The 121,896-nt window shown below is 44.8% G+C and overlaps 3 protein-coding genes across 20 annotated transcripts; 1 reads left to right on the forward strand and 2 right to left on the reverse strand.

Moving 5' to 3' along the window:
* Positions 1-55,720: 55,720 nt before the first annotated feature.
* Positions 55,721-93,347, reverse strand: LOC109872537 (ephrin-B3-like). Its single transcript, XM_031807656.1, has 5 exons — positions 92,356-93,347; positions 72,827-73,122; positions 58,676-58,768; positions 58,416-58,472; positions 55,721-58,336 (listed from the first exon to the last, which is right to left on the reverse strand). The coding sequence occupies exons 1-5, from the start codon at positions 92,502-92,504 to the stop codon at positions 57,924-57,926; spliced, it is 1,008 nt and encodes a 335-aa protein (XP_031663516.1). The 5' UTR covers positions 92,505-93,347; the 3' UTR covers positions 55,721-57,923.
* A 776-nt stretch (positions 93,348-94,123) lies between these two features.
* Positions 94,124-114,476, reverse strand: LOC109872435 (GRB10-interacting GYF protein 1). 18 transcript variants are annotated; one of them, XM_031807674.1, is made up of 26 exons: positions 114,197-114,476; positions 112,217-112,303; positions 111,886-112,072; positions 111,600-111,664; positions 109,750-109,879; positions 109,265-109,360; positions 108,942-109,053; positions 106,840-106,954; positions 106,491-106,693; positions 106,211-106,395; positions 106,005-106,107; positions 105,753-105,908; positions 105,443-105,591; positions 105,072-105,306; positions 103,126-103,325; positions 102,737-102,834; positions 102,561-102,661; positions 101,990-102,063; positions 101,543-101,884; positions 101,049-101,224; positions 100,751-100,908; positions 100,416-100,588; positions 98,581-98,622; positions 98,331-98,439; positions 95,349-98,096; positions 94,136-94,937 (listed from the first exon to the last, which is right to left on the reverse strand). In XM_031807674.1, exons 4-25 carry the CDS (start codon positions 111,632-111,634, stop codon positions 98,029-98,031), a joined length of 3,060 nt encoding a protein of 1,019 aa, XP_031663534.1. In that variant the 5' UTR covers positions 111,635-111,664; positions 111,886-112,072; positions 112,217-112,303; positions 114,197-114,476; the 3' UTR covers positions 94,136-94,937; positions 95,349-98,028. The 18 variants fall into 18 exon arrangements, with proteins under 18 accessions (XP_031663518.1, XP_031663519.1, XP_031663534.1 ...); XM_031807657.1 differs by adding an exon at positions 110,002-110,049 and having other exon boundaries at positions 102,561-102,834; positions 103,159-103,325; positions 105,753-105,941; positions 106,005-106,110; positions 108,936-109,053; XM_031807669.1 differs by adding an exon at positions 110,002-110,049 and having other exon boundaries at positions 103,159-103,325; positions 105,753-105,941; positions 106,005-106,110; positions 108,936-109,053; positions 111,886-112,303.
* Positions 114,477-115,321: 845 nt separating this feature from the next.
* LOC109872693 (endonuclease domain-containing 1 protein) lies at positions 115,322-118,137 on the forward strand. Its single transcript, XM_031808339.1, has 2 exons — positions 115,322-115,643; positions 117,062-118,137. Exons 1-2 carry the CDS (start codon positions 115,344-115,346, stop codon positions 117,656-117,658), a joined length of 897 nt encoding a protein of 298 aa, XP_031664199.1. The 5' UTR covers positions 115,322-115,343; the 3' UTR covers positions 117,659-118,137.
* The last annotated feature ends 3,759 nt before the right edge of the window (positions 118,138-121,896 follow it).

Here is a 121,896-nt window from a genome sequence, read left to right on the forward strand (position 1 = left end):
AGAGGCTGCATCCCATTTGTGAGTGGCCAGGATTGCATCAGATATATTAATATGGGAGGCCACAGCCTCTAACTCGGCCTTCAGGGGAGATAATCCAACAAATCCCCATTATTGAAACCTCAGCAAATATAAACCCTCTTAGACTGGAAATGAAAAGACAGGAATCAATTGGAGGAAGTCAGAAAAGCAGATGGGCACAAACAGAGACGCAGAAAATACACCCCGAGGCAGGCAGAAAAAGAAATTGGCAGATATGAGGGAAAGACAAATACCGGGAGAAATATTAAAATGAAAGCATGGTGAGAGAGTGGTGGTGAGCCAGTGTGACAATGGATTATGTCCAGTGCCAGGCTTATTTGGAGCTGACATTTGGTATTGATTTCCCTGTCTGGCCCAGGCCTACCTACAATGGCGTACAGGGGAAACTGCAGTGGATTGGAAACAGTCAGGGGCCAGGGCTTTAGCGTGCTCTCCACATCCAAACCAGGGCCGCTATAGCCTTTTGGGGGCCCTAAGCGAGATTTGGTTGGGGCCATCTAACCTCGCAGGTAAAACATTTTAGTGGCTCCCCCTCTTGACGGCGGAGAGACAAATGTACCCTTTAAAAGTTAATTTCCTGCAATTCCACAAATTTTGCCATGGGGTGGAGAGAAATCGTTTCAGTTTTAAATTCCTGCAATTCTACACATTTTGCCACGACTTATGCCATGTTAATGATATCCGAGTGAGAGTGACTAACAAAATCAAATGGGGGCCACCTGGGAATCAGGGCCCCTTGGCACGGGTCCTGCATGAAGGTATTCGGCCATGATTACTATAATTTTAGATAGCTGGCTAGAATAATTTAACAATAAAATAAATTGTTAGCTAACATGGCTAACTGAGTGGCTGACATAACAAGATTTAAAAAAGCTGATGCACAACTCAATTTCGAACTTGCAAAAAAAAGAGCGTTGGGGGCCCTTAAGCAACTGCTTATGTCGGTATCCCTGGAGCCGGCCCTGATCCAAACGCTTAACTCTGTGCATCATACCCACTGCACAGGACACTCTGATACACACTATTTTAGCTCCACACACAGATGTTCAATTCCCACAGCTGTACACCCCTCTCAGAAACAAACACACAAAGATATTATTTGTCCAGGTGTGTAACCCCTTTTATTGAAAAGGAGCGATGTTTAGTATGCAAGACATCGGCCAGGTGATTTGCATACGGTGTATTTTGTGAGAAAGAGAGGCCCACTCAATGAATAGCTGTCTAGTTGTCCATCCCTCTTTTTTTTGTAAAAGTGTCAAATGCCCTTGTGAGTTATTATGAATCAGAGAGACTTGCGGTTCCCCACATTTAATGATCCAATGTGACTCAATCCAAGTGTAATTAATGGAATTTGGATTTGGGTTCAGCTCTATTTCGGGTTGGTATCACGCCCAGTCCAGGGTAGATTATCTTGCACTGTCGCTCATCCAACTCTGGGATTACTACTTTACAGAATGCCTGGCCTTTTTTTTTGCTCTCTCTCTCTCTCTCTCTCTCTCTCTCTCTCTCTCTCTCTCTCTCTCTCTCTCTCTCTCTCTCTCTCTCTCTCTCTCTCTCTCTCTCTCTCTCTCTCTCTCTCTCTCTCTCTCTCTCTCTCTCTCTCTCTCTATTAACTAGGAGAATGAGAGATGGATGAAGGAGAATGATGGATAAGGGTTGTGCAGAAAAAGAGAAATGGGAATAGGGATTGAGAGATACAGAGCGATAGAGAGAGAGAGTTGGGTCTAGAGAAAACAACGTGTCTGGTAGCTTTATCTGCCAATTAGTGAGATAACACACCCCTTGAAACAGCAACTTCTAACTTGGGGGAGCTCTCAACGGTCGTTGTTGTCTCAATCCCTTATCTTAGAGTTACTGCTTCAATGAACAACAGGATCTATTATTTAAGCACCAAATAGTGCTCCAAAGTACAGCACAATGCTAGTACTGTGAATCACAGGGAAACTTTAGGTCTGATGTTTTAGGGCAAAGGGTATTCATTCACGTTATTCTTGACAAAATGGCTTCATAGAATGAGATAATGCTGATATCATACAGTGCATCCAGAAAGTATTCAGACCCTGTGACTTTTTCCACATTTTGTTACGTTACAGCCTTATTCTAAAATGGATTAAATACAAATAATAATCTCAATCTACCCACAGTACCCCATAATGACTAACAAAAATAGGTTTTTAGACATTTTTGCAAATTTATAAAAAAAACAACAACAGAAATACCTGATTTACATAAGTATTCAGATCCTTTGCTATGAGACTTAAAATTGAGCTCAGTTGCATTAGAACCATCAAGACTCTTCCTAGAGCTGGCCGCCCGGTCAAATTGAGCAATCTGGTGAGAAGTGCCTTGGTCAGGGAGGTAACCAAGAACCCGATGGTCACTCTGACAGAGCTCCAGAGTTCCTCTGTGGAGATGGGAGAACCTGTCACGGCCGTCGAATGATGTAGACCAATGCGCAGCGTGGTCAGCGTACATATTCCTTTTATTTAGGATGATGCCGACAAAAACAATAAACAATACAAAACGACTGGGAAGCTTAAGGGCTATGTGCAACAAACAAAGTTAACTTCCCACAAAGAAAGGAGGGAAAAGGGCTACCTAAGTATGGTTCCCAATCAGAGACAACGATAGACAGCTGTCCCTGATTGAGGACCATGCCCGGCCAAAACATAGAAATACAAAATCATAGAAAAACAAAACATAGAATGCCCACCCCACATCACACCCTGCCCTAACCAAATAGAGAAATAAAACATCGCTCTAAGGTCAGGGCGTGACAGAACCTTCCAGAAGGCCAACCATCTCTGCCACACCACCAAGCAGGCCTTAAAAGGCACATGACAGCCTGCTTGGAGTTTGCCAAAAAAGCACCTAAAGGTTTCAGACCATGAGAAACAAGATTCTCTGGTCTGATGAAACCAAGATTGAACGTTTTTCCAGAATGCCAAGCATCACGTCGGGAGGAGACATGGCACCATGCCTACGGTGAAGCATAGTGGTGGTTGTATCATGCTGTGTGGATGTTTTTCAATGGCAGGGACTGGGAGGCTAGTGAGGATCGAGGGAAAGATGAACAGAGCAAAGTACAGAGAGATCCTTGATGAAAACCTGATCCAGAGTGCTCAAGACCTCAGACTGGGGTAAAGGTTCACCTTGCAACAGGACAACCACCCTAAGCACACAGCCAAGACAATGCAGGAGTGGCTTCGGGACAAGTCTCTGAATGTCCTTGAAGGGCCCAGCCAGAGCCCAGGCTTGAATCTGATCGAACATCTCTGGAAAGACCTGAAAATAGCTGTGTAGCGACGCACCCCATCCAACCTGACAGAGCTTGAGAGGATCTGGAGAGAAGAATGGGAGAAACTCCCCAAATACAGGTGTACCAAGCTTGTAGCGTCATACCCAAGAAGACTTGAGGCTGTAATCACTGCCAAATGTGCTTCAACAAAGTCCTAAGTAAAAGGTCTGAATTCTTATGTAAAATGTGATATTTCAGTTTTTATTTTGAGAAATGTGTAAAAAAAAATCTAAAAACCTGTTTTTGCTTTGTCATTATGGGGTATTGTGATGTCATTATGGGGTATTGTGATGTCATTATGGGGTATTGTGATGTCATTATGGGGTATTGTGATGTCATTATGGGGTATTGTGATGTCATTATGGGGTATTGTGTGTAGATTGATGAGGGAAGGAAACAATTGAATACATTTTAGAAAAAGGCTGTAACGTAACATAATGTGGAAAACGTCAAGGGGTCTGAATACTTTCTGAATGCACTGTATCTTCATGTTATAGTAATAGACAGTTGATTATAGTGGAAATAAGCCAGACTATGACAGAGGAGAGGTCACATTCCAAAACCACAACATCCTCACAAACCTTTCATTTTAAAAAGAAAATCCTTGAGAAAAACTTGAAAATGTTTACAATTTTACAATATGTGCAATATGTATAGGCTACTGCAGTGTTATGGACCAAGGAATGTCTACACAGTCTACTTTTAGATGCTACAGGGGTAATCATGAAAACCCTGTATAACTGCAGAAACCAAATGAAACAATAACACCCGACTTCAAACTATTAATCGATCACACACACAAACACATTCACACGCAGCGCACGCACACAGAAAAAAAACTGTGACCTGTTCTGTCATTGTTGGAAGAGGGACAGTTGCCGTGTCGTTGACTGGTTTTGGCCCATGAATAAACAGTAGAGGACAAAGCCTTGATGGTTGGGTGAGTGTCGTTTGGTTGCGTGTTTGAGGACGGATGCTCGGAGACAGATGGACGGGCACAGCGGCAGGACACTGCACTCCTGTTCAGGTCCCGCTAATGGTGTGGACACATGACATTGCCTCTGTCATCTCATCCAACTGTCAGATTGAATCAAAGATGCAACTAAACAATGCATCTTTCGGAAGAGTATTCATCCTGCTAGTCTGTCAACTCCTCAGGGCTCTGACAGAGGCTTCACGGTGACTGAACACCCTTTGAGAGCTGAATGACTGTAGGGTGGATCTACGTTTAACCCTTCAGTACAACACGAAGTTACAAAGGCTCAATTATGCAGAGAACAAGAGATCCAGTAAACGGATTAGTTGAGAGAATCTATGAAGCTGTCACACTGTCTGTTTTGTGTGACATACGAAGAGAGATGAACACAATTAGTTGGCTGGCACTTCACGAACAGCACGATGATTCATTTCTTGGAATGAGATTGAAAACATCTGGACACCATAATGTGATCTCTAAGAACTCTGACGTGAGAGGACTGTCAACAGGCCTATTCAGAGGAACACCTGCGCTTTCCATGACAGACTGACCAGGTGAATCCAGGTGAAAGCTATGATCCCTTATTGATGTTATTGATCTGTTGAATCCACTTCAGTCAGTGTAAATGAAGGGGAGGAGACGGGTTAAAGAAGTATTTTTATGCCTTGAGACAATTGAGACATGGCTTGTGTATGAGGGTGAATGGGAAAGAAAAGGGTTTAAGGTGCACCGGTTTGAGTGTGTCAAGCCCTGCAAAGCCGCTGGGTTTTTCACACTCAACAGTTTCCCGTGTGTATCAAGAATGTTCCACCACCCAAAGGACATCCAGCCAACGGCAGGCCAGTGGTCGGAAAACGGGTCATTGATGAAAGAGGACAAAGGAGGCTGACACGAATTGTGCAGAGCAACAGACAGGGCTACAGTTAGTCAACTGACAGTCCAGTACAACATTGGTGCCCAAAAGAAAGAACTCGTCGTACCTTGGCACAAATAGGGATGATGACCCTAAAGAGTTCCACTTCTTTCAGCAAAAAAACTATAAACTGTGATTGCAGTGGGGTAAGGAACGAAAGAGCATGGAGAAAACCACAAGTACGTGCATCCATTATGCTGCGTGTCGACACTGCAAGCTGGTGGTGGTGTGTGGTGTGTTTTCATGCACACATTGGGCCCCTTGATAAAAGTGGAGCAATGTTTGAATGCCACAGGATATCTGGACATTATTGCCAATCAGGTGCATTCCTTCATGGCAGCAGTGTATCCATCTGCAAAACATTTTTTGGGCCAGCATCCCTGTACAAAACATCTACAAGGTGTCAAAAGTGTTCCATAGGAATGCTGGCCCATGTTGACTCCAATGTTTCCCACAGTTGTGTTAAGTTGGTTGGATGTCCTTTGGGTGGTGGGCCATTCTTGATACACACAGGGAAACTGTTGAGCGTGAAAAACCCAGCAGCGTTGCAGTTCTTGACACACCCAAAGCAGTGTGCCTGGTACCTACTATCATACCCCGTTTAAAGGCACTTAAATATTTTGTCTTGCCCATTCACCCTCTGAATGGCACATATACACAATCCATGTCTCATGATAAGCTGTAGACCACACTATTTACCAAGAGAGTTTTCATCTATATTCTTCGTATCCGTCTATTTACCACCAGAAGCCGATGCTGGCACTAAGACCTCACTCAATGAGCTGTATACGGCCGTAAGCAAATAGGAAAACACTCATCCAGAGGCGGTGCTCCTAGTGGCCAGGGACTTTAAATCCGTTATACCTCATTTCTACCAGCATGTTAAATGTGCAACCAGAGGAAAAATAACTAAACTCTAGACCACCTTTACTCCACACACAGAGATGCGTACATTCATTCAGCTTTCATTCACCCTTCACTTGGCAAATCTGACCATAGTTCTATCCACCTGATTCCTGCTTACAAGCAAAAACTAAATCAGGAAGCACCTCAGTCAATAAAAAAGTGGTCAGATGGAGCAGATGCTAAGCTACAGGACTGTTTTGCTAACATAGACGAGCTAAATTACTTCTATGCTCGCTTCGAGGCAAGTAACACTGAAACATGCATGAGAGCATCAGCTGTTCCGGACTGAATGTGTGATCACGTTCTCTGTAGCCGATGTAAGTAAGACCTTTAAACAGGTCAACATTCACAAGGACGCAGGGCCAGACAGATTACCAGGACATGTACTCGGAGCATGCGCTGACCAACTGGCAAGTGTCTTCACTGACATTTTCAACCTGTCCCTGACTGAGTCTGTAATTACCAACATGTTTCAAGTAGACCACCATAGTCCCTGTGCCCAAGAACACTAAGGTAACCTGCCTAAAGCTCAGAGTTCAACACCATAATTCCCTCAAAGCTCATCACTAAGCTAAGGACCCTGGTACTAAACACCTCCCTCTGCAACTGGATCCTGGACTTCCTGATGGGCCGCCCCCAGGTGGTAAGGGTAGGTAACAACACAGCCGCCATGCAGATCCTCAACACGGGAGCCCCTCAGGGGTGCGTGCTCAGTCCCCTTCTGTACTCCCTGTTCACTCATGACTGCATAGCCAGGCACGACTCCAACATCATCATTAAGTTTGCCGATGACACAACAGTGTCCTACAGTAGGCCTGATCACTGACAAGGATGATACAGCCTATAGGGAGGAGGTCAGAGACTTACCCGTGTGGTGCCAGGACAACAACCTCTCCCTCAACATCATTAAGACAAAGGAGATGATTGTGGACTACAAGAAAAGGAGAACCGACACCATTCTCATTGACGGGGCTGTAGTGGAGCGGGTTGAGAGCTTCAAGTTCCTTGGTGTCCACATCACCAACAAACTATCATGGTCCAAACAGACCAAGACAGTCATGAAGAGGGCACGACAAAGCCTATTCCCCCTCAGGAGACTAAAAAGATTTGGCATGGGTCCTCAGATCCTAAAAAAGATATACAGCTGCACCATCGAGAGCATCCTGACCGGTTTCATCACTGCCTGGTATGTCAACTGCTCGGCCTCCGAACTCAAGGCACTACCCTCTGTAGTGCGTACGGCCCAGTATATCACTGTGGTCAAGCTTCCTGCCACCCAGGACCTCTATACCAGGCTATGTCAGAGGACGGCCCTAAAAATTGTCAAAGATACCAGAGCACCAAGTCTAGGTCCAAAAGTCTTCTTAACAGCTTCTACCCCCAAGCCATAAGAAGACTATTTGCATTGCCCCCCCCCTTTTACGCTGCTGCTCTCTGTTTATTATCTATCCATAGTCACTTTAACTCTACCTACATGTACATATTGCATTAATTACCTTGACTAACCGGTGCCCCAGCACATTGACTCCGTACCGGTACCACCTGTATAGCCTGGCTATTGTTATTTTACAGCTGCTCTTTAATTACTTTTATTATTATTTTATTTTTTAATTTACTGTACACTTATTTTTCTTAAAACCGCATTGTTGGTTAGGGGCTTGTCAGTAAGCATTTCACTGTAAGGTCTACTACACCTGTTGTATTCGGCGCATGTGACAAATAACATTTCATTTGATTGATTTGATTTGAATTGCCTCAAGACTTAAAAATCCTTCTTTAAACCTCCCCTTCAACTACACTGATTGAAGTGGATTTAACAGGTGACCTCTAAGGGATCATGGCTTTCACTTGGATTCACCTGGCCAGTCTATACTATGGAAAGAGCATGTTCATAATGTTTTTTTTTACACTCAGTGCATATATATTGGCTGAAATTCCAACCACAATAATGGCTGAAATGGAGTAAATGGAATGGTATCAGACACATCAAACACCTGGTTTCCATGTGGTTGATACCACTCCATTGACTCCATTATTTGTATTTTTTTACCTTTATTTAACTAGGCAAGTCAGTTAAGAACAAATTCTTATTTTCAATGACAGCCTAGGAACAGTGGGTTAACTGCTTGTTCAGGGGCAGAACGACAGGTTTATACCTTGTCAGCGCGGGGATTTGAACTTGCAACCTTCCAGTTACTAGTCCAACGCTCTAACCACTAGGCTACCCCGCCGCCATATTATTATGAGCCGTCCTCCCTGGGCAGGCCTCCACTGGGCCCTAGCACGTGGTTTGGGTCTGCTTCTAAAACCTGATCCTTCTGAGTGAGTGGCAAAATCCCAACCGCTCTGAGAACACAAAGAGGAGGAATCAGAGAGAGGGTGAGTGAAGGATGGATAGAGGAAGGATGCCACACAGTCAGTCTATAGTTCTGCATCTACAGTAATTGCTTTTTTCAGGTCATCAACTGGGTGAGCTACGTGATAACTTCACAGTAGATCTGTAATTAGTTAACTGCCTGGGAGGAGTGGAATAGAGTGAATAAAGGGTGGGAGGTCATGGATAGGGCACTGAGGAGGAACACAACCTCCACCACATACACGCATGCACGTACTGTATGCACACGCGCACACACACCTACAGTGCATTCGTTAAGTATTCAACCCCTTCACTTTTTCCACATTTAGTTAAATCAAATCACATTTTATTGGTCACATACACATGGTTAGCAGATGTTATTGTGAGTGTAGCGAAATGCTTGTGCTTCTAGTTCCGACAGTGCAGTAATATCTAACATGTAATATAACAATTCCACAACAACTACCTAACACAGACACATCTAAAATATACATATAAATATATGGATGAGCGATGACAGAGCGACATAGATGGTATAAAATACAGCATATACAGATGAGATGAGTAATGTAAGATATGTAAACATTATTAAAGTGGCATTATTAAAGTGACTAGTGATCCATTTATTAAAGTGGTCAATGATTTCAAGTCTGTAAGTAGGCAGCAGTCTCTCTGTGTTAGTGATGGCTGTTTAACAGTCTGATGGCCTCGAGATAGAAGCTGTTTTTCAGTCTCTCTATCCCAGCTTTGATGCACCTGTACTGACTTCGCCTTCTGGATGGTAGCGGGGTGAACAGGCAGTGGCTCGGGTGGTTGGTTTTCCTTGATGATCTTTTTGGCCTTCCTGTGATAATCGGGTGCTGTAGGTGTCCTGGAGGGCAGGTAGTTTGCCTCCAGTGATGCATTGTGTAGACCGTACCACCCTCTGGAGAGCCTTTCGGTTGTGGACGGTGTAGTTGCCGTGCCAGGCGTTGATACAGACTGACAGGATGCTCTCAATTGTGCATCAGTCTCCTGAGGTTGAAGAGGTGCTGTTGCGCCGAGGAACTTAAAGCTTTCCACCTTCTCCACTGCTGTCCTGTCGATGTGGATAGGGAGGTGCTCCCTCTGACGTTTCCTGAAGTCCACGATCATCTCCTTTGTTTTGTTGACGTTGAGTGAGAGGTTGTTTTCCCGACACCACACTCCGAGTGCCCTCACCTTCTCCCTGCGCTGAACACACACCCTTGTGGGGCCCCAGTGTTGAGGATCAGCGAAGTATGAGGATCAGCGATGTGGAGATGTTGTATCCTACATTCACCACCTGGGGGTGGCCAGTCCAGGACCCAAATGCACAGGGTGGGGTTCAGACCCAGGGCCTCAAGTTTAATGATGAGCTTGGAGGGTACTATGGTGTTGAATTCTGAGCTATAGTCAATGAACAGCATTCTTGCATAGGTATTCCTCTTGTCCAGATGGGATAGGGCAGTGTGCAGTGTGATAGCGATGGCATCGTCTATAGACCTATTGGGGCAGTAAGCAAATTGAAGTGGGTGACTGGTAAGGTGGAGTTGATATGATCCTTGACTGGCTACGTGGCATTCATTTAGTTCAGTTACCTTTGCCTTCTTGGGTACAGGAACAATGGTGGCCATCTTGAAGTGTGTAGGGACAGCAGACTGAGATAGGGAGAGGTGGAATATGTTCGTAAACACACCAGCTAGCTGGTCTGCGCATGGTCGGAGGATGCCGCTAGGGATGGCGTCTAGGCTGGCAGCCTTGCGAGGGTTAACACGTTTAAATGTCTTACTCGCGTTGGCCACGGAGAAGGAGATCCCACTGTCCTTAGTAGCGGGCCGCGTCGGTGGCACTATATTATCCTCAAAGTCTATAAAGAAGGGGTTTAGTTTGTCTGGAAGCAAGACGTCAGTGTCCGTGACGTAGCTGGCTTTCCTTTTGTAGTTCGTGATTGTCTGTAGACTCTGCCACATATGTCTCGTGTCTGAGCCGTTGAATTGCGACTCCACTTTGTCTCTATACTGACATTTCTTTTGTTTGATTTCCTTGCGGAGGATATAACTACACTGTTTGTATTCGGCCATATTCCCAGTCACCTTTCCATTGTTAAATGCGGTGGTTCGCACTTTCAGTTTTTCGCAAATGCTGACATCTATCCACGGTTTCTGGTTAGGGTAGGTTTTAACAGTCACAGTAGGTACAACATCTCCTATGCACTTCCATATAAACTCACTCACCCGAATCACACTATTCTCTGAGGCTACCCGGAATATGTCCCTATCCACATGATCAAAACAATCTTGAAGCGTGGATTTTGATTGGTCAGCCAGCATTGAATAGTCCTTAGCTCGGGTACATCCTGTTTGAGTTTCTGCCTATAGGAAGGGAGGAGCAAAATGGAGTCGTGGTCAGATTTGCTGAAAGGAGGGCAGTGGAAGGCCTTGTAGACATTGCGGTAGTTAGAGTAGCAGCTACAGTCAATATGCTGATAGAATTTGGGTAGCCTTGTTCTCAAAATTGCTTTGTTAAAATCTACAGCTACAATAAATGCAGCCTCAGGATATATGGTTTCCAGGTTGCATAAAGTCCAGTGAAGTTCCCTGAGGGCAGTTGTAGTATCGGCTTGAGGGGGGATATACACGGCTGTGACAATAACCAAGGAGAATTCCCTTTGGCGATAATACGGTCGGCATTGGATTGTGAGGAATTCTAGGTCAGATGAACAAAAGGACTATGGTGTTACAATTGCATCATGAGTCATTAATCATGAAACATACACCCGCCCTTCTTCTTCCCGGAGAGATGTTTATTCCTGTCAGCGCGATGCACAAAGAATCCAGGTGGCTGTACTGACTCCGACAGCATACCCATACCCCCGAGAGCCATGTTTCTGTGAAACACAGTATGCTACAATCCCTGATGTCTCTCTGGAAAGCAGCCCTTGTCCTAATTTCATCTATCTTGTTATCTAGAGACTGGACATTAGCGAGAAATATACTCGGAAGCGGTGGGTGGTGTGCGTGCCTCTGAAGTTTGACCAGAAGACTGCTCTGTCTACCTCTTGCCCTGGATGGTTCGGACAAAGGATCCGCTTCGGGAAAGTCATTTTCCTGGTTGTAGTGCTGGTAAATTGACGTCGTTCTGATATCCAATAGCTCTTCCCAGCTGTATCTAGTAACATTTAAGATTTTTTGTGCTAACAATGTAAGAAATAATACATTAAAAAACAAAACACTGCAAAGTTTCCTAAGGACTAGAAGCGAGGCAGCCCTCTCTGTTGGCGCCGTGTTACTAGAAAAGTGGAACCTACAACAGCCTTATTCTAAAATGGATTAAATACATTTTATTCCTCATCAATCTACATAAAATACCACAGAATTTGATCTTAACTGACTTGCCTAGTTAAATAAATTTTAAATATACAGTTGAAGTCGGAAGTTTACATACACCTTAGCCAAATACAAATACAGTTTTTCACAATTCCTGACATTTAATCCTAGTAAAAATGCCCTGTCTTAGGTCAGTTAGGATCACCACTTTATTTTAAAGAATGTGAAATGTCAGAATAATAGAAGAGATAATGATTTAATTAAGCTTGTATTTCTTTCATCACATTCCCAGTGATTCAGAAGTTTGGTAGCATTGCCTTTAAATTGTTCAACTTGGGTTAAACATTTCAGGTAGCCTTCCACAAGCTTCCCACAATAAGTTGGGTGAATTTTGGCCCATTCCTCCTGACAGAACTGGTGTAACTGAGTCAGGTTTGTAGGCCTCCTTGCTCACACAGGCTTTTCAGTTCTGGCCACCGGTTTTCTATAGGATTGAGGTCAGGGCTTTGTGATGGCCACTCCAATACCTTGACTTTGTTGTCCTTAAGCCATTTTGCTACATCTTTGTAAGAATGCTTGGGGTCATTGTCCATTTGGAAGACCCATTTGCAACCAAGTTTTAACTTCCTGACTGATGTCTTGAGATGTTGCTTCAATATATCCACTTAATCCTCATGATGCCATCTATTTTGTGAAGTGCACCAGTCCCCCCTGCAGCAAAACACCCCCACAACATGATGCTGCCACCCTCGTGCTTCACGGTTGGGATGATGTTCTTCGGCTTGCAAGCCTCCTCCTTTTTCCTGAAAACATAACGATGGTCATTATGGCCAAACAGTTCTATTTTTGTTTCATCAGACCAGAGGACATTTCTCCAAAAAGTACGATCTTTGTCCCCATGTGCAGTTGCAAACCGTAGTCTAGCTTTTAATATGGCAGCTTTGGAGCAGTGGCTTCTTCCTTGCTGAGCTGCCTTTCAGGTTATGTCAATATAGGACTCGTTTTACTGTGAATATAAATATTTTTGTACCTGTTTCCTCCAGCATCTTCACAAGGCCCTTTGCTGTTGTTCTCGGATTGATTTGTACTTTTCGCACCAAAGTACGTTCATACTGCGTTCACAGAACGCGTCTCCAACCTGAGCGGTATGACGGCTGCGTGGTCCCATGGTGTTTATACTTGCGTACAATTGTTTATACAGATGAACGTGGTACCTTCCGGCCTTTGGAAATTGCTCCCAAGGATGAACCAGACTAGACCAGTCTACAATTGTTTTTCTGAAGTCTTAGCTGATTTCTTTTGATTATGCCATGATGTCAAGCAAAAAGCCACTGAGTTTGAAGGTAGGCCTTGAAATACAATTGGAAATACATCCACAGGTACATCTCCAATTGACTCAAATTATGTCAATTAGCATCTCAGGATATTCGAACGCCATGACATAATTTTCTGGAATTTTCCAAGCTGTTTAAAGTCACAGTCAACTTAGTGTATGTAAACTTCTGACCCCCCTGGAATTGTGATACAGTGAATTATAAGTGAAATAATCTGTCTGTAAACAATTGTTGGAAAAATGACTTGTGTCATGCACGAAGTAGATGTCCTAACTGACTTGCCAAAACTATAGTTTGCTAAGTGGTTGAAAAACTAGTTTTAATGATTCCAATCTAAGTGTATGTAAACTTCCGACTTCAACTGTATATATATATATACATACATATATATATATTTTTTTTCTATATATATATTTTTTAATTTTATTAACGGCAGAGCAAAAACAGGTTTTTGACAATATTTGCAAATTTATAAAACATAACTTATTTACATAAGTATTCAGACCCCTTGCTAAGAGTCTCGAAATTGAGCTCAGGTGCATCCTGTTTCCATTGACCATCCTTCAGATGTTTCTACAACTTGATTGGAGTCCACCTGTGGTAAATTCAATTGATTGGACATGATTTGGAAAGGCACACACCTGTCTATATCTGGTCCCACAGTTGACAGTGCATGTCAGAGCAAAAATCAAGCCATGAGATTGAAGGAATTGTCCATAGAGCTCCGAGACAGGATTGTGTCGAGGAAAGGGTATCAAAAAATGAATGTCCCCAAGAACATAGTGGCCTCGTTCATTCTTAAATGGAAGATGTTTAGAGCCACCTAGGCTCTTCCTAGAGCTGGCGTCCCGGCCAAACTGAGCAATCAGGGGAGAAGGGCTTTGGTCAGGGAGGTGACCAAGATGGTCACTCTTACCATCTCTGCAGCACTCAGGCCTTTATGGAAGAGTGGCCAGACAGAAGCCACTCCTCAGTAAAAGGCACATGACAGCCTGCACGGAGTTTGCCAAAAGGCACTTAAAGGACTCTCAGATCAAGACTCTCTGATGAAGCCAAGATTGAAATCTTTGGCCTGAATGCCAAGTGTCACGTCTGGAGGAAACCAGGCTCCACTCATCAACTGGCCAATACCACCCCTACAGTGAAGTATAGTGGTGGAAGCATCATGCTGTGGGGATTTCTTTCAGCGGCAGGAAATGGGAGACTAGTCTGAATCGATGGAAAGATTGATGAAAACCTGCTCCAGAGCGCTCAGGACCTCATCAGACTGGGGCGAAGGTTCACCTTCCAACAGGACAACGACCCTAAGCATACAGCCCGAGAAAACGCAGGAGTGGCTTCGGGACAAGTATCTGAATGTCCTTCAGTGGCCCAGCCAGAGCCTGGACTTGAACCAGATTGAACATTTCTGGAGAGATGGGAGAATGGGAGAAACTCCCCAAATACAGGTGTACCAACCTCGTAGCGTCATACACAAGAATACTCGAGGCTGTAAACGCTGCCAAAGGTGCTTCAACAAAGTACTGAGCAAAGGGCCTGAATAGTTATGTAAATGTGATATGTGTTATTCATTTTTATATTATTACCTTAAATGTCTAAAAACCTGTTTTTGCTTTGTCATTATGGGGTAATGTGTGTAGAGTGATGAGCGGGAAAAACTATGTAAACCCTTTTAGAATAAGGCTGTAACGAAACAAAATGTGGAAAAATCAAAGGGGTCTGAATACTTTCCAAATGCACAATTACATCCTGTACAACTTAGGGCTCAATGTCTGTTTTGACACATCAAAAAGGCTTTAAGTCACTGCTGATGCTCTGATTAGGATCAAGTGACAGATCTGCTTATTACGTTTCTGCAGTACAGTTCTCAGAGAAGAGACTTAATGGCTATGACAGTTGAACTCTTACTGTTTTCTCAATTGACAGTGGATTTAAAAGTGGATATGAACAAAAAATATTCACATGAACTACACTCATTTACATAATGCTTATCCTTTTTGGTTTGCTGCAGTGTTGTGGCACTAACTTTGCCCGTTCAGAGGGCTGTAGGTCAAAATCAGCCACCAAAGAGAAGGGATAAAAGGTAGGAATTCAGTTGGTGAAGAGTGAAAATTGCACCATTCCTGTCAGTAGAAAACCTTGAAGAGTAGAAATATGTAAATACAATGTTCAAATCTAAAAAGGCAAAAAAGCTAGAATTTAAAAAAAGAAATATGCTCAACCAGGTGGTTGATGTCAGTAAAAAGAATGATGTGTGTGTGTGTATATATATATATATATATATATAAAATCTTATTTATTTTGGTGAAACATTTGATTGAATTGTTGACAACACACAATTATGCAACACATTTCTTAAACCACATGTCATGCCCCATAGGGCCAATTAATTCATATTCTGACTATAAAATAATGCCCTTAATAGTAATAAAAAAATGGCACTTTGTCATATATTATCTTAAAAGGTAGTCTGAACATGTGGGAAATATGGTGGGAAAACCTGGAACATTTGAAATGTAAGAAAACCATTGTTGGGGACATTGCACTATAGACCAACTGAAAATGCATTATTTTCAATGTATCTGAATATTAGTTACAATCAAAGTTACAATCATTTGGTTAAATTTGACATCTGTCCTCATTTAACAATGCTAACCTACCTATAAAAGCCATTCAAGCGGTTTCAAAGTCATTTATGTAATATTCTTGAGATGAGTAAAAATGCTGTTCAAATAGCCATTCTAATATGGCATTGCTGGTATGACCCTCTTTTGACAACTCAACCGCCTGATAGAGCTCTGTAATTTCCTAAATAAACATACATTTGTAAATGCTATTGGGAGTTCTTATTTGAGTTGTTAGAACTAGGAATTTAAGGTTAAATAATTGTTCTACACTGTTAAATAATTGTTCTACATAAGAGACAGTTAAAGGGTTAAAACACTTTTGACCTGCATTCATCCTCTACTCCTCTCTCTCTGGCTCTAATGGTTCTCTCAGACATTCTCTCTGTTTGTTAGTTGTATATGAACTTGGTACACTATTTAACACTGGGTATGTAGGTCTTGTAACAATCAGCTTGGATCTCAAACTAAGTTGCAATATTAAAGTTCAAGGCATTACAACATTATATCAAGTGAGCAGAAGAAACGCATAGTTACCAATTAGATTTAAATCAAAAATCAAAATCTTTCTTTCAAATAGTTCCAAAATAAAGTTGACAAAGTCCAAAACCCAATTAGAATCCGAACGCAAAAGTCACAATGTCCAATTTTAAAAAAGTCAATCCCAAAGCAAAAAATGCACAAATATATGTATCCAATATATATATATATATATATATCCAATAACGAGTGTGAAAAAATACATTCACAGGATAAATCTCACCGGACTATAGAAGAAAGTGGAAATCCGACCTTGTAGAGATTTCCTCAGAATGGCCTAATGTTCATGGAATCCTTTAAAACCAACACAAATAATATTCCTTTGTTGGGTGAGAAATAATACACATTTGCAAGGTATATTAATTTAACGGTTTGTTCTAGGCTGCAAAAGGCTTTTGAACAGCAATAAAACCTTAGCCAGGTATACACCACCATGTTTCCCAGAACGCTTCCTTTCTTAAAGGGACATGCACTCTTTAAAGGTTTGAGCCACCAAAAATAGCAATGGCGACATCTTAGATTTATTTGCCAGTGCAAATAACACCGATACATAATAGAACAGCATGGAAATGAAAAGACACATAAAAGTTTAACTGTGCCAAGTTTTTAACTTTACACCAGACATATATATGTATGTGCCTAACATCGCACACTTGTGGAAGCGTCACAGTCTCACTCTAGGAATAATATGCTTCTGTAATCAACCTGGCCATCCCCCTCCACAATATTCCCCCCGCCTGACCGCCTACTAACCCTTGTTTTACACGCATAGAACAGGATCATGTGAGCGGTGTCTTTGTGTGTAGAACGAGGGTTGGTAGTTGGTGCAGTGGGTAGTAGACCATGCCTGTGTAAGGGTCTGCAGGCATGTATTGTATTTCCCTGGAGTTGTTCATGTTGACACGGTGAGAGTGGTCTTAGAAGCGTAGCTGTTGTGGGGGTCCCCAGCAATCACCCAAAATTAATTCCACTTTATAAATTTTCCTGTATGTCTGTAGAGGGGAGAGTAAGCCAGTCACTATGATGCACTGTAGAAATCTCTCTTCAAGAAAAACATGGGGGATCAGTGGCCTGAAAAATACTGACAACTTGATCCGATGGATCTAGTTCTAGTGATTAGTTCAAATCAAATCAAAGTTTATTTGTCACGTGCGCCGAATACAACAGGTGTAGACCTTACAGTGAAATGCTTACTTACAGGCTCTAACCAACAGTGCAAAAAAGGTATTAGGTGAACAATAGGTAGTTCTTGTGTTTTGATGTGTTACGCAATGATGGATATCGTGTTAGATATTCATGTTTTGAGCCATGTCAGCCTATATACGGTAACACAGCAATACGATACCATAACTATTGTGTCTTTAAGTCCTTAGCCTTTGAGGTGTGGTTATGGAAACAGCTGTTTATCAGTTTAAGAGTAAACTAATCAGCAGACAGCCTTAGGAAGATGATTTCTCGTAACCAGTGCAAGTGGCTTATGCTGGCTTGGCTGGAGTAATTGGATAGCCAGAGAGAAGATGGTGCTCAACTTTCTAATTACGGAAAAACAAGCTGAAGTTTTTTAATTGGGGAGAAATTAAAATGAGAAAACCTGAAGAGGCTGAGGTGTCTGAAGAGGCTTAGAGACAGAGAGGAGGTGCAGTCTGAGAGTCATTGGACTCAGGAATCACGACAGATGTCTCTTAACCCGTGTTCTGCCACACTGTGTGACCTTTTACTGACCTGCATACGGCACCTCCTTCCTCATCAGATGGAATGAAGCCCACACAGCCAAGGTTTAGAGACTTCCTCTGACAGACTCCTAATCTAGAGAAGGAGAAGAGAGGAGAGGAGGAGTGGGATGGGAGAAGAGAGAAAATTAGGGGAGAGTAGAGAAGAGGAGAGGAGAGGGTCGAAGTGGGTCAAAGAGTAGCAGACGGAGGAGAGGGTCAAAGTGTAGCAGACGGATAGTGCAGGGAGCAGGCGACCACCTCTAAAATATGGTCAATACTTGACCTTGTGACCCCAGCCCATTAGTGTTTCTGTAATATGCGGACATCTCTAGAGGGGAAGTGGTGAGTGTGTTTCTGATGCTGATCCAAACAGTTATAAATGCTTTTTGGTTTCATTTGGGCTTTGTGTGAACTCACATAAACTCATTTTGAAGTTACATTCCAAATCCACAAACAAAAATGGGACAAAAAGCTCTCTGCTTACCCACAAACCCCTCTCCCTTTTGTGTATGATGTATAAAACAAATGGAGCGTAACCTGACTACAGGCCATACTAGGGATACTCTGAGTAAGTATTACAAATGAAAAGTAAACAAGAAGCCGTATGAACCTGCTCCCCTCAGAGATCTCCAGTGTAACAGGACAGTAGGTCATTACAGTTATAATGACCTTTAAAGTGTTATAAGGCTCTTCGTGTAACCATGGCACTAGGTGTGGTTAGCAACGGTCATTATTCCTCCTTGCAAAACAGCTCGAGCTCAGTGAGGTTGGATGGAGAGCATTTGTGAACAGCAGTTTTCAGTTCTTTCCACAGATTCTCGATTGGATTCAGGTCTGGACTTGGACTTGGCCATTCTAACACCTGGATATGTTTATTTTTGAACCATTCCATTCCATTTGCTTTATGTTTTGGATCATTATCTTGTTGGAAGACAAATCTCCGTCCCAGTCTCAGGTCTTTTGCAGACTCCATCGCTTTCAGTTTAGCGAGAATGCTGCCATCTATGGTTTCTGGTTGGGGTAGGTTTTAATAGTCACAGTGGGTACAGCATCTCCTATACACTCAGTAACTGTCTCGGTGTTCACGCCAATATTATTCTCCGAAGCTACCTGGAACATATCCCAGTCCGCTTGATCAAAACAATCTTGAAGCGTGGATTCCGATTGGTCAGTCCAGCTTTGAATAGTCCTTAGCACGGGTACTTCCTGTTTGAGTTTCTGCCTATAGGAAGGGAGGAGCAAAAGGGAGTCGTGGTCAGATTTGCCCAAAAGGAGGGCAGGGGAGGGCCTTGTATGCATCTCGGAAGTTGGAATAGCAATGGTTGAGTGTTTTTCCAGCGTGAGTGCTACAGTCGATATGCTGATAGAATTTAAGAAGCCTCTTACTCAAATTTGCTTTGTTAATTTGATAAATGCAGCCTCAGGATATATGGTTTCCAGTGAAGTTCCTTGAGGACTGTTGTAGTATTGGCTTGAGGAGGGAGATATACGGCTGTGGCAATAACTGAAGAGAATTCTATTGGGAGATATTACAGTCGGCATTTGATTGTGAGGTTTTCTAGTTTCTAGTTAAAGAATTTGTGGGTTGAGTCAGAGATTTGATAATTGTTTGTGTACAGTGTGTACAGTATTGTTGAAAGTATGCAACCTTGCGTGGCTTCCTATATTCACCATTCTAGATGTAGAGATGGTAGAGTTAAACTTCACTTGTTGAGTACAGTTCACAAGGAAATTATTAATCCACTTGATCAGTAGAGAGTTGACACCCAAATTCACCATCTTATCGATCAGTAGGTGGGGTTGGATGGTGTTGAACTGAATACAATTTTCACTAGGTTCATAGGTATTGTTCAGCATGACCAGTAACACATCATCAATACCCCTTGGAGGCATGGTGGGCACATTGGTATGGATCTAGCTGGGATGAGAGACCAGAGAGAATTTGTTTTTGAATCATTTTTTCGAAGCATTTCATAGGTACAAGTATCAGGGCTACAGGGTGTAAAATCGTTATTTGGTACTTGGACAATCAGTGACTTTTTCCATACATCTGGAATCATCTCACTGTCCAGCGACAGCTGGAACAGCTTCTGGAACGGTAATCCGAGTTGGTCTGCGTGTGCCTGAAGTGCCTTGCTGCTGACGACGTATGGACCATATGATTTTCATGGGTTGACACGTTGAAAGTATTGCTTGCCATGACCAATTATAAGGCACAAACACCATAACTACTCTCCAGGGAAGTGGGTATCACTACCTTGTAAAATTGATCAAATCGGCATATATTAAAACCATGTGTCAGGATATCTAAACTCTGGATACCGTTGAGAGAGGCGCAAGAAGTAACCATCATAGAAGACGTAAACTAATAGACGTGTTAATACCATGTTTACTTTTTTGTGTAGAGTCTTTTTTTATTTGTTTCTAAACCAGATAAGCAGAATGATGTTTTAAATGGTTTCGGAAGAACAGGGAAAGAAAATACTTAATAGGGCTGACTGACCTATGACCTCTGTTCTGACTTCCTGGTGAGGCCTGATCAGATTTAAATGGGCTATGTAATGTCATGCTGAAACAGGAAAGGGTATTCCCTCAAACTGTTGCCACAAAGTTGGAAGCACAGAATCGTCAAGAATGTTATTGTATGCTGTAGCATTAAGATTTCCCTTCACTGGAACTAAGGGAGCTAGCCCGAACCATGAAAAAGAGCTCCACAAAACTTTACAGTTGGCACTTATGTATTGGGGCAGGTAGTGTTCTTCTTAGCATCCGACAAACCCAGATTTATTCATCGGACTACCAGAAGGTGAAGCGTGATTCATCACTCCAGAGAACGCTTTTTCCGCTGCTCCAGAGTCCAATGGCGGCAAGCTTTACACCACTCCAGCCGATGTTTGGCATTGCGTATGGTGATCTTAGGCTTATGTGCGGCTGCTCGGCTATGGAAACCCATTTCATGAAGCTCTGGTCCAACAGTTATTGTGCTGACGTTGCTTCCAAAGGCAGTTTAGAACTCGTTAATGAGTGTTGCAACTGAGGACAAACCATTTTTCAGCACTACAGCACTCAATAGTCCTGTTCTGTGAACTTGTGTTTCCTAACGTTTTGCAGCTGAGCTGTTGTTGCTCCTAGACGTTTCCACTTTACAATAACATCACTTACAGTTGACCGGGGCAGCTCTAGCAGGGACGAAATTTGACAGACTGACTGTGACTGTGCCACGTTGAAAGTCACTGAGCTCTTCAGTAATGTCACGTCTGCTCCCGCTCCACCCTTCCCCTGGCGCTTCAGGGCGCCAGATTACCCTGCATCACACGCTCCTGCCATCATCACTCACACCTGCCCTCCCTCGTCAATCGCTGCAGCGTTATTGGACTCACCTGGACTCACTTATCACCTGTAATTTCCTCCCCTATATTTGTCAGTTCCCTGCTCTGTTCCCCGCTGCTGCATTGTATTGTTTTTGTCTTTTAAATTGGTTTCTGACGCTGTTCCTGTCTAGTCTCTGTCCGTTATAATTAAATGTTTTACTCCCCGTACCTGCTTCGCCTCCCCAGCGTCATTCCGCGTGACAAGTAAAGCCATTTTATTGTCAATGTTTGTCTATGGAGATTGCATGGCTGTGTGCTTGCTTTTTATACACCTGTTAGCAACGGGTGTGGCTGAAAGAGCCGAGTCCACTAATTTGAAGGGGTGTCCACATACACTATACAGGTAAAGAGAAAAGTATCAAACACATGGTTTCCACGTGTTTCATGTCAATCCATTCACTCGTTTCAGCAAATATTTTTGGACCCGTCCTCCCCTCAGCAGCCTCCACTGCAGTCTGAATATCTAATATCAGCCTAATGTACCAATCTGATACCTGTCACACCTGTTGCTTTTTCGCAGTGCAACCCTTCCCCAGGCTAAAGGGAACTGTTTCATGGTTCAGGACGTAAAGCAAAGGAAATCTCGAGGCTGAGGATATTTCCGAAAAACAGAAACCTTGAGGCGGCACCCATCAGAGAGATACTCACTGTTCCTTCTGTGGGATTTCATCAAGGCTGCTCTGTCCTGCAGCAGAAACACAGTCTGCTATAGGACTGTTGAACTCATATCTAACTCTCTTTATGGTGGTTCTTTGATGACCATTGTGGCTGATTGAGATTCACAGAGCCCCTTCCTGCTTTCAAACAAACCATCAGATCTGGTTTAGCAGTTGATAAATATCTAAATGATTGATTGTCCAGGGCTTATAGGAGTCCCTTGTGGAAGACCAGGATACTCTGTGTCTGTGAGCAGGAATTACCCATCCTTCTCATCCACCACATCCCTCTTTCCATTTTCCATTTCAAACTACATTTTTCAAACACGTCTGCCGAGACCTTTGTATTTCAAAATCCCTTTTTTTCAAACGCTTCGGCTGCGTTTCATCCCTGCAGCTCTATCCTGAGGTGACGGAGAGATGGGCTGGTGAGGGGTGAGGAGGGCTGAGGAGGGGTGAGGAAGGGGGAGCTGCTAGGACCACAGCAGACACACATAGAGCCTCGGACCCAGTGGACCCCTGTGTGGACCTGCATGCTTAAACATTCCCTCTCTTAGCATGGGACCAGACCCAACATCAGAGCTGCACTCACCCAGGTCCCATATCCCTCTACTCAGCTGTGATTCATCCCTAAACGTGTGTGTGTGTGTGAGAGAGAGAGAGAGAGAGAGACGGGTTAGGCTGGGCCGGGTGATGATTAATTCAGAGGCAGGCAGGAGAGACAGTGAACCCTACACCCTGATACCATCACTCTTTGAACAGGAAACACACATACAAACACTCAGCTACCATGCGCCTCCTTCCCCGTGCATAACGCATCATCTCCCATGTAACCTTATGTCTCTCATAGCTTTATACTTCTCTGGCTCTATACCCCTGGCACTCCGAACAAACATAATACTACAATATCCTCTTGCAGCCATGAACCCTACGATGTGCGCCTCATGGCCTGTGTGTGCATGTGTGTGTGTGTGTGTGTGTGTGTTAGTGGTTTCACCTGAGAGAGATTGTGTCTGTGTGAGAGTGAGACAGTTTGTGTGTGTGTGCGTTTCTGAAGCATCCGATGAAAAAGACTAAAACATTATTTTTATTTTTTTAAATGTCATGCCTAGGGACACGTCTTGTTTTTTATCCAAATGACAGAGTGACTGGCCTGTCTAAATGATTAATGCACACTGGGAAGAGAGTCAATGGGAAAGACAGATACACAGAGACACAGAGAGGGAAAGGGATAATGATTTTAATACTATAAAAAGCAAATAGACATCTGAGCTCATATGGTACTGGAGGTAATATCTAAGTGAGGTGATATGCGTGTTTGCTTAGACATTCAAGACCAGCCTGGAACATTTGTTCCGTGTCTATTGTGTTATTTTAATCTACTTCTGCTAATAATCCATAATTCATACTCATGTGACACCTTGGAAATCACAGGCTACTTCTAATGAATTATGCATACCTGAACTGGAGGTTGGAGAGGAAAAGCCTGTCCTCGTGTTACACATACCGATGTCAGGTTAGGTGCACACACACGCGCACTCCTCACATGGAACAAACATCCTGAAACAACACTGTAACATTCTCTTAGTGATGAGCTGCAATCTCAACAATGTTTTCTTCTCCTTCGAGTCACTCGGACCACACTCCTGACTCCCGAGTAAACACATTTGACCTCAGCATTCACAGTCATGTTTGATGTAATGGATCCAGTCAGCCAGACCAGATCTGTGTCTGCGGAGATTGACTCCAGAACATCCAGAACATCCACTCCAGCACATCCACTCTAGAACATCCACTCCAGCACATCCACTCCAGCACATCCACTCTAGAACATCCACTCCAGCACATCCACTCCAGCACATCCACTCCAGCACATCCACTCCAGCACATCCACTCTAGAACATCCACTCTAGAACATCCACTCCAGCACATCCACTCTAGAACATCCACTCCAGCGCATCCACTCCAGCGCACCCACTCCAGCGCATCCACTCCAGCGCACCCACTCCAGCGCATCCACTCCAGCGCATCCACTCTAGAACATTCACTCCAGCACATCCACTCCAGCACATCCACTCTAGAACATCCACTCTACAACATCCACTCCAGCACATCCACTCTAGAACATCCACTACAGCACATCCACTCCAGTACATCCACTCTAGAACATCCACTCTAGAACATCCACTCTAGAACATCCACCCCAGCACATCCACTCTAGAACATCCACTCTAGAACATCCACTCTAGAACATCCACTCTAGAACATCCACTCTAGAACATCCACTCAAGAACATTCACTCCAGCACATCCACTCTAGAACATCCACTCCAGCACATCCACTCTAGAACATCCACTCTAGAACATCCACTCCAGCACATCCACTCTAGAACATCCACTCCAGCGCATCCACTCCAGCGCACCCACTCCAGCGCATCCACTCCAGCGCATCCACTCTAGAACATTCACTCCAGCACATCCACTCCAGCACATCCACTCTAGAACATCCACTCTACAACATCCACTCCAGCACATCCACTCTAGAACATCCACTACAGCACATCCACTCCAGTACATCCACTCTAGAACATCCACTCTAGAACATCCACTCTAGAACATCCACTCCAGCACATCCACTCCAGCACATCCACTCCAGCACATCCACTCCAGCGCATCCACTCTAGAGCATTCACTCCAGCACATCCACTCCAGCACATCCACTACAGCACATCCACTCCAGCGCATCCACTCTAGAGCATTCACTCCGGCACATCCACTCCAGCACATCCACTACAGCACATCCACTCCAGCACATCCACTCTAGAACATCCACTCTAGCACATCCACTCCAGCACATCCACTCCAGCACATCCACTCTAGAACATCCACTCTAGAACATCCACTCTAGAACATCCACTCCAGCACATCCACTCCAGCACATCCACTCCAGCGCATCCACTCCAGCGCATCCACTCTAGAGCATTTACTCCAGCACATCCACTTCAGCACATCCACTCCAGCACATCCACTCTAGAACATTCACTCCAGCACATCCACTTCAGTACATCCACTCTAGAACATTCACTCCAGCACATCCACTCTAGAACATCCACTCCAGCTCATCCACTCCAGCACATCCACTCTAGAACATCCACTCCAGCACATCCACTCCAGCACATCCACTCTAGAGCATCCACTTCAGCGCATCCACTCCAGCGCATCCACTCCAGCGCATCCACTCCAGCGCATCCACTCTAGAGCATTCACTCCAGCACATCCACTTCAGCACATCCACTCTAGAACATCCACTCTAGAACATCCACTCCAGCACATCCAGTGTAGAACATCCACTCCAGCACACCCACTCTAGAACATCCACTCTAAGAACATCCACTCTAGAACATTCACTCCAGCACATCCACTCCAGCACATCCACTCCAGCACATCCACTCTAGAACATCCACTCCAGCGCATCCACTCCAGCGCATCAACTCTAGAACATTCACTCCAGCACATCCACTCCAGCACATCCACTCCAGCACATCCACTTCAGCACATCCACTCTAGAACATCCACTCTAGAACATCCACTCTAGAACATCCACTCTAGAACATCCACTCCAGCACATCCAGTGTAGAACATCCACTCCAGCACACCCACTCTAGAACATCCACTCTAAGAACATCCACTCTAGAACATTCACTCCAGCACATCCACTCCAGCACATCCACTCCAGCACATCCACTCTAGAACATCCACTCCAGCGCATCCACTCCAGCGCATCAACTCTAGAACATTCACTCCAGCACATCCACTCCAGCACATCCACTCCAGCACATCCACTTCAGCACATCCACTCTAGAACATCCACTCTAGAACATCCACTCTAGAACATCCACTCTAGAACATCCACTCCAGCACATCCACTCCAGCACATCCACTCTAGAACATCCACTCCAGCACATCCACTCCAGCACATCCACTCTAGAGCATCCACTTCAGCGCATCCACTCCAGCGCATCCACTCCAGCGCATCCACTCTAGAGCATTCACTCCAGCACATCCACTTCAGCACATCCGCTCTAGAACATCCACTCTAGAACATCCACTCCAGCACATCCAGTGTAGAACATCCACTCCAGCACACCCACTCTAGAACATCCACTCTAAGAACATCCACTCTAGAACATTCACTCCAGCACATCCACTCCAGCACATCCACTCTAGAACATCCACTCTAAGAACATCCACTCCAGCGCATCCACTCCAGCGCATCCACTCCAGCGCATCCACTCCAGCGCATCCACTCTAGAACATTCACTCCAGCACATCCACTCCAGCACATCCACTCCAGCACATCCACTCTAGAACATCCACTCTAGAACATCCACTCTAGAACATCCACTCTAGAACATCCACTCTAGAACATCCACTCCAGCACATCCACTCCAGCACATCCACTCTAGAACATCCACTCCAGCACATCCACTCCAGCACATCCACTCTAGAGCATCCACTTCAGCGCATCCACTCCAGCGCATCCACTCCAGCGCATCCACTCTAGAGCATTCACTCCAGCACATCCACTTCAGCACATCCACTCTAGAACATCCACTCTAGAACATCCACTCCAGCACATCCAGTGTAGAACATCCACTCCAGCACACCCACTCTAGAACATCCACTCCAGCACATCCACTCTAGAACATCCACTCCAGCGCATCCACTCCAGCGCATCCACTCTAGAACATTCACTCCAGCACATCCACTCCAGCACATCCACTCTAGAACATCCACTCTAGAACATCCACTCTAGAACATCCACTCTAGAACATCCACTCTAGAACATCCACTCCAGCACATCCACTCCAGCACATCCACTCTAGCACATCCACTCTAGAACATCCACTCTAGAACAGCCACTCTAGAACAGCCACTCTAGAACATCCACTCTAGAACATCCACTCTAGAACATCCACTCTAGAACATCCACTCTAGAACATCCACTCTAGAACATCCACTCCAGCACATCCACTCCAGCACATCCACTCTAGAACATCCACTCCAGCACATCCACTCCAGCACATGCAGCACACAGCACAAATCTGACATTCTCAGCTGTCACTTTGCTTTTGCTTTAGCTAAGATAGAGCCTGCTGAATATTATTGTTTCTAACATTCCTTCCTCTGCTTTTCATGATCATCACAGTTACCCTTTGCAGGATTGTAGAGCAGCACCAATTCCTGACTGTTAGTTGCATATTGATATTTAACAAGGCATGGCCTTTGGTGTTGTGGGAGGCTTTCAAGCACTGACACACTACATTTGACAAGTAAAGTTGACCTTTCTGTAGGAATCTGTAAATGGTTGAAAGAAAATCCCCCGAAGACTCCTAACAGGCTGATTAGCCACCATAAAGCAGGGGGTGTTTTAATTGGCCCCATTAGTACCGGGGGCCGACCTCCAATTGGTCAGATTAATCCAGAGGCTAAATCAGAGCTCTTCATGTAGCAGAGGAGTCTATAATTGGTTGTAATAAACCGGGGGCGGGCATTGTGACGTCTGGTTGGGTCTGGTGCCTTCTTCTACTTCCTTTGCCAGTATGATCGTCAGACCCCATCCACTCATACCGTTGGTCACACTCGTTCTACTGATCACCCTACGAATCCGTCATGTTATACCACCCAATAATGTGCGCAAGCACGCACACACACACGCGCACACACATAGTTTTAGTGTGCATGCTGGTTCCACTAATGGGCTTCACAGCAATGTAATTCCATAAAAACAAATGCTATATTATGTGGAGGAGCATGTCTCTACAAATGTGTTCTCAGTGAAGCGAGATGCCAGAAGAGATATTAATAATCACTGACTTTCTAAAAGCTCTAGTCGTTCTCCATGCCCCTCTTCCTCTGTCTTTTAACCCCCCCACATAAAACAGCCTACTGCTGCTCACCCACAGCCTCCACCCATCCCCTCTAAACACAAACAGAGCCTTTGAAATACATCAGACAACCAACTCTTCCTCCAGAACAATATGGCCGCAGGCCCTCCGTAATGATGCCAAATGAACTGTGGGCACGGTTGTAGGATGTGCACTCTGATTTGCATGTGAATCTCCTTCTGTCTGTCTGTGTTAGTTGTTTACGAGGCTTTAAATAAAGCTACATCCATTATGGAGCACTGAGCAGGTGAACGTTGCTTTGTCGATGCCAAGGAAATAGTTGCTATTGAATTAACTGACTGTGTGACAGAGCGAGAAGGAGAGTGAGAAAGATGATTACACGGTATGAGTAAGTATGTTTACATACAGTATGTGTTCAGTATGTATTTTTCTCAGGATGTAGTGGAGTGGATGTGAGTGCCTCTATGATAAAGAGGAGGGAGCCTGACCCGCCAAACCGCGCTTCTTTACACCCGCCCGCTTAACCTGGAAGCCAGCCAGATACACCGCAGGCCCCAACACGCCACAATGAGTCTCTAGAGCTCGATGAGCCAAGTAAAGCCCCCTCAGTCAAACCCTCCCCTAACCCAGATGACGCTTGGCCAATTGTGCACGGCCCTATGGGACTCCTGGTCACGGCCGGTTGTGACACAGCCTGGGATCAAACCCGGGTCTGTAGTGATGCCTCAAGTGCTGCGATGGATGCAGTGCCTTAGAGCACTGCGCCACTCAAGAGGCCGGGAGGACGATATTTCATTCATATTCCTTTCACCCAGTTCAATGTAACATTGATAGGTTTGGGCTACTACATGATCATTTTCTCTATACCCATCATGAGGTTGCTACAACCTAGCTTATGAAGTTTACAACATAGGCACACAGGTCGAGATAAAAATGTGAGTAATCAAGGTGACAGACGGTGACACATTCAATACCGCATTGCACACTCTTGCCTGCATCTAGCTGATCTAGGGTATAATCATTACTCCAACAGTTGCAAACGAGAGTTTCTCTTGGACAAATTCAGCTATGTGAATCCCAATTTCGTTCCGTCTTCATCTGTTTAAGAAATGTTTTTCAACAGAATCTGCAAAATGAATACAGCCCTGATCACCTGTAAACACAGTTCACTTTCATAGCAGCCACAAACAAACAGTATGATCACTTTGCTCGTTGTATAATTCCTTCTGGCATCTACACACTCTCCTTCTCTCACCTTTTCCCTTTTCCCTTTACCAGTGCACAACTGTCTGTGACCAGGAGAAAACACTTTTCCAACACAAATGTTCATACCATAACCGCTAACTGCTACACACAGCCTACATCATTGTCAGTACATTAGGTAACTTGATCATCAACATAGCTATTAGTGTTAGAAAACCTGTTCCAATCATGCAGTACAGTGTAAAAGCAAGCAGTTTAGCAGTTACACCAGGGGCAATAAAAGAATTAATCCAAAAGTTTACCTTGACTCAGAAGAGTTCCAGTTTTGGATAACTATGGCCAGCTAGCTAACATAGCATCCCTCTCTGTTTGAGCCAGGTGTTTGAGTAGGCTGTGTAGGCTAAACTAGCTAGCTGCATTCGCTAGCTAAGTACTGAAAGTGAAAGAAAATACAACTAAACCTCTCTCTCCTCCATTTTTTAAGAAATTAATTTGTTCAAAACTGTTCACTATTGTCTTTCTCTCTCTTTGAGTCAACTACTCACCACATTGTACGCACTGCAGTGCTAGCTAGCTGAAGCTTATGCTTTCAGTACTAGATTAATTATCTGATCCTTTGATTGGGTGGACAACATGTCAGTTCATGCTGCAAGAGCTCTGATAGGTTGGGGGACGTCCTCCGGAAGTTGTCATAATTACTGTGTAAGCCTATGGAAGGGGGTGAGAACCATGAGCCTCCTAGGTTTGTATTGAAGTCTATGTATCCAAAGGAGGATGGAAACTAGCTGTCCCATGGTGCTACACCAGAGAGTGCTGTTGACCATCAGTGTATTTTCATCTATAACTTGGTGACATGTGAATATATTTCGTATAGTTTCATATAAAAATGATAACTTTTTAAATGTTTTACTATTACATTTTTTTTCTGAAAAATTCACCCCTTCCTCCTCTGAAGAGACTCCACTGTTACTCACTGGACAAGCAGACCGAGGGCATGGCGACTCTGTGTGTGTGTGTGTGTGTGTGTGTGTGTGTGTGTGTGTGTGTGTGTGTGTGTGTGTGTGTGTGTGTGTGTGGTGGATAGGTGGTCTCACCAACAGCACACATACATAAACATTGTTGTCAGAGGAGCCTGGTTTGATGTTGATGATCATGTGTTTTCTTGTCTGCTGAATAAGACAGATATTGTTGTTGTGGGAGACCAGAGGGAGGGGCTGGTACTGGAGTTGGGCTGCTCATTCCATTGTTACATGGAGCAGCCTTATCTGACAAGCTCCTTAAGTAGCAGCCCCTCATATCACACTTGGACAGCCTGGAATACAGATGCAGGTTGGTGGCGTTGATATTTGGCCGTCTCTGCCACGTACATAGACTTACATAAACATTCAGATTGCAGGCCTGTCTAAGAGAAGAGCAAAACAAGTGTATGGGTACTGCTCTGTTTCAACTGTTATGGGCAGCCTAGCTGTGTGGAGGAGAAGGTACTGCTCTGTTTCAGCCGTTATGGGCAGCATAGCTGTGTGGTGGAGAAGGTACTGCTCTGTTTCAGCCGTTATGGGCAACCTAGCTGTTTGGAGGAGAAGGTACTGCTCTGTTTCAGCTGTTATGGGAAGCCTAGCTGTGTGGAGGAGAAGGTACTGCTCTGTTTCAGCCATCATGGGCAACCTAGCTGTGTGGAGGAGAAGGTAAGGCTCTGTTCCAGCTGTTATGGGCAGCCTAGCTGTGTGGAGGAGAAGGTACTGCTCTGTTTCAGCTGTTATGGGAAGCCTAGCTGTGTGGAGGAGAAGGTACTGCTCTGTTTCAGCTGTTATGGGAAGCCTAGCTGTGTGGAGGAGAAGGTACTGCTCTGTTTCAGCTGTTATGGGCAACCTAGCTGTGTGGAGTAGAAGGTACTGCTCTGTTTCAGCTGTTATGGGAAGCCTAGCTGTGTGGAGGAGAAGGTACTGCTCTGTTTCAGCTGTTATGGGCAACCTAGCTGTGTGGAGGACAAGGTACTGCTCTGTTTCAGCCGTTATGGGCAGCCTGGCTGTGTGGAGGAGAAGGTACTGCTCTGTTTCAGCTGTTATGGGAAGCCTACCTGTGTGGAGGAGAAGGTACTGCTCTGTTTCAGCTGTTATGGGCAACCTAGCTGTGTGGAGGAGAAGGTACTGCTCTGTTTCAGCCGTTATGGGCAGCCTGGCTGTGTGGAGGAGAAGGTACTGCTCTGTTTCAGCCGTTATGGGCAGCCTAGCTGTGTGGATGACAAGGTACTGCTCTGTTTCAGCCGTTATGGGAAGCCTAGCTGTGTGGAGGAGGGGCTGCTGCTCTGTTTCAGAAATTATGGGCTGCATAGCTGTGTGGATGACAAGGCACTGCTCTGTTTCAGCCGTTATGGGCAGCCTAGCTGTGTGGAGGGGAAAGTCCTTTAAACCTTTAAAAAATTTGAATCATTTATGATGTAATGTGATTCGTGGATTCAAATAAAGTATTTCAAATGTGTGTGTGGGCAGGTGGGCACACATTGTCCGGCTGCAAGCGAATGTGCATACATAGGTGTGTGTATTTATGTGTGTGTGTGTGTGTTACTGGGTTATTGAGTTGGCATCAGGCACTGTGTAATGTGTCTGTCACCACCAGTAGAACTAGAGGACAAGTATTGCCATCCACCTCCCTCGCTTGCTCTCTCCTCCTTCTCTCACCTGTCTATTGTTGTGTGGAGAAGCACTGCAAAGAAATTAACACTTTCACTTCATGCAATGTATTCACTCTTTTTTTTATATCCGTCTCTGCTTTAAGTTCATTCCTGCTCTCTCACTCAGCACTGTGAGACATCTGAGGCATTTTCTCTGCCCAACGGTAAATACTCTAGTGTGAGATAAGGAGAGCAAAGAAGTGAAGCAGAGAGAAAATGTCATTTCTTTCTTTTCCAATATTGTCTCTCTCATTCTCTCTCTTTGTTTCTCTTTCCTGACTTGTTTAACTATCTGTGTAACGGCTAAACAACTCTGGCTGTAGTAGAAACTTATTGAAGGATTTTAGGTCACCGTTTTCTCACTGCTTCCCCTGACCAGCAGCCACTGTGCTAAATCCTCTGGGGCTGTGGTACATTATACTGTAAGGCCAAGGCACCAACATTCCATGGAAGTAGGTACAATGATATAGAGACCATGAATGATCAATACATACAGAAAATGATCGTAGGGTTAAGCAAAGCAGGTTGAGCAGAGCAGTGGGAATACGGTTGTTCCAAGGGGCTGAGGGAGACAGACAGAGAAACAGATAAAGAGAGACAGACACAGGAACAGACAGATCTACCAAGACAGGCAAATAGACAGACACATGTACTATTATAGACAAAAACACATTCAGACATTAAGACACAGGGCAGAACTCAACGTGTGTCTGTTCCTGTCTCTCTGCCTTGGGCTGCTTCGGAGGTCAATGGACTTCATGCTAATCATCCCGTTGGTTGGACTTCATGCCAATCATCCCCATGGTCACTATCCTATCCTGTGCATATATACATGTTGATGGTTTATCTCACCAAACATACATTTAAAAAACTCTTGAGTAATTGAAAGGCAGATAAAGTCCCAAGCCATAAGATTGCTAAATAGCTAACAAAATGGCTACATGGACTATCTGCATTGACTCTTTTACTTTTGCACTGACCCTATGCACACTGACAGGACTCTACATCCTCACTCACACTGACAGTCCAACACACACTCACACTGACAGGACTCTATACACCCTCACTCACACTCCAACACACACTCACACACTTAATTTGCTTACAATCACATAACACACATACATATTCATACTGACTCTAAACACACACTCCTCATATACATGTATACACTAATATACACTGCTGCTACTCTGTTTATCATATATCCTGATGACTAATCACTTTACCCATATACATACTGTGCATTTGGAAAGCATTCAGACCCCTTGACTTCATCCACATTTTGTTACGTTACAGCCTTATTCTAAAATTGATTAAGTCGTTTTTTTCCCCTCATCAATCTACACACAATACCCAATATTTCTTTTTTTAACTAACTGAAATTAGTATTCACTTTAGTATTCAGACCCTTTACTCAGTACTTTGTTGAAGCACCTTTGGCAGAGATTACAGCCTCAAGTCTTCTTGGGTATGACGCTACAAGCTTGGCACACTTGTATTTGGGGAATTTCTCCCATTCTTCTCTGCAGATCCTCTCAAGCTCTGTCAGGTTGGATGGAGAGTGTCGCTGCACAGCTATTTTCAGGTCTCTCCAGAGATGTTCGATCGGGTTCAAGTCTGGGCTCTGGTTGGGCCACTCAAGGACATTCAGAGACTTGTCCCACTCCTGCGTTGTCTTGGCTGTACTTGTGGTAAATTAAATTGATTGGACACACAATTTTGTTTTTTTGCAAATGTATAAAAAAATAACAAGCAGAAATACCTTATTTACATAAGTATTCAGACCCTTTACTATGAGACTCGAAATTTACCACAGGTACATCTCAAGGATGATCAATGGAAACGGGATGCACCTGAGCTAAATTTCGAGACTCATAGCAAAAAGGTCTGAATACTTATTTATAAGGTATAAGGTTTAAGGTATTTCTGCTTGTTATTTTTTTATACATTTGCAAAAAACAAAATTGTGTGTAGATTGATGAAAACATTTATTTCATCAATTTTACAATGTAACATAACATTTTGAAAAAGTCAAGGGGTCTGAATACTTTCCGAATACACTGTATCTACCCCTACTACGCCAGTATCCCTGCACATTGTAAATATGGTATTGGCACTGCCACTAGAAATGACCCTGTATACCTACTTTCTCGTGCTCTTCTCATCTCTATTTCTGGTATGTTTTTGCTCTACTTTACTTTGTTTTATAGTACTATGGGTATTTACTGTTGGGAAAGAGCTTGTAAGAAAGCCATTTCACTGTACTTGTGCACGTCATTAAGACTTGAAACTAGACAAACTATCAGAACATAGAGTGAGAATGGAAAGGGAGAGAGAGCTGCTGAAGATGCAGCTTTTTGTTGTTGTTGTGCACATTTAACCAAAGTGTTTTCTAATTGTGAGTGCCTTTCGACCCCTCGGTCTCACACTCTTCATCACCCCCTACCAATTTTATTTTCAGACGGATAGACAGGTAACTATCTCACATCTGTAATTATGAAGTGCTTTGAAAGGCTGGTCATGACTTAAATCAACACCATCATCCCAGACACCTTGGACCCACTCCAATTCGCATACTTCCCCAACAGATCCACAGGTGACGCCATCCCAGTTGCACTTCACACTGCCCTCTCCCACCTGGACAAGAGAAGAAATAACTGTGTAAGAATGCTGTTCATAGACTACAGCTCAGCCTTTCAACACCATAGTCCCCTCCAAGCTCATCAACAAGCTGGGTACTCTGGGACTGAACAGCTCCCTCTGTAACTGGATCCTGGACCACCTGATGGCCCAGCCCCAGGGGGTGAGGGTAGCGGACAACACCTCTGCCACGCTGACCCTCAACGCAGGGGACCCTCAGGGGGTGTGTGCTTAGTCTCCTCTTGTAAAATCTGTTCCCCCATGACTGAGTGGTCTCGCATGACTCCAATACCATCATCAAGTTAACTGACTACACGACAGTGGTAGGCCTGATCACTGGCAACGAGGCTTGGCAGTGTGGTGCCATGAAAACAAGCTCTCCCTCAACATCAATAAGACCAAGGGACTGATCGTGGACTACAGGAGAAAGAGGGGAGAACATGCCCCATCCACGGGGCTGTAGTGGAGTGAGCCGAGAGCTTCAAGTTCCTTGGAGTCCACATCACTAAGGACTTAACGTGGTTCACAAACACCCGCACAATCATGAAGAGGGCATGACAACGACTCTTCCACCTCAGGCGGCTGAAAAGATTTGTCAACGTCCCTCGGATCCTCAGCTGCACCATCGAGAGCATCTTGACCGGTTGCATCACCTCTTGATATAGCAAACACCACCTTCAACCACAAAGCAATGTAGATAGTGGTGCAGACAGCCCAGTACATCCCTGGGGCCGAGCTCCTTGCCATCCAGGACCTCTATATCAGGCGGTGAATTGCCAAAGACTCCAGCCACCCAACCCATAGACTGTTCACTCTGCCACCGTCCAACAAACGGTACTGTAGCATGGACTCTTGGATCAAAAGGCTCAGAGACATCTTCTACCCCCAAGCCATAAGACTGCTAAATAACCAAGAGACTGCTAAATAGTTCATTCATGTTTACTCGGACTATCTGCACTGACCGTATCTTGCGCTGACTCTATGCACACTAACAAGACTATATACACAGAGTGTACAAAACATTAAGAACATTTGCTCTTGACATAATATAGACTGACCAGGTGAATACAGGTGAAAGCTATGATCCCTTGTTGATGTGACTTGTTAAATCCACTTCAATCAGTGTAGATGAAGGGGAGGAGACGGGTTAAAGAATAGTTGTTAAGCCTTGAGACAATTGAGACATGGATTGTATATGGGTGGCATTCAGAGGGTGAATGGGCAAGACAATATTGAAATATTTAAGTGCCTTTGAACGGGGTAGTAGGTGCCAGGCACACCGGTTTGAGTGTGTCAAGAACTGCAACGCTGCTGGGTTTTTCACGCTGAACAGTTTCCCGTGTATCAAGAACCACCCAAAGAACATGCAGACAACTTAACACAACTTTTGGAAGCATTGAAGTCAACATGAGCCAGTATTCATGTGGAACGCTTTCAACACCTTGTAGAGGCCATTCCCCAACGAATTGAGGTTGTTCTGAGGGCAACTCAATATTACAAATGTGTTCTTAATGTTTTATACACTCAGTGTATACACACTATATAAACACTCACACTGCATTGACACTCTCACACATTCACATATACTACATACGCACACACACACACACATAACACACACAAGCATACTGACAACACATACACACACACACATGCATACTGACACAACACCAACACACACATACACACACACACACTTTTACACTCATCATACGCTGCTGCTAATCTGTTCCTTATTTTATTCTTATTATTATCTATCCTGATGTCACTTTACCCTGATTTTATGTACAGTCGTGGCCAAAAGGTTTGAGAATGACACAAATATAAATTTTCACAAGGTCTGCTGCCTCAGTTTGTATGATGGCAATTTGCATATACTCCAGTATGTTATGAAGAGTGATCAGATGAATTGCAATTAATTGCAAAGTTCCTCTTTGCCATGCAAATGTACTGAATCCCCCAAAAATATTTCCAGTGCATTTCTTCCCTGCCACAAAAGTACAAGCTGACATCATGTCAGTGATTCTCTTGTTAACACAGGTGTGAATGCTGACGAGGACAAGGCTGGAGATCACTCTGTCATGCTGATTGAGTTTGAATAACAGACTGGAAGCTTCAAAAGGAGGGTGGTGCTTGGAATCAATGTTCTTCCTCTGTCAACCATGGTAACCTGCAAGGAAATACGAGCAGTCATCATCATCATCAAAAAGGGCTTCACATATATTGCTGCCAGTAAGATTGCACCTAAATCAACTATTTATCGGATCATCAAAAACTTCAAGGAGAGTGGTTCAATTGTTGTGAAGAAGGCTTCAGGGCACCCAAGAAAGTCCAGCAAGCGCCAGGACTGTCTCCTAAAGTTGATTCAGCTGCGGGATTGGGGCACCACCAGTACAGAGCTTGCTCAGGAATGGCAGCAGGCAGGTGTGAGCGCATCTGCACGCACAGTGAGGCGAAGACTTTTGGAGGATGGCCTGGTGTCAAGAAGGGCAGCAAAGAAGCCACTTCTCTCCAGGAAAAACATCAGGGACAGACTGATATTCTGCAAAAGGTACAGGGAATGGACTGCTGAGGACTGGAGTAAAGTCATTTTCTCTGATGAATCCCATTTCTGATTCTTTGGGGCATCCGGAAAAAAGCTTGTCCGGAAAAGACAAGGTGAGTGCTACCATCAGTCCTGTGTCATGCCAACACTAAAGCATCCTGAGACCATTCATGTGTGGGGTTGCTTCTCAGCCAAGGGAGTGGGATCACTCACAATTTGCCTAAGAACACAGCCATGAATAAAGAATGGTACCAATACATCCTCCGAGAGCAACTTCTCCCAACCATCCAGGAACAGTTTGGTGGTGAACAATGCCTTTTACAGCATGATGGAGCACCTTGCCTTGCTGATAACTAAGTGGGGAACAAAACATCAATATTTTGGGTCCACGGCCAGGAAACTCCCCAGACCTTAATCCCATTGAGAACTTGTGGTCAATCCTCAAGAGGCGGGTGGACAAACAAAAACCCACAAATTCTGACAAACTCCAAGGTTTGATTATGCAAGAATTGGCTGCCATCAGACAATATGTGGCCCAGAAGTTAATTGACAGCATGCCAGGGCGGATTGCAGAGGTCTTGAAAAAGAAGGGTCAACACTGCAAACATTGACTCTTTGCATCAACTAGATGTAACTGTCAATAAAAGCCTTTGACACTTATGAAATGCTTGTAATTATACTTCAGTATTCCATAGTAACATCTGAAGACACTAAAGCCGCAAACTTTGTGGAAATTAATATTTGTGTCATTCTCAAAACTTTTGGCTATGACTGTACATACCTACCTTAAATACCTCAGACCCCTCCACATTGATCTGGTACTGGTACTCCCTGTATATCAAATCCAATAAAATGTTATGGGTCACATACACATGTTTAGCAGATGTTATTGCGGGTGTAGCAAAATGCTTGTGTGTAGCTCCATTCACGTGTATTTTATTCCTCTTGTTGCTCTATTTTTCATTTTATTACACATTTTTAACTCTGCATCATTGGAAAGGGCCGTAAGCAAGCATTTCTTGGTTAAGTTGACACCCGTTGTACTCGGTGCATGTGACTGATTTGACAGACACGGCTGGTTTCCATGGTTACGGCGTTTTTTTTTTTACTATACCGTTCCCGGGTGAGGTGACCGGTTGTCATAGAATCCAGGTGGCTGCGCACTATAAATCTTGCCGTTGCTTTCTCCGCCTGTCTCTCTCTCTGTCTCATATGGGGCTGCTGAGGGGAGGACGGCTCATAGTAATGGCTGGAACGGAGCGAATGGAATGGCAGCAAACCCATGGAAACCAGGCGTTTGTGTTTGATACCATTCCACCTATTCCGCTCTAGCCATTACCACAAGCCCTTCCTCCCAAATGTAGGTGCCACTAACCTCCTGTGCTCTGTCCGTCATTCACTACTTACCTCCGTCACTGTGCCTGCCCATCTCTCTCTGTTTTCGTTACTTATGCCAGAAGAAGCCTATGTTTAAAGCTCTGGGTAAAGCTGGATGCTCGTACACACAATTGTCTGTCAATGATTTAGACTAGTATCATCTTATATGGCAATAGTTGTGTGAATCCAGGGTTACATTGCGTGGGCTTTTGTAGGGCAACAAGTGACAGTAGCAGTACCAAGAACAGACAGCAGGGGGATGTAAAGAACTGCAAAGAAGGGCCATCACAACAAAACCACACACATGCACACACACACACACACACACACACCAAATGCACACACACGGTCACAGACGCACAAATCCACTCCCTAAACACAACACACAGTAGTCACATGCATGCTCACACATACCCACTCGAAGGCACTCAGAGGCACACACAAACAGACACAGGCGCATTAACGCAGGCTCTGGGTGGCTGCTCTGAGTACGAGCGCAAATATGGAGGGATGGCCGCCCTTCAGTTGACACAGTTTAGTGGTGCGTTGAGCTCAGTTGCGTAAATTTGGCAAATTCTGCTGATGTGCCGTGGGGAGAGAGTGAGCACCACATTCCAGCTGACTGAACTGGGTTAGGACAGAATGTAGGACAAACTCCCAAACCATTTCTGTCACACACACACACACACACTCACAAACACACAAGCACGCACAAGAAGCGCAGACACAATCCCAAACCACTGTTGTGGTACAGAGGCAGGCAAATCAAACGTGAAACAGATGCATAACTACACGGACAGATATGTCATTTGTATACATATTTTCCCACAAAGAAAACACATACTAAGATCTGTTTTTGTTTAAGAGTCATATAGGGAGGAAAGAACAGACATCTTTTAATAGAACCAGTGACTCAGAGAAAGATGCACAGAGAGACAGGGCTCTGTCATTGAAAGTGACACATCAACACACAGCCAGACACTCAGAGCCAATCACACACATATGCGAAAACACTTACATGCGCACACACACACACACACACAGAAATATTCACGCACAGCTTGAGCATGTGTTGGGGGGAACAAAATCTGTGCAAATTGAATATACATGACATACAACTTTGAAGAGATTAGAGGAAAGGAGGAACACGTGTCAATCTGATGAGTGTAATTGCTGCTCAGTCTGAAGCTGCGGCTCACACAGCAGAGACAGAGCAGATGAGGGCTAATGAGATCACAGGTCAGCCTTAATAAATCAGTTGTATTAAAAGCAGAGTAAATAGATGAGCAGAGATTGCCTCATTTACTACCTCTTAGGCTGGAGGAGGGGGGGGAGAAAGAGAGAGAGAGAGAGAGAGAGAGAGAAGGCTGCAGACAGGAGAGAGGAAGAGCGAAAGAGAGAAAGGGAGGGATAGGGAGGAGTGAGATGGAGTGAGACATCCAGGCTGATATGAGAGAACCTGTCGAGTATTGGGCCAGGCGTTGTGAGGCTCTGTGTGTCTGTGCTGTGGGGAGCTGCTGACCTTTGAGAGCAGATTTGATTGGAGGCTGGATGTGCTTGGCATAGAGTGGGTCAAACAGACACACCAGGGACAGACATGCCAAAGGGGCACATCAGAGACAGACATACAGACGGGACACCACCGACCTGTATAGGTGTGTGTGTGTGTGGGGGGGGGGGGGGGGGGGGGGGGGGGGGTTCATATCCTGCAGTCCTGGTTTACACACAGCTCTGTCAGGGTGACATTACTTTTTAGCTGTGTGAGACACACTGCTCTTCATCAATGTAATAATGCAGTCATTACCAACATATTCTCTGGGATCTGGTGCATTGCCACCATGGTCCATAGGAGGGGTGCTGGGGTTGAACAGAGGGTACCAGAGGGGCTGGGAGCGGAGAGAGGTCTGGGGCCCCACAACATAGCTTGTCACTGGTCACAGCATTCTATTTACATCCACCATGTGGTACACACACAGAAACACACACACACACTTGATACAGCTCAGTGCCCCTTTGGTCAGATTCCACTGTGTTTTTGCTCTTCAGTTGACAGGTTTTGCTGTGTGGAGAAAAAACAACCCGCCCCCCCACTCTCCCCCATCTGTCTCCATCCTCCCTCACACACACCCATTCCAACGACAGGGTCTAAGGCCACGGCTATCAAAACAGGGCGGATGGGATTGGAAGTCTATTCATATCGCAAAACATTGGCCTTTTGTCTTGAAGGATGGAGAGGGAGAGAGTTATGGAGGGAGAGAGAGCGAAAAGAGATGGTGAGTTAATTACAAGGCTATGCTACATGATATGTTTATAAAAGGTTTAGCCTATGACAGTGTAATCTGGTTGAACTGAGTTGGTTTAAATAATACTGATCACACAAGGGGTTAGATATGTTATATTGAATCATAGAACTCATGTGGTATTTAAAAGAGGATGAGACTAGACTATTATGGTATTTAATTTAGAACATTCCATTTTTGTTCTTCTTTGATGTCATGAATCCAAGCTGTTACTGAGTGTGGGCCTAAACCAGGGGTGTCAAACTCATTCCACGGAGGCCCTAGTGTCTGTCAATTAAGCCCTAGACAACCAGGTGAGGGGAGTTCCTTGCTAATTAGTGACCCTAATTAATCAATCAAGTACAAGGGAGGAGCGTAAACCCCCAGACACTTGGCGCTCCGTGGAATGAGTTTGACTCCTGGCCTAAATGAAAGACCCCGTCTGTCATAGAGGATGTTAATCTCAATGTGTGTATTTAATTAAGCGAACACGTGAGTGTGTGCGCATGCACGTCTGTGTGTCATGTCTCTTAGGGGGGCTGTTGATCTGTGTGTGACCTATGTGTCTCTGGGGGCATGTTGACCTAGAAACCAGAGTAGGAATAACCTCGACAAGATCACAAATCTCCTTCTATCATTCTCCTTCTGTTTGTGTGAGTCAGTAGTGCACTGACCGTCCTTTGACTGTGTGTCTGTGGATAGAAAGGAAGGGGGGGGGGGGTGCATATGTGGGTTGCTGTGGAACCTACCGCCTGTCAGTGTTTTGCATACGACACTGACCTCTGACATTCACTCGACCAATCCACGGCAACCTTTAGTAATACAGGTCACGGCACCAATTTAACGTAGGTGGCTTCCTCCATCAGGGCATGACCCCCACTGCTTCCATGCACGTCAACGGGTCCCGAGTCCCACCACCAATGCATGCAATTCACCAAACAAGCTGAAGACCAGGGCCCTTTACCAAGTATCTAATCACCATGTGTTCTATACTTGTACGTACAGGGATGACTTGCAGGTATCATCCGCCAACAGCTACATGCATTGTTTTATATCCATGTGTATCCTCTCATATTGTCCTCTTAGCAGGAGTGTATGTAATGTGTGTCAGTGGACTACCCAGGCAGAGCAGCAGATGGAGGGAGGATATGGTCAACCAACCTAAATCTGTGTAATTACCTCGACAATTCCCTTCAGTATTTCCGTTCGTCCTAAACCTCACTGACCTATCCTGTGTCTGCTAAACCTCACTGACCTATCCTGTGTCTGCTAAACCTCACTGACCTTTCCTGTGTCTGCTAAACCTCACTGACCTATCCTGTGTCTGGCACCGGTACTAACCGTGCCCCTCCTCCCACTCCAGCGTACTGACATCACCTCCCCCACAGTCACTATCTATGCCAGCCAGACAAACTCCTCCACATGGTCATGTCATTAGCTGGTCATTAGAGCCTGGCAGTTTAGACCAGCTCTCCTTCTCACATTGTAACAGAGATAACAATGACGTGGCTGCATCAATCTTACTTTCTCTACATACTTGAAAACGTTCTCTGTGATAAGAGAACCAAATCTAATGAGAACCAAAATAGAATAATTAACTCCTGCTGAGTAAACAAACATCTGTTCTTATCAGCAGCTTCCTGACTGAAGATGCATGACATGTTCGGTGTTAGGAGTTATGTCTCAGACTGGTGTGCTGTTGTTGAGATGCTGTGTTCTCTGGTTAATTCTGCCAGATGCCCATCCGCAAGCCTCTGTGTTGCTGCTTGTGGAAGACAGACAGCAGGGACTGGGAGTTTGATTTATTTGATATAACTAGGCAAGTCAGTTAAGGGTTAAACTCTTATTTACAATGACTGCCTACCCATTGCCAATTGTGCACCGCCCTACGGGACTCCCAATCACGGCCGGTTGTGATACAGCCTGGAATCGAACCAGGGTCTGTAGGGTCTGTAGTGACACCTCTAGCACTGAGATGCAGTGCTTAGACCATTGTGCCACTCGGGAGTGGTGCAGCTACATTGTTTCAAGACATCCTAGTTTTGGTTAGCACTGGCTGTTACCCATCAACATGCTCACTTGATTTGCTGCCAGCTTTGTCATTTTGATTTGAACTTGGGGGTCCTCATGCCAGGGATTTCCTCTGAGGTTCCCCTCCATTCTGTAGAATAATACACTCTCCAAGGTAGTAGCCCTTGATTGATTTTGACAATATAAAAACAATGCAACCGCAAGTGTGGATACAAGCATTTGGAAATGTGTCAACAAAAAGTGTCAAAAGCATTTCCGTTCCTGTCCAAATTCAAACGTGTGACATTTACTATAGCGTTTAAGACATGACTAGTAACACCTGCTGACTAGGTTAGATAAGAATGGCACAACTACCAGACTATGCCAGTTACTGTTGAACATAACACACAGGTTCACGATGGCAGCAGTTTTACATGCACCAAACCAATTGGGCCATTTGGTTTTTTTTCACGTTATTTGTAACTTATTTTGTATATAAGATACAGTGGCAGAAACATTATGGCAAAAAAGAGCTTCTGGATATCAGGACAGCGATCACTCACCTCGGATTAGACAAATAGTTTTTCTTCAACAAGCAGGACGCACAGGATATTCTCCGAACACCCGACAAGGCCAACATCCCAGTTATTGGCAAGAGGAAGAGACGCAGGTACAGAGGACACAGAGCGGCGTGCCTCGTAAGGATCTGCAGAAGGCGAGTGGGAAAGCTGCCGTTACTGTCAATATTACTCGCCAACGTGCAATCATTGGACAATAAATTAGACGAGGTACAATCACGAATATCCTACCAACGGGACATCAAAAACTGTAACAGCTTATGTTTCATGGAATCGTGGCTGAATGATGACATGGATATTCAGCTAGCCGGATAAACGCTGCACCGACTAGATAGAACAGCACACACAGGTAAGACGAGGGGGAGGCCTGTGCATATTTGTAAACAACAGCTGGTGCACGAAATGTAAGGAAGTCTAAGTTTTGGTGAAGAAGAGTGTCTAATGATAAACTGCAGACCACACTATTTGCCAAGAGAGTTTTCATCTTCTACATTTGGTGGCTGTTTATTTACCACCACAGACGGATGCTGGCACTAAGACCGGACTCAGCTGTATAAGGAAATAAGCAAACAGGAAACCGCTCACCCAGAGGCGGCGCTCCTAGTGGCCGGAGACTTTAATGCATGGAAACAAATCAGTTCTACCTCATTTCTATCAACATGTTGAATGTGCAACCAGAGGGAAATAAATTCTAGATCACCTGTATATGGTAAATCTGACCACAATTCTATCCTCCTGATTCCCGCTTACAAGCAAAAATGAAAGCTGGAAGCACCAGTGACTAAAAAAGTGGTCAGATGAAGCAGATGCTAAACTACAGGACTGTTTTGCTATCACAGACTGGAACATGTTCCGGGATTCTTCCGATGGCAATGAGGAGTACACCACATCAGTCACTGGCTTTATCAATAAGTGCATCGAGGACGTCGTCCCCACAGTGACCGTACATACATACCCCAACCAGAAGCTATGGATTAAAGTCAACATGCTCACTGAGCTAAAGGGTAGAGCTGCCACTTTTAAGAAATCCTGCTATGTCCTCCGACGAACCATCAAACAGGCAAAGCATCAATACAGGGCTAAGATTGAATCGTACTACACCGGCTCCGATGCTCGTCTTATGTGGCAGGGCTTGCAAACTGTTACAGACTACAAAGGGAAGCACAGCCGCGAGCTACCCAGTGACACGAGCCTACCAGATGAGCTAAATCACATATGCTCACTTCGAGGCAAGCAACACTGAGGCATGCATGAGAGCATCAGCTGTTCTGGACGCATGTGTGATCACGCTCTCCATAGCCGACATGAGTAAGACCTTTAAACAGGTCAACATTCACAAGGCCGTGGGGCCAGACGGATTACCAGGACGTGTGCTCAAAGCATGTGCTGACCAACTGGCCGGTGTCTTCACCGACATTTAAGAACACTAAGATAACCTGCCTAAATGACTACAGACCCATAGCACTCACGTCCATAGCCATGAAGTGCTTTGAAAGGCTGTTCATAGCTCACATCAACACCATTATGCCAGATACCCTAGACCCACTCCAATTTGCATACCACCCAAACAGATCTACAGATGATGCAATCTCTATTGCACTCCACACTGCCCTTTCCCACCTGGACAATAGGAACACCTACGTGAGAATGCTATTCATTGACTACAGTTCAGCATTCAACACCATAGTACCCTCAGAGCTCATCACTCATCTAAGGATACTGGAACTAAACACCTCCCTCTGCAACTGGATCCTGGACCTCCTGACGGGCCGCCCCCAGGTGGTGAGGGTAGGTAGCAACACATCTGCCACACTGATCCTCAACATTGGAGCCCCTCAGGTGTGCATGCTCAGTCCCCTCCTGTACTCACTGTTCACCCACGACTGCGTGGCCAGGCACGACTCCAACACCATCATTAAGTTTGCAGATGACAACAGTGGTAGGCCTGATCACCGACGAGACAGCCTATAGGGAGGTCAGAGACCTGGCCGGGTGGTGCAGAATAACAACCTATTCCTCAACGTAACCAAGACAAAGGAGATGATTGTGGACTACAGTAAAAGGACTGAGCACGCCCCCATTCTCATCGATAGGCTGTAGTGGAGCAGGTTCAGAGCTTCAAGTTCCTTGGTGTCCACATCACCAACAAACTAGAATGGTCCAAATACAGCAAGACAGTCGTGAAGAGGGCATGAAGAAGCCTATTCCCCCTCAGGAAACTAAAACGATGTGGTATTGGTCCTCAGATCCTCAAAAGGTTCTACAGCTGCAACATCGAGAGCATCCTGCCTGGTTGCATCATTGCCTGGTACGTCAACTCCTCGGCCTCTGACCGCAAGGCACTAGAGGGTAGTGCGTATGGCCAAGTACATCACTGGGGCTAAACTGCCTGCCATCCAGGACCTCTACACCAGGCCGTGTCAGAGGAAGGCCATAAAAATTGTCAATGAACCCAGCCATAGACTGTTCTCTCCACTACCACATTGCAAGCTGTACCAGAGTGCCAAGTCTAGGACCAAAAGGCTTCTCAACAGTTTTTACCCCCAAGCCATAAGACTCTTGAACAGGTGAGCAAATGGCCCCCCAACCCCTCCTTTCATGCTGCTGCTTCTCTGTTTATCATATGCAGTCACTTTAAACTAGACATTCAAGTACATACTACCTCAACTAACCGGTGCCCCCCGCACAATCTGCATTGTTTCCTGCCACCCCCTCTTTTACGCGACACTCTGTTTAGCATATATGCAGTCACTTTAGCCATACCTACATACCATCTCAATCAGCCTCACTAACTGGTGCTTGTATATAGCCTCGCTGTTATTCGTCAGTCTTTTTTTTACTGTTGTTATTTCTATGCTAATTGTTCACCTAATACCTTTTTTTTTTACTTAAAAATTGCACTGTTGGTTAGAGCCAGTAGGCATTTCACTGTAAGGTCTACACTTGTATTCTGCGCACGTGACAAATAAACTTTGCGTCGCTCAGAACAGTTGACTCTAATCAACAAACAGTCAACACCTTAACCAAAAAAATATATATTTTACCTTTATTTAATCAGGCAAGTCAGTTAAGAACACATTCTTATTTTCATTGACAGCCTAGGAACAGTGGGTTAACTGCCTGTTCAGGGGCAGAACGACAGATTTGTACCTTGTCAGCTCGGGGGTTTGAACTTGCAACCTTCCGGTTACTAGTCCAACGCTCTAACCACTAGGCTACCCTGCCGAAATAACTTTACAATTGTAATATCTACAGTGCCTTGCGAAAGTATTCGGCCCCCTTGAACTTTGCGACCTTTTGCCACATTTCAGGCTTCAAACATAAAGATATAAAACTGTATTTTTTTGTGAAGAATTAACAAGTGGGACACAATCATGAAGTGGAACGACATTTATTGGATATTTCAAACTTTTTTAACAAATCAAAAACTGAAAAATTGGGCGTGCAAAATTATTCAGCCCCCTTAAGTTAATACTTTGTAGCGCCACCTTTTGCTGCGATTACAGCTGTAAGTCGCTTGGGGTATGTCTCTATCAGTTTTGCACATCGAGAGACCGAATTTTTTTCCCATTCCTCCTTGCAAAACAGCTCGAGCTCAGTGAAACATTAAGAGTATACCAAAATGACTTCAATATGTTGCATCCACTAGACAGCTTTCCGAAATACAATGTTTCATGGATTCAGCTGAAGTTCTCAAGATGACCAAAACAAATACTGTACTTCTGATGGAAGTAAAGACAGTCACCCATTTGAATACATTGGCTATTTTAGAAACACAATGTACTTTTCTTAAAGAATCCTCTTATTGGAGGGTGATGCCAACAAAAATGCCTGGATATCAAACCAGCAAAGCTTCCCCAAACAAAAGGACAAGGACAATGCAGTGGCTTTACCTGAAGATCTGGAATATTATCACATGAATAAACTGATGGCTAAACGCAACACATTCAGAGCAATCGACCACACTCCAAACATTTCTTCAAAGCAGTCAAAATGGTTACACACAGAAATAAACCAAAAGCAAGGATGACATACAACCTATTCACACGCAGGACCTTTGTAAGTTTCCTGCATGTCCCCCCACGATAAGGATGCCCAGGGAAACACCAACCAAAACTTGAGTTCGTAGCCTGTCAATTTTCTTCAGTTACAAGATTCTAACTGTTTGAAGTTTAGGTGATGTCCATCTACTGTAGGACCCCAGCTAAAGAGCAGGCAGAGATGCAGTTCAGTTTAAGAGTCAGGTAATGGAGAAGATACATGGCAGGGATTGACTGATACGACTCATCTTGAAATGAGACTTCGTTGGCTTTGTATGGTTTGTCTAAAAGTAGAGAGGTGCAAACAATAAGTGACATGCATAATACAATAAATCTACATCAACAGATTTTCAATAAGCATATAACTGGGTAAACTTAGGCATAAACAGCAGTTAACAATGAATGGCCAGAAAGGTGCAGGCAAAGCTATAGTACGCTAATTTATCCACTGCTATATAGTGATTGCCTACCATGCTAACAAAAGTAGCAAGCATAGCCATACAGCAGGCCTACTTAGCGTAACAAAGGCAATGCACAAGTGCAACATTAACATGTGCCCATTTACAGTACAAGCACCAAAGGGAACAGTGCAATACACTCAAAATGTTTAGACATTAGCATGTCACAGCCATTAGCAGCTGATATCAACTATAGAAAACAATGGTTTGGGAGTCCTCATCTTTTAGAAGATAAGACTTGTAGTCATTAAGGACTCATGCTGTGTGTTTGACGTGCACAACTCCTCAGCTCTGTCGGTTTGAAGACCCGGATTGAAAGGAGACACCTTCAAAACCTGTCCATCTAAAAACATTTCCATAGAGTTATATAGAGGGCACAACTGCCGCAAGTGCCCTCCCACGTATCTATGTCACTAAGCATGGAATTCTGTACAAAGACTAATGTCCAACTGGCAATTCCTTTCATGCATTACCAGAAACCAATAATACGTACCAATATAGTGGCTTGCTCAACTCAGACATCTATAAATACTTCAAGTTACATATCACAAAGGCTCATTTCAAATACCTAACATGTATTGGTTGTCTGATTGATGACTCATACTGGTGAAGTCAAAAGGAACTGCCAGTTGGTTTTCAATCTTAGCACAAAATTCAATGTGGATGCGGGGGGAGGGCATTCTTGGCAGGTTTGTTACATTTCCCAGCAAGAAAACCAAAAATGTTGCTTAAACAGAGCAACAAAGAGCCACTGGCAACCAACACTAAACAGGTGGGGTTTTAGGAGGGGTTCTAAAAAGACTCATGGGGGGTGTTAACTGAAAGTTGACTAGCAACAAAAACTAGAACCAAAAAGACATCCACCATGAGCACCCAATAAATTTGCCCAAAACAAAGCAAACAAATGAAAAACACACACCAAACTTAGACAGGAACCAAATGGAAAAAGGTGGAGCAAAACAAAAACAAGGAAGAAAAGCTAAAGGCTTGTTTGTCTTGAAATGAAGTTAAGCCTCACCAACTAAAGGTGTTAACCCTCCACATCTCTAAAGACAACTGGAGCACAGGGCCAGTCACTCTTAATTAGCACCTGGGCCAGCACAGGTGAAACACCATCGCACTAACGAGATGGCAACCAGCACAGGTGTAACACATACTGACCAACGAGGTGACACCAATCGGTGGGTCCTCCGGGCTAACGAGCCATACATGCTAAAGTCCAACCTCAAAACATAAATGGAAAAACCAAAACATGTAACACCTTCCCCCTAAGACAACAAACAAATCCTAGATTTTTTGCTCACCACCAACAGAAAACAACTTCCATTGCACAACATAACCAACTTAAAGGCATTGTGTTCTCCAATGGCTGTCAACAATTAAATATAAGACAAAACGCACTTTACTTAAAAAAATATATATAGTTGCCTAAAATGAGAAAAAAAGAAGAGACCAGCACACTGTTCTTGATAGTATAACTGCTCTTTAATAAGAATTACGTATTGGCCTCAATGCCTTCATCAGCTCTGACGATGCACCTGCATAAAAGATAGCTCAGATGTGCGAGTGCCTTTTGAATTTTTATCGTTACCCAACATTCAGTTTTGAGAAACAGGGGTAAAATAATGTATTTTTTCTAAAACTCTCCTCCTCCTGGAACTAGCGCAACCAAAACAATACTAATCTCCAACATGGCAAAACATGCAGTCAAAACAAATTAAGCAACGGCAACAACTTGCTAAATGCAAAAAAAAACGTATTGACTGCCCACCCTCGTAAGACAATCAGCAACCAAATTGTCCTTACCACGGACATGTCTGATTTCAAGGGGAAACTCCTGCAATATCCATAGTAACTTTCCTCTCGTGATTTTCCTGAGTCCCCGAGTGGGGATTGAGGCATTGAGGAGTACACCACCTCAGTGATTGGCTTCATCAATAAGTTAATCGATGACGTCGTCCCCACAGTGATCGTACGTACAAATCCCAACTAGAAGCCATGGATTACAGGCAACATCCGCAACGAGATAAATACTAGAGCTGCCGCTTTCAAGGAGCGGGACACTAATCCGGATGCTTATAAGAAATCCTGCTATGCCCTAAGACAAACCATCAAACAAGCAAAGCGTAAATACAGGATTACGGTTGAATCCTACTACACCAGCTCTGACACTCCATGTATGTGGCAGGGCTTGAAACTATTACGGTCTACAAAGGGAAACCCAGACGCGAGCTGCCCAGTGACATGAGCCTACCAGACGAGGCAAGCAACACTGAATCATGCACGAGAGCACCAGCTGTTCTGGATGACTGTGTGATAACGCTCAAGTAACCGATGTGAAATGGCTAGCTAGTTAGCGGTGGTGCGTGCTAATAGCGTTTCAATCGGTGACATCACTCGCTTTGAGACCTTGAAGTAGTGGTTCCCCTTGCTCTGCAAGGGGCGCGGCATTTGTGGAGTGATGGGTAACGATGCTTCGAGGGTGACTGTTGATGTGTGCAGAGGGTCCCTGGTTCGAGCCCAGGTTGGGGCGAGGAGAGGGCGGAAGCTATACTGTTACACCCAGTGGCAGGCCTGATCACCGACAACGATGAGACAGCCTATAGGGAGGAGGTCAGAGAACTGGCAGTGTGGTGCCAGGACAACAACCCCTCCCTCAATGTGATCAAGACAAAGGAGCTGTTCGTGGACTACAGGAAAAGGTGGGCTGAACAGGCCCAACATCAAAGGGGCTGTAGTGGAGCGGGTTGAGAGTTTCAAGTTCTTTAGTGTCCACATCACCAATAAACTATCATGGTCCAAACACACCAAGACAATCATGAAGCACAACAAAACCTTTTCCCCCTCAGGAGACTAAAAAGATTTGGCATGGGTCCCCAGATCCGCAAAAAGTTATACAGCTGCACCATCGAGAGCATCCTGACCGGTTGCATCACTGCCTGGTATGGTAACTGCTTGGCATCAGTCATAGACTGTTTTCTCTGCTACCGCACGGAATTTGTATTCGTGGTCCTGGGAACTGGACCTTTTTTAGGACACCATTATTTTTGTCTTACTGAGATTTACTGTCAGGGCCCAGGTCTGTCAGAATATATGCAGAAGATCTAGGTGCTGCTGTAGGCCCTCACTGGTTGGGGACAGCACCAGATCATCAGCAAAAGGTTGACATTTGACTTCAGAATATAGTAGAGTGAGGCCGGGTGTTGCAGACTGTTCTAGTGCCCTAGCCAATTCGTTGATATCAATGTTGAAGAGTGTGGGGCTACGCTGCATCGATGTCTCACCCCATGGCCCTGTGGAAAGAAATGTGTGTTTTTTAAATCAACAAAGCATGAGAATACTTTGCCTTTGTTTTTTTTGTTTTTTGTCAATCAGGGTGTCCGGGGTGAATATGTGACCTGTCACACGGTAATTTGTTAAAAAGCCAATTTGACATTTGCTCAGTACATTGTTTTCGTTGAGGAAATGTACGAGTCTGCTGTTAATGATAATGCAGAGGGGTTTCCCAAGGTTGCTGTTGACGCATATCCCACAGTAGTTATTGGGTTATTGGGTCTCCACTTTTGTGGATTGAGGTGATCAGTCCTTGGTTACAAATATTGGGGAATATGCCAGAGCTGAGGATGATGTTAAAGAGTTTAAGTATAACCAATTGGAATTTGTGGTCTGTATATTTTATCATTTCATTTAGGCCTTTTTTGGGTTGGAGGGTTTGTATTTTGTCTTCATTGTAATTGGAGAATCCAGTTGGTTCCAGTTGGTTCTGGTAGTCTTTAATAGTTCAAAATCAAATACAATTGATTTATATAGCCCTTAGTACATCTGCTGATATCTCAAAGTGCTGTACAGAAACCCAGCCTAAAACCCCAAACAGCAAGCAATGCAGGGGTAGAAGCACGGTGGCTAGGAAAAACTCCCTAGAAAGGCCAAAACCTAGGAAGAAACCTGGAGAGGAACCAGGCTATGAGGGGTGGCCAGTCCTCTTCTGGCTGTGCCGGGTGGAGATTATAACAGAACATGGCCAAGATGTTCAAATGTTCATAAATGACCAGCATGTCAAATAATAATAATCACATTAGTTGTGGAGGGTGCAGCAAGTCAGCACCTCAGGAGTAAATGTCAGTTTTCATATCCGATCATTAAGAGTATCTCTACCACTCCTGCTGTCTCAAGAGATTTGAAAACAGCAGGTCTGGGACAGGTAGCACGTCCGGTGAACAGGTCAGGACTCCATAGCCGCAGGCAGAACAGTTGAAACTGGAGCAGCAGCACAGCCAGGTGGACTGGGGACAGCAAGGAGTCATCAGGCCAGGTAGTCCTGAGGCATGGTCCTGAGGCATGGTCTTAGGGCTCAGGTCCTCCGAGAGAGAGAAAGAGAGAATTAGAGAGAACATACTTAAATTCACACAAGACACCGAATAAGACAGAAGAAGTACTCCAGATATACTCCAGATATAACAAACTGACCCTAGCCCCCCGACACATAAACTACTGCAGCATAAATACTGGAGGCTGAGACAGGAGGGGTCAGGAGACACTGTGGCCCCAACCGATGATATCCCCGGACAGGGCCAAACAGGAAGGATATAACCCCATCCACTTGCCAAAGCACAGCCCCCACACCACTAGAGGGATATCTTCAACCACCAACTTACCATCCTGAGACAAGGCCGAGTATAGCCCACAAAGATCTCCGCCACGGCACAACCCAAGGGGGGCGCCAACCCAGACAGGAAGATCACATCAGTGACTCAACCCACTCAAGTGACGCATCCCTCCTAGGGACGGCATGAAAGAGCACCAGTAAGCCAGTGACTCAGCCCCTGTAATAGGGTTAGAAGCAGAGAATCCCAGTGGAAAGAGGGGAACCGGCCAGGCAGAGACAGCAAGGGCGGTTCGTTGCTCCAGAGCCTTTCCGTTCACCTTCACACTCCTGGGCCAGACTACACTCAATCATATGACCCACTGAAGAGATGAGTCTTCAGTAAAGACTTAAAGGTTGAGACTGAGTCTGCGTCTCTCACATGGGTAGACAGACCATTCCATAAAAATTGAGCTTTATCGGAGAAAGCCCTGCCTCCAGCTGTTTGCTTAGAAATTCTAGGGACAATTAGGAGGCCTGCATCTTGTGACCGTAGCGTACGTGTAGGTATGTACGGCAGGACCAAATCAGAGAGATAGGTAGGAGCAAGCCCATGTAATGCTTTGTAGGTTAGCAGTAAAACCTTGAAATCAGCCCTTGCCTTAACAGGAAGCCACGGTAGGGAGGCTAGCACTGGAGTAATATGTCATGCAATAAAATGCAAATGAATTACTTTAAAATCATACAATGTGATTTTCTGGATTTTTGTTTTAGATTCCGTCTCTCACAGTTGAAGTGTACCTATGATAAAAATTACAGACCTCTACATGCTTTGTAAGTAGGGAAACCTACAAAATGTTGGGGGACTTTATGTTGGGGGAATTTATGTCACTCCTGAGCAATAATTCAAGCAGCTCGGCTTTGTTTGATGGCTTGTGACCATCAATCTTCCTCTTGATCACATTCCAGAAGTTTTCAATGGGGTTCAGGTCTGGAAATTGGGCTGGCCATGGCAGTCTTGATCTGGTGGTCCTCCGTCCACACCTTGATTGACCTGGCTGTGTGGCATGGAGCATTGTCCTGCTGGAAAAAACTATCCTCAGAGTTGGGGAACATTGTCAGAGCAGAAGGAAGCAAGTTTTCTTCCAGGACAACCTTGTACGTGGCTTGATTCATGCATCCTTCACAAAGACAAATCTGCCTGATTCCAGCCTCGCTGAAGCACCGTGGGGGGTGTCATCACAGATCCTCCACCAAATTTCACAGTAGGTGTGAGACACTGTGGCTTGTAGGCCTCTCCAGGTCTCACAACCACTGTGGCATTTGGTGGAGGATCGGTGATGATCTGGGGGTGCTTCAGCAAGGCTATATAAAATCTAGTTAATCCATTTTGAATTCAGGCTGTAACACAACAAAACGTGGAATAGGTCAAGGGGTAGGAATACTTTCTTAAGGCACTGAATCCTCTCCATGTCCAGAATCTATAAACTCCACCTGATCTTTAACTGGAGTCCCACAGTAGATGATAATGTATAATAATCATCTCTACCTCCACCTGCTCTTTAACTGGAGTCCCACAGTAGATGATAATATATAATAATCATCTCTACCTCCACCTGCTCTTTAACTGGAGTCCCACAGTAGATGATAATGTATAATAATCATCTCTACCTCCACCTGATCTTTAGCTGGAGTCCCACAGTAGATGATAATGTATAATAATAATCTCTACCTCCACCTGCTCTTTAACTGAAGTCCCACAGTAGATGATAATGTATATTAATCATCTCTACCGCCACCTGCTCTTTAACTGGAGTCCCACAGTAGATGATAATGTATAATAATCATCTCTACCGCCACCTGCTCTTTAACTGAAGTCCCACAGTAGATGATAATGTATATTAATCATCTCTACCGCCACCTGCTCTTTAACTGGAGTCCCACAGTAGATGATAATGTATAATAATCATCTAAATCTCAATCAGTTACAATATTGTAACTGAATAAAATATTGTGACAGTCTAGGAACCAACGTTTTGGTCAGTGTTTCCCTGGGCAAGGGAGGACATGCAGGAAATGTATAAAAGCAATCCTTGGTTGTGTGGTGTGTGTGTGTGTCTGCGCGCGCATGAGTATTTTTTTTAAATTCTGTGAGCAACCATTTTGTGACCAGACTGACTTGAAGAAATGTTTGTGGGTGTGGTCGATTTTGTTCTGAATGGTATGCGTTGAGTTTGACTATCAATGAGATTATTAATGTGTAAAAAAGATGTTCGCCACTGCAATAATGTCCTTTGGGTTCAGTTTGTTTGGAGAGGCTTTGCTGGTTCGAGGTCCAGGCACTTTATTGGCATCACCCTACAATAAGGGCACTTTAGGTAAAGTCATTTGTATTTCTAAAATATCTATTTACGTAAATGCAGAGGTTACTGTTTTTTCCTCCCATCAATAGTACAGTATTGCTTGTCATTTTGTGAACATGGTCAGCTGAATCTCTGCGAAAACACTGTATTTCAGAAAGCTATCTAGTGAAAGTAACAATTTAAGTTATTTTGGTGTACTCTCGTGTGTGTTATTTATCTGTCAAACAAGCAAACCTAGTCTTCTAGGCTTTAATAAACATAGCATGTTCTTTGTATTGGCCTCTGTACTATTTCCCTTCAATGGGCCTAGAACCTTTTCTAACGTTTGTTACAATTGTGATAGAAATGCTATATTTTTGCTCGGGTGTTGTCTGGTCAGTTGCATTGTTCAAAACTCACCCAACTCAATGGGTGGCCTGTCACGAACCTGTCATATGTTCTGGTTGAGGTGTTCCCCTCACTGAACAGTAACTGGCGTTGTCTCCGTCCCCTCACTGAACAGTAACTGGTGGTGCCATTTTAGCTAACCCTATCCGGCAGGTGTTTTTACAGTCATGTCTGCAAAAATACTACAGTATACTAGTCATGTCCACCAAATACTATAGTGAATACTACCGTGAAGTCCGCAAAAACACTAGTCATGTCCGCAAAAACACTACAGTCAATTCCATAGTACGTAAATATAGTAATACTAGTGAATACCATAGTACGTTAAAGAGAGTAATACAGTAGTTTAGACCATATCATTTTTTTCATGTGGGTACAAGGAGAGACGAAGAGAAGGATGCATACACGTACACAAAGGACAAGGGAAAAATAAGGCATTGGACAATTCAAATTCCCTTATTGCCTAGCAGCATCCAACCAACTGAGACTTCGGATCAAACAAGCGGTTAGAACTGTGTGCGCGTGTTATTCTGAAACAGATGCAGTGTGAGAGGAGGGAACAGGAGCCTCAGAAGAACACACCTGTGTCAACATGAACATTCAAAGAAACACACTTGAGGCACAATGATTTTATAACATACTTAGGTTTTTATGTAATCCCCCCCCCAAAACTGGAATGTACGTCTGGAAAGAGGTGATTGGGAAGGAACAGGAGAGCAGAGACCCTGGGGAGGCAACCGAAACCATCTTATAGTGTCCTGCAAAGTCTCAACATTCAGTCTCATCGATCTCAAAAAGGTCTCCTTAACCAACTGCCTACCACATCAAACCATTGTCTCATCCCTTGTCTCACCAACACCTGATCCATCTCTCCTCAGTTCTGAAAAGCAGGGCCCCCTCCTCTGGATGGGGTTATTGGCACAAAATGACTGAGTGGAAAATAGTAGTTGAGAAAGACAAATGAAACACTATGGCAAATGGTACACAGAATACGGTAGAATGGGACACAGAACTACACTGGCCTTAAGTCCAGCTGGTCCCTGGTAGAGAACTAAAAGCAGAGTGTCTTGAAAGGTACACAAGGACAGGACATGTTTATTCTAGCACCCAGAAAATCACTTTCTTATCAGAGGCATCTGCCGCCGTGTCTCAGGTAGTGTGCTGTTGCTTTGTTGTCCAATCAGAGTCCAATGTTGTCGAAGAGTTGTGATGTAAGTATGAGGTCCAAAATGTCCCAGAGTGATGAAATGTCCCAGAGAGGTGTCAGACCCAGAGAGGTGTCAGACCCAGAGAGGTGTCAGACCCAGCCAGAGCTGGACTGATCTGGGATGTTTCCGATCACTCCGTCACTTCCTCCAACACTCTGACTTACAGACCTCAACATCCTAGAAGTCATCACACTACATAAAAACGACCATAGGAATCCATTAGTTTGTATGAAAACATGAAACAATACATCTATTTCTGTGTATGAGGTGTGGTCCTGAGACTCGAGGACTGAGTTTTTAAAGCCAGCGTAAGACATTTCCTCCATAGCACATTGTGTTGAAACGGACTCGTAGACAAAGGATGTTCTAAGTCACATTGGCATGGACTCCACCATGGTGCTATATATGTTGACTATCGTCTGTGGCATTTCAACGATGACCCCTGACCTTTTCGCTTTCTTTACTTGCTGCATTCCTCTCCTCAGCCAGCCAACCGTTGGTCATCAGCTACCAATGCATTGTGGGGAATGAAAAGAGACTGCAGCTGCCACAAAACCAAACAGATCATTTGTCTCGAAAAAAGACACTTTCACCAGACACAGAGGAGCAACATAAACACTACAGTGGGGTTAAAGGTTTCTGTAGCAGTGTGTGGATGTGTGTGTGTGTAGCTGTGTGTACAGTATGGGAGAATCACAGTGTTTGTGGGTTCGTCTGTTCAAACACGTTGCCAATAGTGCTTCCTCTTCTTGAGTACACCTCTTTGTGCTGTTCTCCTCCTTCCTCTGTGAAACTTTATATACAGAAAAGTGAACTATTTCAATGCTAAGGCATTGTAGAGTGAGTGAGAGGATGGGATAAAGGAAGAGTAGATCCTTCATTTCGAAGATGAACACAAAACACAATCCTAAATACCAGTACCTAGATCTCATCTAGACTCCAAAACAGAGAACATACATCACTGAGAAGAAAACAGAAATCTGAACTGAAATATCTACAAACGAGTTAGGAAATCATTCTATTATGTCATCTGTAAAGGATGACCGTGGGTAGAAATCTTGCTTTGATATTTGCTCGTGTGGTTTTGGTTTTAAGACGGACATACCCCGAAAACAGAAGTTATCACGCACCACACACGAGCAGATGTACTGCTTGTGCGTACGTGCGCACGCACACAAAAACACGTTCACTCACGCAAATATACACACACACACACACACACAGACTAACCATTTGAAAAGTGTTGACATTTCATATCTAGTGTCAGCTTTCACTTTGAGTGAGAGGCGACACTGAGCCGCTGCCACTGTGAGTCCATCAGTTTAACGGCCCTCATGTCCAGGCCTCATGGACCCAATCACAGGGTTCAAAAGCAGGGAAGAGGTTCTACCCCCACCAATACACAACCCCCCCCATCCATCCACAATGGCAGACCACTGTACAGTACAGTCCATAGGGCAGGAGGGTGAGGGCAGCCATCCCGACAGTCAGTCATAGAGAGGGAGGTGGGAGGATAAGGGTGTGGAGGGAGCTAGAGGGACAGTTGGATTTCTACGTTGAAAACAGCAGTCTATTTGTGGATACTGCGTCTATGCCAGCTGGGCCGTCTAGATGTCTCCCTCATACTTTGTAGTAGATGTTGGCTGGGCTCTGGGGGGGCATCTCCTGGACGATATAGACGGGGTGGCCGTAGTCCCCGCTCACCTTCTCGTAGTGCGGGCAGTAAGCCTGGTCTGAAGTCCGCAGCGGGATGATGATGTCACTGGGCTCCGAGCCGTTGTTTCCTCCGGCGGAGGAGCCGGCCCCGTTGTTGCTGCCCCTCTTGGGGGTCAGGGTGGCCAGGGTCAGGGTGGGGTGATGGGTCTCAGAGTGCTTGTTCTGTCGCCAGCGGTAACACACCACACAGACGACAGACGTCACGATGAGGAGGAATGCTCCGCCCCCTGCCGCTCCAGTGATCACCGCCACGTTAGAGGAAGGTAAAGGGTTGTTCCCCTCGCCCTCTCCACCAGCCTTGGGCGTGGTACCGTTCCCTGTTAGGGAAGAGGGGTTAGGATCAATGACTAATACTGTAGATACTGTATCATTAAACCAATGAGGAGAGTACTGTACCTTTGGGGTGGAAGCGGTTTGAGTCTGGTTTGGGTTTGGGTGGGAGGCCATATGCATCTATGGGACATCACACAGTTTCTTTAGGGTTGTGAACAACATTACATAGCACAGTTTCATGAATATTGTTACAAAATCTGTACAAGAATATGCCAGACCCCATGCAGATGAATTTATATGAGGATGATTACTATTGAAAGACTAATTACAGCAAATCAAAGAGAATATATATATTTAACAGTAAGGATGGTGATGATACTCACTCTGTCCCACTTTGAGAATCACCTTCATCCCTCGTGTCACACACACTCCTCCTCTCGTGCTGTCCAGCCCCTGCCTCGTCCCATCAGAGGTAGCTAAGAGAGGAAGAGGAGGAGTGGAAGACTACCGTTAGAGAGATACCTAACACTATCCCACACACATGTCAAACTATGCAGTTGAAGTAGTAAATATTGTCAGGTTGGATTACCTCAGCAGGAAACTACATGGAGTCAAAAGCCCTCAAATTATTCCCATCTTTTTTTCACACATGGTAATACATACATTCATACATATATTCTGAAACCACACTTACACACTCTGTAACGTGACACACTTCAACACGTAACATCAGGCAAGCTCACACACACACACACACACACACACACACACACACACACACACACACACACACACACACACACACACACACACACACACACACACACACACACACTCACACACTCACACACAAAACCATGGCACAGCTGGGCCTTCTGGTCAGGGGGACAAGGTCTAAGCAGGAAGCCACAGCCATGTTCTATGAGACACACTGTGAACCCAAAGACACAGCCATGTTCTATCAGACACACTGTGAACCCAAAGCCACAGCCATGTTCTATCAGACACACTGTGAACCCAAAGACACAGCCATGTTCTATCAGACACACTGTGAACCCAAAGACACAGCCATGTTCTATCAGACACACTGTGAACCCAAAGACACAGCCATGTTCTGTCAGACACACTGTGAACCCAAAGACACAGCCATGTTCTGTCAGACACACTGTGAACCCAAAGACACAGCCATGTTCTATCAGACACACTGTGAACCCAAAGACACAGCCATGTTCTATCAGACACACTGTGAACCCAAAGACACAGCCATGTTCTATCAGACACACTGTGAACCCAAAGACACAGCCATGTTCTATCAGACACACTGTGAACCCAAAGACACAGCCATGTTCTATCAGACACACTGTGAACCCAAAGACACAGCCATGTTCTGTCAGACACACTGTGAACCCAAATATATTACGAGCCATTTTAAACAATGCTACCTAATATAATGTTTACATACCCTACATTATTCGTCTCATATGTATACGTATATACTGTACTCTATATCATCTACTGCATCCTTATGTAATACATGTATCACTAGCCACTTTAACTATGCCACTTTGTTTACATACTCATCTCATATGTATATACTGCACTCAATACCATCTACTGTATCTTGCCTATGCCGCTCTGTACCATCACTCATTCATATATCTTTATGTACATATTCTTTATCCCCTTACACTTGTGTCTATAAGGTAGTCGTTTTAGAATTGTTAGCTAGATTACTTGTTGGTTATTACTGCATTGTCGGAACTAGAAGCACAAGCATTTCGCTACACTCGCATTAACATCTGCTAACCATGTGTATGTGACAAATAAAATTTGATTTGATTTGATTTGAACCCACAGCCATGTTCTATCAGACACACTGTGAACCCAAAGCCACAGCCATACCATGCACACAATACCCCAGACACACTGACCACCACATCCCAGCCACATCCCCTGACCTTTTAAACCCAAACCCAGTCATATTAATCCAAACCAAGACCAGTGGCCATTTAAACCCTCATCAGCCATAATCACACCACATGACACCCCCCTACAGCCTCTACCTCCTATTTACCACTTGAGGCTTTAGATTACAACAGTAGGTAAAGTATAGCTGTAAGGAAAGATATATCTCTCTCTCCCCTCTCTCCCTCCCTCCTTCTCTTCCAATTAGGTGTAAAAAACATAAATGAAAGAGTGATAGAACAGAAGAGCAATAAATCATGGAATGATAGAGAACAGAAAGCATGTTAGGTTAATTAAATGAGAACCAGAAAGAAGAGAGACGCAAGGAGGAGTGAGTAATGGAGATGATGACCAAGGAGGAGTGAGTTATGGAGATGATGACCAAGGAGGAGTGAGTTATGGAGATGATGACCAAGGAGGAGTGAGTCATGGAGATGATGACCAAGGAGGAGTGGGTAATGGAGATGATGACCAAGGAGGAGTGAGTAATGGAGATGATGACCAAGGAGGAGTGAGTAATGGAGATGATGACCAAGGAGGAGTGGGTAATGGAGATGATGACCAAGGAGGAGTGAGTAATGGAGATGATGACCAAGGAGGAGTGAGTCATGGAGATGATGACCAAGGAGGAGTGAGTCATGGAGATGATGACCAAGGAGGAGTGAGTAATGGAGATGATGACCAAGGAGGAGTGAGTCATGGAGATGATGACCAAGGAGGAGTGAGTTATGGAGATGATGACCAAGGAGGAATGAGTAATGGAGATGATGACCAAGGAGGAATGAGTAATGGAGATGATGACCAAGGAGGAGTGAGTTATGGAGATGATGACCAAGGAGGAGTGAGTCATGGAGATGATGACCAAGGAGGAGTGAGTAATGGAGATGATGACCAAGGAGGAGTGAGTAATGGAGATGATGACCAAGGAGGAGTGAGTCATGGAGATGATGACCAAGGAGGAGTGAGTTATGGAGATGATGACCAAGGAGGAGTGAGTTATGGAGATGATGACCAAGTTTGGGGCGAGACATAGAAGAGCAGAGAGAAAGAGCAAAGGAGAAAAAGAGGAGCTCGTAATGGAGATGATGATCTGTGGTGAAGGAGAGAAAGAGAGAGAGAGGACGTGATGTACAGCCACGGACAGAAACAGGCGGAAGTTGCTCAGAAAAACCCCCAACACAAGACAAAAGGGAAAGTTGTTAATACATTTAAATAAAACACGACTTACCCATTAACACACAAGCACACCCACTCTGTAACAGAGGAGGATTTATACACAGACAAGCGACAGGAGGAGGGGGGGGGGGGTATTTTCGCCTCTGGCATATCCTAAATTGACCCAGCGAGTAACCCACTTAGCCCAACCCCACCCCCCCTCCTCCCCTTGCCAAACCTCCCCCTCTCTTCTAAGTGAGAGAGCAGCTAAGGGATTGACCTGTGTTGACCAAGGAGTGTAACTCCAAAAGATGGGTTTACCCTGCCTTTAACCGGGCTAAATCGTGACCCGTTTAACCCATCCCATGTGAAATTAAAGAAATCTCTGTGCCTTGCATAAACCCTTTTCCCCACACAACAACCCACCTGGACAAAAGGAATGCATATGTTAGCATGCTGTTCATTGACCACAGCTCGGCCTTCAATACCATAGTGCCCTACACCAGGTGTCGCAGGAAAGCCAAGTAGATCATCAGGGACCCCAGCCACCCAAGCCACGACCTGTTCTCCCCGCTTCAACCACTCAGACGAGGGCAGTACACTTACCTTACCTGATGCTCCCCTTATGGACATTCTTATTACACACTCTGAATCTGAAAACATCATTTTAATTCAGTTCAGCAGATTCAGGCTTTAGTTGTGCCCACGTCAGCTGTCACTCTGCCCAATTGGCCAGTCTCCATCAGCAGTAGAAGCACATACAGACACATTGGGAAGCTACATTAGGGCCAAGTTGGTAAACAGGGCAGGCAGTCTCTCTCTCGCCCACTCTGTCCACCAGGGTGTTAAAACAGGGACACTATCCTACGGGAGGTCACTGAACTCAAATATCTTGCTGCATTTTTTTGCTGGCATGCGCCTTGCAACATGCAGTCAACTTAACGCCATAGCAGTCAGCGTGCAGTCAACGTAATGACTTAGCAGTCAACGTGCATTCAATGTAATGCCATAGCAGTCAGCGTGCAGTCAACATAATGACATAGCAGTCAGCGTGCAGTCAACGTAATGACATAGCAGTCAACGTGCATTCAACGTAACGCCATAGCAGTCAGCGTGCAGTCAACGTAATGACATAGCAGTCAACGTGCATTCAACGTAACGCCATAGCAGTCAGCGTGCAGTCAACGTAATGACATAGCAGTCAACGTGCATTCAACGTAACGCCATAGCAGTCAGCGTGCAGTCAACGTAATGACATAGCAGTCAACGTGCATTCAAAGTAACGCCATAGCAGTCAGCGTGCAGTCAACATAACGCCATAGCAGTCAACGTAATGACATAGCAGTCAGCGTGCGTTCAAAGTAACGCCATAGCAGTCAACGTAATGACATAGCAGTCAATGTGCAGTCAACGTAATGACATAGCAGTCAATGTGCAGTCAACGTAATGACATAGCAGTCAACATGCGTTCAATGTACCGCCATAGCAGTAAACGTGCAGTCAACGTAATGCCATAAGTCAACGTGCAGTCAACGTAATGACATAACAGTCAACGTGCAGTCAACATAACGCCATAGCAGTCAACGGGCAGTCAACGTAATGACATAGCAGTCAACGTGCAGTCAACATAACGCCATAACAGTCAATGTGCAGTCAGCGTAATGACATAGCAGTCAACGTGCAGTCAACATAACGCCATAGCAGTCAACGTGCAGTCAATGTAGCGCCATAGCAGTCAACGTGTAGTCAATGTAGCGCCATAGTAGTCAACGTGCAGTCAATGTAGCACCATAGCAGTCAACGTGCAGCCAACGTAATGCCATAGCAGTCAACGTGCAGTCAACGTTCCCTTACAGGGAAGTGGATAGGTTTGGCTAGACATGGTTGGAAATCTAGACTGCAATCTGTATGTTGTAAAGTACAGTAGCCTAATATCAGCCCATTGTTAACAAGCCTGTTATCTGGTGTTCTAAATGAGGTGTGGTCTGTGTGTAGGCTATGTTCTAAACATGACTCAGCCAAGCTCCATGCAGTACAGTTATCTGATGTTCTAAATGAGGTGTGGTCTGTGTGTAGGCTATGTTCTAAACATGACTCAGCCAAGCTCCATGCAGTACAGTTATCTGATGTTCTAAATGAGGTGTGGTCTGTGTGTAGGCTATGTTCTAAACATGACTCAGCCAAGCTCCATGCAGTACAGTTATCTGGTGTTCTAAATGAGGTGTGGTCTGTGTGTAGGCTATGTTCTAAACATGACTCAGCCAAGCTCCATGCAGTACAGTTATCTGATGTTCTAAATGAGGTGTGGTCTGTGTGTAGGCTATGTTCTAAACATGACTCAGCCAAGCTCCATGCAGTACAGTTATCTGGTGTTCTAAATGAGGTGTGGTCTGTGTGTAGGCTATGTTCTAAACATGACTCAGCCAAGCTGCATGCAGTACAGTGCAGTGCAGTGCAGTGCTGCTCTATCCCTGGTTGGTATAGTGGGGTTGGACTCTGATGTCTGACTCAGATAAGGTTATGTTGTGGCTGAGGGGCACATAAAAAGTGACAGGCTTTAACATCCATTAAAACAAACTCTGCTCAGCTCACAGAGATGAAGCTTTACACTTGGCTGGCTGTTACAGTAGGTGGAAGGATGCTAAAATGTATGAATTTAGGATTGACAATAAACCATTTGCGATGATGTATTGATCGTAACATACTTTTTACTGTGTGCAAGACATTGGCTCCTATTCCATCTTAACATAGTAAACAGATATACTGTATGGTCTAAAACACGTGTTGTATTGTGCTGCATGAGCGCACGTTTACATTCACATGCACTCACCCAAACCATGTGTTCTGCAAGAAATTCCCCCTGCGTATTGATTTAAACCTGCTTCCAACAAGGCACAAATATACTTATCTTAGGAATCTGGTGACTGGGTTTGATTGAATAGGGTTCCTTGTATTGATAAAGGGCCCTTCTGCATTTGCTACATCCATTTTTTTATATATATATTTTTTTAACTTATGACTGAAATGTACTCATTGATTCTTGAAGAATATAACTTCTAAATGCCTCATGAGCTTAGTTCAACCATGCCATCAGAACCCAATGTTTGTAAACAAGGTAAATGTAAAACACTATAAAGCCTCCAAACATGGTTACATTTTTTAAAATGATATTATTGATATTATTAGTCCTTGCATCCATAGCTCTGTCTATGATTTTAAGAGTGGTTACAATTCTCCAGTCCCATCGCTCAGCTTTTTACCGAAACAGGGGCAGAGAACACTCTTATCGTTTGAACTGCTGATTGCCGCTTTAAAAACTCAGATTCTTCCCTCTCTATTCTCCCTTACATCTCTGTCCATGCAAGCTTCAAATAATTGGTTTATAGGCTAACACACCCTCTTTCAAATTGAATTTGTGTTTTTTTTTTGTAGGTTGTAACTTGGGCCGAAACAATTTTCCCCAATCTGTGTGGGCAGCAGTGTCTCCGGAGCCAAATAGCAGTAGCCCTGCCTCAGTGCACTAATCTGTAATTCGTGGAGTCACTGAGGACACCGCCTGATTGGACACAAATTGAAACAGATGACGCTTCACCTCTCTTTGATTGGATGAGGCCGTTCACTGAATACTAACTGTGGTTATTAGGCAATAGAAGGCTTGGCAGTTGAAGCAGGTACTCAGATTTAGGGTCAGGGTTCACCTTAGCTAAATAGACAGATTCACACCTGTGACTCGGCATCACCTGTCCTTCCTTGTCTTCTCTCTTTCGCTGTTCCGCTCTGGCTATCAACGCTTTCTGTCTCTGCAGGCCATCTGTGTCTCCGTCTACACCTTCATCAGAGAAACCTCTCCCTCATCATCATTGTACCTCAGGTACATCATGTACATCATTACATTGCAGAGCAAAGCCCAAAACACAGCGAGCTGATTTCCAATAGAGTAAAAGAAAGACGGACCAAAATAGGGTTGGAAAAGGTGAATCGATGGCAGAAATAAGACAGAGGTGAGAGAGAGCAGGGGAGATGGAAGAAGAGAAGGAGGGAGGAAGGGAGAGAGGCTGAGAGCACAAACAGGGGGAGTGGGAGGGAGAGAGAGAAGGGAAGGGAGAGAGGCTGAGAGCACAAACAGGGGGAGTGGGAGGGAGAGAGAGAAGGGAAGGGAGAGAGGCTGAGAGCACAAACAGGGGGAGTGGGAGGGAGAGAGAGAAGGGAAGGGAGAGAGGCTGAGAGCACAAACAGGGGGAGTGGGAGGGAGAGAGAGAAGGGAAGGGAGAGAGGCTGAGAGCACAAACAGGGGGAGTGGGAGGGAGAGAGAGAAGGGGAGGGAAGACTAAATGAAGAAACAGGGAATGTGGAGAGAGAGATTGAGTGAGAGAGAGAGAGAGTTAGAGAGAGAGACAGAGATGAGGAGACGTAGAGGCTCTATCGGAGGCTGAAATCTGAAAGGGTTTTCTGGGTCATGGTCCTGTCAGCTCCAGTGGGGATAGGGAGAGATAAGACGCTGGTGGAGATAACACACAGGATGAGGAAACACATGGAGACACATTGTCAGACAGGCAAAGAGGAAGAGAAAACAGCGGTGCTCCATCAGCTGTGTAATGGCTGATTATGCTCTGCCTGGATCCCTCGGACAGGCCCATACTGCCCAGGACGCATTACCAAACACATACATCCTTACCCAACTGTCACACACATACACACACCCTCCAAAACCTGTAAGACAAAGACAAAACATAATCATAGCCACCTACGCACAGTACACAAAGACCTTCTCCAATGCCGACACTCCCATGTCCTTAATAAGGGTCTCTTTTCATTCATGTTTCATCCAATTGAGTATATGGTGACGTTAATCATGTTTGTTCATTATGTGAGGCGAATCGTTGTTCCCACCCGGCAGAGTTGTATTATTGACAGAGGAGGTGAAATGCTGCACATGGAAAGAGGATTGGAGATCTGAGATTGCTCTATATCATTTAAGGCTCTTTCCCCTCGAGTACAATCAAAAAAGCCTGCCCGCCCCCACACTGCAACCTCACAAAGAGGAGAACAAATACACAATAAAAAGAGACATTATAGAGAGCCATCCAGCCGAACTAACCCAGTCTGACAACTGAGTCAGATCACAGCCAAGGGGGTAGAGGAGCAGAGAAAGAGAGAAAGTGAGAGAGGGATAGAGGGGGAGAGAGGGGGAGAGAGGGATAGAGGGGGAGAGAGGGGGAGAGAGGGATAGAGATGGGATCAAATCTCTTTTTAAATCGGCGTCTCCGCCGACTGTCTCAGTGTAGTCACGTTAGCTGTGTTACTTATGCCAATGCTAGGCCCATGTGTTAGCTATGTGTGTGTGTGGGTGTGTGTGTGTGTGTGTGTGTGTGTGTGTGTGTGTGTGTGTGTGTGTGTGTGTGTGTGTGTGGTAGCAGCATTACACGGGTTAGCTATGTGTGTGTGTGGCTATGTGTGTGAAGCTTGTCAGCAGTGTGTGTGTGTGTGTGGTAGCAGCATTACACGTGTTAGCTATGTGTGTGTGTGGCTATGTGTGTGAAGCTTGTCAGCAGTGTGTGTGTGTGTGTGTGTGTGTGTGTGTGTGTGTGTGTGTGTGTGTGTGTGTGTGTGTGTGTGTGTGTGTGTGTGTGTGTGTGTGTGTGTGTGTGCGTGCGTGTGTGTGCGGCGAGAGGATACAGTCTGTTACGTTAGAGCCTGGGAAAAGGAGAAGGGCCTCCCCCCTCTCTCTGTTCATTATCCTAATTAGTTTCTTAATGGCATACATTAAAAGTATGTCACTGGTTGGAGGAGGGTAGCAGGACCGATGGGAGAAAAGAAAGGAATAGATATACAGCTACAGCGTGTGTAGAAAAACACATCTGTTCTATATCTTCCATATGTTCCTCATGTCAGATATGAGTATCAAGGTCAACATCTAAGTAATAAAAAAAAGACATCCCCCCCCCCCCCCAGACACACTAATGTTTAAATGGTATTTCCTGTTTGTAGGTATGTTATAACACGTGCTTGCTCACAGACCATGTCAACTAAGTACCTCTCTCTCTGTCAGGCCTCAGAGGCACACGAGGTGGACTGACTGGCACCTGAGAGGTCTCAGTCTGTCTCTAGTACCTGAAGAGAAGAGGCACAGTCAGATTAAGGATGGTGAAGAGATCCTCTTCCTGGAGCCATTACATCATCACCCTCACGCTCCACACAGGCAGATTATTTGGCCTTTTCTACGTCTATTAAAGACTTGCCTGGGGGACTGTACACCATACTGAGAATTAAGCCTCTGGCATGACAGCAAATCCCATAGCCTTAGGGGTGGTAGCAGAATGTGTGTGTGTTACGCAGATCTACAAGTGCCTGTTCAAGCATGAGCTCCACCATGTTATAGTTAATACCGCAGTTACAGAGATCAACTCTATATTACCCTGGTATCGTCTGTCTGTCTCTGTCTCTGTCTGTGTCTCTGTCTGTCTGTCTGTCTGTCTGTCTGTCTGTCTGTCTGTCTGTCTGTCTGTCTGTCTGTCTGTCTGTCTGTCTGTCTGTCTGTCTGTCTGTCTGTCTGTCTGTCTGTCTGTCGTTGTCCCTAGTGAACAGCTGGTGGAGTGAATTCCCCCAATCCCCTGACCACTGTAATCTCTCTCTCTGCTCACGAATGTCTGTAAAAACAATGTCTGTGTGTGTGTGTGTGTGTGTGTGTGTGTGTGTGTGTGTGTGTGTGTGTGTGTGTGTGTGTGTGTGTGTGTGTGTGTGTGTGTGTGTGTGTGTGTGTGTGTGTGTGTGTGTGTGTGTGTGTGTGTGACAGAGAGAGAGTCCCTGCAGATGTCCTGCCGCCGTGTTTAAAAAGTGTGTGAACGTCTGTGTTAATGTGAGTTGCTGGCACAACCAGAAGGTTATTGAATCACTGTGTTAAACCTTTTCAATCCATTTTTTGGGGGAGAATTGTACGGAATGACATTCATCAGCGAGGAAAACACACACACAGTACATACATGAATGTTCGGTAAAGCACATGCAGAAAAACAGAGATGGATGCTTGAATAGACAAGCATGAACAAGCAGATACAAAGGCCATCTCTCATTTCTGTTGCACTCTCTCTCTACACACAAACACTCACAACTACAGCGTGGTACGGTTCTGATTGTTGACCTAGATCGGGGAAGCGACGTGTCACTTTGTGTTATTCACAGTCATCACACAGCCCCCCTCTCTTACACACACACAGGATCACACACGGAACAGTCACTGGACTGTTACTAGCGAGTGTTCCATGTTCTCTCACAGTCTCTTCTCTCCTCTCACAGTCTCTTCTCTCCTCTCACAGTCTCTTCTCTCCTCTCACAGTCTCTTCTCTCCTCTCACACATATATATAAGTATTTAGTCAGCCACCAATTGTGCAAGTTCTCCCACTTAAAAAGATGAGAGGCCTGTAATTTTCATGATAGGTACACTTCAACTATGACAGACAAAATTTGAAGAAAAAAATCCAGAAAATCACATTGTAGGATTTTTTATGATTTTATTTGCAAAGTATGGTGGAAAATAAGTATTTGGTCACCTACAAACATGCAAGATTTCTGGCTCTCACAGACCTGTAACTTCTTCTTTAAGAGGCTCCTCTGTCCTCCACTCGTTACCTGTATTAATGGCACCTGTTTGAACTTGTTATCAGTATAAAAGACACCTGTACACGACCTCAAAAAGTCACACTCCAAACTCCACTATGGCCAAGACCAAAGAGCTGTCAAAGGACACCAGAAACAAAATTGTAGACCTGCACCAGGCTGGGAAGACTGAATCTGCAATAGGTAAGCAGCTTGGTTTGAAGAAATCAACTGTGGGAGCAATTATTAGGAAATGGAAGACATACAAGACCACTGATAATCTCCCTCGATCTGGGGCTCCACGCAAGATCTCACCCCGTGGGGTCAAAATGATCACAAGATCAAAAAATCCCAGAACTATACGGGGGGACCTAGTGAATGACCTGCAGAGAGCTGGGACCAAAGTAACAAATCCTACCATCAGTAACACACTACGCCGCCAGGGACTCAAATCCTGCAGTGCCAGACGTGTCCCCCTGCTTAAGCCAGTACATGTCCAGGCCCGTCTGAAGTTTGATAGAGAGCATTTGGATGATCCAGAAGAAGATTGGGAGAATGTCATATGGTCAGATGAAACCAAAATAAAACTTTTGGGTAAAAACTCAACTCGTCATGTTTGGAGGACAAAGAATGCTGAGTTGCATCCAAAGAACACCATACCTACTGTGAAGCATGGGGGTGGAAACATCATGCTTTGGGGCTGTTTTTCTGCAAAGGGACCAGGACGACTGATCCGTGTAAAGGAAAGAATGAATGGGGCCATGTATCGTGAGATTTTGAGTGAAAACCTCCTTCCATCAGCAAGGGCATTGAAGATGAAACGTGGCTAGGTCTTTCAGCATGACAATGATCCCAAACACACCACCTGGGCAACGAAGGAGTGGTTCCGAAAGAAGCATTTCAAGGTCCTGGAGTGGCCTAGCCAGTCTCCAGATCTCAACCCCATAGAAAATCTTTGGAGGGAGTTGAAAGTCCGTGCAGCCCCAAAACATCACTGCTCTAGAGGAGATCTGCATGGAGGAATGGGCCACAATACCAGCAACAGTGTGTTAAAACCTTGTGAAGACTTACAGAAAACGTTTGACCTCTGTCATTGCCAACAAAGGGTATATAACAAAGTATTGAGATAAACTTTTGTTATGGACCAAATACTTATTTTCCACCATAATTTGCAAATAAATTCATAAAGAATCCTACAATGTGATTTTCTGGATTTTTTTAGTTGTCATAGTTGAAGTATACCTATGATGAAAATTACAGGCCTCTCTCATCTTTTTAAGTGGGAGAACTTGCACAATTGGTGGCTGACTAAATACTTTTTTGCCCCACTGTATATATATTTTGCATGCAGGCATACACGCATGCGGAGACACACACAGAGCGAGCAAACGGTCTGCTCCTTTTCGCTATTCAGCTTAACACTGATAAATAATCCAACTAGCTCCTCAATTATCAACCTCTCTACACAGCACACACTGATGCATTATGACACCATAAAACACACTGTCAACGGCCAACCTGCCAGCAGCCAACACACTCGTACCCAGTGTGTGTCAGGCAGTCAGTCAAAACACACCCACCCATGCAGGCATGTACAGGCATGCACACAAGCACAGACAGTCACACTTGGAGCATCAGCTTGATAAAATGCCACACACAGACAGAAGCCCTCCACTGTGAGGCGAGTCATTTAGAGTGAGCGTTTGGCTTGATGTGATCATGGTGCAGCATTGTTTGACTGCCTCTCTCATGTTGTTTTTTGGGATGGCTGTGGCTGAAGTGCTCCCACGGGAGCCGTATGACTGCTGAGTGATCAAACCTAGTCGACGGAGCTCCTATAACGAAGACAACAGAGCAGGAGAACGCTCACTAAATGCTCGGACAGTAAAACACCTCTATGCAATCTAATATTCTTACAACATACCTGCATCCACTTGTCTGACTACATCTAATGAAAATAACTTGTGAGCACAATGCTTCACAAAGATAGACACACAACTGTACCTACACACACCAGTTAAAACCCAGAAGTGAGAAAAGTTACCATACTCACACACACCTGCAGCTTTGGCCCTAAGTTCCAAAGTATATTCACCATGTCCCCACCTGGGATTTGAACACTCAACCTCTTGGTTCACAGCATGCTGAGCTTCCTGCTACACCACCATGTCCAGGTCAATGACCGATTTCACCTGTATTGCTACACTTTGCACTTCAAAGTAAATCTCAACTCTGTTAAAAGTACACTCAAGAAAAACTAATTGTATTAATCATAGTGATTTAGGAGTAACATGAAAGCAGAATAATATTCCCCACTAACTTTATTAGACAACTATACAGAAAAACCTTGCTGAAATAAGTCAATCAAATCAATGATGAGAGAACAGTCAGATTATCTGATAATTGGCACCGACATGATGAAGTAGCAGGAAGATCGGAATGCCATGAACCAAGAGGTAGTGAGTTCAAATCCCAGGTGAGGACATATTGAATAATAACTACTGTATAAATTAACATGCACAATGTAATCATGTAAGTTAAAAGCACTGTTTGTGTGTGTAACCCGCTTTCTTTAGTTAAGATTCCCCAAATTATAATTTAGAGTTGAGAAAACACACCATTTTAAATTGACTAGGTTTTGTCAAATTGGAGCTAAGTTTTGGCCAACATTTTTTGTTCAGGTAACACTTGGAACGAAACGTTTAGTAAACGGAAAACAAAAGACTGTGGAACCAGTTACTTAATAATAATAAGTTGAAACAACTAGTTTTTTTGTATAGTCCATGTTGGCTGGCTAGGCTGGTTTGGTGTGGGCAGTGGTGGCCTATGTCTGGCTGCTTGACTGAGCTGTGGGCTGGAGACCCAGTCAACTGGGTCATTCCCCCATTGCCCACTGTGCCCTTGAGCTCTCCACCATGCATCACTGCCAATTAAACACCAGTGCTCAAACGACATCAACATGTTGATGCAAATATGTAAAACAGCAGGCCGGTGAATGAACTCCCTCTCCTCACCCAGCTTTCTTTGTCTCTCAGTACTCCAACTCATTACTGCCATATTGGAAACATTAACAAATGCCAATCAATATAGGTTAACTAGATGCGATTTCCACATGGTTAGATTACCCCCCCCCCCCCCCCACACACACATCATTCCTTTCCATATCTCCTCAGTGTGGGGAGTGAGTGTGATGAGTGGCACTCAGTCTGACTGTCATGGCTGGATCAGAGCATGTAGAGCTCAGTCTGACTGCCATGGCTGGATCAGAGCATGTAGAGCTCAGTCTGACTGTCATGGCTGGATCAGAGCATGTAGAGCTCAGTCTGACTGTCATGGCTGGATCAGAGCATGTAGAGCTCAGTCTGACTGTCATGGCTGGCTCAGAGCATGTAGAGCTCAGTCTGACTGTCATGGCTGGATCAGAGCATGTAGAGCTCAGTCTGACTGTCATGGCTGGCTCAGAGCCTGTAGAGCTCAGTCTGCTGATCTGCTCCTGTCATGCAGGGGAGTACACACACTGCTGAGCCCCAGGCCTCTCATACACAAACTCACACTGTCTACTACAGAGCTAGGAGAGAGGCTAGAAAACAGAGGTACAGTGGCACTGCTCAACACTGCTCTATCTGTGTCACTCATTGTGAGAGACACATGGAAATACTTTCTCATGGAGACACAGAAATGCATCACAAATTGGAAAGTTCTGGAATGATAGTGCTTCCATAGTGCATACCACACATTTTAAAAATGTTTCCCTTTCCCCCCCTCACATATCTCTCTCTCTCTCTCTCTCTCTTACACACACACACACAGGTCCCCTCACCTATGATGTAGTAGTCCGTCAGGGTCTTGAACTCGTGTCCCCACAGGTTGGGGGAGAACTCCTGGAACTTGATGGTGAAGCGCATGTCACTGTTGGGCTTGTCACAGGTGAGCAGCAGGTTGGGCGCGCCCATCACCTCACAGCGGTCGGCCTGCTCACGCATGGACACCAGGTACAGCTTGTAGTACTCATACTCACTGGGGGAGCGGGGGCCTGGGGGGTTGGAGGCTGGGCAGATCAGGTCCAGACGATCTCCTATCTGGGGGTACAACACATACCCCCTGTCATCCTGGAACCTGCAGAGGGAGACAGAGAGTGGTGAGAATGGTATCCATGGCAACAAATGATTGACAGTGTGATATTTACCCATCTCTGTGTCTGACAGCTTGTGTTTGGAGAGGAGGCCTCTCATCTATTCATGGCACAGTTTGGAGGCACAGACGAGTGCCTGTGGGAGCACTGGGTGTGCGGGTACATGCATGGCTGTGGGAGTGGTATGTGTGTTTCTTTCTGTGGATGAATGTGTGTTGGGGTGTGTGTGTGTGTGTGAGAGAGAGAGAGAGAGAGAGAGAGAGAGAGAGAGAGAGAGGAGAGAGAGGAGAGAGAGAGAGGAGAGGGGAGAGAGAGAGACAGGAGAGAGAGAGAGCATCAGATTAGTCTTCTGCCAAGAATCCCAATCAACCACTAGCCTGTATTCTGGTAACCAGTAGCTCATGACTAGTAACATTCTCACTGTTTATGTTTCATTTAATAAATGAGATGAGAAAGTGGTTGAAAGGACAAAACAAGAGGAGAGATAGAGTTGTATTGTCACATACACTTGATAGGTGCAGTGAAATGTGTTGTTTTACACGGTCAGCCATAGTAGTATGATAGGTGCAGGGAAATGTGTTGTTTTACAGGGTCAGCCATAGTAGTATGATAGGTGCAGTGAAATGTGTTGTTTTACAGGGTCAGCCATAGTAGTATGATAGGAGCAGTGAAATGTGTTAGCTGTGGTGTCTACGGTTAGCTGATGTTTCTAGTGACTGTTAGCTGTGGTGTCTAAGGTTAGCTGATGTTTCCATTGACTGTTAGCTGTGGTGTCTACGGTTAGCTGATGTTTCCATTGACTGTTAGCTGTGGTGTCTACGGTTAGCTGATGTTTCCATTGACTGTTAGCTGTGGTGTCTAAGGTTAGCTGATGTTTCTAGTGACTGTTAGCTGTGGTGTCTAAGGTTAGCTGATGTTTCTAGTGACTGTTAGCTGTGGTGTCTAAGGTTAGCTGATGTTTCTAGTGACTGTTAGCTGTGGTGTCTACGGTTAGCTGATGTTTCTAGTGACTGTTAGCTGTGGTGTCTAAGGTTAGCTGATGTTTCTAGTGATTGTTAGCTGTGGTGTCTAAGGTTAGCTGATGTTTCTAGTGACTGTTAGCTGTGGTGTCTAAGGTTAGCTGATGTTTCTAGTGATTGTTAGCTGTGGTGTCTAAGGTTAGCTGATGTTTCTAGTGACTGGTAGTTGTGGTGTCTACGGTTAGCTGATGTTTCTAGTGACTGTTAGCTGTGGTGTCTACGGTTAGCTGATGTTTCCATTGACTGTTAGCTGTGGTGTCTAAGGTTAGCTGATGTTTCTAGTGACTGTTAGCTGAGGTGTCTAAGGTTAGCTGATGTTTCTAGTGACTGTTAGCTGTGGTGTCTTAGGTTAGCTGATGTTTCTAGTGATTGTTAGCTGTGGTGTCTAAGGTTAGCTGATGTTTCTAGTGATTGTTAGCTGTGGTGTCTACGGTTAGCTGATGTTTCTAGTGACTGTTAGCTGTGGTGTCTAAGGTTAGCTGATGTTTCTAGTGACTGTTAGCTGTGGTGTCTAAGGTTAGCTGATGTTTCTAGTGACTGTTAGCTGTGGTGTCTAAGGTTAGCTGATGTTTCTAGTGACTGTTATCTGTGGTGTCTAAGGTTAGCTGATGTTTCTAGTGACTGTTAGTTGTGGTGTCTAAGGTTAGCTGATGTTTCTAGTGATTGTTAGCTGTGGTGTCTAAGGTTAGCTGATGTTTCTAGTGATTGTTAGCTGTGGTGTCTAAGGTTAGCTGATGTTTCTAGTGACTGTTAGTTGTGGTGTCTACGGTTAGCTGATGTTTCTAGTGACTGTTAGCTGTGGTGTCTAAGGTTAGCTGATGTTTCTAGTGACTGTTAGCTGTGGTGTCTAAGGTTAGCTGATGTTTCTAGTGATTGTTAGCTGTGGTGTCTAAGGTTAGCTGATGTTTCTAGTGACTGTTAGCTGTGGTGTCTAAGGTTAGCTGATGTTTCTAGTGATTGTTAGCTGTGGTGTCTAAGGTTAGCTGATGTTTCTAGTGACTGTTAGTTGTGGTGTCTAAGGTTAGCTGATGTTTCTAGTGATTGTTAGCTGTGGTGTCTAAGGTTAGCTGATGTTTCTAGTGATTGTTAGCTGTGGTTTCTAGTGATTGTTAGCTGTGGTGTCTAAGGTTAGCTGATGTTTCTAGTGACTGTTAGTTGTGGTGTCTACGGTTAGCTGATGTTTCTAGTGATTGTTAGCTGTGGTGTCTAAGGTTAGCTGATGTTTCTAGTGACTGTTAGCTGTGGTGTCTAAGGTTAGCTGATGTTTCTAGTGATTGTTAGCTGTGGTGTCTAAGGTTAGCTGATGTTTCTAGTGACTGTTAGCTGTGGTGTCTAAGGTTAGCTGATGTTTCTAGTGATTGTTAGCTGTGGTGTCTAAGGTTAGCTGATGTTTCTAGTGACTGTTAGTTGTGGTGTCTAAGGTTAGCTGATGTTTCTAGTGATTGTTAGCTGTGGTGTCTAAGGTTAGCTGATGTTTCTAGTGACTGTTAGCTGTGGTGTCTAAGGTTAGCTGATGTTTCTAGTGACTGTTAGCTGTGGTGTCTAAGGTTAGCTGATGTTTCTAGTGACTGTTAGCTGTGGTGTCTAAGGTTAGCTGATGTTTCTAGTGACTGTTTAAAGAAAACTGATCCATGGATTAAAAAAAAGGTGCTATCTAGCACCAAAGAGGGTTCTTCGGCTGTCCCCATAGGAGAACCCTTTGAAGAACCCCATTTGGTTCCTTGTAGAACCCTTTTGGGTTTCACCCTTTCTCCTATAGGGACAGCCGCAGAACACTTTTTCTAAGAGTGTACTTTCAGGTTAAGGAACCATCTAAGATTAAGTTGTAAATAGTGAACTACAGATTTTTCACCTTGGACATTCAAACCAGTGACCTTTCTGTTACTGGCCCAGTGCTCTAAACGCTAGGCTACTTGCCACCCTTAAAAAGAAAAGGGCGAACTCAACTAATGAAGAGAGAAACAGGGACAGAGAGACAGAGAGTGTATCGGAGGCTGAAATCTGAAAGGGTTTTCTGGGTCATGGTCCTGTCAGCTCCAGTGGGGATAGGGAGAGATAAGGCGCTGGTGGAGATAACACACAGGATGAGGAAACACATGCAGAAACATTGTCAGACAGGCAAAGAGGAAGAGAAAACAGCGGGCTCCTTTAGAGAGAGAGAGAGGGAGAGAGGGAGTGCCGTGTGTGTGACTGTGTTGCGTGGCCGATCTCAGTCACAACACACATTACCCTGTCATTAACACTACCAAGACTTTCGACAGGACTGCAATTTGCCACCGACCATAGTCAAACAGAGTGAACACTGCAGTACAGAGCAGCTTCAGTGAGGGAATGGAGGCTACAGGCTTGGATGAGTCCTCTGTCTGTGTTATTCTGCGTGCTTTCACAATGTTAGCCAGCAAGCTGGAGTAAAATGTCATTTTAAAAATAATAATCATTGACAACTAAGCTCTCTAATTGTTACTCTAATCCACAAATGGTTCCTCCCTAATAATCCTAGAGTAAATTATGCTGCCATGGTTTTCGCTTTTAATACAACTTCTTAGAATTGTGGGATTTCGCAGTGGTTTTTGTCGTCTGGCATTCCAATGTGAACTTCCCATGATTCTTGCTAAATCCAACAGCCGTTAACAGTCTGAGGACACATTTAATTCCGTGTGATTTCGCTGTCATTTCACGGTGCAACCATGCTAAACTCCCCACCTTGAGTCTCTCACAGACCTCCAGTCACAAGCTCAATGTAACAGAGAGTAGATTACACCACCAGATGACTATAGCTCTGCTTAGAATAACCCTTGAGCAGATGAAGGTACAGAGAGCATCAACTCCCTGGCTCTCCATTAAGCGCTTACTGCCCTGAGAGCCTGGTGACATTTCAACACAGGGAGGGACAAGCAGACAAATCAACCAGGGAGCTCCAGGCTCCTTCATCCCTCTCCTTCCTTCTCTCAGATCAAGGTGTTTTGGAAGAGAGGGAAACAAGGTTTTGGGGCGTTTGACAGAGCATGATAATAAATCATTGGCTGTTACTTTCCCCTTGAGGTTTCTGCTGTGACATAGGCTACAGTACGAATGATGCAGTATGTACCATGTAGTGGCTTTAACCTGGGCTCTATTACAACGAGGTCCTGTTCCTGCTATGACCACATTTAGAGAGGCTTGAGGTTCACGGTGATCTGCACAGATAGAACAGATAGTGAGAGACAGTGACCTTTATCATTTGTCCGGATACATCGTGCACCTTCTGCTCAGCACACGCATCAGATATATGCTCTCGTACACTCGTTATTCTACACACACAGTTAGCAATGTAAGTAGAGAATTACTGTGCAGGCCTTTGAGCCAGGTGTCTGAGCGGTCTCCTCTCTATGACTCCGAGTTGAGTAATCAAATCATGTCTGTCACGGTGTACCTTTTCACTTCTGCAGAGCCACATGTGCTCTGTTTAGGCATATAGTAATGCTTTGATACAGAGCATATGTGTGCTATTTAAGTCTCCTTATTGGGACATTTCTAAGTGTACCATTTCTGTCCATCCTCCCATGACTCAACATCCCCATCATACTCGGCTATATTCAAGTTGCCAGTCAAGTGCGTATGTGACATCAGTAATTACTCTGCTGTCATAACCCGTAGCCTGAGGTCACATCCTGTACACTACGGGCCTGACGCAATTCAAGGCTACACGCCGTTGACCTTGTTAATGAGTGGGTTCAAAGTTTAATGCTGGGAATGAAGCCCACAACTATGTTGAGTATGGCTATGGTCCATGCTTCATAGCTACAGTTGAAGTCGGAAGTTTGCATACACTTAGGTTGGAGTCATTAAAATTCGTTTTTCAACCACTCCACACATTTCTTGTGAACAAACTATAGTTTTGGCAAGTCGGTTAGGACATCTACTTTGTGCATGACACAAGTCATTTTTCCAACAATTGTTTACAGACCGATTACTTCACTTATAATTCACTGTATCACAATTCCAGTGGATCAGAGGTTTACATACTAAGTTGACTGTGCCTTTAAATAGCTTGGAAAATTCCAGAAAATGATGTCATGGCTTTAGAAGCTTCTGATAGGCTAATTAACATAATTTTAGTCAATTGGAAGTGTACCTGTGGATGTGTTTCAAGGCCTACCTTCAAACTCTGTGCCTGTTTGCTTGACATCGTGGGAAAATCAATCAGCCAAGACCTCAGAAAAAAAAAATTGTTAAAATTTTTCCAAACCCCTGAAGGTACCACGTTCATCTGTACAAACAATAGTATGCAAGTATAAACACCATGGGACCACGCAGCCATCATACCGCTCAGGAAGGAGACACGTTCTGTCTCCTAGAGATGAATGTACTTTGGTGTGAAAAGTGCAAATCAATCCCAGAACAACAGCAAAGGGCCTTGTGAAGATGCTGGAGGAAACAGGTACAAAAGTATTTATATTCACAGTAAAACGAGTCCTATATCGACATAACCTGAAAGGCAGCTCAGCAAGGAAGAAGCCACTGCTCCAAAACAGCCATAAAAAAAGCCAGACTACGGTTTGCAACTGCAAACTGGAGGAATGGCCCAGAATTCACCCAACTTACTTCGTTCCAGTCACAGGCAGCAAAGAACTGGAATGAAAGGCGGCCAAATGAGGTGTTGGCTTTAGAGATGATCAGTGAGATACACCTGCTGGAGATGACAACAATGTCATCTCCAGCATTGGAGGGGGAAGCTTGTGGAAGGCTACCCGAAACACTTGACCCAAGTTAAACAATTGAAAGGCAATGCTACCAAATACTAATTGAGTGTATGTAAACTTCTGACCCACCGTGAATGTGATGAAAGAAAAAAAAGATGAAATTAATCATTCTCTCCACTATTATTCTGACATGTCACATTCTTAAAATAAAGTGGCGATCCTAACTGACCTTAGATGCTGCCTTTTTACTAGGATTAAGTGTCAGGAATTGTTAAAAAAAATTAAAATAAAAAATGAGTTTAAATATTTTTGGCTAAGGTGTATGTAAACTTCCGAATTCAACTCTATGTCCAACCATGCTTTCTCTCTTAATACTAATATCACGGTGACTGTTGAAGGTCCTACAGATATTAGTATTGAGAGAGAAAGCATGATTGGACGTAGCTATGAAGCATGGACCATGGCCATATTCAACATAGTTGTGGGCCATATCGAGAACAGTTAGCTCAAGCAGCTGATTGATGCTCATCTGGAGAAACGTTCATCTGATCTCACATTGACGCTGAAGCGAACTAGATGAATATTGCATTTTCTCCTTCAACTTCTCTTTTTAAAACAATGCTAAATTAGTGCCTTCGTCAGAGCTGCTGATGAAACGGATTCTGATGCATTATTCAATGGTCGAGTTTTAAAACCGTGCCTTTAAATGATGGATCAGGATTGCATACATAATATGAACTACTTATACCAGATGACACACAGGTCAAAGGAAGGGAAACCAAAGCTTGCTTGACTTTTGATCATGTCTTGACAGTCTCTACTTGTGGTCTGTGTGAGGCTACCCAGGGTTCAGTGTGTTGCTGAATCCCATGGCCTTATCACGGCAGTGGACAGATTGGAATGGCCTTTGGCCGCCTTCATGGCCCAGTGTTTATGGGAATGTGGGTGTTTGCTTCATTGCCTGCCCTGTGCCCTCTCATCCTATTTGACTTGCACTGGCTGTGGTTCTAGCTGTAACCCCACCTCTTGTGAATACACTTCCAGCTGCATGTTTGCTCACACCATTCTGCCTCACTGCTCTGTTGAAGATGATTTCAGGCAAACTTCCCCCGTAATCCCCCTGCTGCTGTCCCTGCCTGTATAGGGGAGGACCGTACCAGGATGCACCAGAGCCCGCAGTCCACTAAGCCAGCCAGGGACCAGGGCAGTCCAGCACCACCTCAGCCCAGTCGCCCACCCAGGGTGAACACGTTGGGAGATGGACTGGTTCATTAGACCAGAGCTTTCATTGGCATGAGGTGGAACATGGTTTACCATCGACTTGAATTGTTTACAGGCCAGCCAGAAGAAAACAAAGCTGCTTTCTCAATTTTACACAGAGCTCTCAGGGTTTCATACCATAGATCATTAATGCCAATAAACTGTACAACACTGTAATTTAGTGTCTAGAAATGTGTAAATGTCAATTTTGTCCCATAACACAGCAGTTTGGTGAATTGCTGATATCGTGCCCTTCTAGGACCCTTCCCCCAGAACTGCTAAGTGGGTCCTGCTTTATCTGAAGTGCTTTCAGAGTGTTGTTTAGAGCCTTCATTTAATTAGTTAAGTACTAAGAGATAAAAGCCACATTCCTACGCCATGACTCAGTCCCCATCAGACTCTGGCCTTAACATAGGCCAACCTTGACACAAGCGGAGCTCAGACGCAGGCACTCCCCTCTAAAGGGCTCTCCAGTGTTTTCACAGTTTACGCAAACGGGAGCTCAGTTTGCGACGCGTTCCAAAAAAAGATTCAGCCTCACGAAAGTAGAGAGGTACGCAAAAAAAGCTCCATCGGATCCGTTTGCGGACTACTGCGTGGAGCCCTTAAGGTCGGTTCGTTACAAGTGGGATCTTGTAGTTCAGAACGTTGAATGAAGTTTTCGTGTGACACTTCACTTTACACCTAGCGTCATAACACTTTACGACAAGGTCCGAACATGTCACAACAGCTGACATAACATGTCCTATCTTATGACGATATTATGAACAGTTATGTCAGCTGTTGACATGACATGGTTATGACCGTGTTACGACGGTAGGTATCCAGTAAAGTGTCACCAAGTTTTCGAAACGTGGAGTGGAACCGTGTTTGTTCTGACTCTCAGTATGTATCAGGCTATGAGAGGGATACATGCACCCAAATGCTCAGGACTCTAACCACACGTGAAAAGGCTCATAAAACCCAAATCACAGGGCTGATTAAAGATGAGAAGACTTAAAATAGCACATCCTTTTGTTTGGAGGATGAGTGAAGCAGAAAGTCAGTCAGAGAGAACAACTCCCTGGTCCCTTCTCTCCCTCCTTCTTTTCCCTTTTGTCTTCTTCATTCCTGTCTTCCTTGTATACTAGCACGCCAGGGAATGTCTAGGTTTCCCATTCTTTGTAATATTTTTGAATAAAACGTTTCATACGAGAGAAGTGTGTGCATTTGAAGCAGAAAGACAGATACTGAATATGCAACTTCAGAGACAAAGAACGAGAGAGAGAGAGCAAAACAAAGCGAGGCGGGGTAAAGAGCGAGTGGGGTTCAATTAGGAGAATGTTGAAGGGCAAACATTAGTCTGGTTTGTTAAAACAACTACATGTCCTTCTTATTACTGACATGGCTCTTGGACCCTGTTCTCCATTCGATGGTCCCCCAATTACACAAAACAAGGCAGACAGAAAATATTATTCACGCCACTTAACCTTTACGGAAGAGAGAGGGAGGAGTAGATGGAGAAAGAAACAGGATGCAGGAATAGAGAGAAACAAGGAGATATGAGGGAGAGGCACATGGAGAGAAGGGAGGGAAAATGAGATTTTAAAAAATCAAAAGGGGATATAGATCAAACAAGCAGAAAAACAAGGGAAAAGCAAGCGTTTTTATTATAGTGATGCACTGTTCTGAGAATCCATTTCATATTGGAGGGAACATACATCATCACCCCCCCCCCCCCCCCACCACCCACCACCTCACAGTGAAACCCTCATCAGCGCAATCTTAAGACTGCAATTACTCCATTATTCGCCACATGCTCTCATGCTCTGCCAAGACTTTGAAGGCATGCCAGGGAAGCACCTTTGAAACAGAACATTAAAAACGAGGAGGGCGGTGAAAGGGAATTTGCAAATGATACTGGCAGGTAGCTACTAGGGTGGGTAAAACTTTAGTGTGTGGGTGAACACCCAGGTGCGTGATACAGGTCAGTCTTCGACGTCCATCCATGTCTGAGGACATCAGAGAGATGAAGTGGAAACCAGCCACTAGGGGCAACAGTGAGCGCTGTTACCTTCAAGTAGGTTTTGGTTTTGCTAGGGCATTGTGGATGGGGATGCGGATGGATTTAAGCATCTGCCTCGATTCCAAAGGTTTGAAGATAAAACAAAAATGACTTTATTATCCCAAACCTTAACCCTTGTACCTTAACCATTCGGAGTTACTGCCTAAAATGAAGATGTCTGAGTTACTGCCTAAAATGAAGATGTCTGAGTTACTGCCTAAACATAACCTTTAACACTTCGAAATGTGGCGTTTGGAAAACTTTTAAATGTGACGGTTGAGAAACATGGATGACCGTCTAATTCTGACGTGAGGCTGTGAGAGATAGATGGAGTGTAAAGGCGTCCACGTGATTCCCAGCCGAAACAGTTCGCAAGATTCCGTGCATATATTATGCCGACATTTGTGTTCATTTTGGACTTCGGGTAAGGGGTTTTTCAGCTGTTTAGGCACACGTCACTTTTTCTCGAGGCCAGTCGAATTTCGGGAGCCGAATGCTACGCCCCTTCGTCCGTGATTGGGCAACAGTAGGGATTCTTCGAAAAAGTCTGTTGTCATTCAACAAGAGACGACTTGTTTTGATGCACATTTTTTCTTTCAGAAATACTGCACCAAAATGTATTTTGCGCGACTAAGAGCTCCTCGGCAAAAACATAAAAATTAATGACAGATTTCTTGAGTTATCTTCTATTTTGAGGAAGTGTATACTTCCTACGGGATCTTCAAAAGGAGAAACAGTCCTATTGCCGCTTTTTTTCTCGTTCTTTTCAAGCGGAGGTCTTTTAAGGGAGCACACTCGTTCGGTTCGTCTAGCCGCCAGCCGAACTGAAGCATGCTGACGCCTTAAGCCATACACCTACTACAAAACATGTGAAAGGGAGGAAAGTTCTTTATGTCATGCACCCTTTAACATATTTACTCATCACTCTTGAATCCTGCCCATATCCCTGGGCAAGAGTTGATGAAACCATTGGATTACTGAAGAGATTCCATCAGATTAGTCTTCTGCCAAGAATCCCACGCAATGCCGCAAATGCAGCTTCCACCACTAGTCTGTATTCTGACATCCAGTAGTTTATGACTGGTAACATTCTCACTGGTTATGTTTTATTTAATAAATTAGCTCCAGATAGCTCTGTGGCTATTCCTTATGGTAACAATCTCAGGTAAAAGAGGGCACATGGAGAGATGGAGCTACTGAGTAAGTGATAAAAAAATTAATACTTGATGTTAGATGGTTCCTCACCACGAAAGTAGTCTATGGGCCAGGAGAAACTGTAATCCCTGGTTCAGTTTTCCTTAAAACAGCCTCTACAAACTTCAGCCACCATAAGCTACCAATGGAAGTCATACGACATACATTTTTTATTTTGCTTTGTTTACATGCCCCCAGCACTTCCATTGATTGCTAGCTGTAAATAGTGAACTGCTCCTTTAAGTGCCTTGCTCAAGGACACGTCGACAGATTTTCCACCTTGCCAGCCCGGGTATTCGAACCAGTGACCCTTTGGTTACTGGCCCAACGCTCTAACCACTAGGCTACCAGCAGAGAATCAAATCAAATTTATTTGTCACATACACATGGTTAGCAGATGTTAATGCGAGTGTAGCGAAATGCTTGTGCTTCTAGTTCCGACAATGCAGTAATAACGAACAAGTAATCTAACTAACAATTCCAAAAAAAACTACTGTCTTATACACAGTGTAAGGGGATAAAGAATATGTACATAAGGATATATGAATGAGTGATGGTACAGAGCAGCATAGGCAAGATACAGTAGATGATATCGAGTACAGTATATACATATGAGATGAGTATGTAAACCAAGTGGCATAGTTAAAGTGGCTAGTGATACATGTATTACATAAGGATGCAGTCGATGATATAGAGTACAGTATCTACGTATGCATATGAGATGAATAATGTAGGGTAAGTAACATTATATAAGGTAGCATTGTTTAAAGTGGCTAGTGATATATTTACATCATTTCCCATCAATTCCCATGATTAAAGTGGCTGGAGTAGAGTCAGTGGCATTGACAGTGTGTTGGCAGTAGCCACTCAATGTTAGTGGTGGCTGTTTAACAGTCTGATGGCCTTGAGATAGAAGCTGTTTTTCAGTCTCTCGGTCCCAGCTTTGATGCACCTGTACTGACCTCGCCTTCTGGATGACAGCGGGGTGAACAGGCAGTGGCTCGGGTGGTTGATGTCCTTGATGATCTTTATGGCCTTCCTGTAGCATCGGGTGGTGTAGGTGTCCTGGAGGGCAGGTAGTTTGCCCCCGGTGATGCGTTGTGCAGACCTCACTACCCTCTGGAGAGCCTTACGGTTGAGGGCGGTGCAGTTGCCATACCAGGCGGTGATACAGCCCGCCAGGATGCTCTCGATTGTGCATCTGTAGAAGTTTGTGAGTGCTTTTGGTGACAAGCCGAATTTCTTCAGCCTCCTGAGATTGAAGAGGCGCTGCTGCACCTTCTTCACGATGCTGTCTGTGTGAGTGGACCAATTCAGTTTGTCTGTGATGTGTATGCCGCGGAACTTAAAACTTGCTACCCTCTCCACTACTGTTCCATCGATGTGGATGGGGGGGTGTTCCCTCTGCTGTTTCCTGAAGTCCACAATCATCTCCTTAGTTTTGTTGACGTTGAGTGTGAGGTTATTTTCCTGAAACCACACTCCGAGGGCCCTCACCTCCTCCCTGTAGGCCGTCTCGTCGTTGTTGGTAATCAAGCCTACCACTGTTGTGTCGTCCGCAAACTTGATGATTGAGTTGGAGGCGTGCGTGGCCACGCAGTCGTGGGTGAACAGGGAGTACAGGAGAGGGCTCAGAACGCACCCTTGTGGGGCCCCAGTGTTGAGGATCAGCGGGGAGGAGATGTTGTTGCCTACCCTCACCACCTGGGGGCGGCCCGTCAGGAAGTCCAGTACCCAGTTGCACAGGGCGGGGTCGAGACCCAGGGTCTCGAGCTTGATGACGAGCTTGGAGGGTACTATGGTGTTGAATGCCGAGCTGTAGTCGATGAACAGCATTCTCACATAGGTATTCCTCTTGTCCAGATGGGTTAGGGCAGTGTGCAGTGTGGTTGAGATTGCATCGTCTGTGGACCTATTTGGGCGGTAAGCAAATTGGAGTGGGTCTAGGGTGTCAGGTAGGGTGGAGGTGATATGGTCCTTGACTAGTCTCTCAAAGCACTTCATGATGACGGATGTGAGTGCTACGGGGCGGTAGTCGTTTAGCTCAGTTACCTTAGCTTTCTTGGGAACAGGAACAATGGTGGCCCTCTTGAAGCATGTGGGAACAGCAGACTGGTATAGGGATTGGTTGAATATGTCCGTAAACACACCGGCCAGCTGGTCTGCGCATGCTCTGAGGGCGCGGCTGGGGATGCCGTCTGGGCCTGCAGCCTTGCGAGGGTTAACACGTTTAAATGTCTTACTCACTTCGGCTGCAGTGAAGGAGAGACCGCATGTTTTCGTTGCAGGCCGTGTCAGTGGCACTGTATTGTCCTCAAAGCGGGCAAAAAAGTTGTTTAGTCTGCCTGGGAGCAAGACATCCTGGTCCGTGACTGGGCTGGGTTTCTTCCTGTAGTCCGTGATTGACTGTAGACCCTGCCACATGCCTCTTGTGTCTGAGCCGTTGAATTGAGATTCTACTTTGTCTCTGTACTGGCGCTTAGCTTGTTTGATAGCCTTGCGGAGGGAATAGCTGCACTGTTTGTATTCAGTCATGTTACCAGACACCTTGCCCTGATTAAAAGCAGTGGTTCGCGCCTTCAGTTCCACACGAATGCTGCCATCAATCCACGGTTTCTGGTTGGGGAATGTTTTAATCGTTGCTATGGGAACGACATCTTCAACGCACGTTCTAATGAACTCGCACACCGAATCAGCGTATTCGTCAATGTTGTTGGCTGACGCAATACGAAACATCTCCCAGTCCACGTGATGGAAGCAGTCTTGGAGTGTGGAGTCAGCTTGGTCGGACCAGCGTTGGACAGACCTCAGCGTGGGAGCTTCTTGTTTTAGTTTCTGTCTGTAGGCAGGGATCAACAAAATGGAGTCGTGGTCAGCTTTTCCGAAAGGGGGGCGGGGCAGGGCCTTATATGCGTCGCGGAAGTTAGAGTAACAATGATCCAGGGTCTTTCCACCCCTGGTTGCGCAATCGATATGCTGATAAAATTTAGGGAGTCTTGTTTTCAGATTAGCCTTGTTAAAATCCCCAGCTACAATGAATGCAGCCTCCGGATAAATCGTTTCCAGTTTGCAGAGAGTTAAATAAAGTTCGTTCAGAGCCATCGATGTGTCTGCTTGGGGGGGGATATATACGAGTGAGCGAGAGAGAAAAAAAATCCCCCTCACATACTGCTTTGTTGTCTGACTGACAGTGGTGCACTCCACAAGAGGGGACGGCTGGGTGTGTGTTGAGTAGGAGGATTACCCTCCCTTACTCTCACACCCCTAATCCGAGGTCAAGTGGTACAGCTAATTTGGTGCTGTTACCAAAGTCACCTTCACAAGTCTATGGAAAACTTTTGTTTGGTCGCACATTCAGTATTTCACTGCAAGCATGCATACATTTCACACAAGCTTGCTCATATACAGACAGCTCGCCTATTCATACACGTCCCAGAGCACTTTCCTTTGCCCTTCTTCATTTGACACTGTTTATTCTCCACAGTTCAATCTAGACTGTTAAATATTTAGACTGGAAAATACACAGGTTTAACACAGACACGCCTAGGCATTCATAGTAAACCCCCCCCCCCCTCCTCCTCCTCCATCCATCGCACACGGCTGTCTGAGCAGGAGGTGTCACAGGAGGACAGGGGTGGATTTTGTTCCTCACTGGATGAGTAAACAAGGCGAGTCTAAACACTGACTGAGACAGCCGCTGAGTGACTGACTGGGAATACACCCCCACACACCCAACAACAATGATACCCACACCCCTAGGAACAACATGCACAAACACAAACACACTCAGGCAAGTAAACACACACACACACACTCCTTTCTGACACAGACATCACACTCACTCCAACTATGAGGGTGTAACACTCTGACTGTATGTGGCAGTGTAAGGGGGGTAAATGAGGCTGAACACATGTGAAGACGCAGGGACCTCATTCTTAAACTCAGGCTACCCGCTCCTCAGTCTCCTGACACTGTTTCGGTTTCCTTTCTTTTCCCAATCTTTCAAAAGGTTTTAATCTGAAACGCTTAGCCCAGCTAACCAGGCTTTTTATCCTCAGCCAATTAGCACGTGATTCATTAAATATTGAGCAGCCTGTGAAGTTTTCATTTTTGAATGCCCACTTAAGGGGGAAGAGATGTACAGCCACTTCACCTTACACGACTCTGCCTCAGATGTCAAATCCAAATCAAATCAAAGTTTGTCACGTGCTCCGAATACAACAGGTGTAGACCTTACAGTTAAATGCTTACTAGTCCGGGTAGCCTTTTGATCACCTGTTCAGGAGTCTTATGGCTTGGGGGTAAAAACTGTTGAGAAGCCTTTTTGTCCTAGACTTGGCACTCCGGTACCGCTTGCCATGCGGTAGTAGAGAGAACTGGGGTGGCTGGGGTCTTTGACCATTTTTAGAGCCTTCCTCTGACACCGCCTGGTGTAGAGGTCCTGGAATGCAGGAAGCTTAGCCCCAGTGATGTACTCGGCCATACGCACTACCCTCTGTAGTGCCTTGTGGTCGGAGGCAGGGCAATGACCAGACCAATGCTCTCGATGTTGCAGCTGTAGAACCTTTTGAGGATCTCAGGATCTCACCAAATCTTTTTAGTTTCCTGAGGGGAAATAGGCTTTGTCGTGCCCTCTTCACGACTGTCTTGTTGTGTTTGGGCCATACTAGTTTGTTGGTGATGTGGACACTAAGGAACTTGAAGCTCTCAACCTGCTCCACTACAGCCCCGTCGATGAGAATGGGGGCGTGCTCGGTCCTCCTTTTCCTGTAGTCCACAATTATCTCCTTAGTTTTGGTTACATTCAGGGATAGGTTGTTATTCTGGCACCACCCGGCCAGGTGTCTGACCTCCTCCCTATAGGCGGTCTCGTCGTTGTCGGTGATCGGGCTGTTGTGTCGTCTGCAAACTTGGTGTTGGAGTCGTGCCTGGCCATGCAGTCGTGGGTGAACAGGGAGTACAGGAAGGGACTGAGCACGCACCCCTGAGGGACTCGTGTTAAGGATCAGCGTGGCAGATGTGTTGCTACCTACCCTCACCACCTGGGGGGCCCCCTGCACTCCCTAACTCCACTCACTCATCTTATATCCATGTTTAGAGTGTGTGATTTTCTATATCTGTACTGAACATGTTTCTGTATTCATTGCCTGTGTCTGTCTGTTGTGTGTGTTGGTCGTCTTGGCCATCAGGAGTCTGAGGAAGAGCTGTCTAACAGGCCATGAGTAAACGCATTGACCTTTTCATATATCGGAGGAACATTAGATTCCATACGGATGAGAGATTCTCAGCAGTAGCACAGAGCTCACACTCAGTGTGTCCCTCTATCTGGGCCCACTTAAAAAGACTCATCAGACCCAACTCTGGGTTATTTTTAATCTCTCCATCTCGTGGTTGCATCTTTCCATCTCTTCATATTCCCCTCCTTTCACCGGCCACTCTCAACATCTTGACTCTTCTCGATAATTGTACCCCCTTATTGCAACTCACTAAACAAAACCCTCTCATGAATACATTATTAATTAATTAATTATAGTGACATTTGGGCAGTTTGTTCATGTATCTCTTCTGTCTATGGAAACGTAACCTAACAACTACAAGGTGATTTGGGTAGCGAGAGTCGTGTAGGCCTATTTAATCAAACCTTCTTTGATTGTTCAACTGTGTATCTGTGTCTGTCCTCACACGAGCGAGAAATTAAGGCCTAGCTTATGAATTGATGCACAATTACTGCATGCTTGCCAATAGGTGAGAGTCTGGGCTTTGACAAAAGAGGAGCTTGCTTGAACAGCGTTGGACAAATCCAGGCCAAGTTCTCACTGGCTTTCATAATTCCCCATTCGTAAACTCAGCATGAGTCCACGCAGGCGGGAGGGGAGGGTTGAAATCACGGAGGGCACACACGCGACCCTTTATGAGGGTGCAATCATGCATGAAGACCACCCCCTCTCTCACACAAGCATCTGCCATAAACAGGCATTCCCATGCTTAACAACCCAAGAGCGGTCTGCTTGCTCTCTCTACAGCCAGAAAGGTAGACTATAGTTTTACACTAGTCTATATGGAACTATAGGCACAGGACACCTGGGTTGGGCTCATTTCAGAATCTTGGAATTGACCCCCATTCAACTCATGAGTTGAAATTAGAATTGGCCACATCCCACAGGAAGTAGAATTTAATTCAATACAATTTAAATAAATTCCACTCAGTCATAGTGTTCACGTGCTAGTCAGAACTAGGAAACTCTGAAATGTCCAACTTACTGTAGTAATACATGTGCCTTGTTTGACAAGTAAACACGGCGGAAATTTCAGAGTTTCCTGGTTCCGACTAGCACATGAATGCGCTAATAGAACATGAGTTTAATTCAATCTGACAGGTCACACTTCCAGATACCAAAGAATATACAGTATATATATACAAAAGTACTTCGGCTATTTCAGCCACACCCGTATAAATTCGAGCACACAGCCATGCAATCTCAATAGACTAACATTGGCAGTGGAATGTCCTTACTGAATAGCTCAGTGACTTTCAATGTGGCACTGTCATAGGATGCCACCTTTCCGACAAGTCAGTTTGTCAAATCTCTGCCTTGCTATAGCTGCCCTGGTCAACTATCTCACTGATCATCCCTAAAGCCAACACCTCATTTGGCCGCCTTTCGTTCCAGTACTCTGCTGCCTGTGACTGGAACGAATTGCAAAAATCGCTGAAGTTGGAGACTTTTATCTCCCTCACCAACTTCAAACATCAGCTATCTGAGCAGCTAACCGATCGCTGCAGCTGTACATAGTCTATTGGTAAATAGCCCACCCTTTTTCACCTACCTCATCCCCATACTGTTTTTATTTATTTACTTTTCTGCTCTTTTGCACACCAATATCTCTACCTGTACATGACCATCTGATCATTCTTCACTCCAGTGTTAATCTGCAAAATTTTAATTATTTGCCTACCTCCTCATGCCTTTTGCACACATTGTATATAGACTCCCCCCTTTGTTTTCTACTGTGTTATTGACTTGTTAATTGTTTACTCCATGTGTAACTCTTTGTTGTCTGCTCACACTGCTATGCTTTATCTTGGCCAGGTCGCAGTTGCAAATGAGAACTTGTTCTCAACTAGCCTACCTGGTTGGTTAAATAAAGGTGAAATAAATAAAAAAATACAAAAAAATAAGTGCTGTTATTGTGAAGTGGAAAAATCTAGGAGCAACAACGGCTCAGCCGTGAAGTGGTTGGCCACGCAACCTTACAGAACAGGACAGACGATTGCTGAAGCACGTAAAAGTTGTCTGTCATCGGTTGCAACACTCACTACAGAGTTCCAAACTGCCTCTGGAAGCAACGTCAGTACAATAACTGTTTGTCGGTAGGTTCATGAAATGGGTTTCCATGGCTGAGCAGCCACTCACAAGCCTAAGATCATCATGCGCAAATCCAAGAGTCGGCTGGGGTGGTGTAAAGCTCACTGCAATTGGACTCTGGAGCAGTGGAAACGCATTCTTTGGAGTGATGAATCACACTTCACCGTCTGGCAGTCTGATATATGAATGTAGCTTTGGGGGATGCCAGGAGAACGCTACCTGCCCAAATGCATAGTGTCAACTGTAAAGTTTGGTGAAGGAGGAACAATGGTTTGGGGCTGTTTTTCATGGTTCGGACTAAGCCAATTAGTTGCAGTGAAGGGAAATCGTAATGCTACAGCATACAATGACATTCTCGACGATTCTGTGCTTCCAACTTTGTGGCAACAATTTAGGGAAGGCCCTTTCCTGTTTCAGCATGACAATGCCCCTGTGCACAAAGCAAGGTTCATACAGAAATGGTTGTCGAGATCAGTGTGTAAGAACTTGACTAGCCTGCACAGAGCCCTGGCCTCAACCTCATCAAAAACCTTTGGGATGAATTGGAACGCCGACTGCGAGCCAGGCCTAATCACCCAACATAAGTGCCGGACCTCACTAATGCTCTTGGCTGAATTGAAGCAAGTCCCTGCAGCAATGTTCCAACATCTAGTGAAAAGCCTCCCCAGAAGAGTGGAGGCTGTTATAGCAGCAAGGGGGGGGGGGGGGGGGGGGGGGGGGGGGGGGGGGTACCAACACCATATTTTTGGTCATGTAGTGTATCACTTTTCTCTGGAAACAAATGTTCATATAAATCTTTTAACTAATTGCTTAGAATAGACCATTATATTTCCAGCACAATTTCATTTGTTTGGCTTCTTTTTGAAAGCCACGGGGTCAACTTGAGGGTTGAACTAATGCATTCTGGTAAATAATATATATATAATAATGCAAATGTAAGTGATATAATATAATATCTTAGAAAATTCACATTTAATATTTGATATGCATGTACAATTTATGTACAATATTTATATTTGTATAGACTAGGCCTTGAAGTGACATTTGAATTAAATTATATTTCCTTTATTCAAATTTGAATTTTGTATCCCGTTTACTATTTCAATTAAAATTCAAGAATTGAAATTTGATATATTCTAAATTAAGCCCAACCCTGCGGGACACACATCTCTGTGGAATAGAACCCGTGTCCGACTTCGCTGGACATTATGTGCCGGGAGACTCCCGTCTTCCTCGCCAATGAAGTCAGTATCCCCACCACCAATATTCACCTCCACCAGCAACAAGTAGCTTAGCCCAGTGTAGAGTTGGATATTGAGTGAACTCATGTCATTAGACCTGAAATCGAAGCTTACAAAATAATCAGTGTCCCCAAGTTGCGCATGATCCCCATGAGTTGGTAGTTGTATTGTTGCGTTCAGTAGGATTCTCCAAAAGCCACTCTGCCGGACTGCAATGTCACCTAAATAACGCACAGTTATTCGCGTTGACAGCCTGTAAAGACACGGTGTACACGAGTGACATGTATTCAGTCAGTCATAATCAGACAATGTGTTTTTTTTTTGTGGGGGGGGGGGGGGGGGGGGGGGGGGGGGGCGACGACTTATAAATACATCTAAACTGGTCTATATGACAGCGTTTAACCACGTACCTCTTGTTCAACGTATTCCAGTAAATAGGTTCCATGTTACCTGCAGCTATTCCCAGTAGATCCACAAGAAAGATAAAAATAAATCCCAAGCCATTACAGCCGTCCCAAAACGCCAAAGCCATCGCTGCTCCTCGGCTCTCTCCTGCCATTTTACCCCAAAAAGTGACGGGGAATCGATTCAGACAAAGAATCGTTTGGAGACTGCGAACGAAGTTCACGAAATCCCTGGAAGCGCGCAGCTATTGTGCGACTTCGGAAATCGCATAAGAAAAAACGTCCCAAAAATCAATCAAACAACATTCAGAGTAGTTGCAATGTGGTTAGAGATACAATGTGTCAACCTCTTGAGTTTAAAGTGCATTAGTGGCAATATTCAGCTTTCTGGTTTAAAATGTGTCCAGCAATTATGGACATTATTGCATGACAAAGCCTATATCTATCATCTCTCCTAATGTCACCTCTCCAGACAAATGCGTTGAAGGTCGCGAATATTGGAGTAACCGCATTCTACCACTTTGGAAGCGTAATTTTGGATAGCGGGCGTTTATCTTCATTGGCAAAGTGCCATTGCCTACCTTGCCACGCAGATGCACTGGTTTGCTTGCTCAAATGTCCCTGACTCGTACAGCCTAGTCCAATGTTGTATAAGAAAACATTCGCTGACCAAAGTTGATCGCCTATTCGCTGTGCTCTTGTTGCAGCACTTGAATGCTTAACGCATTAAGCATTTTCCCGCTTTCTCCATTGTTATGCCTTCTGCGTCTTAGCGCACACAAAAAATCCCATTCTATCCGTCATTTATCCTTTCCGCTATTATGGCAATCTTGGCATTAAAAAAGATCAAGTCAAACTTAGGTCAAACTTCAAAAAGGACAGGCAGTCACTGAATATTGTCATATTAAACATATTGCACCTCGATTAACTCGTTTTTGATCAAAGCCAGTTTCCCGAGAGGTCTCTAATGTTCACTATATGGCTTTATGTTCGTTGCATCCTTCTCTCTCTCAACCTCGTACTATGCTGCACACTGATAGAGTAGCTAGGTATAGGGATGGAGTGCAGTAGCACATGCTATGCAAGATTACTTGTGTTCCAGAGTGTAGCTCTGGGAGACCCCCTTACTATTACCACCACCCAAACTGATGACATACCCAAATGAAACATGCCCTCTAATCAGTATAACACGAATTGGAACAACTTCCCACATAATGTATATCCTCCTTTCGCCATTATGGCAGCGACGGGTCGACTTCAGATTGTCTAATACCGACAGTGGCCAAGGAACAGTGAAATGACATGTAGCCTATAACCAACATATTTTGCCCCGAATATTGTGGCAGATGTCGTGTCAAATGTTGGTTAAGAAATGCCAGATGTGCAGTAACAAGCTTGTAGCTCCCCCAGCCGTTATTCTGTAACAGATGCTATTAATTTATAATATAACAATTCAGCAACTAATTTCTAGTAGTTTCATGATTGGAAAAGCAGAAAAGAGAGCGGAGTAGAGTGCAGAGTATAGGACAACAAATCTGAACCTACCATGCCCCCACGTGGGCAACATGTAAAACCGCAGGCAGTGTAATATCACATATTGTACAGTCTTTGGTAATACGTAAGAGGTAAGACCGACCACCAAGAACGTCGGACGTGCGCAGTAGATCACAGGTGAGCGTCGACGAACAGTGGCAATTCAACATGTGGAATCGTCGGGAGTAGTCGGTCTTCCCTCTAAAACAATATGTAATAGCGAAGTTATGACAACACATTCATATTGCATTCCACACAGTTTATTTATTCTGTAACACGTCTATTCAAAAGGAAAACTATATACACAACCCCCCCCATCTCAAATGCTGCTGTGGTAGAGTAGCAGAAGAGTCAAATCCCATAACATTTCCCCCAAAACTAATGAACCAATTCTGCATGAGAGACATTCCTCTAATAGCTTTAACATTATATTTACATTTTTACAGCACTCACTTTAATCCCAATTACTGCAATTTTACTGCTCAGAAGGGCAAATTTTGTCCCAAAACAACCCAACGCCAGAAATCCTTAGATACACTTCACCAGGTCAAGCATTACTTAGGGATGGTGGGGAAGGGGACATCACACATGGGCAATTTAATTCTGTACATTTAAGGCAAGTAAAACCAAAAAAAGTTTCAAATAACCAAACAAAAATGAGTAAAGAGGAATTAATCATTGACTATTTATATCCAGGAGTTGAAACTTGCCAACCAGATGTGTGTGTGTGTGTGTGAGTAACAGGCCATGAGCATAGTTGTATATGTTCAGTCATTTTGAGTCCATGTTCACAAGGTGTGTGTTAACTCCTGGTTGAGACCGTAGTCAGCTGGGTTCCATCTCACCCTCAGCCCAGGACTGGGACAAAGCTGGTTTCTGGGAGGCTCTCCTCTACCGTCTGCTCCCCTCTGAGACCATCCCATGTCCAGCTGTGATCCAGTCCAACAGGGTATGAGAGCACACAGGCCTCGGCCGCCAATACACCGCAGACAGTCGTCCAGCAGAGAGGCCGCTACATGGACAGAGCAATGAGGTGGTGGTGTCCATGAGGTATCCTGCAGAAACAACACTATTAAGACGAGGATGATTAAACACTAGAAACCTGATCATAATAGATTCATAAACTATTACATCCCAGAACCCCTGGGTATAGCATGAGGAACCGAGGGGCTGTCCAGACATACCTAGATGTCCAAACTCATTAAAATGGACACATATCCTGAAGAACCTATTAATTACCCAACTCTCCACTGAATACCTATCACGACAATTGGTACAGCAAACCTATTAAATAGGATCTCTAGTCAAATAATTTATGTAGTTCCCCCGTGTCGCAACCTGTCCTACGTGGGACTTCAGGTAGATAGTAACCTAGAAAGTCGACAAAAAGTACACCTGTAACAAAGAACGTACATTTTCCCCAGTGAGCCCCTTTCTAAAAACAGATGGTCACCTCGTTAACTTGCCTTCTGTGAATCTCTGGTGGTCAGCGCAGCATCGTTCTGCAACACTGAAGAATCTGATCTTCTGTGTCAAGGTCGTCCTCAATGTTGTCTTTTCTTGTGGCGAATGCCGAGGGAAAGGCAATCCTTGAGGAATACTGTCCAGTAAGAGAGAGTAAATACAACGAGACGGGGCATACTCAGTCAACAAACCTGTCCATCTCCCAACACTCGGCTCTGTGATTTGATAAATGTTCAACTAGACCCAACAAAAGCACAAGATGAACAAGCTTCACGACTGACCCCACCCGTACCAATGAGTCCATTGTCCAGTAGTTTTGGATTTCAATGGATCCAATTGTAGGCCTGTGTAAAAAAAATGTCTCCCCATTTTAGTAGTTTATTTTCTAGAACATTCAATAATTCTCGTTAGAAGTCCATTTAACATCAGGAGGCCTCCAGTCACATGATCCCAGCATGCCAGACCCCATGAGACACGTAGCACAGCATTTTGTAAAAAGGGGGGGGGGGGGGGGGAAATCAGCTAGGGCAAGGACGCAGGAGGCCGGCCTGATGAACAAGTCTCTGTTGGAGGTACAAGGAGAGAGCGCGAAAGGAGTCTGATTTTTGACTCCTCTCTGCCCATCTCAGGTTCTCTCCATCTCACTCCAACCCATGGCATCAAATGATAGCCACATATTACATTATCACAGCTCCCCAAAAATAATATCCATTCTCCTTGGGGGGGGGGGGGGGGGCTTTTTCCATTAAAAATATAATCCAGACCGGTTAAAGCGAAGACCGTTTCAGTTTGCTGATGACGTACCGATCATTCCTCTGCTCACATCTTCAAAAACTAAATTGTCACAAGATTTAGGCAATGAGGAAAAGCAAGAGCCCATTCATGAATAGTAACAACCCAGACATTCTAAGATAAAAGGAGACCAATCTCTTAAAAAAAAAAAAAAAAAACACTACTGCTACATTTCCCATGCTAGTTCCCCGTGTGTGTTGTATCGAGGACGACAACATGGCGGTGGACAGATGTCTTCATCTTATTAGGATGTGTTTCTCAGAGAGCAGTAAGAGAAGGCAGTGTTCAGCCGCGTCCACCTTGGTTTCATTTACAGTTGCTCATCTTCTGGGATTCTAATACTTCTTCAGCACAACTCTACTCATTAGCTCCAAAAGATTTGTTTAAAGTCTGGCTTCATCTCAATGCACTGTTGTACATTTCAGTTTTTTGGAATACATTCATTTCCACACCCATATTTTTTTTTTTTATAAGTAAAAATAATTACCATATAGAGGCAAAAAAGAATAAAACAATATAAAAATACAATAGTGTAGCAGCATCAAAAGTGCTCCATATCAAGTCCAAATACTTTCACTTTGTTTAAAAACTGACATTCTATTCAAGAAGCAAAAAAAAGACAGGACTCTAGCTATCAATACTAGGGTTAACATACGCAGTGGCAATCGTCTGCAAAACTGCCTGGAAGCAGGAAAGCAAGACCTCAACACTGACATGTCGTTAAAGGCAAATAGATCCCCTTGGAAAATGCAAGGGACTTCTCTGGTCTTACCAACTCTCATAACCACAAGGAAGAGAATGATTAAACAGAACTTTATGGTTCTTTAAACGAGAGAGAGTGACTTAACTGCAGTAAAATACACCTCGGAAATCTGCCTTGAATCATAAGATCTGTTTTCACAGTTGTATCAGCGAATCAGAGCCCATGGACCGTCGTGACTCACCATGGAGAATGAGGGCAGCAATGCACCAATGACAAAAACACAGACGGCCAGTCGGGTAACTGGACACCAAAGCAAAAGACCTTCATGAAGTCATTTAGGGGATGAGGAGCTGGTGAAAGATTGGTTGAAAAGAGCCCTCTCCACTCTCGCTTAGAGATTCCATGTACAAAATATACACATTCATTGGCTACCAATCACTCATATACATCTGACATGGGCACACATTGCATACATTCTTCAAAGTAAAAAAGTTTCATGGAACAAAGTAAAAACATGGCCTTTTTATGCATCTCTGTAAGCAATAAAAATTGTGCAGGCTTTAAGTCGACCACACAAACCCACCAGCATTCAAAGAAACGTTTTCTTCCACTACTTATCTACAACTAGTTTTGTTTATCTAAGTGCAAACCTTCAAGTTTTTTTCTTAATAAAATGCAATTTGTTATAGCTTTACATTTTATATAAAAACTTTAAAAAAAAAAAAAAATGTATATACTTTCCAAAAGAAATCCTCATCACCCGACATTATTATTGGAGATGTAACCTCCAGTTCCTTACTTAGGTATGTTTGCACACACACACACATCTACATGTGTGTATTCATATTGTAGACACAATATGCACATTTTGCATCCTAAAAACAAGAAAACAAACTGGCAAAACTTCATTTCAAATATTGAAACCTCGTGATAAAGTGCATTAGTTTAAGGTGCTTAACTGTAAGAAGTGCAGGAGGGTACTCCTCTGCACCCCCCCTCCCCCCACACACACAGAGATGAGAGAGAAAACACTACTTTTCCAAGTCCTCATCTATGAGGGGGCAAAGTAGCTCAGCAGTGCACATTCATCATTGTCTGTGTGGGTGTAGGTGAGTGTTTGTGTGTGTGTCAGTGTGTGTTTTAATCCAGGTGTAAGGCCTCAGGTGGATTCAGGTAGATGCTGTGGATCAATAATCCTCCACTGTTTCCATCTCACCCAGGTTCATCCTGTCCCCAGCGCTCAGGAATGAATATCCTACAGGACAAAACACCACAGTTCATCTCTATATCCACAACTAATATGGAATCTACTACTTTTCAGTTGGAAAGTTACCCTCTCCCAGGTTACCGGTATACACACACACACTAATACACAATACTTCAACTCCATGTAGAGTTTACTTTTTACTGTGCTGAGACATTTAATAAATGTACTGTGGGTATTATTATTATTATTATTATTATTATTATTGACTGAGTGTCTGAATACCTAAGATGCTAGGGTCAGAGTGAAGCATCATGGTCTGTTTCTTCTTCATCTTTGCAGCCTGACTGTCATACATTCCTCCCTTTCCCATCTGGGCTGCCTGGAACATGGACTACATAGGGAGAGGACATAACAGGGATTTTGCTCAATCAAATAAGTGGTGTAGAGCATGAGAAGAGTATAGATGTGATTACATCAAGAAAACAAATGCATGTTGATGACCAAATGGTCATGAACTGAGGACAGAGCCTACCTGGATAGGAAAGTTGGACAGCCCTGAAACTTCCTTTGATAGCTGGTGAGGGAAAGGGATGGTGGTTACTGATAAGCTCTTCTACACATACACAACCACAGAACAAAATAGAAATGCAACAATTTACAGTTCATATAAGGAAATCAGTCAATTGAAATTAATTAGGCCATAATCTATGGATTTCACATGACTGGGAATAAACATATGCATCTGACCAACAGATAAAAAATATATATCTAAGGTGTCTGGTGTGACCACCATTTGCCTCATGCAGCACAACATCTCCTTCGCATAGTTGATCAGGCTGTTGATTGTGGCCTGTGGACCGTTGTCCCATTCCTCAATGACTGTGCAAAGTTGCTGGATATTGTCAGGAACTGGAACACGCCGATGTACACGTCGATCCAGAGCATCCCAAACATGCTCAACGGGGTGACAAGTCTGGTGAGTATATGAAGGCCATGAAAGAATTGGGACATTTTCAGCTTCCAGGAATTGTGTTTAAATCCTTGCGACATTGGGCCGTGGATTTTGATGCTGAAACATGAGGTGATGGCCGCGGATGAATGGGCCTCAGAATCTCGTCACGGTATCTCTGAATTCAAATTTCCATTTATAAAATGCAATCGTTTTCGTTGTCCATAGCTTATGGCGGCACATAGCATAACCCCACCATGGGGCAGAGTTTACAATGTTGACATCAGCAAACCGCTCGCCCACACGACGCCATCTGCCCGGTACAGTTGAAACCGGGATTCATCCGTGAAGAACACACTTCTCCAGCATGCCAGTGGTCATTGTAGGTGAGTATTTGTCCTCTGAAGCCAGTTGCAACACCGAACTGCAGTCAGGTCAAGACACTGGTGAGGACGACGAGCACACAGATGAGATTCCTTGAGATGGTTTCTGACAGTTTGTGCAGAAATTCTTTGCATGCGCAAACCCACAGTTTCGTCAGCTGTGTGGCTGGTCTCAGATGATCCTGCAGGTGATGAATCCGGATGTGGCGGTCCTGGGCTGGCATGGTTACACATGGTCTGTGGTTGTGAGACCAGTTGAACATACTGCCAAAGGTTGCTTATGGTAGAAAAATGAACATTAAATTCTCTGGCCACAGCTCTGGTGGACATTCCTGCAGTCAGCATGCCAATTGCACGCTCCCTCAACTTGAGACATCTGTGGCAAAACTGCACATTTTAGAGTGGCCTATTGCCCCCTGCACAAGGTGCACCAGTGTACTGGGCATGCTGTTTAATCAACTTCTTGATATGCCACACCTGTCAGGTAGGTGGATTATCTTGGCAAAGGCTAAATGCTTACTAACAGGGATGTAAACATTTGTTCACAACATTTGAGAGAAACAAGCTTATTGTGTATATGGGATCTTTTATTTCATCTCATAAAACATGGGACCAACACTTTACATGTTGCGTTTTAAATTTGTGTTCAGTATAACTAGGAATAAAGTGACAGATAGTAAACAGTAGCAGCAGTATATGTGACGAGTCAAAAAAGGTTGTTCGAAAAGGGGTCAATGCAGTCGTATGGCTTGGGGGTAGATGCTGTTTAGGGTCCTGTTGGTTTCAGACTTGGTGCATCTCTACCGCTTGTCGTGCGATCGCAAAGAGAACAGCCTATGATGACCTCTATACCAGTGGGTCTGGATGGCATGGAGCTCAGCTACAGTGATGTACTGGGTAGCACCTACCCTCTGTAACTTTTTGAGGATCTGAGAGCCCATGCCAGGTATTTTCAGCCTCGTGTTACTTGAGAACCAATGTTGGACTTTCAAATCAACACTTTATATTTTTGTTCAGAATACATACAACACACACCTGTTGTTGCTGCTGTTGTTGTCTCTGGTGGTTGGCTTTCTGTTTGGCTCGGCGCTCCAGGAACTGCTTGGCGAACTCTTTGGCTTCCATGGTGTCGCCCAGGTAGGAGCGGATAAAGTCATGGACCTCGTAGGGAGACTCCACCTCCTTCAGGTAGGCCACGATGGTTGCCACTGCTCAGAGGACGACAACAGACATTTACACTTAACCCCAGGGGGAAAGAGAAAGGCCAAGTGCTGGAGTCAGGCAACTAAGGAGATGTTTGTGTAGGTGTGAAGGTCAGTGAAGACATATTTGACAGATCCAGTGATGTAGGAAAGGAGTGCGTTCGTTACCGTCCAGTGAGGAGGAGGAGTTGTTAGCGGAGGTGTTGAGTGCGTGTAGCATCTGTTCACACCAGGTGGTGAAGCCATCCTGGGGCTTCATGCCCTGCAGCAGTTTCAGCAGCTTGTCCTCCTCCTCTGTACGCTTCTTCCTCAGCATGTACTGCTCACTGCAGGGGGACACGGAAGCAACCATTACGCACATACAGAAACGCAGGCCTTCGAACAGTTTACATGCACACAAAATGCTAACGCGAGGCTTTGAACAGACGCATGCACACAGCGTGAGCGTGCACACAGGGAGGAGTACCTGAGAGATGGGCTGCTGCGGCTGTTCTTCATGCCCATATTGCGGAGGCTGTTTTGGTTCTTCACAGCCTCCTCCCAGACACCCATCCCTCCAGAGCTGCCTTTGGGCTCCATGCCCCCACCAGACCACATGCCCACAGACCCCTCACCCCACTGGCCCATAGACAAGCCTCCATGCTGGGGTAGAGAGAACAGAGGAACATCTGTCAGTGTTCACACTGCAGAGAGCACCACAAGAATTATGACTGAATGATCAGTGAATTATTGTTACGTTTGTTTGTGTCAATTAATCCCATAAGGGAATGGTTTGCCAACGGGCGATTTGACACGGAAATAAAATGTAATTTATTCATATGGGCATTGTAATAAATATCCTCAGATTACACATTTCTTCTCAGGAAACTACTAGTGTGTCAATTAATCCCTGCTTTGAAATGGAATAGACTTGACAGGACAGCCCGTGCAAAGGTTTTGGGGTTGTGTGCGTCTCCTCACCCTGTCTCTCTGATGCTGGGCCCTCTGGTGCTGGGCCTGCTGTTTGAGCAGCCTTTCGGTCTCCAGCTCCAGCAGGCCGAGGCTCTTGCCTTGTTTGGAGAGGGCTGAGGCCTGGGAGCCGCTCCACCCTGACCCAGAGACACACCCTGGTGCCCCGGGCTGGGCCTGCTGTAGCAGCTTCATGATCAGCTCCTGCTGCTGCCGACACTGCTGCTTACGCCTGTACAGCTCCTCCTCATCACGCCTCTTCTGTTCCTCCTGCTGCCTCCTCTTCTCAACCTGCCGCTTGCGCTCCTCCTCCTCTCGCTTGGCCCTGAGTTCAGCCTCACGCCGGTCCTGGAGCTGCGGTACAGCAGATGAACACACAGAGAGAGAGAGAGCGAGCGAGAAAGAGAGTCAGACAGAGAGAGACAGGGAGACCGAGAGAAAATGAAAGGAAGACGTTACCTTCTGTAGCTGCTCCAGAGATGGCCCCTGAGTGGAATGACTCATGGTTAAGTCCCATAGGTTGGCCTCACCACCTAGAAAGGGCCACAAACACATTACTGCCATACAATGACAATATGTACAAGGACATCTGTGTGAATAAATATATTTATAGCTGAGGTGCATCAGTGTGGGGGGATATGAAATATTGAGTGCGTTGAGCAGAATATTCGCTTCAAAACTGGTTGAATGGCAATTTTTTTTATACCATTTAGGCACCTGCCAATTACTACAAGTAGGATAAACTACACCTGCTGAGAATCACTTACCTCCAACAAAATTAATTACAATTTAGCATTTTACCCAGGCCACTTTAAGTTCAAAATCGTCACATGAGATTCGATTTTTGTTTTTATCCTGTGCATTTGTAAATCAAATATGCTTGAACACAAAAAAAAGTTTAATTCAAACTTATTCTAGAGGAAAAAGCAAATCATGTGTTCCGATATATATTTGACCGCATCTGCATAAAGTGTGCTTATATAAAGGTGTATGTGAAGCAGGGAAGATGCACCGTGTTCCTCTTCAGTACCTGACTGCTGGGAGGCCGAGGTATGCATGTCCCACATGGACCCATTATCAGGTACTGACATGGACCTGTTCATCGAGGGCATCATGCTAGAATCTCCACTCCTGCAAATACACACATTAGTACACTCACATAAATTGTGTGTGTGTGTGTGTGTGTGTGTGTGTGTGTGTGTGTACCTGTTCATGTGCTGGAACCGCATCTGTAGTTGCTGGTATAGAGCTGCAGTGGCTGCCTGCTCCAAATGTTTCTTAAGCAGCTCCTGGTCCATATTGCCCTAGAGAATAACATGACCAACAGGGTTACCATACTGACCGTACCACAGTTCCAGACAACACCCAAGCACACCACTCTGCTACTGATTATCTGCTCTGATAGACATGTTAGAGCTACAGGAGAGCTCTTCAGTAGATTTTGCCTCGGCCACTGAGGTACACTGCTATAAATTCCTTGCAGAAAATAAGTTTACCACAGTCAAGTATCTGTGCCTTTGCAGTACTTGGATTAGCCAACCAACCAGTGAACAGAAACAAGAAACACCCAGACAGACATGTGCTCGTTGACTCACAGAGGACCCCCGAGATGGTGGGGGCTGTCTCACCAGGAGGGGCGGGGGGGAGGGGCCGGGGGAGAAGGGCACACGGCCCCACATTTTGATGACGTCACCCAGGGGTTGGAAGCCCTCATCACAACCCCTCTTTACCAGCAGGGTCATGGTGAAGTAGCCGGCCTGGAACCACTCACACATCTCCACCGTGGAGAAAGGACCTGATCCGGGGGAGGGAAGACATGGTTATGACAAAACAAGATGACAATGTGATAAAGTATCTGTAAGATATTATAAGCAATAAGTAGTGATATGTAAAAAAATGTTTTTATAAATCACTGAATGTGTGCGCGCGCACATATACAGTGGGGCAAAAAAGTATTTAGTCAGCCACCAGTTGTGCAAGTTCTCCCACTTAAAAAGATGAGGCCTGTAATTTTCATCATAGCTACACTTCAACTATGACAGAAAATGAGAAAAAAAATCCAGAAAATCACATTGTAGGATTTTTTATGAATTTATTTGCAAATTATGGTGGAAAATAAGTATTTGGTCACCTACAAACAAGCAAGATTTCTGGCTCTCACAGACCTGTAACTTCTTCTTTAAGAGGCTCCTCTGTCCTCCACTTGTTACCTGTATTAATGGCACCTGTTTGAACTTGTTATCAGTATAAAAGACACCTGTCCACAACCTCAAACAGTCACACTCCAAACTCCACTATGGCCAAGACCAAAGAGCTGTCAAAGGACACCAGAAACAAAATTGTAGACCTGCACCAGGCTGGGAAGACTGAATCTGCAATAGGTAAGCAGCTTGGTTTGAAGAAATCAACTGTGGAAGCAATTATTAGGAAATGGAAGACATACAAGACCACTGATAATCTCCCTCGATCTGGGGCTCCACGCAAGATCTCACCCCGTGGGGTCAAAATGATCACAAGAACGGTGAGCAAAAATCCCAGAACCACACGGGGGGACCTAGTGAATGACCTGCAGAGACCTGGAACAAAAGTAACAAAGCCTACCATCAGTAACACACTACACCGCCAGGGACTCAAATCCTGCAGTGCCAGACGTGTCCCCCTGCTTAAGCCAGTATATGTCCAGGCCCGTCTGAAGTTTGCTAGAGAGCATTTGGATGATCCAGAAGAAGATTGGGAGAATGTCATATGGTCAGGTGAAACCAAAATCGAATTTTTGTAAACATTTGTCGTGTTTGGAGGACAAAGAATGCCGAGTTGCATCCAAAAAACACCATACCTACTGTGAAGCATGGGGGTGGAAACATCATGCTTTGGGGCAGTTTTTCTGCAAAGGGACCAGGACAACTGATCCACGTAAAGGAAAGAATGGGGCCATGTATCGTGAGATTTTGAGTGAAAACCTCCTTCCATCAGCAAGGGCATTGAAGATGAAACGTGGCTGGGTCTTTCAGCATGACAATAATCCCAAACACACCACCTGGGCAACGAAGGAGTGGCTTCGTATGAAGCATTTCAAGGTCCTGGAGTGGCCTAGCCAGTCTCCAGATCTCAACCCCATAGAAAATCCTTGGAGGGAGTTGAAAGTCCGTGTTGCCCAGCAACAGCCCCAAAACATCACTGCTCTAGAGGAGATCTGCATGGAGGAATGGGCCAAAATACCAGCAACAGTGTGTGAAAATCTTGTGAGGACTTACAGAAAACGTGACTTCTCATTGCCAACAAAGGGTATATAACAAAGTATTGAGATAAACTTTTGTTATTGACCAAATACTTATTTTCCTCCATAATTTGCTAATAAATTCATAAAAAATCTACTATGTGATTTTCTGGATTTTTTCTCTCATTTTGTCTGTCATAGTTGAAGTGTACCTATGATGAAAATTACAGGCCTCTCATATTTTTAAGTGGGAAAACTTGCACAATTGGTGGCTGACTAAATACTTTTTTGCCCCACTGTATATCTAAAAATGTATATATCTACCTTGGACCTCTCCCTGGGGATCCTTGTAGAACCACTTCATGGCTGCCTCGTGGGAGAGGGGCAGGGCACAGTCCCTATGGGTCGAGTGTGTGTGTCCAGCGGCGTGTGTGTGAGAGTGTGGGGCTGGGTGTGTGTGAGAGTGAGAGGTGATTGTGTGGCTCTCCTGTAGTGCTTGAGTGAAACACTCCTCCTCAAGGGACGTGTCCTGCAGTGAGGCCACCATCTTTTCAGCCTCCTACAAGGGAGTAAATAAATATGAACATTTACATCACACACATTCCCCCAGTATACAAGCGTAATCATATGCCTGACAATAGATCCGGTATTGAACGTCCAATCAAATTTATAGGGTACTGCAACCCGCCTCGTACCTGTTGCAGGTGCTTCATGCCCTCGTCCTCCTCTGCTTCTCCCCCTGTTGAGGGGAGGAGAGATCCGGAGGGAGGAGGAATCAGGCTGGAAGTGGTGGTGGAGGGGGGGTCTGGGCTGAGCTGGGCACCACTCCCTGGAAGTGGGCAGCCTATGAGACCAGAGAGAACAGGGGTAGAGAGGATGAGACATGTACTACTGTAATAGGGCCACGACTGATCATACAGGTGAAACATCTTCTGGAGCAGATACCAACTGATGCACACACAACACAGTGAAGATGCTTCACAACATCAGTAAATCAATATTTACCTTCAGCGGGCACATAGTTTGTTTTGGTGGGATGGGAGATGGGTGCCTGTGTGGCACAGGGAGCAGGAAGAGGGTCTGAGGGTGGAGAGCCAGAGATGGCAGGAGGAGAAGGAGTCTTGTACTCATCTTCTCCCTCACCTGCTGCTTCACATTCATCTAGACGAAAGGAGTAGAAGGACAAGAGGTCTTCTATAAATGCATAAAATATCTGTTAATTGCTATACTAAAGCCAGGGAAAGCATCCAGTCTAACCTCTGTCAGCGTTGTTGTCCTTGCCTCCCTGATCATTCTCCTCCTCTTCCTCCAGAGCTTCAAACTCCAGATCCTCTTCAGTGATGGTGTCCTTACAGTCTTTCTGCTAAGACAAGCACGAGGCTCAGAATAGACGTACAAATAACATGCAAATACACACACGGACAAACACAGACAGATATGACAGCAGGCCAACAGACACGCACCTTGATGCACATGAAGGCCCCAGAGGAGTCAAAGGTTCCCATCTCTCCATCCTCCTCGTCGGTGCACCACTCAGGAAGGCCGTCCCTGTCGGATTCCCTGCGGGGGCCCTCGCCGTCACGGAATTCAAACTCAAACTTCCTCCGGCCGCCACGATCACGCCAGCCTGCAGAACGAGGACCTCCATCTGTGTTGTTGAGGTAGTCTCCATCAGACATCGGGAAACATGCACAAATGCATTCTGGGTAGAGGGTGTATGAGTGGTTATATGCGTGTATGTACCATCCCGGCGGGATCCTGCAACTCTCCAAGCCGGCTGCTCTCCTCCTGCTGCTGCTGCCTCTTCCTCCTCCTCTCGGAGGGTACGCCAGTTGTCGCTGTCAGCACGCCAGGAGTCCTTCCTACCCGGAGGCCCCGCCTCTTCGAACCCTGGACGCACTACTTCAGCACACCTGATTGGCTTCTCAAACCTTGGCCTCTCAGCTCTGACAGAAGGAAAGACCAGTTAACGGGATAGTCTAACACCTTGAGTGTAGAATATGGAAAACTAAAAATACACAATAGCCATCAATATGATTGAATGATAACCATCTGGGGGTGAGGGCAGTGTAGTTTAGGACGATGAGCCTACCGGTCATCCCAGCTTTGGCTGCGGAGCATTTCCCGGCCACGACCGAAGCCCACCTCTCCTTCATCAGGACCTCCAGGAACTCTTTGGTAGAACGCACCTTCACCTCTCCCTCTCCCTACCCAAACACATAAATACATTCTAGGGCACATTCAGCAGGAGAATACATAGCCAGCAGATCTGACCTGCTTGCTTACAGCTCCACTAGGGTCGGACGGGGTTCCTGTGTAGATAAAGAAACCGCAGAGCCGGCGTGAGATATGGCGCAGAAAACGTATCTCAATCCAAGAATGAGAAATGCGCTGTACTCCAAGTTGCCTATTATCCCAACTGTTAAACTGAGGAGATCGAACGGCTAGTTAAACTGCCCTTTTCATACTCATGCTAGTTAGCAATAGCCACAGCAGCCATTATGGAATGCCATGTCGCATTGAACAACAAAGGAGATGATTGGCTGACACGTTCTTTTCCAAAATGACTGCTGTGGCTTCTGCTACCAAGCATTAGAACGAAAAGGGCAATTTCCCAAATAAACAAACACCGACATTGAACGACTGCAAGAGATTCGTACCCCTTTTTTCCATTTTTGCCTAAAATGACCCAAATCTAACTGCCTGTAGCAAGGACATGCATGTATGTTCAAGGCCATCAGACTGTTTAAACAGCCACCAGTAACATTGAGTGGCTGCTGCCAACACACTGACTCAACTCCAGCTCACTTTAATAATGGAAATTGATGGAAATGGGTGTAAAAAATGTATCACTGGCCACTTTAAACAATGCCACTTAATATGTTTACAGACCCTACATTACTCATCTCATATGTATATACTGTACTCTATACCATCTAGAGCATCTCGCCTATGCTGTTCTGTACCACCACTCATTCATATATCTTTATGTACATATTCTTTATCCCTTTACACGTGTGTGTGTATAAGGTAGTAGTTTTGGAATTGTTAGGTTAGATTACTAGTTGGTTATTACTGCATTGTCGGAACTAGAAGCACAAGCATTTTGCTAACCATGTGTATTGTGACAAATAAAATTTGATTTGATTTCTTGATACCATTTGAAAGGAAACACTGAAGTTTGTGGCAATGTGAAATTAATGTAGGAGAATATAACAGATCTGGTCAAATATATTACAAAACAAAAAACATGCGTATGTTTTTGTTTTTTTAATCATTGAAATGCAAGAGGAGTAATTTAGATTTTGGACTGCAGACAGCAGTGTGTGTGCAAAGTGTCAGACTGATCCAGATTACATTACTACACGATACTTTGTACCAAGTCTGCCAGGAATTTTCCCCAAATGTGCCGAATTGGTCAATTGATACATTTGCAAGTACATAAGTATAGAGAACATACAAAAACGCTATGGTAATAAAACATTTAAGTTTACACACTCCCAGGAATGTCATACATGATGGATCATTAGCTTATACACATCTAGATGGCCGGATGTGGAGCCAGAGACGGCCGTGGGGTCAAACTGTAGACCCCAGTTCCTACATTTAAACATAAAATTGTATTTTATCAAACAAAACTATCATACAATTTATCTCCGGGACCCTCTGGATGACAAATCAGAGCAAGATTATTGAAGTACATAATTTACCTTCTGAGGTGAATGGGTCAAACAAGTCACCTTGATAAAAGTTGTTGTTCACTCTCCTCAAACAATAGCATGGTATTTTTTTCGCTGTAATAGCAACTGTTAATTGGACACTGCAGTTGGATTAACAAGAATTTAAGCTTTCTGCCCACATAAAAGACATGTCTAAGTCCCGGAAAGTTGGCTGTTCCATACAACATTCTAGTCACATTAGTGCAAGTTAGTAACAACCGTCACAGTTTAGGGGCACCAGTCCCGTAGAGGTTAATGGGACAATTCAGAGTACAATGCATTTCTCATCCCTGGATCGAGGTGCGTTTTCCGAGCCATATCTCGCACCGGCGCCACAGTGTTTAATTCTACACAAGAAGCCTGTCCGACCCTAGCGCAGCTGTAAGTAAGCAGGTCTGATCTGCTGGTTAGTGAATACATTTCTATATGTAGAGTTGCACCGTCCTGATCAATCCAGGTGGTGACTGACCTCTACCTCCTCTGATGCATCCTCCACGGCCCCTAGACACGCCTACAGGGGCAGCCCCGCCTCCCTTTCCCATCAGCCTCAGCACAGCCACACTGTTCACAGACATGGAGAAGTTTCTCTGCAGGACAAAAGGCAGGAGGGTGGATGACGTTAACGCTGAATGACGTTTTGTCAACCTACAGTGAAGCAGGATCTGATTAGCATATTGTGGGTAAAAGTAGCATCTAAAAGCTGAGATTTGAGAGAGTTGATCCTGGCCAAATGCTTCAGTGCATCAAAGCGGTGAACCTCTGACTCACTAACAGCTCCTATATCTCCTGCAGTCTCACCTGCTCCTCCTCAGTTAGAGGCTCCAGGGCCAAAGGCTGCACAGGCTCATCCTGCATGATAGCAGCAAACTCCTTATCCTGCATGTCCTCTGGGGGCTGACAACACAGTTTGCTTTACTTCATACGAGGGCTGGGACGATACCAGATTCGTGACACTCGTTAGTATTGTGGCAAGCAAACAAAACACGAAGCGGACTTAACTTCCAAGAAAACAGCCCTATTGTGGGAAACAGACGTGGTCATCCAGAGGCACATTTTCCAAGTTTAAGCACAATATTTTGCATAGAGCAGGTTTTTAAAGACCAAAGAGTTGTCTGCTTCGTGTTGTCCTTTTTGCCATATAATTTTTTTTCGGAATACTGGCATCGTCGCAGCACTACTTCATGTCCATTAGTCCTAGCCAGCCAGCAATCTTTAATATAAACACCTGTATTGGAATCTTCATTATAAAAGAGTGAATCACACATTACTGTACATAAGCTCACCTTGTTATCTTTTATATAAAGTGCTAGCATCTCCTCGCGGCCATAGCGGTAATCAGCCAGCTTGGACTTTGGCATGGCTGGAGAAGGAGGGGGGGACGTCACACTCCCCCCTCTGGATAGTGCACGGAGCCTGGGGACAAGAAATCACCATAAGTACAATCCATGCATCAATAACACTTCAAATGCAATCATTATTACTGACATAATAGTACTGGGCCATGTGTATGAGCATATCCATTTATTTATCTTCACCTCAAGTTTAGGTTGGATATGCATCGCCCATTATCTTCCCCTAGACAACTAAGGGCAACAAGCAGGAGCAAAATGAAAATACAGTACACAATACACCACGGGTGAGGATTAGCTTTTAGTACAATCTGGATATGTCGAGTTGGCAACATAGCAAGAATTTATGTTTGTGGTGTTCTATTGAATGATTGGAGGGATGAGAAGTCCAAGTTGCAAAAACATCCCGAGTGAGGCATTTCTCAAGGAGAACTGGAGGCATCCTATTATTTTAGTTCAATATATACAAGTTGAAAACAAAATGGATTTCTCTTTTCTTTACATTCTAAAATTTAAAATGACAGGTCATTCACTCACTCTGAAAACAAGACAATGGGGAAGGAGAAAATGGGGAAGGAAAAAATGCAGTGTGTTCGCTGGTGTTGAGAAGGAGTAAATGAGGAAGAAAGGAGGGAGGAGAGAAGTGAAAGACGGGGAGTAACGGGGAGGAGATGTGAAGGACGGGGAGGACAGACGTGAAAGACGGAGGACAGACGTGAAAGAAGGGGAGTAACGGGGAGGGCAAACGTGAAGGACGGGGAGTAACAGGGAGGGCAGACGTGAAGGACGGGGAGTAACGGGGAGGGCAGACGTGAAGGACGGGGAGGAGACGTGAAGGACGGGGAGTAACGGGGAGGAGACGTGAAGGACGGGGAGGACAGACGTGAAAGACGGAGGACAGACGTGAAAGAAGGGGAGTAACGGGGAGGGCAGACGTGAAGGACGGGGAGTAACGGGGAGGGCAGACGTGAAGGACGGGGAGTAACGGGGAGGGCAGACGTGAAGGACGGGGAGGGCAGACGTGAAGGACGGGGAGTAACGGGGAGGGCAGACGTGAAGGACGGGGAGTAACGGGGAGGGCAGACGTGAAGGATGGGGAGTAACGGGGAGGGCAGACGTGAAGGATGGGGAGGGCAGACGTGAAGGACGGGGAGGGCAGACGTGAAGGACGGGGAGTAACGGGGAGGGCAGACGTGAAGGACGGGGAGTAACGGGGAGGAGACGTGAAGGACGGGGAGGACAGACGTGAAAGACGGAGGACAGACGTGAAAGAAGGGGAGTAACGGGGAGGACAGACGTGAAGGAGACGTGAAGGCGGGGAGTAACAGGGAGGAGAGGTGAATGACGGGGAGTAACGGGGAGGAGACGTGAAGAACAGGGAGGGGACATGAAGAACGGGGAGGACAGACGTGAAAGAAGGGGAGTAACGGGGAGGAGACGTGAAGGACGGGGAGTAACAGGGAGGAGACGCGAAGGACGGGGAGTAACAGGGAGGAGACGCGAAGGACGGGGAGTAACAGGGAGGAGACGCGAAGGACGGGGAGTAACAGGGAGGAGACGTGAAGGACGGGGAGTAACAGGGAGGAGAGATGTGAAGGACGGGGAGTAACAGGGAGGAGAGATGTGAAAGACAGGGAGTAAGGGGGGGCCTAAAATAGTGAAGATGCACTTTAATTTACTGACATAAGATCAAGTCAATGAAAAACAAGAGTTATTTATGGGCTAGGAAGGTAAGCAGGGAGGAAAAAAGAATGACTACGTTAGAGAAGGAAGAGATGCGTCACCATTCTGGGCCGAAGTTAAGTGTTTCAGCAGTCATACTCCTCTCTTCAACTGGAGCTCAAGGCTTCTGTTGGCACAACATGGGTGTCAGTCAGACCATATCACGACACTGAGCCACATCATAATCATACAATCAACTGTCCACTTCAGGAGTAATAAAATACTATATATCTTGTACTACAAAGTTCAAAGATTTGTCCCAAATAACACACATCCCCAACATCCACATCAATGACAACGTTCTCACAATGTGTCTGGGCAATTTTACGGAGTGAGTAGCGCTCTAACCTTGTCCAGAGGACTGGACCAGTTTTGTCCAGATTCGATGAGGGAGTTAAAGGCTACTTGGTTCTTCAGTGTGCAGTGGTTTAGAGTGGGATTGTTCAGACCACACAAATCTGATATGCTGAGCAAATAGCTGCCAAGCTCAGGGAAAGGAGTTGGGTGAGGTGACGGAGGAGGCCAAACGTGACAGCTATCAAAAATAAACGAAAACTAAATTTTCATGGACAAAGAGCACCAGTAATTACATCAACATTGAAGTTGATCATAATAATGACTATGAAGCAATATTGTGAAGAACAGCGGCTGCACAGGGAGAGACAAGTGTCATCTTCACCGGCATGTATTATTCCTTCCAGTTCTCACTGTCCTACTGCTTGGTTATTTCCTCAGGGTCTATTAACCTTCCCTTTCCTCCAAACACCTGGGGAAACAACAGAGAGCGAGCGAAAGAGAGAACAAGATATTCAATTCAGTGTTCACAAATGGCAAATTGAGTGTTCAGCATCCAAAGAATACTGACCAAATCTGCAGAAAGGTAGAGAGGATTATTATAACTGAGAAGGGTTTTCACTTTAGTCACATACATTTCATTGACCATTCGTACAACGTGACCACAAATGTGCAGTACATTTCTCCTTGCTTAGATAAAGGCTAGCAACTACGCAGTTAGTTGTGACCTGCGCCCCATAAAAAGACATACCGTAGAGCCTACACAGGTTTCACCCATGTAGCTTGATGTTGACACCACAGCCAGCGGCTCCATGTGTAGCAATGTAAAGTGTGAAATAACTAATCAATGTTAAAATGTAAATGATGGAATTAAGTCAGCTAAATGAGAAGGAGTAGGCTACAACCAGTAACCAACACGTGTTTAATCTGAATGGAGTTCAACTAGCCAACACCTGGCTATTTAAAGCATTTTTATTTAGAATTGATACATTAAAGACAGGCACTGCCAGGTGGGATGATAGACAACCTATGACATTTTCAAGTTTGTCTAACTAGCTCGAGACAGTGGCTACTTTTCCTCTCTCCCATGCACACACCACAGGCAGGTCCCTGCCAATTCCCGCTGCTGGGTAGGTATAATTTGTGTTACGTTCCAATAGGAATCTGTTCCAAAAACTTTGTAAACAACAAGGATGCCAACAAACAATGCATTCAAAGTAGCATGATCAATTCACCTAGTTAACTATCTGTCGAATAGGCATCAACTCACCACGTAGTTTATTCTTAAGTAATGACAGATATTTTCGGAATAAATGTGGTGAGTGATAAACTAAACAAAATTGCCCACTCCCTACATGGCATCATATTCTGCCGCTATACAACTTTGTATGCGTTTGATGGCAACAGTGTTATTTACAAAGATTTTGGAACAGACTCCTGTTGAAACGTTCCACAAATTATACCCAACCCCCCGCTGCTATGCAACAAACAAGTTTAAACAGAGTTGATTCTTTTTTTATCGTGTTTTTCGACTAAGCAATTTCCTGATATTATTTGAATAGGGAAATTACTTCAAATGCGCATCCCATACTACGCGATGCTCAATGGAGTTGAGTGGCGAGGCGATGAGTTTTGGCTGAGTGAAGCCTACCTCCTACTACTATCAAGTTTATCAGTTGATACGTGTAAAAACAAAAATCCATTCTGTCGTGTGTACCTATATATATATATTTTTTTTTTTAATTCTTCGGATGCTGCAATCTATAGTTTGATTGTTTTAAATGAGCATTTTAGACAAACTCCGGCAAAGGGAGCCATTGTTAACGCCAAAGGATCAGCCCGGTCATTGCACGGTGCAATTTGACACAGGTCACAGAATTAAGTTATCAAAAACGACAGATTGCAGAACCGAAAGAAAACAGGACGAACATAGGTAGAATTGACATTTTTGCAAGTATGGACTGATACCGAGTCGATGTAGTCGTCTCAACACTCAACTCCACTGAGTATCGTGATTGCGGCCCGCAAGTCAGGGCGTTCCTGCACGTGGGGGTTCTTGAACCCCTTTTTATACGTTTATTGGCCTATTTTAAGCACTCCGCCCACTCGTCTCGCCCAGGCTACATCTCAACTTTAGTCCGCGGCTTTGGCCTGTACCTTTTCCTAGCTAACGTTAGTAAACAAGCTAACGAATGCCTCACTAGCTAACATTGCTGCACAGTGTGCGGACAATGTCAACTATCTTGACACAATCCAGCATGAAGAAAAATGAGAACGTTAGATTATTCCAAGCAGTAAACATTGCAATATATTCCACAGCAAAAGAACACGTTCCGTACATAATTGTTCCAAATTCGACACTCACCTTTCGTTGAAAGCTGGTCGCACTAGCTAGCCAGCCAAGTAGCCAGCTAGCCAGCTACAACCTAGCTAGCTGGTAGCTGCAAATTTTACGAAATTGAAATGTAGCTAGTTAAATCCAGTTAACATATACGTGTATTTCGCAACGATCTGTATATCTTAATGTTACTTCCTTTCAACTATTTGTTGAACGTTTGATTAATTAGCTATACTTTCCTCTGACCAACATTCGCTGCGAATATTTTCACAACTCGCTTTCTCTTCTTGTTTGTGTTTTAGAAAAATGGCCGCACTCTTTGCTTCATTTGACAGCTGTGTTTTTCTTTTGTCAAGAATTCGCGCGATGGACAAACTAGTTAATGGTGGATTACCGCCACCTTTCGGGCTGGAGTGGGATAAACATGCCTCTCTCAATTCAGTTCAAATGACTTTATTGGCATGGGAATCATATGCTTACAGTGCCAGAGCAAGTGAAATAAATTATTGTCAAAAGTGAAATAAAAAATAAATATTACACTCACAAAGGTTCCAAAGGAATATGGACATGTATATATATTATGTCTATATACATGTAACCATGTGCAAGTAGTTAAAGCACAAAAGGGAAAATAAATCCTCATAAATATGGGATGTATTTACAGCGGTGTTTGTTCTTCACTGGTTGCCCTTTTCTTGTGGCAACAGGTCACAAATCTGGCTGCTGTGATGGCACATTGTATTATTTCACCCAATAGATATGGGAGTTTATCAAAATCGGGTTTGTTTTCGAATTCTTTGTGGAGTCGTGTAACCTGAGGGAAATATGTGTCTCTAATATGGTTATACATTTGGCAGAATTTTAGGAAGTGCATCTCAGTTTCCACCTCATTTTGTGGGCAGTATGCACATAGCCTGTATTCTCTGTCTCTGTCTCTCTTTCTCTCTCTCTCTCTCTCTCTCTCTCTCTCTCTCTCTCTCTCTCTCTCTCTCTCTCTCTCTCACACACACACACACACACACACACACACAGTATAATCACTATTATGTGGGGCCTATATGCATTCCAATACAGGGGATTTGCATAGCCTAGCCTACCTATGAACAGAGATAGAGAGACTTTCAAAAAGCATACTGACAGCTTCTACTGCACCACTTCGTGAGCACTCTTCTCCATGGTTTCTTGCATCATAGCGCGAGCTCAGGCGTTGGCCTGGGTGTTAGTTCTGGTGATGGTGGAGGCAGAGGTACAGGAGAACTACTCACCTGCGTGCCGCGAGTTCATGTACATGGGCACACCACCACTGGGACTTGAGAACAAAGCACTAAAGAAGATTTGCCAGCGCTACAACGGCAAGCCACGTTTTGTCACCCTGTATGACACCTTTGATCACATCCCCGTCTACTCTGCCTACACGTTCAAGCGCTCTGACGGCACCAAAAAGGTTGATGTGCCCTGGATGTACGAGCCACAGGTATTTTTGACAGACTCCTGTATCTTACATTATCTCTGCAACATTGCCTTGTGCTTGTGTCTACAGATGAATCATTTTTTGTGTGTTATTGGCAACAATAAGATGTCGATGGTCTCTGTGCAAATATAACGAATAGTGAATGAGAAAAAAGCGGCAATTTCACTGCGCAAACTGTTTCTACTGGGAAGCATATGGTAAAGTTTACCATAAAGTTTACCGTATGCTTCCCAGTAGAAACAGATTGCTCACCATGACAACATTTTGTGATGTTTTGGTCTTCGGCAGGTTTTTCTTCAGCTGTTGGGGAACACACATTATTTTCTTGAGATAGGTCTAAGTTTGGTAGTTGAAGTCTATGCCCCTTCATCGGTGATTGCTCTACAGTACTACTCCTAGTAGGATTGGGAACTATGGACCCTATTCTTCAATTAAGTGTTTGATGTCGTTCAACGAGAAAGGATTTGTTTTAATGCATATTTTTAAACTTGAGAAATACTGCACCAAACATCTTAGTTAGATGTTAAATAAAAAACTAAGAACTCCTTGGCAAAAACTTCTAAATGAATTACATATTTATTGATTTATCTTAGATTTATTCACACTGTTTTGAGGAAGTGTTCTGGCTATGTTGTTGCTACGGAAACCGTAATATTGCCTATTTTTTCTTGTTTTTCAAGCGAAGGTCTTTGAAGTAAGTATGCAAGGACAGATGTTCGCTTTCGTCTAGCCGAGTTCTGCTAGGAACACTAAGAACCCAGGTCTGCTAGGAGCTCTAAGAACCCAGTTCTGCTAGGAACACTAAGAACCCAGGTCTGCTAGGAGCTCTAAGAACCCAGTTCTGCTAGGAACACTAAGAACCCAGGTCTGCTAGGAGCTCTAAGAACCCAGTTCTGCTAGGATCACTAAGAACCCAGTTCTGCTAGGAGCTCTAAGAACCCAGAACTGCTAGGAGCGCTAAGAACCCAGTTCTGCTAGGAGCTCTAAGAACCCAGAACTGCTAGGAGCGCTAAGAACCCAGTTCTGCTAGGAGCTCTAAGAACCCAGTTCTGCTCGGAGCACTAAGAACCCAGTTCTGCTAGGAACACTAAGAACCCAGTTCTGCTAGGAGCTCTAAGAACCCAGTACTACTAGGAGCTCTAAGAACCCAGTTCTGCTAGGAGCACTAAGAACCCAGTTCTGCTAGGATCACTAAGAACCCAGTTCTGCTAGGAGCTCTAAGAACCCAGTACTACTAGGAGCTCTAAGAACCCAGTTCTGCTAGGAGCTCTAAAAACCCGGTTCTGCTAGGAGCTCGAAGAACCCGGTTCTGCTAGGAGCTCGAAGAACCCAGTACTGCTAGGAGCTCTAAGAACCCAGTTATGCTAGGAGCTCTAAGAACCCAGTTCTGCTAGGAGCACTAACCCTCTGCTCTCTGTCAGCTCGCCACAGTGTCTGATTTTGGGGAGATGCAACCCTTTCCTCAAGGCGACCTCCATCGCAGTTTTGAGGATGCCCAAGCGGTGCTGGAAGACTACTCCAACACAGTGAACTTTGAGCGTGGCCACCTAAACCCTGACGAGCACCAGTCTGACTCCAACGACAAGGCAGCCACCTACACCCTGACCAACGTGGTCCCTCAGGTCCGGGAGTTCAACATCGGCCCCTGGAAGACCCACGAGCACACCATACGCCGCCGCCTCAACAACTACTGCCGCGGCACCGCCTACATGGTCACTGGTGTCACCACCTCAGGGAACATGATCCGCCGCCACAACATTAACCGTGTGGCCATTCCCACCTACCTGTGGTCAGCTTACTGCTGCATCGACTACGACCGCAACACGCCCTTTGAGGAGCGCACCAAGTTCCCAGCCTACGCGGCCCACGGTCTCAATGAGAAAGAGAGGCCTGAGGTGCTGGAGATGTCTGTTCAACAGCTGGAGAACTTCCTCAAGAGTGTCACCTTTGTGGACAAGACCTTTCAGATCTTCTATGATAACTGTGTATCCCCTGATAATGGCCTGCACATGACTTGACACTATACAAACAATTATGTGTAGCGAAATTTACTTAAACTATAATGTAATCAAAAAGGAGGTGAATCTGATGTGTTGTCTTACATGAATGCTTACAGTTTGCTTCACCCTTCTTCAATTATTTTCTCTCAGCACGCATATATCACAGTAACCTACATGATCGCTCGTCTCATATATCGAATATGTAGCCTGCAAGAAACAACATATTTTACAAATACATTAAAGCAATCCAAGTAATGGCAATTGACAATCCGTTTGCCTACTTATAAACCCTTTATAAACCAGTTAATCATATAAACCAGCAAAGGTTTTACGTGGCAGATTTATATATATATTTTTTAAAGATCCCAGTTCTGACTGACACATGTTTTTGCATGTAAAGCTTCCTCAGCTTTTTAAAATCCTACTTTCTCCAATGACGTTCAATCATGTGCACAAGCCCCTTGTTTCTTGATGAATAAATACTTTCACTCAATTTCCTTTTTTGTCTCTTTTCTTCAACTAGTAAGATAAAAGTCTTATTTTGCAATATGAAATATGTTTGGTTCAAATGCAAAAACACACATATTGCAGGTAACACTGTAACTATCTGATGAATGTCCCTTGATTGCACTCACTCATTTATCACTCACTCTTCTTTGTCTTTGGTCAAAGTCCACATGGAATCTCCTGTGTGCTTTATCTGCCTGTGGTATTGTGCTAATCTACCATTACCACTGCCTTGCTACTTAACCTCACCTGACACTGAAGGCCACATTTGTTCTCCACAGAGATAGATTAGAGAGCAGGTTTTTACATTTTACAGTCTGCCAACCATGTCAAGACACACTGCTGTGTACATGGAGGAGAGAGGAAATAATGAAATGACAAGACAAAAGAGGCTTGTTGGCAGAATGCTTAGCATATGTGTAATGGTCGTCTGATGAAGAAGGATCGGACCGCAGCGTGGTAAGTGTTCAAGATTTTTATTAACACTGAACACTAGAACAAAATAACAAAGTGAGACACTACAACGAACAGTTCTGTCAGGTGCAGAAAACACTAAACAGAAAATAACTACCCACAAAACACAGGTGGGAAAGGCTACCTAAGTATGGTTCCCAATCAGAGACAACGATAGACAGCTATCCCTGATTGAGAACCATACCCGGCCAAAACAAAGAAATACTAAACATAGAAAAATGAACATAGAATTCCCACCCAAATCACACCCTGAACAAACCAAAATGGAGACATAAAAAGCTCTCTAAGGTCAGGGCGTGACAACATGAGTGTTCCATACTACAGAGGGTGCTCAGTGAAATGAGTCCTCTCAGTACATTTCATGAGAGTGGGGTTATGATAGGTGATAGCCAATGAAGGTGATAAGGAATTGAATGAAAGGGAGCATTCAAGAATAGCAGAAGATGTGATACACCGCCTAAGAATTTGATGTAATCCTTTAGCCTATAGCAGGGGTCTCCAACCCTGTTCTTGGAGAGCTACCTTCCTGTAGGTTTTCGCTTTAACCCCAGTTGTAACTAACCTGGTTCAGTTTATCAACCAGCTAATTATTAGAATCAGGTGTGTTGGATTAGGGTTGGAGTGAAAACCTATAGGGCGGTAGCTCACCAGGAACAGGGTTGGAGATCCCTGGCCTATAGCCTATAACAGGGATATTCAACTCTTAGCCTACGAGGTCTGGAGCCTGCTGGTTTTCTGTTCTACCTGTTAATTAATTGCACCCATTAAATCAGTCCCTGATTAGAAGAGCACAATGAAAAAACACTGTGGAACTGGAGTTAACTTTGAGGGGTCTATAGCCTCCCTAGTGAGTGTACTACCTCCTCTGCCAAGATGACAGGGTCTTTATGGCATTTATGCTTGGTCAAGTTCCTGTTCATGCTGTTCGCCCTAAAGTTCCCCCTAAATTGCTAGATTAATGGTAGAAACGGGATAGTCTCTCAGGCTGATATTTGTTACTGTGTCCCTGGCTGCTTTGGGGTTTGTGCGCAGGCCACTTCTAGATAGATGGTAAAGTGTGGAATGGAGTCCTTGTATGTTAGGGTACAATTGCTATATTCTATTATTCCCCCACCAGTTACAGTAAATTCACATAAGTTCACATAAGACTATGCTGATTGGATAATAGAGAACAAGCCAACACGTGTTCTTGTCATTTACTCCACACAAAATGGTTGGATCCCTCTATCACATTATTTACTCACTTTGCATATCTGGGCTTTGGCATTTAAATTCTAACTGCACACCTTACCATGTCTTTCATTTCACTCTCCTGCAGTCATGCTGGTAAGAGCGGCGTGTGGATTACTCCTGGATGTATAAAACACAGGTCGGTCAAACTGTTTATTGCTGTTTTTGTAAGTCTACTCCTCAAATTTGATGTTATAACCTTATGTTTTTCCTATCGGAAATTTTTTGTAATTTCAAGTCCCTATTTGGCAGAGACCGGAGTTGAGCTTTTACACCGGTTAAATGTTTGATAGAAGCCTTCCCTGAACACTGTAGCTTCTTTCCCGTTGTATCAGAAATCAGGATAAGACGCAGATGCAGACAGATTGGAAACATGGTCTGTGGGACATAGGTTTAATCCTAAGCAGATGAAAAGTGGGTACGGGACAACAGAAGACAAACAGCAGAAGGGCTAAGAATCTTGGAGATGGGCAAAGGGCCAATAAAACGGGGGGAAGGTTTGCGGGACTCCACCCGGAGGGGCAGGTCCTAAGTGGACAGGCATACCCTCTGTCCGAGACGATAACGGGGAGCCGAGGTCCGGTGGCAGTCCGTCTGTAGTCAATACCTGGAGATGGTCTTGAGAAGAGCCGACCGGGCTCTCTTCCAGATATGCAACAGCGGCGAACGAACATCTGGGCCGAGGGCATGCTGACCTCTTGCTCCGGGAAGAGCGGGGGCTGATATACCAGGGAACACACAAAAGGCGTGTGACCAGCGGCTGAGCAGGGGAGGGTGTTGCGGGCGTACTCTACCCAAATGAGTTGCTGGCTCCAGGTGGTGGGGTTGGCAGAGACAAGGCAGCGAAGAGTCATCTCCAAGTCCTGATTGGCTCGCTCCGACTGGCCATTAGACCCGGAGGACAGGCTGGCCGACGACCCAATTAGTGTGCAGAACGCCTTCCAGAACCGGAACGAGAACAGAGGATCCCGGTCGGAGACCATGTCCACTGGAAGTCCATGGATCCGGAAGAAGTGCTGCACCATCAGCTGGGCCGTCTCCTTGGCTGAGGGTAGCTTGGGAAGAGGAATGGAATGGGTGGCTTTGGAAAACCAGTCCACCATGGTAAGGATAACAGTGTTGCCATTGCCTCCCCCCCCCCAGCGAGACAAGAGACAGGGAGGATGGTCTCGGTGTCCGATGGTGTAGCAACGGGGCTATAGAGGCATGTCAGTGCGTCCCATTCTTGGAACCATTCTTCACATTCTTGGAACCCGGGCGGTAGGAGATGGTGAAGTTGAAATGGGTGATTAGCAGGGCCCATCGAGCTTACCTGGAGTTCAGGAGCTTGGCAGTAGGGAGATATTCTAGGTTCTTGTGATCTGTCCACACAATGAATGGGTGTTCCGCCCCCTCTAACCAGTGCCTCCACTCCTCCAATGACATATTCACTGCAAGTAGCTCATGGTTACCCACGTCGGAATTCCTTTCCATGATGTTGAGACAATGGGAGAGGACAGGACAGACCCCACTTCGACATCTGAAGCGTCGACCTCCACCACAAACCGCCAGGACGGATCCGGGTGGATTAGGATAGGGGCGGTAGTGAATTTATCTTGAGGTCCAAGAACACCTGGTCTGCAACTGGAGACCACTTAAACGGGACCTTGGGAGAGGTGAGTGCTGAAAGGGGGGGATCCAGGGTTCTGTAGCCCCGGATTAACCGGCGGTAGAAATGGACAAACCCCAGGAAGCGTTGCAGCTGCTCTCTGGATGTGGGTTGCGGCCAATCCACCACCACTCTCACCGTTCCAGGATCCATCTGTATGTTGCCTGCAGCTATGATGTATCCAAGGAAGGAGATGGTGGAGCGATGGAATTCGCATTTCTCCACTTTGACGAACAGCAGGTTCTCCAGAAGATGCTGGAGGACTTGTCTGACATGGAGGACATGTTCTTGAAACGAGCGGGAAAAAACGAAAATGTAATTAAAGTAGATGAACACGAACCGGTTCAACATGTCACGGAGAACGTTGTTAACCAGGGCCTGGAACACAGCAGAAGCA

The sequence above is a fragment of the Oncorhynchus kisutch genome, linkage group LG28 (assembly GCF_002021735.2).
Source record: "Oncorhynchus kisutch isolate 150728-3 linkage group LG28, Okis_V2, whole genome shotgun sequence".
Taxonomy (NCBI): Eukaryota; Metazoa; Chordata; class Actinopteri; order Salmoniformes; family Salmonidae; genus Oncorhynchus; species Oncorhynchus kisutch.

Bases quoted from the DNA above. Each gene is read 5' to 3' on its own strand.
- LOC109872537 (XM_031807656.1), bottom strand. From the start codon at position 92,504: ATGGCAGGAGAGAGCCGAGGAGCAGCGATGGCTTTGGCGTTTTGGGAC. The intron at 58,769-72,826 runs GTGAGGGGACCT...TTCCTCTCTTAG, and splicing joins GACGGACTACTACATCATAG to CTACCTCTGATGGGACGAGG. The intron at 58,473-58,675 runs GTGAGTATCATC...GATGTCCCATAG, and splicing joins GATTCTCAAAGTGGGACAGA to ATGCATATGGCCTCCCACCC.
- LOC109872435 (XM_031807658.1), bottom strand. From the start codon at position 111,634: ATGACTGCTGAAACACTTAACTTCGGCCCAGAATG. The intron at 110,050-111,599 runs GTGACGCATCTC...TGTTGCCCTTAG, and splicing joins CTTAACTTCGGCCCAGAATG to TTGTCTAGGGGAAGATAATG. The intron at 106,955-108,935 runs GTCAGTCACCAC...GTGTTTGGGTAG, and splicing joins ATGCATCAGAGGAGGTAGAG to GGAGAGGGAGAGGTGAAGGT.
- LOC109872693 (XM_031808339.1), top strand. From the start codon at position 115,344: ATGGTTTCTTGCATCATAGCGCGAGCTCAGGCGTTGGCCTGGGTGTTA. The intron at 115,644-117,061 runs GTATTTTTGACA...GCTCTCTGTCAG, and splicing joins CCTGGATGTACGAGCCACAG to CTCGCCACAGTGTCTGATTT.